This window comes from Microcebus murinus, chromosome 2, assembly GCF_040939455.1.
Source record: "Microcebus murinus isolate Inina chromosome 2, M.murinus_Inina_mat1.0, whole genome shotgun sequence".
Classification (NCBI taxonomy): domain Eukaryota; kingdom Metazoa; phylum Chordata; class Mammalia; order Primates; family Cheirogaleidae; genus Microcebus; species Microcebus murinus.
This window is the reverse complement of record NC_134105.1, coordinates 89,769,458-89,913,636: the sequence shown is the minus strand read 5'-3', so window position 1 is coordinate 89,913,636 and position 144,179 is coordinate 89,769,458. Positions and strand designations below refer to the sequence as shown.

General features: G+C 39.4%; 4 protein-coding genes across 15 annotated transcripts in view; 2 read left to right on the top strand and 2 right to left on the bottom strand.

Annotated features, from left to right (window-relative positions):
- The window catches only part of CHI3L2 (chitinase 3 like 2), a 14,562-nt gene extending 13,619 nt beyond the window's left edge, over positions 1 to 943 (bottom strand). The window contains exon 1 of the mRNA XM_076010392.1: positions 825 to 943. Coding sequence (XP_075866507.1) covers positions 825 to 943 — 119 coding nt within the window. The remainder of the gene's footprint in view (positions 1 to 824) is intronic.
- Positions 944 to 24,667: 23,724 nt separating this feature from the next.
- Positions 24,668 to 42,751, top strand: DENND2D (DENN domain containing 2D). Of its 2 annotated transcripts, none has more exons than XM_012751682.2 (12): positions 24,668 to 24,831; positions 29,480 to 29,655; positions 30,556 to 30,668; positions 31,307 to 31,376; positions 32,122 to 32,199; positions 33,329 to 33,469; positions 35,063 to 35,211; positions 37,452 to 37,629; positions 40,667 to 40,708; positions 41,120 to 41,204; positions 41,547 to 41,786; positions 42,231 to 42,751. In XM_012751682.2, exons 1-12 carry the CDS (start codon positions 24,774 to 24,776, stop codon positions 42,305 to 42,307), a joined length of 1,407 nt encoding a protein of 468 aa, XP_012607136.2. In that variant the 5' UTR covers positions 24,668 to 24,773; the 3' UTR covers positions 42,308 to 42,751. The 2 variants fall into 2 exon arrangements, with proteins under 2 accessions (XP_012607136.2, XP_075856083.1); XM_075999968.1 differs by lacking the exon at positions 24,668 to 24,831 and adding an exon at positions 27,757 to 28,912.
- Positions 42,752 to 44,840: 2,089 nt separating this feature from the next.
- Positions 44,841 to 86,409, bottom strand: CEPT1 (choline/ethanolamine phosphotransferase 1). 3 transcript variants are annotated; one of them, XM_012751626.3, is made up of 9 exons: positions 86,323 to 86,409; positions 79,016 to 79,425; positions 70,630 to 70,777; positions 68,884 to 69,025; positions 56,919 to 57,003; positions 47,386 to 47,517; positions 46,764 to 46,922; positions 46,333 to 46,458; positions 44,841 to 45,725 (listed from the first exon to the last, which is right to left on the bottom strand). In XM_012751626.3, exons 2-9 carry the CDS (start codon positions 79,352 to 79,354, stop codon positions 45,606 to 45,608), a joined length of 1,251 nt encoding a protein of 416 aa, XP_012607080.1. In that variant the 5' UTR covers positions 79,355 to 79,425; positions 86,323 to 86,409; the 3' UTR covers positions 44,841 to 45,605. The 3 variants fall into 3 exon arrangements, with proteins under 3 accessions (XP_012607080.1, XP_075856084.1, XP_012607079.1); XM_075999969.1 differs by lacking the exon at positions 56,919 to 57,003 and adding an exon at positions 63,911 to 63,995 and having other exon boundaries at positions 86,288 to 86,389; XM_012751625.3 differs by having other exon boundaries at positions 86,288 to 86,387.
- Positions 86,410 to 86,421: 12 nt separating this feature from the next.
- DRAM2 (DNA damage regulated autophagy modulator 2) lies at positions 86,422 to 105,084 on the top strand. Of its 9 annotated transcripts, none has more exons than XM_075999972.1 (10): positions 86,422 to 86,548; positions 87,631 to 87,762; positions 88,832 to 88,895; positions 92,405 to 92,549; positions 96,240 to 96,307; positions 97,664 to 97,803; positions 102,381 to 102,456; positions 102,983 to 103,065; positions 104,127 to 104,219; positions 104,725 to 105,084. In XM_075999972.1, the coding sequence occupies exons 4-10, from the start codon at positions 92,419 to 92,421 to the stop codon at positions 104,830 to 104,832; spliced, it is 699 nt and encodes a 232-aa protein (XP_075856087.1). In that variant the 5' UTR covers positions 86,422 to 86,548; positions 87,631 to 87,762; positions 88,832 to 88,895; positions 92,405 to 92,418; the 3' UTR covers positions 104,833 to 105,084. The 9 variants fall into 9 exon arrangements, with proteins under 9 accessions (XP_075856087.1, XP_075856088.1, XP_075856085.1 ...); XM_075999970.1 differs by having other exon boundaries at positions 86,424 to 86,548; positions 92,408 to 92,549; positions 102,279 to 102,456; XM_020283750.2 differs by having other exon boundaries at positions 86,425 to 86,548; positions 87,634 to 87,762; positions 102,279 to 102,456.
- Positions 105,085 to 144,179: the final 39,095 nt, after the last annotated feature.

Genomic DNA, 144,179 nt, shown 5'->3' with positions numbered 1-144,179 from the left:
CAGAGCTCCAGTTCTAACACGGGTAACAGACACCTCTGTGCAAGCCGAGAACGTCCCCACAATGCAAAGGACTCTGCAACTGCTGCTTTATTGCCCGTTCAGGAAAGAACAGATGGTTCCTCTAGGACAGTTGCATCAGCTTGATATTTTTTGACACTGAGGTGAATAGAGAGACTGAAACCTGCTAAGCAGGGTTGGGCCTGGTGTTAGTGCTTGGATGGGAGAGACTGAAGTCCCAGCAAAGGAGCCAGAGCACTCCTTCCACAGGTCTGCATTCCTCCTTCCCTCCTCACCAACTTACATGCTGAATTAGCCCCATACCCACCTGCCCAGAGAGACTTCTGGTCCATGATGGTTGCTCCCGTGTCCCTGGCCAGCTTTCCCCAGGGTGTGCATGCTCTGGGCCTTTTATGCCCTGAGGTTTCGACAGCCTGTCCCACAGGAAGGAAGCAAGAAGAAATCCAGGAGCTACCAGGGACTTCCCCTGGCAATTCTGCCTTGTGAAACTTCTTGGCAATGAAGCCCAGATTTGAGCAATGTCCACTCTTACCTGTCAGAAAACAGCTGCTATGGAGATGGCCAGGGAAGGATCCTTTTCATCTAGGCCCACCTTAAAGGGACCCAGTCCTCAAGAAGGGAAGGTGGTGATGCTTTGGCTCTGCCTCCTGCTATCAGCCTCCAGCCCCAGGTCCCCCATCCAGGACCTGTCTCCTTCTTGCCCTCACCTCTGTCTGTGCTCACACCACCTCTGGCCTGCTTGTTCTTGGCCATTTAACCAGACAGCACTTCCATCTCAGTGGATCCTACCAACAGCTACTCTTTACCGGGTACCTTTAGATGACACCTTCTCCCAGCCCTTTCCACTTCTCCTCCAGCTGGGACTAGCTGACTCCTTTGCTCTGGTGCATTCATTTCTTTTCACACCTTCACGCTGTATCGTCATGCATTGGTGTGTATGTCCGTGTGCCCAGCTGGACTATACAGTTCTCAGTACAAGAACTAAGTGAAAAATGAAAACAAAAACCTCAACAAATGTTTGCTGAGGATGCTCCATGAACTTGGTAGGATGGAATTGCACTCCAGACTCGAAGGCTCAGGCTCTCAAGGCATTGCACGTCTTGAGTGCTTGCCCCTGCCTGCTCCCCAGTCTCCCCTTATGGAACCGGCTCCTCTGTGGCCCTGTCTGTCTCCCGGTTCTCTTACAACACGTTAGCCCCGCCAGCCTTCTCTCAGGCTGTGAGCCTCTGGTGTGCCGATTCCCACATACCAGACGTGAGCCTCGTGGGAAATAAAAATGGCCTGGATCCATCTTGAATCCCACCCGCAGAAGGACAGTACAGTAGGACCCCAACAGAGAAAGTCTGCTGTTTGGAGGGGCTGCCAGAGCAGTGGCTGGAGGAAAGTGCACTGCAGCTGATGGCTTTCAGTGTGCACTGGGGAAAGGGTGATTCTAGGGAACCCACAAATACTCCTACGAGGGAAAGGGTGCAGCTTAAAACATCACCAGGCCCTGGAGGCCTGAAGCCCTCTTGCACGGTATTAGTTAGGTGAAAAATATCCTGCTCTTATTGCCACTCCTCTCTGTCCTCTCCCTTTGACTACAGCTGGTTCAGAAATCATAATAGCAGGATGGAAAATGAGGGGTGGAAGTAAGAGGCAAGGAAAGAGAAAAGAAAGACAGCTGCAAGTGGCACCCACAGCAGGCCTGGCTGGGGAGGGAATCAGATTTGACATTCAGTCAAGCTGGGAGTTTTGATTAATATCTGGGGCTGGCTGCAAACTGAGATTAGGTTTGCAACCTAAAGTGACTGTCAAACTTTTATTACCTATAAGTCAGCAGAAAGCTCCAGGGACAGAACAGAAACAGCCCACCGGGCAGCAGACTTAAAGGGACAGTGGAGCCAAAAATCAAGTTGATGATCACACCCTTAAAGTCCTGTTCTTTCAGTGTGCCAGCCACTTGCTTACACTTTAAGAAATCTAGTGTTGTGGAGAAATAAGAGCATAATATATTCATTGTCTGTTCTTTTTCCCACCTATGTGCTATAGATATCCTTCCAAAGCAGCACCTATCTCCCTCATTCTTTGTATTGGCTTCACTGTATTCCGTTTCATGGCTATACCATTATTTACTTGACCACCTCCTTTTGATAAACATTTAGATTATTTTTAGACTCCTTTCTTTGTTATTTAAAATGCTAAAATGAACACCTTGAAATATCTATTCTTTATATATGTATGAGTTCATCTATAAGAGAAATCCTCAGCCATAGAATTGATGGGTCAAAAGGCAGTTTTAAATTTTGAGAGTTACTGCAAAACTGCCTTGCAAAGAAGTTGGCCATCATTCAACTTTGGATTTTGGCCAAGTTGATAGGTTAAAAATATTACCTCATTGTTTTAACTTCTATTATTTGAAATGAGTGTCATTGTTTATATTTGTGAGTCATTTGTATTTCTTTGTCAGAGTGCTGCCTGTGATGTATCCTTTGTCCTTTGTCCATTTTCTTTTTTGGTTTTTCTTTTTTATTTGGAAGAACTCTTTATATGATGAATAAATTAGCCCTGTCTTTATATAGTAAATACATATTAAATTATCCCTAATATATAATATATGAATTAGACCTTTGTCAAACATGATGCAAATATATGTTTATATTTGATCTTTTATCTTTTGGTTTTATTACTTTTGCCCACAGTGTTTTCAGTTTACATGTAGTTAATAATCTGTCTTTTTCTGTATGAATACTGGATTTTGGTATCTTGTTTAAGCAAACATATCTTCTTAATCCAAGATTATATATTTTAAAATCACTTGTATTTTCTTCTAATACTTTGTGATTTATTTTTTACATTTTAATCTTTGACCTATATAGAATTTTTAAAAAATGCACATGGGTCCACCTTTTTTCCTAAACAGGTAGCTAGATGTTTCGATATCATTTATCAAAAATTCATCTTTTCTTTACTGATTTGAAATGCCACATTCTAGTAGCAAACTTATTTGGGTAAGTTTCTTAATTCTCTATCCTTGTATTCTGTGAATTTTAACATTGTCACACATTTCATATATACTTTTGTTTCTGCTTTCTAGACAGTTTACAATTATATTATACCTTATATATTTCTGAGGACATTTTCTTTTGCATGGGACCATATCTAAAGGGGTCCTCCCAGATGAGTTATATGTGAAATATAAACCCAAAATTATTAAATAAAATAAATGGAGCCATTTTGTATGGTTACTGAATCATAGACTATTAAAGCTAAAGAGAACCTTGGAGTTCATCAGGCCCTGTTACATTTGACAGGATACATCAAAAGCAACAGTTTTCATTTTGAGGTAGTTGACCTTTCACATACTTATTGACCAATAAGGTAAGCTACTGCTTTTTTTTTTTAATTTATTTTTTATTTTTTTTTAGAGACAGGTCTTACTGTGTCGTGTTGTACATAGCATTCTTGTATTTCCTGGAAGGTCAACTTTAATTGTCCTGCACATTCTCTGTAGGGCAGGTCCACCTTTTCCTACAGTATATTAGCCCTGGGTGTGGGTACAGAATCTATTTGTCTGGGTGCTGCCCAAGACCATGCTTCAGCCTGTAAGTTCCCCAATAAATCACCCTCTATAATGAAACTGGATTTGTCTGCCTTGTTTTTTGGTTTCTCAGCTCCTTCTACATTTGGGGTTTCCTTTGCATATATGACCTTTCAGGAAACAGGGCTGTATGTTTATGCTCCCAAAATGCATATGCTGAAGCCCTGATCCCCAGTGTGATGTTATTTGGAGAAGGGGCTTTGGGAGATAATTAGGTCATGAGGGTGGAGCCCTAATAAATGAGATTAGTGTCCTTATAAGAAGAGACAGAAAAGAAATGGTCTCCCTCTTCACCATGTGAGGCTATATAGCAAGGAGTTGCCCATCTGCAAACCGGGAAGAGTGCTGTCACCACATACCTAATATGCCTGCATCTTGATTGTCAACTTCCCAGCTTTCAGAACTGTGAGAAATAAATGTTTGTTGTTTAGCTACCCAATCTATGGTATGTTGTGACAGCTTCCCGGACTGACTACGACACCTACTTACTCTGATTATCAGGGTTTCCAGAAAGCTTGCAGAACCTGGATCAGTATGAAAATAAACTCAGCTTAACTGAGAGGATACCAAGTAAGTGATGTGGGTTTTGTTCCTGTTTCTTTGCTAAGGTGATAACAAAATATAGTGTGGATTAATACTAAGCTTCTCATGCATACACATGTATTCATTCTCCTTGCAAATTTAAATGAGATTTAAGAAAGCACTTTTTGTTTGTTCATTCATTTAGGAGAAAGCTGGTGTGGAGATTCCAGGGTTTATATAGAAAATCAACAGGTTTTGGCCGGGCGCGGTGGCTCACGCCTGTAATCCTAGCTCTTTGGGAGGCCGAGGCGGGCGGATTGCTCAAGGTCAGGAGTTCGAAACCAGCCTGAGCAAGAGTGAGACCCCTGTCTCTACTATAAATAGAAAGAAATTAATTGGCCAACTAATATATATAGAAAAAATTAGCCGGGCGTGGTGGCGCATGCCTGTAGTCCCAGCTACTCGGGAGGCTGAGGCAGGAGGATTGCTTGAGCCCAGGAGATTGAGGTTGCTGTGAGCTAGGCTGACACCACGGCACTCACTCTAGCCTGGGCAACAAAGCAAGACTCTGTCTCAAAAAAAAAAAAAAAAAATCAACAGGTTTGGTTTGGTAGGATAGGTTAATGGTTCCCAAACAATGGTCACTGGACCAGTGCTATCCTAGTTGTCATCAGGGTTAAGAGTCCTGGGATAAGCTAAAGTTTGAATTCACCCTGAGATAATCACATTTGTGATTTAGAACTTGGTAAAGCAAGAGGCTTAGTATAATGTTCAGAATAATATTTCAATAGTTTCAGTAGGAAAAACTCAAACCTTTTTAATTGCTGGTATAATTATACCAGGTGATATATTGTGAAACTTTCCTAATACTTATGAAAGATCTTCTGTCACAGAACAAAAGAAGCATAAAAAATAACTAATCGTGTCATCATTGGATATTGGTGTCTCCATGATTCCCAGGCTAAAGTCCAACAAAATGTCATAATTGGCAACATTTTTAACAACTAATTTTATTAGGGTCCTCGACTTGTAGTCCAACAGAAATGGAAGTGACTTCAAGGATTATCCTGCCAAGGAACTTTTATACTGAACCTCATGGAGTCTGGGGTTCCCTGTACCCCCACCAAGGGCCACCTCATGAGAAGAGATGGCTCCAGGCACCCATACCAGCTCCAGCCAGAGCAGTTTCATCTTTAAGTGTGTACCCATTGGGCTTCTCTAAATTTTCATGTGGGTTCTGAAATGTTAATAACAAAAGGTTTGAAAATCACTCAGCAATTTTAACTGCTTTATTTCTGATAGGAGAAAAACTGTAGCCCAGAAACGTTCAATTACAGGTCCAAGATCCCACATCCAGTCAGAATCAAAAAGTAAAATTAAAGCACCTAGTCTGACTTCAGTTTAGTATTCTTTGTTAGGTTGAACTGAGGTGTTTTCATCTTATGGTAGGTATTTCCTGCCCTGCTGAAGAAGGTAACTGTAGTATTTCACAAACATGCCTTTGAATTGCACACTTGCTTTCCTTTCTATGCATGTGTCTATCTCAGTATTTTAATCAGATGACCAGGCACTGAGAGTGCATTAAAGAAAGTCACTAATGATTTGTCTCCTCTTTCCTGACATTATGCCTTATTATGTTGGTAGATGAAGAAATGTATCTTTTTTTCCCCCTTTTATTTTACTTCTAGAAAATGATAACCTTATCCTCATGACTGTTAGGTTTGTTCTAGGTGGGACCTCAAAAAGTATGTATGGGATGGAATGCGGTTGTACTCACCATCAAATTGGTTTTAACTGATCAACACTTACGTGCAAACGTATAGCAATTACATTCATCAGGTGGGAGGGGAGGAGGGGATGAGTATATACACATGTGATGGGTACAGTGCACACCGTCTGGGGGATGGACACGCTTGAAGCTCTGACTGGGGTGGGGGGCAAGGGCAATATATGTAACCTAAACATTTGTACCCCCATAATATGCTGAAATAAAAAAGAAAAAAAAAAGAAAACTGAGGTTTGTGAAATAATAGTTGCAGGAGTCTGGAGAGTCCCTGGAGGTTGTAAACCTAAGAGACGGCTGCAGCCAGCATCCCTATCCCCCCTGATAGGGATGGAGCTGCCCTCCTCCTGTCTCTGCAGGATGAGACAGGCAGGGGTCCCAGAAACCGATTGTTTAAAAAAAATTGTATTGCAGTGGCTGTTCTGGCCCAGGTACTCACTCCCCGCTAAGAAACCTTCTATAAAACCCAAGGCTTTCCCCACCCTCAGTGTGGATGCTTTTTGGCCTCCACCTATCTCTGCCCAGATGCTCAAAATAAACTGCATTTTGCTACACATGAGGCTTCGTGTGTCTCTGTCTTGGCTCTGGACCTAACGATGACTAAAAGAAGAAACTTAGTCATCAGATTTTGGCTTTCTTTGTTAAGGTCATGACAATCGTTTGCAGACTTTCTTCTTAAACAAATTTCTCTTTCCAAGTTGTGGATTATCTCCCAAGCCAGGTCTTCTTTTGCTCCATTGCCTATTCCTACTCAAAACCTAACTTGGAGACATTCCTTACAAGACGTGTGCTTTCCTAGTCACAAGAGGCATTAGTATGTTCTAGACTCAAATCTCTACTGTAGAAGAGGAAGAGCATATGGGTGGAGGGGTTGGAGCCCAGGGAGGAAATATAGCTGTAAATCATTCAGCTTCCAAGTCCAACAAACATTTATGGAAAATCTACAGCTTGTAATGAACTGCTAGGGGTTTATGGAGGATGCATTTGATCTGTTTCAGAAATTCATACTCTACTTGGGGAGGCAAATATGTAAATACAGTTAAATATACTACTGTAGGGAATGAAGTATATGCTAAGTAGAGCATATATCTTTAAAATGTATAAAAGAAAATCAATTCAAAAACTTTAATGGAGTGTTTACTTTATGTCAATCACTGTATGATTTTTATAGTAAACCAAATTATATAAACCAAATATAATTTGATCTCAGCTTTCCAGTGACTTATGTTTGTATGTTTGTCTCCCCCACTAAAAACATAAGTCACTAGAAAGCTGGAATTAAATTACATTTGATTTATATTTTGTTTGCTGTATAATTATTATGTTTTTAATGGGGGGGAGACAAAAGTATAAAAAAATTGTTCCTTTTTTTCCCAAAACTGGAAATTTTAAAAATTTAATTGTAGCAAATTTACATTGCAGCAAATTCCTACAGAATATTAAAATATATAAAGAAACCACTGTTAACAGTTTGGTGTGTATCATTCCTAAGTCCTTTCTCTTCTCTCTCCTCAAACACACCCATGTGCGTGAGCACACACACACACTCTCAACGATTTATGGCAAAGCATCCTTTAGTATCACCAAAATAGATATATCAATTTGTATGCCCTATTAAATGGTTACATCCTCATTGATGGATATTTCAGTTGTTTCCAAATTTCACAATCACAGATAATGCTGCAATGAGATAAAGAACTTGCATTTACCAGTTTTATGCTACTCTTCAAAATAGGTTTCAGTTTATGCTCCCTCCAACTATGTATGGAGCAAGCCTCTTACCCTCACCCAAATAAATAATGGAAATTATCAGCCTTTTATATCAGAAATTATGCCTACTTATTTTAACCATTAGGTACCAAAGCAAACTGGCAACTTTTAAAGTTTCTATTAAAATTAAAGGTTGAGGCAACTATTTTTGCATTTATGTATTGGCCAATACTATTTTCTCTTCTTTGAGTTGCCTGTCCATTTCTAGTGGATGGCCCGTCTTTTTGGTATTGCTTTTTAGGGGTTATCTGCATTATATAAATTAATCTTTTCTCTATCCTATTTATTATAACTTTTCCCAGATTTTTTTTTACTTCTTATTTTGCTTATATTGTCTTTGTGCAATTAAAAAATATATTTATATGCAGTCCAATCTGTCAACCTTCATTTGTGGCTTCTGCATGTAGCCCGGGAGGAGGACACAGGTATGAGAGATGTAAGGTGCAGGCTGAAGGAGCAGAGGGTTTGGCACACCCCACAGCGGTGTGGATGGGACAGAGGACGGGGCAAATGGAAGGACCACACTGCCCTGGTAGGAACCGGGCTGGCTTCCCCCACAAAGCAAGCTCCAAGATAGGATTAGAAAGAGGGTCAGGAGAAGAGCCAGAAACACACACTGAAGCCAAACCTTAGTGAAGTCCCAGGGTGGGAACCTGTAACCCTATGGCAGACATGGGGAACAAGTGTGACTAATGGGATTTTAGGGGTGTTTGGGGAACTGAGATTGGCCAGGTGGGAGGACGTGTGAGGATGTCCATTTCTTGGCATATAAGGCCAGATTTAAATGCCAGCAGTGGGTAACCTTGATTCACAGGGGCCTGGGAAGGAAAGATCTAGCTTTGTTCCAAACCCATAAAGGACCTTAATCCCTAAAGGTGGGAAAACTATACTTACTAACCCAAAGTTAGGTCAGAAATATGCTCTAGTAGGGATTGGCTTGAGGAGAAATTCAGAGCCCAGTTCTGCCCCAGGGAGGAAGTAACAATGAAGAATGGATTTTATTAGTCAGTGAGGAAAGTCGGGTACTGTCACCGTCCAGAAGCAATCCCTGGTCCAGCGCCCCGAGGCACTTCGGAACCACCTGCAGCTGGACTCCAGAGCGAGCCTCCGCGGCAGCAGGCATGGGGAAGTAGCGCCCTCTGGTGGTGCTTGTCCGGCGCCTCAACACCTGGTTGGCACCGAGCTGGCGTCCTGGGAAGGTACTGTCTCCCCCAGCGCCGGGGTTCCTTCTTGGCAGGGGCTAAGCTCAGAAAGGTTGGGAGGATGTGTAGGGAGAGAGGGATAATATTATGACCTTGCTCACTGTGGAAACAGGTATGGACCAAAAATGAAACAGCAAAGGAGAACATCAGGGAAGACCAAAAAGGAAGATGCCAAAAATAAATAAATAAATAAATAAATAAATAGTAAAAATGCTTTGTTTTAAATTTGGCAAAGTGGATTTTTCTTGTTTGCCCTAACACGCTTGCATTCCTGAAGCTTGGCATCACCCTGCCTTGCTTTCTGGGACTGGGTTCAAGCCTAAACTTGGGGTAACAGAAAGGAGCTTTTGTTAGTGTGCTTGAGGCTGAGGAAGAGCCGGCCCTTTGAGCATACCTCGGCAGGGGCACGTGGATGCTTGCTAAGAGAGGCCCAGCCACAAGGCCGGACACTGGAAGGTGGTTTAAAGAGGCCAGGTATCCATGGGGCAGCGGGAGCAGGTTGAGAGAGAGGCATTTGCTCCCTGGAGAGAGCAGTGGGCCTGTGGGGCACCCAGAGAGCCCAAATAGAAAGTCCCCAGCCCAGGGAGGAATGATGGAAGAAGGAAACACACTGCAGGAGGCACCCCAATATCCACCTGGTCCGAGGACCCTTTGTGCATGGGCAGTTGCCGTCAAACCTGAACTGAATATCCCTGCTACATTCTCCTGAACTTTGGCTGCCTACGTCTGGACTGTTACAAAGTTGTTTAATAAGACTGTAAACTTTACCCTTCTACTAAGCGGAGCGTGAAGACTGTTTCTTGCTCCCCACCGCATCTGTGGGAACTGTGCTTCAAACAAAATAGGGCCTCAGTAAGTCACTGTTACATGAAGACGTGTAAGAATAAATGAATGAATCATTCATCTGTGCACCACCAGCTGCCCCTGAGTACAGCAGATGCTTCTTTGGTAGTCTCTTGTTGATGAATGAATGAGTGACCTCTTGGGAGCCTAGATTTGGTGGTTGCTAGGTTGGTTGTGAGCTGAAAGATGTTGCATAAATTTTGAGTTGAACCACGGGTGGGAACTTTGCTCAAATGCAGGATGTGGGCTGAGAGCCTCTCCTCTTCCTATTTTTTTTTTTTTCTTTTGAGACAGAGTCTCTCTTTGTTGCCCAGGCTAGAGTGACTGCTGTGGCGTCAGCCTAGCTCACAGCAACCTCAATCTCCTGGGCTCAAGCAATCCTCCTGCCTCAGCCTCCCAAGTAGCTGGGACTACAGGCATGCGCCACCGTGCCCGGCTAATTTTTTCTCTATATATTAGTTGGCCAATTAATTTCCTTCTATTTATAGTAGAGACAGATCTCGCTCTTGCTCAGGCTGATTTCGAACTCCTGACCTCAAGCAATCCGCCCGCCTCGGCCTACCAGAGTGCTAGGATTACAGGTGTGAACCACTGCACACGGCCATCCTTTTCCTATTTTTGAGGGTGGAGGTTGGACACTGAAAGTGCCTCTGATTTACTAGTGGGGCCTGAGAAGGGGCTGCCAGATCTGCAGAATCGAGAGTGCAGGAGGAAGGAGGGGAAAGAGGATGTACGCAGCAGCCAGCAATAAACACAAAGCCACCCACGGGAACTCAAGCTGTAGAAGGCGGGCCCGGACCCTGGGGGGATCTGAAATCATCACTCGTCATCTACCCAAGGACCTGCCCCAAACTTCACAAGACAGAGGCCAGGGGCTATATGAAATGGCATTAATAAGCATACCTCCTCTGTAGGGTTGTTTGAGGGGGTTAAGTACAAGTGAAGCACCTACCGTAGTATCTGGCTCAGATGTACCCTCAATAAATATTATCTAATATTATTTCCCAACAATTTCTGGATGTTCATTTCAATTTTCTGTCACACTGATGCAGAGGGGAGGTGGAAAGTTGCGAGGCCTGTGGTGTCAGGGTGACCCTTCTGTGCAGTCATCATTCCCTGCCTGACCTTTCCCTGGCTGCAGGGAAACTGGACTGGCCTGTAGCCGCCAAAGCCCAGCTGTCATTTCCTACGTCAGAGGTCTGGTTCTGCAAAAGCAGATGTGGAATTGGGGTGTGGGCACAAGTTGTTTACCTGGAATTATTGCTTGTGAAAGGAAAGGAGACAACAGAACTTGGGCAAAGGGAGAAGCTGAGTTTTGATGCAGCCCTGGCGGAGCTTCAGCCAACTTGGCTGGAAGCTCTAGAACCACTGATTTCCCTCAGAGTAGTCTCACTTCAGACTAGAATGCCTGGGCCTTTATACCCCCACCTCATTCAGTCACCAGGTTAGGGGCTACCCTGGTAAGGGCATGACCTCAGGCAAGGAGATGCCTGCATCTGAGGCAGACGGGGAGGTTTCCAGCAGCAGGAAGCCATCTGCTAACTACCCCCCTGCAGAGGAGCAGCCAGTCCCTACAACCAGTGCTCCTTGATTTGTGACCCCCAGCCCCTCGTGGCCTGGAACACAGAGGCAGGTGCTTATTACTCGAGTTACTTTTTGAAGAATCCCATTTGCTTAAATGTCGTGGTCACAGCACGCTTACACAGACATGGCCTCATAGTGCGTGTGGCATGTTGGTGAGGGGGCCTTTAGGCAAATCTGAAGCAGATGGCAAAGTGAGGACAACCAGAAAGCTCTTGCCACTGGCTGTGGTGGAACAAGTGGGTCTCAGTCTTTTTTTAAAAAATTAATTAATTTAGAGACAGAATCTCACTCTGTTATCTGACCTAGAGTGCTGTGGCGTCAGCTTATCTCACAGCTACCTCAAACTCCTGGGCTCAAGCAATCCTTCTGCCTCAGCCTCCCAAGAAGCTGGGACTACAGGCATGTACCACCATGCCTGGCTAATTTTTTTCAACATATTTTTAGTTGTCTGGCTAATTTCTTTCTATTTTTAGTAGAGATGGGGGTCTCGCTCTTGCTCAGGCTGGTCTTGAACTCCTGACCTCGAGTGAGCCTCCTGCCTTGGCACCCCAGAGTGCTAGGGTTACAGGCGTGAGCCACCATGCCCAGCCGGGTCTCAGTCTTTCTAAATGTTTTGATACACTTGGGCCTGAAAGCCCCTTTACAGCTGGTCTGAATGATGGTTGTGGGGAGGCCTTGGAGGGGGCTTGGCTGAAGAAGTCAGCCTCCCAAACGCTAGAAGGCAGAAGCTGAGGAGGAGAAGGCAACTGAGAAGGAGGGAGTGCTCAGAGCAGCTAAGCTGGGGAAGGGGGGATGTGGCTCGGGTGGGGAAGGACAGCCCAGGGATGCATGCACCTGGACTCTACTCCTAGTTCTAACAGCAGCTCCGTCTCTGCCCCACCGAGTTTCAGTTCCTCTGTCACACGCTAGTGTGCTCTAACTCGTCTTCATATCTCACTTACTGTCACAGAAGCTGACATGCTTCACATATTTATTGCTTGTGGCCACCTCCAGTCGTGCCTGAGTGACCCTCATGCCATAAACTAGAAAACCATATGAAATATGCAAAACAATTATTGTTTTTGGACCTTAGGCAACGTGCAGTTCCGGACTATGAAGATAAATGAGGTGAGCCCTACTGCCACCACGCAGGTGTCCCCATTCTAAGGACGTTGGCTTGTAATCTGAGTAACATGGCCAGCACTGGAGGGGTTTTATGACAGAAGTGATACTATCTGATTTATATCTTAATGGAAGCATTCTGGCTGCCATGTTGAGAACAGACTGAAGGGGGACAAAGGTAGACATAGGTGGCCCAGTTAAAAGAATACTGCAGTGTTATGAGCGAGAAATGATGGTGGCTTAGGCCAGGTTTATGGCAGCAGGGGCAGTGAGAAATGGTTGCAATCTGGGATATACTTTGATGGTAGAGCTGACAGGATTTGCTCACGGTGGCTCATGCCTGTAATGACCTAGCACTTTGGGAGGCTGAGGCAGGAAGATTGCTTGAGGCCAGGAGTTCAAGACCAGCCTGAGCAAGAACAAGACCTCATCTCTATTAAAGAATAGAAAAATTAGCCAGACACAGTGGTGCACACTTATAGTCCCAGCTACCAGGGAGGCTGAGGCAGGAGGATCGCTTGAGTCTAGGAGTTTGAGCTTGCAGTGAGCTATGATGACACCACTGCACTCTAGCTGGGGTGAGAGAGCAAGACCCTGTATTAATTTTTAAAAAAGAGATGCCAAGATGTATGTACTAAGCCTTTAACCATTGCTTGAGAGCAAGAACTATGTGTTCTTCTCCCTCCTTCCCCTTCCCTTCCTAGAAAAAGAAAGAAAAAAGAAAAGAAAAAAAAATTTTAAAAAAGAACTACGTGTCATTTAGGACTGCATTTATATATAGCAGGAAATCTAACTACAATGACATAAACAACCTATTTCACATAACTGGTTAGACCAAGGCTGGTCAGCTACTCAAGGTTTCCATCAGTATCCCAGGTTCTTACTATCTTTCTGCTAAACCATTCTTTAATAGATTGTTTCTTTGTCCTTTTTCTTGTGCTTCATGGTTCCAAGATTGCTGCTGTGCTTCCTGGCATAATGTCAGTATTCCAGGAAAAGAAAAAATGGCAGAGGGACAAAAGGGGCCCTACAAGTTGAGTTTATTCCTTTTTACCCAGAAAACAAAAGTTTTCCTAAAAGCTACACCCAGTAAACTTCCCCTCATAACCTCATTGGGTCATGTGGCCAAATTTAGGATAATTAAATTATTATTATATATTTGCTTTAGGCAACTTACAATTCATCCCATACAGCTGGGGTAGGGGTCTCTCCTCCTTGAAGTCAACAGATTTCAAGTGGTAACTAGCAAATAGGAGTTCTGTTGGCAGGGAAGAAGGCGCATGTGGTGGGAAGGAAGTTGGGTTGGTGATGGACAATTTCTATTGCTGATTTCTTTTTGTAATTTTGTTATAAAATTCCTCCCCTACATGTTTGGCGGGTGGATATACTAAACATGTTTTGATAAGATGTTGGCACAATGGCACTGCAATTATGGAAGACTTCATAAATAGGCTGACTGAAACACATGGGAGAGGCATGGAGGAGGGCACCATTTCAGATTATTAAAAAGTGGCCTGTGAAGAGAACAGTGCCCTGATGACCCATGAAGTCCACGAATGGCAGGCCAGCTGGGCGGTCTTGTTCGTTGTAGGTTATCTGGAGAAACCAGGGAAGTACAGAGTGAAAAACTAATATAGTGAGGGAAAAAAACGCATGCATTTTTATGCTGAAGACAGGATTTCTCTTGGAGAACTTTTATTTTTTTGGTTAGCAAAACAATTGGAAGGCCACTTAATTCTGAAAAGTTGGGTCCCAGGATCTGGTCTTGAGGGCAAAATATGAAACGAAGAAAACTAAATTGCTCTGCAAAATAAAGTAAGCAGAAATTTAAGTTTTGGCTGGCAGTACAAGAGGAAGAATACAGGGATTCTGGGAACTGGGAAGAATTAAACGGATGGGAGAGAAAATCATGTAACCCTCACAGTCAGTGGGCATTATAGCTTCTCCCAATTTTACAGGAAGGAGTCAAATGGCAGAGCCAGGATTAAAATGCAGGACTTCTTGACTCAAAGCCTGGTGCTCCTTTTGCCCAAAGCCTCCCCCAGTGAGCATGGAGCTCAGATTTGACCTGGGAGGTGGTTGCTTGGTCTTTCACAACCCTCCCACCCCCTATCTCTGTCTATGGAAAGATTTAGGGGTGAGGGCCCCTGCTGCCCTGATCTATCAGGTGCTCTGGCAGGAAGTCCCACAACGACCTTGGGGGACAAGCAGTTTCCTCTGGTTAGCGCTGTGGGTGATGGTTCCACCTCCTCCCCTAGAACAAACTGACAAACAATCTGAGCTCCACCTTCTGCCCGGCTTCCTGAAACCTGGCCTCGCTGCTAGGCCAACTGAGAGTTTCAGTTTCCGGATAAGAAGGAGACTGGTATCTGAGCCTATAGAATAAGCACAAATTTACATTTGGTTTCCTTTGTAGAGTGAGAGAGAGAGAGACAAAGAGAGGGTGAGAGAGAGCAAGAGAAAGGAGCAAAACAAAGCTGTTTTTAATCACACAGCCCCATTCACCCTGGGAACTTGAGTTCATGGTTTCTCACATACCTACCACTCGACTGCTGCTCAGACCCAAGAGTCCCATCAGAAGCTGATTACGACTCTATTCTGCTTCCTCTGGGCACTAGTGAGCTCTGTTATATATGGACCATTGGAGTATATGGCAATAACACTAGTTCAAATATTCCAATTATTTAATGCATTTTTACATCTGAAATCTCCCTTGGTCTTTGCAAGAACCCTGCAAGTTATGTTGGTTGTGAAAACTCCTTGGAGGGCTGGGATGATATTTCCTTGGAGTTGAGTTCAGGTTTGTGTGGTTCAATTCCCAGCACTCAGAGGCGTGGCACCCAGGAAATGACATCTGCATGAAGTCTTCTTAGAGGAAGACGTAAAGGTGAACAGAGAAGTGGAGAAATGAGGGAGTAGGCTGCAGCTCTTTTGGCTCTTAGAAAAGTCTTACAAGGGCATCTCCTCTGCCTGAGGCTAGCCCTGATCCCCTATTTGGTATGCAATTCCAAGAATGCAAGCTCCCCGAGGGCTCAGAGTTTGAGTCGCCCAGCTCAGCAGAGTTCAGTTTTGGAACAGGTGTTAATTTGGTACACATGGTAAGTAGACATGTGGGCACCTACACACACACACACACACACACACACACACACACACACACACACACACACACACACACACACGTATGCCTCCATCTCTTTAACTAAGACATGAGACATAAGATGGAATGATATTCTCCGCAGGAGCCAAAAGGGAAGGAAAAGAGAGTGGTTTCTGAGATTCAAGTGGGTGGCATGGTTATGAAAGTGACAATCCTGTCCCCAGCCTCTCTACCCCATCATTTGTCTCTCTTCCAGGCTTCTCCCACTGTGGCCTTCCTTCTTTCTCCCATGATTGTCTTTTAAAGCCTTTCCTCATTTCCTTGGCTCCGTCTACGTGCCGTGGTCACTTAGTGGATAGTCCTCTGTCTAATGTGGTTGTTCAGCACAGCTCCTTCCTGGGTGGGGCAGGGACAAGGAAAGAGAAAGAGTATTGTGGGGGCATGGGTGTCATTCCTTCTTGGGCTTTGTTATTACAGTGACCTGGGCAGGTGGGGGTCAGGGGTATTAGTCAGTTAAAGTATTTCCTGATTTCTGTGTTCGAGGACTGTGTTAAGAGCTCACTGCTTTCTATTGTCTGTCTCTGTTCATCGAGTGAAAAAAGGGAAAAAAATAGAAGACAGCTATCCATCTGACTCCTTTCTTGGGCTGAAGACGGGGGCTTGGACAAAGGAATCTCCTGGGTTTGGGTCCTGACAGCCACTAACTGATTGTGTGATGATTAGGCATCACACCCCACCCAGGGAGGCCAGGGCCTGGAAGGCTGTAAGTTTCCCCCAGGCAGCGATCTTCCCCTTGTTGAAACCATGCCCAGCGGAGTCTCCAGCACTTGGCAAGAACAGCCTGGGGCACGTGAATGCTTCTGATACCTTCCCTTCTAACTTGGCATTCTACAACTCCACATTCTTTCTGTCAACAAATGGCCAGAGCGTAGAGGTTAAAGAGGCACATAAGGTGCAGGTGAACAAACAGGTGTGAAACCCAAGCAGGCAATAAAGATATTTCATTGCAATTCTGGTAAGAAGAAGAGAATTTTAATTCAAATTAATCAATTAAAATTCATGTAGAAAACCTCTTGGCAAAAGTATTATCGAAGGTCACTGTTCAAACAAAACCAAAAAGGCGATAAAGGGTAAACCTTATTGAAAGAAAAGGTATAGGATTAGGAAATAATTGCCAGAAGAAGTTTTGAGTTTGTTAAGTTATGGCTCTTCTAGAATGAACTTGGGACTGACACGCAAGCCTTGTTTTCCCATCCAGACTCCCAGACATAACCCTGACTCTGAAATGTCAGTTACTGTAGTCATGGGACTGACTTAGTTTTTCGGTTTCCCTTGACTGGATGGGAAAAGTGTGTAGTTCCGGGAAATTGTACAAGTAGGCAGAGAGACAATAGAGAAATAAATATAGCCTCAAGACTTTTGGCAAATTGTGTTCATTAAGGGAAAGTAATTTGTCCTGTGGTGCTGCTTTGGTTATGCGCTCTGCTTCTCACACTTAGCAGATGAGTACGTTTGAGTTACAAAGATTTTGCTTGTTAGATTTACAAATCTTCTCTGTCAGAAGTTTGAAGTGTTGGAGAAAATCAGGCATTTTAAATTTCTCATTGTGGGTAAAAATATCTGAGAATCTTTTATGAATTACAAGGCCCTGTGTGATCTTCTGGCACCTTCTTTACTCCTACATTGGTGAATGGCATGTTTATTTCCCCAGCTTTAAGGTAAAACTATGTATCTGCCTTATATCTAGGGGCCCATGTGCATCTCTCTGAGAACTTCCAGTAGCTGTGGCACCTGTCGTGATGAACCTCTAGCTTATATTGAGATAACAAAAACAAAACGAAACAAAATTTCACCACTTTGGGGAATTCCTCAGTATAGAAAGTAGAAATGGGCAGGGCATTTTGGGAACAGACTGACTTGATTGTAGTTACACAGGATATCTGTTTGAGGTCGTCATGGTAGGCTTTGAGTACCTGGCCACTTGTCAGCTTCATGGAGAACTCCACAGCAAGTACTAGTGGACTGATTCATCAGGGTGCTCCTGGATAAAAGATTTCCACCTGAGTATGAATTAAAGGTTCACTTTACCTGCTGTGTGACCTTGGGCAAGTTTTTAACATCTCTGAACCTGTTTCTTCTATAAAGCAAGGATAGTGATATCTAGCTCACAGGATTACTGATAATGCTGATTTGAAATAATGTTTGTAAAATATTTAGCGTAGTGCCTGAAACACATAAAATGATAAAGCCATGAGAGCTATTGGTTCCTCTTAAGTGAATGGTCAAGGAGAACTAGGAAACTCCTAAATGCAATCAAGATGTTAGGACTATAGTTCAGTTCAACAAATACATATTGCTCATCTGCTAACATTGTAATCATAGAGCTGGTGTTTCCTTCATTCATTTGCTCAGCAAATCTTTATTAAGCAGATACTTGTTAAGAAAATTGGTTATATCTATTGGTTGGTTGCTCGAAGCCCTGAATAGTGCTGACAATACACTTTTAAATTCCTGTTCTTTGTTCTTTTTCTTATGAATGTATTCTGTATTCAGAGAGGTTTTTTAAAAGGTAAATAGATATTTCTAAGTAGAAAAAGCCAATCTGAAAAGGTTGCATACTGTATAACTATAATTATATGACATTCTAGAAAAGGTAAAACTATGGAGGCAGTGAAAAGATCAGGGTTTGGGGGTGAGACGGGGAGGGAGGGATTACTAGGAAGAACACAGAGGAATTTTAGAGCAGTGAAACTGTTGTATGCAATACTAGAATGGTAGGCATATGTCATTATACATTGGTCAACATCATAAAATATACAAGACGAAGAGTGAACCCTAATGTAAACTATGGACTTTAGTTAATACAATGTATCAATATTGGTTCATCTAATATATCAAATGTGCCACACTAATGCAAGATGTTAATGACTGTGTGGGTAGAGTTAGAAGATATATGCGTACTCTCTGTATTTTCTGCTTAATTTTTTTGTAGCCCTAAAACTGCTCTAAAGATTAGTCTACTGATTTAAAAATAGTAATTAGAATTTTCACAATTCATTTTATCTCCCAGTCTTACCTCCTGGAGATTAGATTTGATTTCTCAGACTGGAATGCATGTTTCTCCTTCATGATCCTAGACTACTCTGTGCTTATCTTAATCCCAGTACCCCTGCATTACATCTTTCTTGCAAGAATGTAAACTCTGAGGGAATGAGGACCATACCCTGCTCATCTTTATAAGATAATGTCAGTCGTCTGTTCAGACTTCCCAATGGCTTCCTATTCCAAGTGCTTTAAATATATGAGCTAAATTAATCCTTAAGAGAACCCCATGCGGCAGGTACCATTATTATCCCCATCAAATATGACAATACTGAATCATAGAGAGGTTAAGAAACTTGTCTAACATAACAAAATTAGTAACTGGCAGAGCTGGGATACCAACCCAGGTAGTCTGGCTCCAGAGTCTGCAGAAGTATCAGAAAATCCCAAAATGCTTGTGACTACAGGTCACAACACTTTTTTGGGACGAAATCATTTTAGGGTGCCTCAAACAAGCATATTTTAAATGCACTAGCAGAAGGGAAGAAAAAGGAGAAATATTGGCGTATCTTGCACATAGTAGGAATGCTATTGCTTTGTGAAATTTTGTTTTATTTGTATATTACATGTGTGGGTGTTTGCATTAGAATGCTATGTAAAATGTATTTAGAAAGCTCACTGCCTTAAACCATCCGAGAGTAATTACCTAATGTAGCAAGCAATGCAAAGCAGAGGCAGCTCCCGGCCTGCCCGCCATTCCTGGCTCCTGCTCTACTTCCCTGAGAGATCGTTGACCTGGTTCAGCTGCCCTTGCTGGCTTTATCTCAGCAATTCTTATCATCATATGCAAATCTGCTGATGCCCGGAGGCAGGGAAACTTCTTTTCTGGAGAAACCTATCCCAGAAATCCTCAGCATGCCTCACCTTGTTTCTTTTTTTCTTTTTTTTTTTTTTTTTGAGACAGAGTTTCGCTTTGTTGCCTAGGCTAGAGTGAGTGCCGTGGCATCAGCCTAGCTCACAGCAACCTCAAACTCCTGGGCTCAAGCGATCCTTCTGTCTCAGCCTCCCAAGTAGCTGGGACTACAGGCATGCGCCACCATGCCCGGCTAATTTTTTCTATATATATTAGTTGGCCAATTAGTTTCTTTCTATTTATAGTAGAGACGGGGTCTCGCTCTTGCTCAGGCTGGTTTCGAACTCCCGACCTTGAGCAATCCGCCCGCCTCGGCCTCCCAGAGAGCTAGGATTACAGGCATGAGCCACCGCGCCCGGCCCTCACCTTGTTTCTTACACTAGGATAAACATCTCTTTACCTCTCCCAGGCCAGAGCTGGAGCACATGCCTAGCATAAGTCAGTCTCAAGGAAGGAGACTGGGACTACCATGGTCAGGTTCCACCCATCGGATACACCAATGAGCAAAGCCTCTGTTAGCAGGGGTAAAAGGGAAAATAGGTGTTCAGCAACCAAAGAGTTTGCCCTGAGTAAAACCTATAAGATGAAAAATGTTTCAATTAATTTTCTGTTTCCTTAGAGATAGAAGTTCATGGCAGACTAGCTACCTATTCATTCATCCATTCATTCAAAAAAACTTTACTGATTATCTAATGTGTGTCTGGCAATGAGGATATAGAAGTGAGCAAAAGAGACACTATATGTCTCCTGAAAATAACTCTAGAAAGGGAGAGAGTAGTTGAACAAATAATCTCAGAAATATATATGTAATTGCAAATTGTCATAAATATTCTTAAGGAAACAAAGGAAATGATGTGATTTAAGGTTGTAATGGGAGGATCTGATTTAAATGGAAAAGGGGGTCAAGGAAGTCTTCTCAGAAAAGATCATTTAAGCAAGATATAAAGAAGGAACAAAAGTTAGTGGGGTAAGGAATGGGAGGAAAAACATTCCAAGCAGAGGGATCAGTATGTGCAAAATGCTGGGATCAGAAAGATCTTGGCACTTTGGACGAATGGAAAGAAGGATGTATAAAGAGGGACAAAGTTGCATAAGATGAGGCCAGAGAACAAAAAAAGGAAAGATCTTTCACATAGGCACTTCATTTCAAGGAGGATCACCCCAGTGGATTTTGGGTTATCAAATATAGAGACCGTGTCCAGAAGAGAGAGATTTGAGAACATGAGCTCCAGGAGCTCTTTGTGGTAATGTAAAAGGTCATCTTTGTTTTCAATGTTCAGTTGTTCTTTCCTAATCTGGATATCATTGCTTATTTCTGGAAGATCTGTAGGTTATTGTTCGACTTATTTCTCACAGGAGATAGGAAGCCAAGGCTTCAGATGGCTTGATGGAAACAGGGGCAGTGTTCCCCCTGAACATAATAAGCACTGCCATTGTCAATCATTCTGGAATATGAGAATACTGAGGCAGGGCTGGACTCGAGGGCATTCCCACTAGAGTTGGGTCAGCTGGTCTCTGCAACAGGAGGGCAGCTCTAGGAGTAAACAGAGAAGTGCCCAGAAGAGGGCCCCTGTGCAGACCTCAAGAGCAGTGATACTTTGTCTTCAAGTTCTCCTTTTATGACGTACTTCTCTTATCACAAAGCAAAGTCTTAACAAACCTTCAGCAAAGTCTTAACAAAACTATTCCTGATCTCAGCTATCACTGTATGAAATTGAAGATAGGGTCAATGTCCAAGTTAGGCAAAATGGCACAGGGAAGAACAGTAAGCCTGTCTTGAAACAAATGGGTATTGCTGCAGAAGGAGAAAGTAATAGTTTGGATACCTACAGTAGATTCTGATGACAAGAAAGTACCAGAATTGGTCTTTGGAGTGTGTAAGTGTTTTTTGAGTTTTTTCAGAAATACTTGGAGATAGGAGCCTGTAAAGATAGTACTTTATGGCCGGGCATGGTGGCTCATGCCTGTAATCCAAGCACTCTGGGAGGCTGAGGCAGGAGGATTGCTTGAGCTCAGGAATTCAAGACCAGCCTGAGCAAGAGTGAGACCCCCATCTCTACTAAAAAAAAAAAAAAAGAAGAAGAAGAAGAATTAGCTGGGCGTGGTGGCACACACCTGTAGTCATAGCTACTCAGAAGGCTCACTTGAGCCTGAGAGTTTGAGGTTGCTGTGAGCTAGGCTGATGCCATAGCACTCAGGTTGGGACAGCAGAGTGAGACTCTGTCTCAAAACAAAAGAAAAAAAGACAGTACTTTATGCAATTAAAAGAGATGGAGCTGAGACTACAATGATTTGAGGATTAAAGGTACGTGTAAAGTTTGGAGTTTGGTTGCAAATATATTCTTTCTAATCTTCACAACTGCCCAGGAAGTTGATTTTATTATTTCAGGACAGTGAGGCTTGAGCAATGTCTGATCCAAGGCTGCAGGGAATGTTACGGGCAGGGTGGGCTCAGGTCCACGTCTGCCTGTCTCAGACGCCCAGGCTCGCTCTGCTATGTCATGCTGTCTCCCTGAACACAACTTGTCTGTGTGCTTCCTTTCAAGACCTTCAAAAAAGGAAGACTGGGGTCATTTTCTTCCACTCCACAGCCAGACTGGGGGAATTATCCAAGGGATGGTAAGATGTGGCAGCTACAAGAAGAAAAAGAACTTTTTCACTTAGCAGAAACTAAGGCCCCTTGTGGTCTCCTTTAATTTCCTACTTCCTTATCTGCAAATTTGTCGTTATCTATATACATTCTCTTCTCTTGTTTCCCCCCTCAAATAAAGTTCTTTTCTCATTTAAAGCCAAAATTCTATCTATGCCTCCCATTGCCCTCTCATCGTCTCCTTCCAGACATGTTCCATCTGCACATTTGCTTGTGCTTTGAATCTCTTTCCTTGCTGGCTCCTGTCTCTATACCTGTAAAAGTGCTCCAATCTTTCGCACGTTAACCCACCAAATTAACCTTTTCATACAGTTATCCACACTTCTCAAAAATGTAGATTATTCTTAACTCCACCTCCCCACATCCCAATAATGTTTTATTTCTTTCTCAACTAGCTTCCATTTCCATTTCCCTACCTTCATTAATGTCATCCTAACATCCTAATGGACACTTTTAAAAGCCTTTTTAAAGTCTTATACACATATACAAGAGAGCTAAGTGTTCAGCACAAAGAATGATCACATAGTGGATACACCTGTGAATCTACCACCAAGTTAAGAAATAGAACATTATCAGCTCTGCAGAAGTCGTGTGGTATTTTTCCAATCATTATTTCCTCCTTCCTCCTTAAAGGTAACACCATCCTGACTTCTCATACCATAGATTACTTTTGCCTGTTTTAAACTTTATATAAATGGAAACTTACATCATATACTCTTTCGTGTCTGGCTTCTTTTGCTCAACATTATGTTTGTGCAATGTAGCCATGTTAGTGCATACAGCAGTGGTTTATTTATTGTTATTGCTGTGCAGTACTCCACTGTATGAATATACTGCATTTCATTCATTTTACTGTTAATAGACATTTGAGGTTATTTCCAGTTTGAGACTATTTCAAATAAGTTTCCATGAAGATTCTTGTACTTGTCTTTTTGGTGCATGTGTGCACATTTTTTTTTCATTTGTTTTTAAAGAAGGGAAGCAGTTTGGTTGGGAACACCACAGAACAGGTTGGGGAAATGAAGGCACAATAGTATTTAACCAATTAGGTCAGGCACAGTGTGGCTCACGCCTGTAATCCTAGCACTCTGGGAGGCCAAAGCAGGAGGATTGCTTGAGGTCAGCAGTTTGAAACCAGCCTGATCAAGAGCGAGATCCCGTCTCTACAAAAAATAGAAAAAATTAGCCAGGTGTGGGGCTGCACATGTAGTCCCAGCTGCTGGGGAGGCTGAGGCAGGAGGATCGCTTGTGCCCAGGAGTTTGAGGTTGCCGTCAGCTTGGCTGATGCCAGGGCAACAGAGTGAGACTCTGTTTAAAAAAAAAAAAAATAATCAATTAGGCAAATTTATCATGAGCAACTACTTTCCTTACACAGAGAGGTGTAAGGCATGGGTCCAGCCAAGAGAAGGTACTTGGGGAAGAGATGTATTCTTGTGTGCCGGAATACACGGAGAATGGGAACAGAAACAGACTGTGTAATTAAGTGCAAAACTGCATACGCCCATAGTCTAGTCAACTTTTGGAATCTCTGGGCTAAGACTAGACATTTAATACTAGGGCTGGACTCTCAACTCCTGCTCACCCGTATTCTGAGACTAGAGAGTCACCTGGGGGCAGTGCATGGGGAGAAGAAAGAGGTCTGTGGCTCTGGAGATCGTGTCCACAGATCTGAGGCTTACTTCTGCCAAACTCTCTTCTTCCCTCTGCCTACCACTCCTGACATCAGACTAAAACCTTGGTAAATAGTGAAACTCCAGATGGACCATGCACTTCCTACCCCTACAGATAAATGTGCTGGGAGGGAGAGGGGAGCCAGGGCAGATCCCCCCGGAGCAAGTGGGCTCAGGAGACCCAAATGTCATGTTTGATACCTAAAGTCTGAAGTCTGGGCGTATTTGGAAGTCAAGGAAAGTGAGAAGAGGAAGAAGGAGCTGAAAGGCTGCATTGGGGCTTGGGATTAGAAGGGGTGTGGGGTTAGCTGCAGTGATGATGACAAAATAGTTCCTTAAATTTGTATCACATAACAGTTTATAAAGAGCTTTCCATTTGCAAACTTCACTTCTCTGTGGAGTGGCAGGGCAAGGATTACCCCCGTTTTGCTGATCTGTCCAAGGACAAGACTGGATGGAGGGCAGAGTTAGGACCCTAATCCGCAACTCCAGCCCCTCCTCAGAAGCCCCGAGGGTGAAGGACAAACATGACAAGAGACCTGGAGATGGCCAAGTGGCTAAAACAGTTGCAGGGGGGAGAAGCAGAGGGGTTGGAAAGGTTTGAGGATCTGAAAACTGCTCCGTTCTCGGAGTAGTCGGAAGCCACCTGGAAGGCGGTGACTTGAGTCGCCACAGCGCGTTCGCGGACTCCGGGGTTTGGAAAGTCAGGCTTCCCGGGGCGCCCCACAGAGGGTAGGAGCCAGGTGGCGCCGCCCCTCCCGGACGCGCGTCGGGCGCCCTCGGGCACCCCGCGCCGCCCGCAGAGGGCGAGGGCAGAGCGGCCCGCCCAGGTGCGCCAGGGGTTGGGCCGGAGCCCGGAAGGTACGCTGCCCCGCCCCGAACCTGTCCCCTCGGCCTCCCCCCGCGCGAAAGTGAAAGTGTCGGGACCGCGGAGGTCAAGGATTGGGGGGCGGGGCCGGCGCGGACCCGGGAGCGGGCGCCCGCATCGAGGGGCCATGGATGGGCTCGGCCGCCGCCTCCGAGCCAGCCTGAGACTGAAGCGCGGCCACGGGGGTTAGTCTGGCGGGGTGCGCCGGGGCTGGGGCGCGGGGACGGCGCGGGCACGGGGGAGCGGGCACCAGAGCCGGGGTGGTGCGGGTCCAGGGGAGGGCGGCACGCGGCGGGATCCCGGAGCCTCTGGAGGGGGATTCAAGGGGCTCACGCGGGGATCAGGAGAGCGCGAGCGAGAGCAGGTAGAGGCGAGGAGGGTCAGGCGGGGGCGGGGGCGGGGGCGGGGTCGAGGGACTGCGAAGTGGCCAGGCCTGCGGGGGCGAGGGGGAGGCGCCGGGCAAAGGAAACCGTAGTGGGGCCCCAGGGCCACGTGTCTTTCCATCCAGGAAGCTGTGGTGCAACCGCAGTGTGCCTGAAGCTCCGGGCGCCCTCCGGAGGCGCAGCCTCAGCCCGCGTTGGCCTGCCGCTCCGCCCCACCTGCTGCTCGGAGACTTGGCAGTGGCCTTTGCCCACTTCCTGGGAGGGGGCGCCCCTGCCCCTGCCCCGCAGGTAGCCATGGGCCACAGAAACTGGTCCCCGGAACTCGCACCCAAGGGTGGCCGGGTGCCCTGCAGAGCGTGACCTTGGGCAGAGTTGGGACAGAGCCCGCTCAACTTGACAGTGTGTGACCCAAGCAAGTCACTCTTACCCAGAGCCTCAGCCCCCATCAGTGAAACGGGAAATTCATTCATTCATTCAACAAACTTTTGTTGCCGGTTACCACTAGCTGGTCCTGCGGCTGAGCAGCCGTAACTCTGAGATACTTTGTTTGTCCAGAGGTCCCACCTTCTCAGGAGAAAAGAGAGGATTAGAAAGTGAGCAGGGGTCATTCCCGGGCAGCTTACCCTTTCCAACACTGGCAAGTCAAGAAGCCCAGCTAGCGCCTCTCCTACTCCGAGCCCCAGGGTTGGGGGACTCTAGGGGGTGGTCAGTGCTCCCTTCTCTGAACCGCAGTGACCTTTGAGTGTTATGCTCTTTGTCCCATTCCCAGCCCTTTTACCACCCCCAGCCCTTGCTGTGTCTCTCTAAACACAGGTCTCCAATCTCTGTGCACCATGGGGGAGGTCAGAGACCAGGGGCGGGGGCAGAGGCCTGGGGCTGCTGGGTGCTGGAGCAGAGGTGTTCTCCCTTCTCTGGGGAGCACTGACATGGTCTTTCCTGGTCTTCTCAGACCCTGGGAAGTCTGCGTGGATGATGGGGTCTGTCCCCTAAGGCCCAGAGGAGACGTTCCAGTTGTCCCCACCCACATGGGGGCTGATGATGGTGCCTGTAGGAGCTTCCTAGCACTGGGGAACTAACTGTAAGATGAACAGTCAGGAGTACCTGCCCTGAGCTCTAGCATCTGTCAGTCTCTCTTCATTTTCCACACCATCCTCCACCTTCTTGGGGATTTTCTCCTTGTTCTTTTGCCTTCCTGCCCCCAGGACAGTTGTGCATTAGGGGAGAGAGAGAGACAGAGAGACACAGAGAGAGTGTGTGTGTAATTATCCTGATGGGTAGGAGTGGTGAGGTGATGTTCCTGGGTTGAGAGCAGCTGAGATGGAAAAGGAAGGGCCAGCTTCCTAGGTCAAGTTTCTAGAAGGTCCCCTCATTTATATTCTAGATCAGTAGTCCCCAACCTTTTTGGCACCAGGGACTGGTTTCATAGAACAATGTTTCCACTGACCTGAAGGGGTGGGTATAGGATAGGCGGAGCTCAGGTGGTGATGCCAGTGATGGGGAGTGGCTGTAAATACAGATGACGCTTTGCTTGCTCCACCCCGCCCCTGTCGACCCACCCCCCTCGCCTTCTGCCACCACTGGGCACTCACCTTCTGTGCACCACCAACCCCTTAAGTTTCATGGAAGATGGTTTTTCCGAGGGGGTTGGGGTGGCAGAGCTCTTCCACCTGGTCCCTAACAGGCCACGGACTGGTACTGGTCCTTGGCCCGGAGGTTGGGGACAGGAGTTCTAGATGGTTCTGGGACTCCAGTCAGGTGGCTGTGGGAGCAGCTTCTTGGGGGGAGCAACAAGTATAATCAGACTCCCAACTTCCCTAGAAAAAGTGACTCTCTCCTTAACTAAAACTCAGGATAATAATTCCTTTCTAGGGCACTGGGGATTAAATGAAGATGACTTATAGGAAGCATATGAGGTTTATGGATGTTAATTTCTCTTATGCTTTTCTTTTCTATTGATAGATAACTCCTTTCAAACAGGGGGTGGGCAGAGAAAGTAGTCATTTGCTAAATTTCTTGGACCTCGTCCCAGAAATCTAGTTACTTTTTTTCTCAAGAATATCCAAGTTTTGCCATACTCTTGACTCTCGTGATAAAGCAGGAGAAAATGAGCTGAAAATGCAGCTGAAAGGATTTAGGGAAAAGCATGGTTTCTTGAGGTTCTGGAATGATCAGTGAGAAGATTCTGGTTCTCAGAGCCCTTTGCAAACCTTTGTGAGATGTTTGATGTGGAGTGTAGCCAGAAGACAGGAGCATGGAACAGGGAGCTTTCATAATTCCCATCCCCAACAGGTCTTGTTAATTTTAAATAGCCTCTGAATTACTCTATGACTCAGTTTCCCCATCGGTATCAGGAAGATGTCTGCTGCCCAGACAGGCAGTGAGGATTGTGCAACAAATCTGTGTAGGTTGCAAGTAAGGTGTGGTGATGGCTCTGAGTGTTCTGGTTCACTATGATCACCCCTTCCAGCATCTGGAACTTCCTTATTTACTGTGACTGGGGCTCCTCCAGGAGTCATGGCCTTTTAGTCCCACAAAAGCTAGGTCTAGAGTTCTTAGGAGCACGACAACTGTCTCCCCCAACCCAGCACCGCTTGCTGCTAATTCTTTGCAGGAGTGGCAGACACTGGCCCCAAACCCTTTTGCCACCTGCCTTCTCTCTGAGGCAGCTTCCTGCAAAAGTCTTTCCCTCCTTCCCTTTACATTTACTCATTCATGGGTGTCTGTGAGAAGCCAAGGCAATTTATTGCTATTTTTTCTCTCTTCCCCAGTCTGCAGACACAGCAGTGAGCTAGCAGCTCTGCTTGTAGCTTGTTCAGAAGCATTGACCTGGCCCAACAGGGAGGACAGCTGAGGAGGAGGGGAGGGCGTTAATCACCTGGTTGCTTTCCACTGCCACTGAATGACCTTTAGGCTGCTGGTACAACCAGTCCCCTACACTAGACTAGGGACAGTCTCCTGAGTCAGCGCTTCCTATTTGGGAAGAGGGACTCTCCTAGGACGCAGTGCTGGAGACAGAACTCTCTGCTTTTGCCCAGGTTTGTAATTATTTCTGAAATATCAGGAAGTCTCAGCTCAGAGATGGACTTTGCTCTCTACTTTACCATCAGGCGAAGAGGCTTTGGGTCCATATTATTTCCAGGACTCTCTCTTGCTTGAAGAATTAATCTGTTTGGATAATTATTCATTTTAATTAGAGGAGGGCAGTGGCATCCTAGTTGCAGGGAGAGTTTGGTCCTGTGCTCTCGGTTGGCGTCTTGAAGTCCTGGAAGTTCTGGAATGCAGCAAATGGCCTTGCAAGGGTTTTCAGCTGCTGTTGACCAAGTTGAAAAGTGAAGTTCAGCAGCCAACATTGTAGGGGTACAAGATCCTTGTCCTGAGACTGGTGAGTTTCCAGCACCCACAATCTGATGCGATCAGGCATTCTTCTCTGTCCTGAGATTGTAAGCAAACTCCCTGCACAATCTGCAGCCAGCCCAGAATTCAAAGCCCTTAACCCAGAAGCAGCTGGGCCTTGGAGGTGTTTGCTCATGACCTTTTCTCTCACCACACCCTGGGACTCCTGGGAGGAGCTGAGCTCTGTGCTGCAGTGCCAGGATGCGGCCTCTGTCAGTGCTGGCTTCTGCTGCCTTCCTGGGTCCTGTCACGTCTTTCTTGCTCAACCATGGGGTGCACAGCATGGAAACTGCTCTCCCCTCTTTGGAATACAGCGTGTGGCTTGGCTTCATAGAGTTGTGGCTGGAGACTGAAGCAGCAGGCTTTCTGTAGCCAGTCTGTGTTGCGGGAGAGGGGAGTCCTCCCTGCCCGGAAGGCCCAGAGATGGAAGGACGAGTGGTAGGCCGGGTGCTCAGGATCTTCCGACACCGGCCGCCTTGGCTCCGAGCAGGTCAGGACTGGACTGCCCACTTCCTTGTTTATAGGGTGACCCATTTAGTCAGGGCTGTTTCTTTCTTGAAATGCCCCTTCTTCCTCTTCCTTTATATCTCGACCTCCACATGGTCCCCCATGTGACTGGGCCAGGAGACTTCCCCTGCTGGCTTTTAGAGTTGGTCATGCCCTCTGTAAGGTCACAGTCTCACACCCCTTGGGCCTGTTCTGATTTGTTTAGTAGGAGTTTACTCTCGGGGCACACTGTTCTGGGACTGCCTTGGTCACCCTGCCGGTAGGCAGAGTCTCGTGGTTCCTTGGGGCCTAGGGCCTGCATGTGGCCTCTCCAGTACATTTCCTTGGCTTCCACATCAGTGGTTTCTTTCTTCCTCCTCTTGGGTCCCCATGGTTTCCAGTCTCCCAGCTTAGGTGTGGAAACTGCCCAACTGGCTCTGACCCTATTCCGTGGCCAGGGGTGCTGGCCAGGCTCCAGGTATCTCAGCATGGAAGTCACCTAGATTCTCACAGGCTCCACTCTGGGAATGGATCAATGAGCTTCTGAAGTGCCCTGGTGTCTCCGTTTCAGGACCTCCCCAGGACAATCCGGGGGAAGCTGTAAAGGAACCGGAAAGAGCCCAGGAGTACTCCCTGCTCAACTTTGCTGGAGGCCAGCACTTCTTTGAATACCTTGTTGTGGTTTCTCTAAAAAAAAAGCATTTAGGGGATGATTATGAGCCCACGATCACCTACCAGTTTCCCAAGGTAAGTACTGGGGCAGGGGGAGACAGGACTGGGGTGTTTGAAAGGTGGTGGTGGTGGTGGAGTTCCATCTCCTTCTGCCCACGCGGCCAGGGCTTGCGTCTGGAGCCGCGCTGAGCTGGGGCTCACTGCTCTCCATTTCCTTCTTAGCTCAGCCCTAGTTCTGTTGTTATCACCCACAGAATCTAGGTCTGACTTCTTTGTGAGGGCCTGACCTAAGCTTCCTAGCAGGGAAAATAGGCTAGTTCTTTTGTCCCTTTTGGGACCTCCTAGTTCTCCCAAATTCCATCTTCAGTCGCCCTTCTCTGTAGAGAAGCTTACCTTCTGCCAGACCTCCCAGGAGTCCCCTGCATGGGTTATGTGGGAAGGACAGGGTGGGGCCGGCACATGGCCGGTGGGCAGGCACAGCTCTCTGTCCCAGCCCAAGCATCACACTCTTCCTTGTCTCATCCTGTGTGGGGTGAGGGTGGGAATAGGACATGCTTCTTGTTAACCCTTCTCATTAGCAGGCGTGGCAACTGAGCTGGCCGCTTCTCTTCTCTGATGTGGCATCTCTCTGACTTTGTCTTCCCAGAGGGCTAGGTCATCTCAGGGCCTCTCTGCATTCAGCGTGGCCCTGACCTCCTTTCTGACTATGTAGATCCTCCGGCTACTGAAGTGCAACCCAAGTTCATGTCGACTTGGCCCAGGGTGGGCTGTCTCAGCTTTGGGGTGGTTGCGGTCAGACTCAGAATGCAGACTGTGCAGAGTGACAGCCAGAGACACCTGCTCGCCCTCCTTCTACCAGTGGAAAAACTCAGACTGCTTTCAAGCCTCAAAAGAAGCCCACCAGCCCTCAATCCCTCCCTCCTGCCCTTGTGCCCACCCCCACAGTCTACTTGTCTCTTTGTCTTTTTCTTATAGCGGGAGAACCTGCTTCGGGGCCAGCAGGAGGAGGAGGAGAGGCTGCTTAAAGCCATCCCCTTGTTCTGCTTCCCAGATGGGAATGAGTGGGTGCCACTCACCGAGTACCCCAGGTAAGTACTCAGCCCTGGGACAGGGGTGTCTGACTCGGGGAGAAGGGACAAGTGTGGGCCATGTGGCTCCTGTGGCCTCCTCATCTGCTGCACATGCTGACTTCCTGCCAGGGAGTGCAGTTGATTCATTTATAAACATCCTGCCTGGGGGTTCTCAAGGCCAAGGATATTCGCTATCAGTGTGACCAGTCACCTCTGTTCAAATAAGGGTGGGATTCTCCTACCTGTCCTAGGAGGTAGTCAGTGCTTTTGACTCTGCCATTGGCAGGAGCTGGGCTCCGCAGAAGGCCTGTGGCCCCTTACAGCATGAGCTCTGGAATTTGACTGCCTGAGTTTGAATTTTGGCTCCACCACCATTTGAGTTGCATGACCTTGGAAAAGAAACACCCTTTTATAGGTTCAGTTCCTTCATCTTTAAGGTGGGAATAATAATGGAACTTACCTCAAAGAGTTGTTTTGAGAATTAAATGAGATGATGCATTTAGGGCTTGACACCAAGGGCTTAATAAATGACTGGTGTTACTGTGATTAATCAGCAGCTCCCCTTTGCTCTCCTCTCTAGCCCTCTCATGCCGACTGCCTTCCTGTTTAGAATCCAGTGAGCAAAATGCAAACCAAGCCTGTCTGCTCTTTCTTAGGGAGACCTTCTCCTTCGTTCTGACCAATGTGGATGGGAGCAGAAAGATTGGATACTGCAGGCGCCTCTTGGTCTGTGCAGCTCAGAACTGCCCCTTCCTCTCTGCAGCCTGCTCAGCTCCACAGCTGGGCTTACTCAAGCCTCAGTTGCAAAAGCCCAGGCTCCTTGGCAGCAGTATTTGTAGAGAGCACAGCCCTGCGCCTGCTGCCATGTTAGTGCCCCTTCTGTAACCCTGCGAGAATGAAGACCTGACCAATGCCCCTCCTGGCCCGCCTGGGGGACCTATGCCGGCCATGCTCTGGGCTGTGCTCTCCCCAGCTTTCAATAGCTCTCCTCTGTGTGAGAGGCTCCAACTGCTGCTCCTCATGCCTTCTCTATCCAGGCCTGCTTGCCTTGGCCCCTGGAGCCTCCCAGAGCAGAGGCTGCGATTTGGACAGTTAGGTTCAAATCTTAGGTCTCAGGAGGATTCTCCAAGTTCCCTTTGTAGTGCTTTCCTCCCTGGCCATTTCCTCATCTCTGAGACACACTTGCTTTCCTCTCTGCTGACCCCAGGTTGTGATGGTACTGAAAGCAGCAGTGCTTACCCCTGAGCCCTTTCAGAGCCCTCAAGGACTCTTCTTTTGACCTTGGTGGCCGCTCTGACCTCCCTGCAGCCTGTCCCATGAATGGAGCCTCTGCATAGCCAGGCCTTTCTCCATCTGGCCTGCCATTCACCATTACGCCCCCCATCCCCCAGCCTTGTGCCCCACCAGCCCCCATTGAGGGAAGTCCCTGGGGAGGCTGCAGCGCTGAAGGCACCTCTCTGCCCCTCCCCAGCCCGCCGGCCCTGGCCCTCGCCTTCCCAAAGTGTACTGCATCATCAGCTGCATCGGCTGCTTCGGCTTGTTCTCCAAGGTAGGGGTGGAACGGGATTCCTCAGAGCCTGCTAGGCCTGTTCAGCTTCCGGGTTCTGCCTGGCTGCCTGCCCTGCCTGTGCAACCTGAGCCCTTAGTGGAGCTCTTCCCCTGCAGCCAGGGTCAGCATCAAGGCACACTTGGGGAAGCTGAGGCAAAGAAGAGGTTGGACTTGACTTGATTTTAGGGAAAAGTGGAAACTGAATCTAGGGGACTGGATCCCTTGCAGAGAGAGCCACTGTTCCCACTCTAGCTGAGGGAGAAGGCATCGAAGCAGGACAGGGGGAAGGAGTGCTCTGCCCTGAGTTTCAGTTTCCTCGTCGGCCAAGTGGATATAATGATCCCTACCCTTCCTATCTCACTGGCTGGTGTGAGGCTCAAATGAGCTGATATGTTAGAAGTTTCTATAAAATGCAGAGCACTAAACAAATATGAAGACAGTCATTATACACTAGGGGACCTGAGATTCCCTCTGACTCCTTCGAGGGTAGGGGAGCAGCCGAGGTCCCCAGTACTTCTGCTGGAGCTAATTTGAGTGCCAGGACACCCGAGTCAGGACCTGAGAGCATGGACAGGGCCTGCCGTGGTGGCCAGAAAGGGCTTCATTGTGCTCTGCCTCCAGCAGGACCCTTGGAGGAGGGGAGGAGGAAACTGTCATCCTTTGCTTGGGCAGAGCAGTGTTCGAGGCGTGGGGGCTGGCCCTGGCCCTGGGAGTCTCGAGGACAGAATGGCACCAAGAGGCTTTGCCTTCTAGGCTTCCACTTCAACCAGCACAAATGAACTTGGCACCATTGTGGATGATGAGTTTCCTCTGGTGTGACTTTGTCGGGGACATAGTTTTATGTTGGTGTTAAGAGAAGGGAGGAATATGGATTGGTAGAGAGAGAATGCAGCGAAGAAGGCCAGGAAGAAGCAGGTCTCGTGCGGGAGATAAACAGCAGGCTATTTAGCCTGAGAGCAGTCTCTGCCAGGGAGGGAGAGGAGCAGTTGGTGGAGGGGCCTAGAAGACACATGAGAATTAGCTGAACCAGCGTGAGAACCTTATGATGTTCAGGGGCACATGGGGTCTCTGCTGCTCACCCAGTAGCATTCCTTTGAGCCATGCCTCCTGTGGGTCCTTTTCCCTGCAGATCCTGGATGAAGTGGAGAAGAGGCATCAGATCTCCATGGCTGTCATCTACCCGTTCATGCAGGGCCTCCGAGAGGCGGCCTTCCCTGCTCCTGGGAAGACTGTCACCCTTAAGAGCTTCATCCCGGACTCGGGCACTGAGGTGTGTTAGCAAAAAAGGCAAGATCCTTCCTGGCTGGAGAGGGTGGGCTTCTTTGGCACCTCTCACCACTGTTCTTCCATTGACCAGGTTAAAGTGCAGAGAAACTGAGCCCAGGTGGGCTGGGCTTGGCTAGAATGATTGGCAGAGCTGAAAATCAAGCCCCAATAGTCTTTATATTTTTTAAAATTATTATTATTATTTTTATTTTAGCGTATTATGGGGGTACAAGTGTTAAGGTTACTTATATTGCCCATTCTCCCCTCCCCCCTCGAGTAAGAGCTTCAAGCATGTCCATCCCCCAAATGTTGCACATCTTACTCATTGTGGTTGTATATACCCATCCCTTCCCCCTCCCACCCTCCCGACACACAATAAATGTTACTCCTATATGTCCACTTAGGTGTTGATCCGTTAATACCAATTTGCTGGTGAGTACATGTGGTGCTGGTTTTTCCACTGGCTTTTCACTTAGTAGAATGGATTCCAGCTGTATCCAGGAATATACAAGAGGCGCTATATCACCATTGTTTCTTAAAGCTGAGTAGTATTCCATGGTATACATATACCACATTTTATTAATCCACTCATGAATTGATGAAGCCCCAATCTTCTGATACTTGTAACCTGATACCCCCAAGCACCTAGTTACTGCTCAAGCCACCTTGACTTTTATATATAATAAATAAACTGTAAGTTGAGGCTTTTGGTACTAGAAAGAACTTTGCCCCCAGCACCCAACATGTCACTTGCCTTTATTCTCCAGTGTCTGTCCTCTATCTCTACATCATAGCCTCCATCTATTTCTTATCATCTGTCCCCACCCTTGGGTCCCCACCTAAGCCACAGGGGGCTGCCGTTGTTGTAAGGCACCAAGCTGACTGAGGCAGCAAATGGAACATTGTTCTACAAATTGCAGTTCCTGACCCAGGAACTCTGAATAGTCTGCGTGCTCCTCTGCAGCTTGGCTTCCTCATGGGAAGATGTTTACTTTAAAAATAAGTACCCAATGCTTGCTGTGTGCTAAGCTATACTATTTTCTGGGTATGCAGTTGTGACCAAAGTGAATGATCCCTGACCTCATGGAGCTAAAAGGCCAGTAGGAATGACAGACATTAAATAAGTAAACATACCAGTTCATATATAATTATGAATTATACAACTGTGTTGAAAGAAAAAGCCAGGGTGCTACATGAGAAAAAAGATGGTATTAGGTGGCCAGGGAGGGCCTCTGGGACCTGAGGGAGGGTAAGAAAGAAGGGAGCAGAGCAACGCTGGGGAGTGCTCAGCATGAGCGGTGCTGCGGTTGGGAAAGTGGAACAGAAGTGGGTGTAGGGAAGCATGGGGAGAGGTGGGGGGGACTATGTTCTGGGAGGTGAGGGAGGGAGGGAGCAGGACCTATGGGCCATGCTCAAAATTATACCTGTGCTGTTCTCGGAAAGCCATCGATGGGATTTTAGTGGGGGAGCAAGACAGGATGAGGTTCACTCCTGGGCAGAGAAGCAGTAGAGCCTGGTAGAGCCCAGCACTCCCGGGCCTGCGTGATCTTGCAGTGTAGTGACACCCTCCCTCTGTCTCTCTCTGTTTTCCCCACAGTTCATTTCACTGACACGGCCCCTGGACTCCCACCTAGAACACGTGGATTTTAGTTCTCTGTTGCGCTGTCTCAGTTTTGAACAGATACTTCAGATCTTTGCCTCTGCGGTGCTGGAGAGAAAAATCATCTTCCTGGCACAGGGTCTCAGGTGGGCCCCGCTGCTGAATGGCTCACTTGGACTGGCTGGCATCCCCGAGTTCCAGGGAAGAGACTGAGGCTCTCCAAGGAAATTGGGCTGTAGGGCCCTTGTCCCCACCCTCCTGCTTCCAGCTCCTCCATCTGCAGCTTAAGCCTAGAGAAACAGCCTCCCCTGCCTCCAAACTGCTGCCTGGGCCTGAAGAAGTTTCCTGATCTAGTCTGAGAAGAGCAGGAAAGACAGCCCGGGCAGACCAGTTAGGGTGGATGCAGACATGATTCTGCCCTTGCAAGGCTGAGGGAGGGGAGGAGGGTGGAGAACAGGGCAGGAAGGCAGATAATAGCATGAAGGTTAGGCCCATCTATCCATTTATTTACTCATTCAACAAACATTTATTGTGTGCCAACTGTTTGCCAGGTGCCAAGCATTGGGAAGATACAAACGAAGCAATGGTCCTTGATCTTAAGGTGATGCAAACTGTATTGTAGCAGAATGAGGTTCAAATCTTGTTCTTCCACTTTTAACTATGATGTTTCCCTTGAGTTAGTTTCTTAACTTCTTGAAGTCATGATCTCGTTATCTGTAAAATGGAACTAATGATTGTACTTAGCTCATAAAGTCATGGTGGGAATTGAATGAAATAATGCACATCGGGTGGCTAGCACCCTGCCAGGCATATTAGTAAGTGCTAGTTGCTATCTGTAGGAACTTCACAGTTGAGTATATCCCTGTGTATAGTCGAAGCAGGATACTGTCATGTCTTGGCCTCTACCTCTGAGGGGCTTCAAGTCTGAGAAAGACATGGTGAGATGTGACAGAATGGAGAAGAAAAAAAATCATGAAACAGTTAGGTGTGAAGCTTGTATTCATATCTGCAGAAGGAGAGAACTAATGATATTGGGCAGACAACCCTGGTTCTTTTAGGGAAGAAGAAAAAGATGTTAGGGACTCAAATAACAGAAGTCAGAGGGGCATGCGAATGGCATGGGTTTCAGAGAAAGGAACCCTGGGTAGGGAACAGGGTCTGTGTGTTGAAAATTCTACAAAAATCAGTGATAACCAAAAAGGAACAAGTTGTAGGATAATCCTTACGGGAAGTGGCATAATCTTTTGCTTTGGAAATAGCTCTTCCACTCCCAGTCCTGTATGGAAACCAGAAATTTCCGCGTGGCTGGAGCTAGGTTCTGGCCCTTCCCCCTCAGATGAGAGTTTGGGACGTGAAGGTTGGGAGGATTCACCTCTCAGGCGCTAGCTTTCTCCAGGGAAATCCCAGCACTCCCCACTTCCTTCCCATTGAGTTTGTCAGATCCCTGAAGCTCACGTAGGGTGGGGACTTCCAGGCAGTCTAAGCCTTGGCCAGATTCTCAGAGACTCAATCTTGCTAACTCAGGAAGTGCTAGCTTGATACCAAGAATTGAAACGACGATTCCCGCTTCTGTTTTTGTTGGCCTTGGCTTTGGGGCAATTTGGCTGGAGAAGTGAAGAGCCAGGAAAGCTGGTGGAGGACAGAGTGGGGCTGTGTGTGTGGCAGGGTGGGGAGTGGGGCCGAGCTGTGACCTGGGCAGCAATGAGAGGGGGAATGCCTCACTGGAAAGGCTGGAGGAGCTACCTCCATGGGACTTTCCATGTAGGGATTGCTGGGCAGAGATTCCTGGAACCTCAGAATTTCCCAAGTTAACTCAGGCACCAACCTGGTAATATTTAATAAGCTTGAGTGGCCAGAGAGAGCCATGTGAGGTAAGGGCTGGGGATGAGGACGGCTGGACATGAGAAAAAAAGGCTTTGCCTCTCCACTGAGCCCCCTGTGTTTACACATTGCCTCTTCACTACACTGTGAGTTCTTTAAAAGCAGGGTCAGCGTCTCCCCGTCTCCCGGTATCCACATCCTTAGCGCAGTTGTGAGCACAGAGTAGGGGCTCCATCACTTACCTGCTTGCATGAAGGCCACTCTTCCCTCCCTTCTTTGGGGTCACTTTTATTTTTGGCCAGTGGCGAGTTGAAGAAGACTCACTGGGAAAAGAATGGTCAAATAGAGGTGCCTTTCTTGGTTAGTGGGGTCTCAGCCTCTCCTGGTTTCTGTCCCGCCCCTCCCAGCAATGCGCAGTTGCAAGCTCTGTGGCCGCCTTGGCACCCAGACTTGCCCTTTTGCACGGCACAGGCGGCACCGCAGTAGCTGCTGCGGGTGGTGGGCTGGAGGGGTGGAGGGGCGGAGGTGCAGGGGCCTCTCTGACTCTCGTTCTCCTCTGCGCCAGCACCCTGTCTCAGTGCATCCACGCTGCTGCCGCGCTGCTCTACCCCTTCAGCTGGGCACATACCTACATCCCTGTTGTCCCCGAGAGCCTTCTGGCCACCGTTTGCTGCCCCACTCCCTTCATGGTTGGAGTACAAATGCGCTTTCAGCAGGAGGTCATGGACAGCCCCATGGAAGAGGTATGATGCTGCAAGCAGAGGGAGTGCTTTGGAGTCAGGCAGGTTTGGACTCAGCTCCCAGCTCTGCTGTGAACAGCTGTGTGATTAGGGGCAAGTTACCTAGCCTCGTTAAGCCTGAGCTTCCTCATTTGTAAAATGGGGATAACAATGTTCAGTTCTTAAGGATAGTGGGGGAAATAATGTGCATAAAGCTCCTAACCTGATGCCTGGCACATAGTTGATGCTCAATTAGGGCTGGCTCCTTTTCCTGAAGGCTTTCCCGTTAGACTTAAGGGGCAGCTCCTGGCTTATCTAGGGGTCATCAGATTGTCCTCTGCCAGCTAGCCCTAATGAGCCATCTCTGGGGTGTCCCATCTCACCCAAATGGATGACACAGCCGGTCTATATCACACACACCCCACTGGAATTTGTTTAGATTCCATGTCAGTGAGCTAACATAACCCTCCTGCAACCTAAGAGTCCTGGAAATGCAGATTTTTGCAGCAAAAGCCATCGTTCTGAATAGCTCAGAGCTCAGTTGGCTAATGAGAATGCAGGACCCAATCCCCTTTGATTTTATTAGTTTCTTATTTCTTATTCTTGGCAGTGCCTCAAACACACCAGAGGCCTTGGTTGTGAAAATGGGCATTAACAGCACAAATCTATCCCCAGTGTTGGAAAAACAACTCAAAACTCGTGCTCTGCTTTCAGTTGTCAGTGGGAACTCTCAAAGGACAGCATGTTGCTGTATCGTAAGCCAGAAGAGGTACTTGGGAATATCTGCCCTGGCTAACCATTGACTCACTCCGTGCAGAGAAAGAGCTTACCGAGGGGAGAGGCAGGGTCTGGAAGTTAGCTATGAAGAGGCACAGAGCCAGCCCTACTGGAAGGGTTTCCCCATTTTACATAAGAGATAACTGAGGTCCAGGGAACTCAACTGACTTATCCAGAGCCACACAGGCAACAGGGAAACGTAGCATAGATAAAACCTAAGCCCCTCTTATAGAAAGCATTGCTGGGAAGTAATGAAACAGGCTGCATTTCCCTTCTTTGCTTCCTCAGTCTGCCCACCCTTCCTCAAGACTGCTGAGTACACATGACCTTTCAACCAGCATTAGCCTTGTGACTAACTTGGGACAGAGTATTAGCCCCGTGTTTAGCAATAAATGTCCCAACCTCACAAGTTATGAAACTTCCTGACTCTGCAGCTCCAGCTCCTCAGAAGCTGTGGCTCCACCCCTGGTGGCCAGACTCCGGCTCCCACTATCCAAGAGCCTTGGCCTATTTTATTCCAAAGCAACTGCTCTGTGAAATGGGCAGGGGGTGTGGAAGGGGAGGGCCACGTGGCTGGGGGGGGGGTGGGTTTTGGGGGGATCCCCTGACTTCCCATATAAGGTCTCTTGAAGGGATTACTCTACAGACAATAATATGCCCAAATACTGGAACAACCTTGCAAAATGAAATTCTTCGTACACACTCTTTCCCCCAGTAGCCTTTCCTGCATGAAGCCATCTGAGCCCATGTATACAAGTTGTTTTCAGGCCTGGACTAGTCCAATTTTCCTCCCCTGATGATGCATAATTACAGTGCATGCTGTTTTTTGGCATACTTTCCAGTCTCTCTCTTTTCTTGTGTTTGGGAGAAGGGAACATGGAGGGTTCATTCACCCTATTGTCAAGACAAAGGGTCACAAACTAAAAATAAGACCAGCAGGCATTTAAATGACCAACACTGACTGGATTTGGGAGATTATAGTAAACTGGTGAGCACATACCCTGTCTAAAGGGAGCAGCTGCTACTCAGTTCTATCCGAAAGTTGCCCTTTAGAAATGGGGACCAGGACCAGTGTTAGAACTCTGACTTTTCAGGAGAAGCCAGAAATCCAATTTTTTTTTTTTTTTTTTTTTTGAGACAGAGTCTTGCTCTGTTGCCCTGGCTAGAGTGCTGTGGTATCATCATAGCTCACTGCAACCTCAAACTCCTGGGCTCAAGTGATCCTCCTGCTTCAGCCTCCTGAGTAGCTGCTGGGACTATAGGTGTGCGCCACCACGCCTGAGTAATTTTTCTATTTTTTGTAGAGACAGGGTCTCAGGCTGGCGAAAATCCAAATTTTGTGTGAAATATTCCAATTTAAACATTGGAAACAAATCCAATTATTTAAAAAAACACTCTGAAGATGAAAGAAATAGATCTGCTCATGGAAATCAGTCAGCAGAATGCCTCTTTGTAATCTCTGGTCTAGACTGAAGGCCACTCAGGCAGCGATGGAGCTAGTACTGGAACTCAGGTCCTCCAAGTTCCAACCCTGTGCTTATCTCACCCACCTAGACACATGGTTTCCTCACTTTCTTTCCTTCCCTCTTCCTGTTGATCCTGGGCTCATTTTCTTCCCTTGCCGAGTTTCCTGGTGGAAGCCCAAAGCTCTGAGTTTTTTCTGTAGAATTCCAGGCAAATGTACATAAAATTGTTACAAGCATTAAAAAAAATCAAACGGCACTAGTCTTTGTCCCATATGGCAGGGGTTGTAGAGAGAGGAATGTAGTCCCAATCTAGGTTTGGAAACAAACTGGTCTTGTTAGCAGTGTGACTTAACTCAGGCAACTTAACTTCTTTGGATGTTTCCTCACCTACAAAATGGAGGCGGTATCTGTGTGCTTCACAGGACTGTTGTGAGGATTAAATGAGATGAAATGGGTAAAACACTCATGTGTGCCATGTACTAAATGCTCCACATATACAAGCAATTTCTGCAGTCAATGTTTTACTAAGGGAGCGACTGGCTGTGGCTTCCCATATTGTATTCCTCTTCCACGTTAGCTCTTTCTCCTACCTTCCTACACACACACCCACACCCTTTCCCCAGGAAGGGAACTGAGATTTCCAGAAGGGAATGGTGAGGAAGGAGAATGCCAGACAGGAAATGAGAGTTGATGTTGATTTTGTTACTGTGTGGGCTGAAAAAGGTACAGCCACAGGCAGAAATGGAGATGGCAAGTCCTCCTGAGGTCTATGAGAAAAGGGAAAGAGAAAAAGCCATTCTATAATATCTTTATTTCAGGTCCTGCTGGTGAATCTTTGTGAAGGAACTTTCTTATTGTCGGTAAGTGTCTGGGTTCCCCTGCAGGCCCACCACTAACTCAAGCACTGTAGTCTCATCATGCTCCATTTATTTCAACATTAAGTACTTTTATTGAGTGAGAACCCGTGCTAACAAAATTTTTCTTTCAAGGAGCACATAGATACAGGGGACTTCACTGCAAGGCAGTCAGTGTTAGTGCATTTCGAGCAGGGGGTATAAACCAAGTACCACAGGATTCGAGGGGCGCTCACTAATGTTTACAGTCAAACTGAAGACCAAGAAACAGCTTCTGTTGTTTCTCTACTATGTGGTGGATAATTTGGGGGTAGAGTGGGGTATAGAATTCATGTCCTTCTCATGCTCTTTTACCAACCTCCTGCACTCCATACCTCCTTCCTGCTTTATCACTGAGCTAACCCTGTCCTCTCCTAGGTCGGTGATGAAAAAGACATCCTACCACCAAAGCTTCAGGAGGACATCTTGGGCTCTCTTGGTCGGGGGATTGATGAGTTAAAGAGTAAGTCCTAGGCCCCTCTTATTTGGGGTTTCTCCAGGTAGATCGAGGATATGATTCTCAACTATTTCCTTCCAGAACTAAAATGAACTCGCTCAGCAGTCCAGGCCAGTCCCAGAGGCCTACATTTCAGGGGAAGTTTGAGTATGGGATTTTATTCTTCCTCAGCAATGGCAGAGAACACATAACCAGGCTTCCATTTCAATCAGTCAGTGATCACGAACCCTACCCCATAGATTTCCCCAGGAGCTTTCAGCTTGCAATGAAAGCCATACTTGGAGGTTGAGTTTAGGTAGTTTCATCCTTCTGCTATCCTCTCAGATGGACTTTATATGTCCCCTGCAGCTTCAGAAGAAATCAACGAGCATGTTTCAGGCCCCTTTGTGCAGTTCTTTGTCAAAACCGTGGGCCACTATGCTTCCTATATCAAGCGGGAGGCAAATGGGCAAGGCCACTTCCAAGAACGGTCCTTCTGTAAGGCTCTGACCTCCAAGACCAACCGCCGATTTGTGAAGAAATTTGTGAAGACACAGCTCTTCTCCCTCTTCATCCAGGAAGCCGAGAAGAGCAAGAATCCCCCTGAAGGTACAGCGACAGCCCCCACTGTTCTAGGTCCAGAGATGGTTACCTCTAGGATGCAGAGGAGAGGAGGAAAGAGTATTTCTCATAGAGGCTCACAAAATAGCTATAATTTTATTAATGGGTTGCAATGAAGTAACATGAAACCTAAGAAAATATCTCATGGGCTGATATTATGTAGAAGTTGTTCCATTTATCAGGCAGCAGGACCAGGCCCTTTTATCTTTGTTTGAATCTAGAGCTAATTTCTGCTAATTACCCTCTTGTTTGTGGGACCCTTTTTGAGCCAAACAAATACTGGGCAATCGAGGCAGGGAAGGTCATGTGTGTGGGGGTGGGGTTGGGGGTAAAGGAGCGTGGGGAGCAGAAATTTCTGGTCAATTCTCCTGAGCTCATCATAGTCTGCCTGACCAGATTAGATGCCTCTAACACCTGTATCTGAACCCACAGGCTATTTCCAACAGAAAATACTTGAATATGAGGAACAGAAGAAACAGAAGAAACCCAGGGAAAAGACTGTGAAATAAGAGCTGTGTGAACAAGAGAGACTAGACCTACTGGTCAGTGCTGGACTTCAGCCCCTGCCAGAGTGGTAGGATCAGGGAAGCTCTCAGCCCCCAGAATCCACAGCCTCCTTCCAAGTCCACCATCCAGGTCTTGCTTCAAACTAGTGACTGAGTTTGGTATTCCTGGTATCGCCTTTTTCAGGACTTTGGAGGGCTCTGACTCCATGCTCACAGAACTGGGCCCAGAGCTGCATTTTTTTGCGGAGGTATCACAGAGCCGGAAACAGTAGTACAGGTGTTGTAGACACTTGGTTAAAAGTTGTTGCCACTGCCCTGTCTTGGGGACCGCCATTACAAAAATCTTCAACAGAGAACAGAGTTGTGACCCAAAGGCTTAGGCCCTCCACAAAAAAAAGGTCTGTGGACATGTGAGGATGAGAGTAAAGAGGAAAATCTTATTGCTTATGTGTGTGTCTTTGGCTTCCACTATGGGGGGAGAACCAGGAAAATGGGGCAATAAACATGAGAATAGAGTGGACGGATGAGAAGTGGAGGCCCTGGTCATGGTGGCCCTGAACCTGAGGCTGTGTTTGGAGTGGTAGAATCATTGAGGTTAGCAGTTCCACTTCTTCTAACAGGAAGGGTAAGAGATATTGGTAAAGGCAGCAACAGCACTGGACAATGGGCAGCAGAGTCCTTGGATCTAGTCAGGTTTGCTTTCCAGAATCCTGGGAGGAGAGGCTGCAATTCAGAGGGAAGCAGCTGCAGTCTAGGGCAGCTCAAGGGTAGGAATTTCAGTCAACAAAAGCCAGTGAAGAACGCTATTTGGTTTCCATAAGTAGGTCTGTTCGTCCATCACTTCATTTGGACTGGTCCTTCAGTCTTAGACTTTCTACCTCCAACTGGTCTTTGAGAAGCACAGTTCAGTTCTTTAGCTAAAGGTGGAGGGATGCTTGCATAGATATTTTTCCTCTTTTACATTTTTCCCCTTTGAGAAAACAGTCTAAAGGAGTTTAGTGGTCACTAGTCTCTCCTCCCTCTGTACCTCTAATATCTTCTGTTCAAATAGTGGGAAACTTTTTTAGAAGTGTCTTACCTTTCCAAATTCCACTTTTTTTTTTTTTTTTTAAATGTATGTGAGTATGGCCTTCTGAAGTCCCTGAATTCTATACAAAGAACACAAAAGTGTTTGGAGGATGGAAGAGGGGCAGGGGCTATCAAACTGAAATTAAAGCCAATGTAATTTGGTTTTGAGAGTGCAGAGACATAGTGCAGGCAGCAGATATCCCACTGTCCATATGCCACCCCTAACTATACTGTGACTCTTCACAGCTTCTAAGAATTACATCTTTTCTGGTAGTTTATGGCAGTGGTTCCTAAACCTAATCATACCTCAAAAGGCTTCAGAACAGGAACCAGAATCCTAGAAATCTTATGAAAATACTCTCTGAGGCGCCAGCCCAAACCTGCCAAATCATTTGTAGGTATGAGACCTAAGAATCTGTATTTTCAAAAAGCTTCTTCAGGTGATTTTGATGCCCAACCAGGTATATGAATATAAGAAGAATTAGGGCCAGCAGAGGTTTACTACAAATATACCCTTGACCTGATGCTGAAGGTATATCTAGGGCTGAAGGAAGCACACACCAACTATCTGAGTGCTTTCCAGATTCCCTTTTAAGTTGAAAAAGATTTTGGGAGAATATACACATTTCAATTATCCCTCAACATCTAGGTTTATGCCTGGTATGGTGTAGGAGAGAACACTGCACTAGGATTCAGAAGATCAGGATTCCAGTCTCCGTTCTGAAAAACAGCAAGTGACAATGGTATGCCATTTAGCCTCTCCTGGCCTCAGTTTCCACTGTAAATAATTAACACCTGCTGTGTCAATAAGACAATAGACGTAACTGTGCCAAAAAAGTAGAATTATCATTCCTTTTTTGTTCTAGCTTTCAAAACTTGATCTGTCCTAGCATTTTCCTATATATTAATATATTTCTCTGTCCCAGATGTTGGAGAAATTGCTAGCAAGTGAGGTAATGAGATTTCCCTTTCCTACTAGTCTAGCAAAAAAAAAAAAAAAAAAAAAAAAGAAAAAAAATTAAAGGTTTAGCTCTCATTGCTAATCCAGATGTACGTACATGAGATTAAAAGTGCAAGAAAGTAGGCCTCTGGCTGCCAGGCAAGGCAGAGCAGCTACTGTTTATTTCTGATTATGGAACAGGGTATAGATAAAAATCAATAATAATATACCTCATTTTAGCCAATCTGTATACAATCTGGTTTATAGTGGACACCTGGTTCTTATTTCAAACTGTAGTATAGGTACCAAAAAGCAGAGTGCCAGAAAAGGAGAGTGCAAAGTGATTCCTTTCAGAAGCTCAGGCACTTACTGAAAACTTAAGGGAAGGATTTGAGATTCTAAAATGACTAATAATTGCATAGGTGGCAATTACAACCTAAAGAACCCATTAACAGGAAAAATGAACATAGTTCTCCTTTTTTAAAGTTTCTTCAAAATAGAAAGGTCATAGGACACATCACAACAATGCAGCATACCGAATTTCCTTATTTATTAAAGAACAGAAATAAATTTTGCTTAAATTTTAAAGAATGACATTAAGACTTAGTTTATCTTTCCACTGAATAAAATTGAGAAAAAAGCTGGCTTTCAGATCATATATTTATTTAAAAAAATAAAATGGATCAACAAAGTTACCACATTATTCTGCATGCTAACAGGATTTCCCAAGCCCATGAGAGATACCATTTCTTGAACAATAAAAAAATGACTTCTTCAACAATGTAAAGATAGGAAACCTTTCAATCCAACTTCAAGGTCTTTATCACTAGTTCCACCTCACAAGCTAGTGGGATGTATCTGTGTCACAGCTGAACCCCTTAGTAAAGAAAGCTTGAGAAGACACTAAACAAGGATGTTACTAAAGATGATGATTGGTTAAAATTATAAAGCAACCATCTTTTGGCCTGCAAACAGTCTACATTAGAAATCTCCACCACTGAGGATCTGCTCCCCATGACAATATTATTCTGAATCCAGGAGAATTACAAACACATGGCATCTTTTTCCTGCATGCTTTCTTGGCCCAAACCCTGTATGACAACATGTACAATTTACAGGATGGGTCCCATTCTCACACAGGATAGGTAGGGAGTGTTATCAATAATAAAGAACAAAAGTTATACAACATTGATTATTATAAATTATATTTGTTCATATCCACCCCCATTCTCAATATGTTCGGATTCCTTCCTGCAGAAAACATGAGTTTCCTATATAACACCAATTACATCATTAATGATGATTAGAATGAGCTGTAGAGACCTTGATTCTGAAGACATGTATGTGCAGGTGAGATGCAATCTGATTGCAAACACTGACACAATAGCGGATCAAATCAAAGAAAGAGAAGACCTGGAAAGAAAAGAGATGATTAGATTCTTAGCACCTGCTTAGGCCCTCCCTAAGATTCCTGAAAGTGAAGAGTGGCCTCTGACTTTCTTCTCTCTCCAGATTCACCTTCAATTCTATACAATTTAATAACTCAATTACTTCATGATCTTTCCTTTACACTATGGATCAACAAACTCTTTCTTAGAGACAGTAAATATTTTAAGCTTTGTGGCCCATACTGTCTTTGTCACAGCTGCTCAACTCTACCATTGTATTAATAGCATGAAAGCAGCCACAGACAATACATAAATGAATGGCCACAGCATGTTCCAATAAAACCTTATTTATCAAAACCCTGTGAGCCCACAGGGTGTAGTTTGCTGACCCATACTTTACACAGTTAGAAATTTTGAATTTATGAGTCCTGCCCGATGTAGGCAAGACTAAAAAGAACAAAGCAAAAATGGCTCAAAAGTGAAGCTACAAAGAACTCTCTGAAAGGCCCATATGCAGATTTCTGACAGTCTAAAATATTACAATTACATGATCTATCTCTCAGGACTGGGCCACCGAAACAAGAAAACAGGTAGCCTCCAAATCATGAAATAAGACACAGTACAATACCTACCAGGGCAATCCAAAGCACAATATATTCATCAATAAAGCTGTTAAAATACTGGTCCAGAAACAAAAGTGCTGGACCTATGAATGCTGTGTCGTGCAAATGCATTTCACTTTTCGTCATGTGTGCAACCTATGAATAAAACAGAATAAAGCTGAATGTTCAACTTAAGGTTGAGAATGAAAAGTGCAGATAAACTGAACAACAAAATTAAACAGTAGATAAGAGGGTGAAAAGTTAGAGGGTTAAAGAACTGGTAACCTCAAATTGTAGCTTCACAAAATAGTAAAAACAGCTCCTCTGTTGATGTCAAGACATTGTGACTGGAGGAGAGCAATTCTAGGACTGCTTAGGAAGCTACAGAGTGAAAACTATGGCCATAAAACTACAATAAGATGAAGGTGAAAAACAGAACAAATAAAAACTTAGGTGCTTACCACAAGCTTATTAGTGATTTTAGCAGATACAAAACCAAATGTCAGTATATAAAGACATGGATGCTTTTCAAAAAGCTGAACTGCTGATTTCTTGTAGATCATTGCAGCTAATGTAATCACTGATCCAATATGGAGAAAAGGAGAAAGGACACTTGTTCCCTGCACAGAGTGAAGAGAAAAGTTAAGAGTATTCAATACTCATCAGATATTACATAGAACTGCTATAAAATAGTTCAACTCAAACTTTCAAGAACCTCATAATGCCTGAGAACCAGCAATTTCTATAAACCGAACACTAGAATAGCTAATGAAAAGCAGCAGCATGAATTAGATAGGCATAAACTGAGGCAAAAACTTATATAGGCAGGCTTATTTTTATAAAGGAGATCATACTTAAAAAAAATATATATGCAAAAGTATGTGTATGGACAAAAATATGCATATATAAGCATATAAATGCATGTAAGGATTTATTAAACTGAGGAAAAAATTATATTTTTTAAAGACTAAGCAGAAAGTCTAAATTAACAAATGATTTTTATAGATTTCAAATGAAAAACAAAGTGACCACAAAACCAAGTCCTAGTGTAAACAATCATTAAAAATCTTAAGATATACTCACTGCTATTGTTGATCCATTTTTGCCAACACCACCTGTGAAGATTACACGGAAGTAATTTGTACAGGAAAATATGGTCCCTGCTACAGTACAAAGTGCAGGAAAAATTTTCATTTGAATATTCAGCACTGGAATCTTTAATGAGTAGAGAGAAAGAACAATTAAAATATATACAACCAAGAAAACAGTCTACTATATGATTCTTATTCCCAAATACTTTTCATTCCCTCCATTCTAGTAAATACTTAAAGTAATGGAAGTTTCCTGCTCCTCTACATATAAGCAATAAAACAAGTCTCAAGAGAAGAGACTGTATAGAAATTAATCTTGCTTCTGACCTACATCTTTAAAAAACACTGATTCATTTCCTTCACTTTGACCTGTGAGCAAGAAGAAATAAAAAAGTAAAAAAAAACTAATTCAACATTAACTGTGTCACATGCTAAGTAAGGTTTACCTAATGCATCCCAGAGGTCTGGCAACAGTGAACCAGGCTGTCTTCTGGCCTTTTTATAAAAGGAGTACACCTTGCCTTTTTCTTTGTGCATTTTTTGAATTCTACCTCTAAATCTGTAGAATATTCCTAATTATGAGAAAGGAAGTATGGAGTATAAAAGAATAGAAATATTTGCAACTAGATTTAAAAATCTGCAAAGTAGAGAACGGAAGAGAAAAGTTCTATTCAGAAGAGTTCCCAAGTCCAAATTGTTAGAATACAGGCAGCTAGTAAAAGCAGAGGGCATCTGAGAAGGCATTCTTATAAAGGAGAAAAAAACAGGTTGAGCGCATCCAAACAGGTAAAGCTCTACAATTGTGTATTCAAAATTTTGACACATAAGTTTACTTTTCAGAAAAGTAAATAATATATTCTTATAGTATACTGAAAACATGAATTGATTTGCCTAAAGTAAGGGGGACAGAGGGGACTGATATCATACATTTAATCTTACAAACACAATATCCATCTTTTAAAATGAAATATACAAATTTTTAAAATCATTTAAGATTTTCTTTTTTGTACCCCTCCTTAAGCTTTTGTTTTGGCCTCAAATTTTGTCCAATATGGACTGAAAAAACAGCAACAGTAAATTAAAAGATATATTCTAGTAAAAGAACAAAAATGATTATAAGAACAAGATTCCAAAAGCTCATAATAGTTTGATAAGCAATGAGTTCTTACATTGAAAATATTTAATTAGGGCTGTTTACACTTTGTAGGGCTGTCATTTGTCTACATTTTAAAAATCAAATAGGAAATGTGATTTTTTGTACGAATAAAACTCCAGCAAAATTGGCAGACATAAATCTTAACGTTTGCATATTCCATCTCTTCAAAACTCTCAAGTACTCACGTTGTTTACACAACTCAATGACCTCTTGCAAAACTGAGGCTCTAAAAAAAAAAATCCCTGAAGTCAACTGTTCAAGTTTCAAGTTGTACTATAGCAAAGTTTAATTTTCTAAAATGAAATAGGGCAACCTAAAATCAAGTCCAGAACTTATGCTGTATACTAAATGGTCTTCCTTCCCTAAATCTCCAAACCCTTATAGTGCAAGTTAAAAACTAGCTTTTTAAAATTTTTTTTTAAATTTCAAAATATTAAGGGGGTACAAATGTTTCAGGTTACATGGATCCTGGTTACAATGAGTCCCAGCTAAAGGTGTGCTCATCATCTAAATAGTGTTCACAGTACTTGTTAGGTACCCCCCCCCCTCAGTTTCCCTCTCCCCTGGTTGAGTTCCACTGAGTTTTACTTCCCTCTGTGTACATGTGTGCTTATCAGTTTATTCCAAGTTAATAATGAGTACATGTGGTGTTTGTTTTTCCATTCTTGATACATTTCACTTAGGAGAATGGTCTCCAGTTCCATCCAGATTGTTGCAAACGGTATTAATCTTTTTTATGGCTGAGTAGTATGGTGCTCATATACCACATTTTATTCATCCACTCATGAATTGATGGGCACTTGGATTCCACATCCTTGCAACTGTGAATTGTGCTGCAATAAACATATGAGGGCAGGTATCTTTTTGATGAAAGGTCTTTTATTCCGTTGGGTAAATTCCCAATAGTGGGACTGCCAGATCAAATGGTAGGTTTACTTTAGTTCCTTGAGGAATTTCCACACTGTTTTCCATAGAGGTTGTACTAATTTGTAATTCCACCAACAGCATATACGTATTCCTTTCTCTCTGCATTCATGCCAACATTTATTTTTGGACTTTTGATAAATGCCATTCTAACTAGGGTAAGGGGATATCTCACTGTGGTTTTAATTTGTATTTCCCTGATTATTAGTGACATTGAGCATTTTTTCATGTTTATTGGCCATTTGTCTTTCTTCTTTTGAGAAGTTTCTGTTCATGTCTTTTGCCCACTTTTTAATAGGGTTGTTTTTTTCTTGCTGATTTGCTTGACTTCTTTGTAGATTCTGGTTATAATATTAGCTCTTTAAGGATGTGTAGTTTGCGAATATTTTCTCTCATTCTGCAGGTTGTCTGTTTGCTGTTGATTGTTTCCTTAGCTGTGCAGAAGCTTTCTAGTTTAATCAAATCCCATTTATTAATTTTTTTCTACGCCTTCCCATTTATTAATTTTCCTTGTTGCCATGATTGCCATTGGGGTCTTTTTTATAAATCCTTTGCCTATACTGGTATCTACAAGAGTTTTATCTAGATTTTCCTCTAGAATTCTTACGGTTTCATTACTTAGAGCTAAATCTTATCCATTTTGAATTAATTTTTTGTGAGAGGTAGAGGTTGTATTTCATTTTTCTGCATGTGGCTATCCAATTTTCCCAGCACCATTTATTGAATAGAGCTTCTTTTCCTCAGTGTACATTGTTGTCTGCTTTGTCAAATCAGTTGACTGTAGGCAGATGGTTTTATATCTGGGTTCTCTATTCTGTTCCATTGGTCTATGTCTATGTCTCTATTTTTGCACCAATATCAAGCTGTTTGGTTACTCAGTAAAGGAGAAAGTGAACGCCATGATTGCTTTGAACTCCAAGAGATTTTTCTGCTCTAGTTCAGAAAACTACAGACATTGCATTTTAAATCTGATGCACCTGGCTGATGATATTCAATACTGTGGCTAGTTTCCTAGTTCCCAGCCTCTCCTGCTACCCCTCCCACTTTTCCCTCTAAAAAGAGAAAGGACTATTCTGGCAAAGGGGAAAATATTACACTCCTCCAGATTTCAAAAGAAGCAAAGCATTATTCTATTACAGGGGCATCCCTATTTTAGGACCAGGGTACTGAATGGGTGCCAACTTTGTATAACAGTAATTTGTATCACGAATGAAGTGAATGAGCAGCATAACTGTATTTATAATTTGGTGAAACTGCTTTAGAATCATAAAAATTGTTGCCTTTTAAAAGGAAGAGGAATAAACACAAATGTTAAAAGTGCCAGGCCAATTAGTACATGGCTTGGCCCACAAAATAAGAAAATAAGCTACAGACCTAGGAGCAAAGTATCAAACATTCTTAGGGTTCTCATAAACTTCTGTTAAATATATGAGTGGTACACACTAAAACATAAACTTCCAAGTGTAGGATTTTGTTTGAATTGATTTTTGCATTCTCTCTAGAACCCTGGTTATTATCGGTGCTCAATATACATTTGTTGAATGACGATTACGATCTCCTTTTCTCTATGTAGAATGCCTGTTTTTGGTTTTTGGAGACTGTGAAGAAACATCTTGCCCTCATGTTAAGGATGAAAATGAAAATTAGCCACAAGAAAATATGAAGAAAGCGAGAAAGCTAGAGTTAGAGGAATTCCAAGCAAGGCTCACCAGGTGATCCCTTAAAAATTTGGCACCAACTGAAACACTTATGAAAAGTATGACGAGTGTTGCCATTTTCACCCCACATTCAAGATCAAAGAGGGTGGGCACATTCTGTCTTTCCCAACCTTCCTCTTTCTGTCATCATCTTCTTGGAACTCATCAAAGGTGGTCAAAGTGCATCCACTCTACAGAAATAATCAAAGAGCTATACTGAAAATACCTTTATCTCAGGCCTGCCTGAAGTTTCAATAATCTTCAAGACTTGGGAAGATTAAGAACTCCTGTGGGCCATGGTATCTGTCCTATAGCCAGGTGAAAACTCTCTAGATTCAGACCATGAAAGTATGCACTCAAAAAATATCAATCTAATGTGATTCATTTTTTTAAAAGTTAGTGATGGAAAAAAATATTTCCTCAGCACCTTTACCAGATTATGATGGACGTATTTTGGTCGAATAGTTTGGATTAATGCAGATTAATATCAGTTATTAAACTGTTAGACTAGTTTTCTTATAAGCATAATAAAATGTTCTTATAGGTTTTGTAAATTTGATCAGAAACAGAAAGTACCATTTTGAGATTAGATACTTTCTTCCAAAGAATGCAGGAATGCCTATTTGTAATCATATTAATATAAGTGAATTCCACCAAAATACATCAAATGTTAGTATAATCACTGTGTCTACTAAGTGTTTAAGGAAAATCACTATGTCTGAATTATTTAAGTGTTAAGGGCACTTTTAGTTCAAGAGTGAGATATAATTAATTTACACTACTTGGTGATTCTTTAGTCCTACCAAATGAATTCTACAACTTCATCTATAGTAGCGGTGCTCACCCAGATACCTTAACTGGATTCCAGAAGGTGTCTCATAACTTAATACATATTTGATCAACTACTACATCTAAAAGAATCAAATGTCAGTGAAAGTAGCCATGAATGGATTATATGTGAGTCTCTTCCAAAGTGAGAATATTTTCTCCCTCTCTTTCTTTTTTAAAGAGTTGATATGATAGAAGATATTCCAAGACACTCCAAAAGGTGATATTCTTTTGGAAACCAACACACACAAAAATATGTTTTTTGTTTCATGCAGTGTGTAAACCATGCACTGACTTTCATGCATGAAAATAATTTTTCCTTAAAAAAAAAAAAGAAAAACAATAAAAACAACAAACTAACTACAACCTTCAGTAAAAACTCATCTCTTTGCGGTAAAATAGGCAATGAATGTGTAATCTATACGCAACTGATATAAATCACTTACCTTTGCAAAATAGCTGATCTTCTAAAATCAGCCTTATGAAGACATTTGTACCTTTTTTTTTTTTTCTACCCTGAATACCACGAAAATCAGTAAAAGCCTTTTAATTTAATGAGGGCTTGGAAAGCAATTTTAGTTTTATGGCCTCAATCGCAAAAGAGATGAAAATTTCACATCTGAGTCCTAAATAAATATCTTTTCTCCATTTTGGTGCACAAATAAATGACAGCACTACATGTAGTAATTGTTCCTATGATGAAATGCAATTAAAAACAGCATATTCAGTAATGAACCCACAAGACCAAATGAAAAGAAAAAAGTAATAGCCTGAGGTCAACTATGGTAATCTGTGCTGAGACCTGTACAAAAAACCCCAGAATATTTCATTGTTTCCAAATATCACCAGAGAAGTCAGGTCTTTCCCTTTTAGTTTAATGATGCTAACAGGAGGACCAATGCGCTAAGAGTGTGTGTGAGTGAGTAAGTGAGTGAGTGAGTGAGTGAGTGAGTGAGTGAGTGTGTGTGTGTGTGTGTGTGTGTCTGTTTTCCTGCTGCAACTTAACCTCACTAATCCTGGAATTAGATTGCTGGGTCTGGGAACTCCATTTCAGTCTTAAATCTGAATGTTCCTCAGGTAACTTTTAAAAATATATAATTTTAAAAGATGGCAATCATCTTAATTACAAGTAAAGCTAGGACAAAATATTTCAACTTTTTAAAAGAAACAAAATTGTATCTGTTATGCACATGTACAGATTATATGTATAATCCTATTGGAAAAAAGGTAAAAAGTATACCTGAAAGCAATTTACTGCCAGGCACTACCTAAGAAATAAGGATATGTATATAACATGTGTATAGATAACTTCATTTACAACAATGTTTTATGCATTTCTGTATTTAGGAAAATAATTAGGTACACAGGTTGAGCATCCCTAATCCAAAATCTGACATGCTCCAAAATCCTAAACTTTTTGATTCTGAATATGACACCACAAGCATAAAATTCCATACTTGATGTCATGTGACAGGCTGCAGTCAAAACATGGGTGCATGACACAGTTTATTCAGCATCCCTAAGGGCCCCTCCAGCCTCTTCAGCTGCAATACATTTCTCCCTCACCTGCCCATATCCCCCGTGCAAACGTGCCCACAGGGTAATAAAACGGCACATGTGCCAGCCAGACACGCCAACGGCAGGTTTCCCACAATGCCCCAAAGGGGCCAAGACCTATGTGCATCTCTCACTGTGTTGTTTTGCTCAGTCTCTGCTCTGTGGTGGAAAGATATTGTTGAAAGTGTCAAAAAGGCCTGCAGGCCTACCTCTATGGGTAATAGTGATAAAATACAGGTATTCTGGTGATACTACTATGCTGCTTAGTTAGTCTGAAAACATTATTTTTTCATTGTATTAATGGTATATCATACTTTTTACTGAATATCTGTGAATAAGTGAAGAAAATTATTGCATATTGGTAATATATAACTTCAGAGTCAGGAATGATGGTGACGTCAAATAATCACAGATCGTCCCCATGGGTGACTAAAATATGGACATCTTGCTTTCTGATGGTTAATATACACAGACTTTCTTTCACCCACAAAATTATTTAAAATATTGGCCGGGCGTGGTAGCTCATGCCTGTAATCCTAGCACTCTGGGAGGCCCCGGTGGGAGGACTGCTTGAGCTCAAGAGTTTGAGACCAGCCTAAGCAAGAGTGAGACCCCATCTCTACTAAAAAATAGAAAGAAATTTGGCTGAGCAACTTAAAAAAAAGAAAAAATTAGCCAGGCATAGTGGCACATGCCTATAGTCCCAGCTACTTGGGAGGCTGAGGCAGGAGGATCACTTGAGCCCAAGAGTTTGAGGTTGCTGTTAGCTAAGCTGATGCCATGGACCTCTACCGGGCAAGAGAGCAAGATTCTGTCTCAAAAAAAAAAGAAAAAAAAAAAAAAACCCAACAAAATTACATAAAATTACCTTCAGGCTATGTATATAAGGTGTACATGAAACATAAATAAATTTCATGTTTAGACTTGGGTTCCATCCCCCAGATATCTCATTATGTATATGCAAATATTCCAAAATCTAAAAAAATCTGAAACCCAAAACACTTCTGGTCCCAAGAAGTTTGAATAAGGAATACTCAACCTGTATTAATCAAATGCTGACTTATTTTCCAATGATCAAGCCAGAAATCCCATTTTTTTTGTATTGATTTGCTGAAACTTTATAGGCTGTATGTATGTGTGTGTATGTGTGTGTGTGTGTGTATGTAACCAGACTGTGTGTGGTTACACACACACACACAAAGATGTTCAAAATAATTTGGGGAGAAATTTTGGTATACAAGGCCTATAAAAATAATAATATAGTAATACAGTCAAGGGATCTAAAAAGCTTAAATGGGGTTCAGGGTAGGCTTCAGGCTTTATGATTTGATTTCAGGAAAACAGAATCTATCCTTTCCTTTGTATAAGGCAAACTTGTTAAGTAATAAAATCCATATCTTTCCTATACATAGTCTCAAAAGCCAATAGGGTTTCTACAGTAAAATCTAAGATATCTACATGAATTACATTGTGAACACAACTGAAAAGTTTCAGAATTTTCCTAATTGTGGATTATTTTTACAGATGACACTGTATAGACAATTGAATAGTTTCAGAATTTTCCTAATTAACTGTGGATTATTTTTATTCCTTTATCTCCTCTGCCCTCACAATCTCATCCTTCCAACAAAAGATACTCAACAACTTTTTGTAATAAATACTTATGGTAGTATGTAAATTATACTTCCTCAAATACCTAATTTACCATCATAAAGTGAGTTAAGTAAGGGAAAAATCTTCCTCAGTAAATTTCTCTTATACTTTAAAATTCATTTGATTTTTAACAATTATATTCATTTAGGCTTAGTAAATCTTTTTTGGTAAGATCACACCAAATGAATTATAAAGGGGTGATGGTGGTGATCAGAAGTTAAATGATGACCAGGGAGTACAGACTATGTCAATCAAAGTCTGGAAGAATATATTCAAACTGGAAGAACAGGAACAATTTTTATTGCCTATTATTTGATGTCAAGTATACTTCCTCTGTTACATAACAGATTAAGCTCACACAACAGGCAGTGGAGCCTAGATCAAATGCAGGCAGTCTGGTTTTGGAGCCTGTGTTCTTGGCCCTCATGCTCAGAGGTTTGTGGGAAAGAATCTGTGTTTGCAGTGGTTACTATATTTCAGGTCAGGCTGAAAATCAAGGTCCTAGCATGTTAAAACAATCCCATCGCACTGATTTAATTCAATAAGCATTTATCCTGTTTTTTGGGGCCAGAGATAAATTACAAATCCAAATTTGTTATTCAGCTTTAAGCATATGACAGAAAAACTGGCAGACTCATGCAGTTCAGAAAGAGAATGGGCCAGGTGTGGTGGCTCATGCCTGTAATCCTAGCACTCTGGGAGGCCGAGGCGGGCGGATTGCTCGAGGTCAGGAGTTTGAAACCAGCCTGAGCAAGAGCGAGACCCCGTCTCTACTATAAATAGAAAGAAATTAATTGGCCAACTAATATATATATAGAAAAAATGAGCTGGGCATGGTGGCACATGCCTGTAGTCCCAGCTACTCAGGAGGCTGAGGCAGCAGGATAGCTTAAGCCCAGGAGTTTGAGGTTGCTGTGAGCTAGGCATGATGCCATAGCACTCTAGCCCAGCCCAGGCAACAGAGTGAGACTCTGTCTCAAAAAAAAAAAAAAAAAAAGAAAAAAAAGAAAGAGAATAAAAGGTCTAATTTAATCTTGTCACTGGTTAACTTGCTACTGTTTCTTCATCTGTAAAATGGGATGACAATAGTAATTCAGATTCTCAACGGCCTTCAAAAATTACAGCCCGGCCGGACGAGATGGTTCACACCTGTAATCCTAGTACTCTGGGAGGCCAAGGCGGGCAGACTGCTTGAGCTCAGGAGTTCGAGACAAGCCTGAGCAAGAGCAAGACCCCGTCTCTACTAAAAAGAAAAAGAAATTAGCTGGACAACTAAAGATATATATAGAAAAAATTAGCTGGGCATGGTGGCGCATGCCTGTAGTCCCAGCTACTCAGGAGGCTGAGGCAGGAGGATCGCTTGAGCCTAGGAGTTTAAAGTTGCTGTGAGCTAGGCTGATGCCATGGCACTCTAGTCCAGGGAACAGAGTGAGACTCTGTCTCAAAAAAAAAAAAAAAAAAAAAAAAAGAAAAGTAAAGAAAATTACAGCCCTGAAATCGACCTAATGTTCCATATAACCCTGAGTAGTACAAATCACCATGCTCTAAAGAGGAGTTTGTGTACTACTGTTTGCTGTGACTTTTCATTTTCAGAAAAAAAAATAAATAAAGAATTTTACATATTACCCTTTAACTGGATTATCCTATATTAGAAAACATAAGCAAAAGACAACATGCATTACATGGGATACACAATGTGAACAAAGTTACCATAGATTGCCAAAAAGGTGGTCCTCCAATCACTGCCAGCAAATGCATGATTATTATGAAGATTTGCACTTCAGTCACATCAATTCTGATTAGGTACAAAAAGCCAAGAAAGCAGAATTACTCAAAACAATTTCAAGTTAATTACTTGCAAAGCTTAGCAGCATTCCTCTATCATGCACAATAAAAAAAATCTCAAATATTGAGGAAAGGGGAAAAGGAGGTGTCAAAAATTTGTTATGAGCAAAATTATATAAAATCCAGAGCCTTTTAACTTAATTTGATGAATTTCACAGAGCAATAAAAACCCCTCCTTTCCAAAGGAAATTTCTGACTCACTGAAGTTGAGCCAAAACTAAAGCTTAACCTTTCCCACCAAAAAAAGAGGTATGTGTGTGTTAAACTTTATCAAGCAGAGGATTACACTGTACTGCTATATATATAATATGAAATCTTGAAATAAGTGCTATGTAGTATCAGATGACAGAAATGGTAAGCTTTAAAGTAACATAAACCATTGAGATCTTGCAAAGCTTACTGTCCCTTTAGATACATTCAATTAATGCCTGCTTTGGTATGGATGAAAAAAAAAATTTAATCAAAGTCTCTCAAAGTCTTATTCTTACTAGGTTAACTACCCTAAGATTTCTGCAAAGATAATACTGAAAGCAGCTAAGAGTTAGGTTGGAGGTTGCTGAAAATGATCAGTCAAGAAGAGACAAACCTTGTGCAAAAACAGGGCAGTAGAAATTAGAAGCCTGAAAGTCTGAAAAAAAGAATATGGGCAAAAGGATTGGAGAATAAAACACATGCTGATGTTCCTTTCCTTCTGCAGATTAGGACTTCATACAATCTTGAAATTATCATTTTTAGATTACTGGATCCAAATGCTTTCTGAGAATTTATCCTATAGAGATGCTTGTACAAAATAATGTTTATGCAAGGTTATTCACTACAGATTTACAAAGCCAAATTTGGAAATTCCCTCAGTGAGGGAGTGGTTATATAAATTATGGTACTTCCATACAATGGAATATTTTGCAGCTTTTAAAACGAGTGTGGCAGCCCCCTATATATTGATATAAAAAATATCAAAGATATAGTAAGTGAAAACAGTGTTGCACAATGTATATAGGCTATTTTTGTGCTTAAAAAAAAAGAAAAATAATATTCTACTTTTATTTTTGCCAGTAATTGCATAACAAATTTCTGGAAGGATACATTACAAACTAAGAATAATGGTTACCTATTGGGGAGGACAGAGTAGGAACTGGGCAGCTGAGAGAAAAAGATGGGGAGACTTTTTACTGCACATCTTTTTATAACACTGGTTTTTCAACAAAGTGAATACTTTATTTATGAAAAGTAATCAGTCTAAGAAAAGCAGGTATCAATAACAGCAAGGGAGTTCAATTCCCAGAGCAGAATAGAGCCCCCATTTCTAAAATTGATACTTAAAGCAGGCAGTCTATAATGTGAGCTTAAGACACATAAGCTCTTATGTCCATGATAAATAACTGGGTTGAAACTAGTCTCTTGCACTAAAAAAATTTGATCTTTCTTTGTTCAAGAATATTTTTTAAACAGAAGCTCATTTAGCTGCAAACATACATGATGCAGTTATCTTGATATACACATTTATAGAAAAAAATGGACTGAATTAGGCTAAAAAGAATCTGTAGAGCTGACCTGGTGAGTGCTGTTGCCAATAAGGGGAATTACACTCAGTAGCAGACTCAGGAGACTAAGCAGGTAGGTGTCAAAGATGATCGATTCTGTCTTGGGTGGAGGAGGGTAGACATCTTACAACATTTTGCTGGATATATGAAGTAGCCTTTTGGAAGGGGAAGGGCCAGAAGTATAGAATTACAAAATAAAAATGGAGGGAACCTCATGCAATTAATCTTCGTACTGTGGAATATAAAAGAAAACATGAATGATCTTTACAAAGTCTCAAACTGGGATTCTTAGGGTAAGTGTTATGGAATAGCCTGCTTAAAATTTTGGAAGACAGAATTTTCTAAACCATTCTGATATTGTTGTTCCATTTAGATCAACAATGCCTTAATATTAGGAAGAGAGCCACGGAAAACTTTACTTACCAGTTGGTAAATAGTTAAGAATATTTTTTTCTTATCTGTTCACCTTATTTAAAATAATACTCTGAACTCCATCCAGGATGAGTCCCTTCTCCTCTGAACAATGAGAACTGCCTATCATCACTCCTGGAAGTGTGGCTCTAATCTTGACTGTCAATGAAAAAGGGCGCAGTGCAAAGCCATCCCCAGGGATGGGAACTAAAGCAATCTAAGAGGGACAGGTGGCAGAAATGATTAACAATCAAAAGAATGATTCTGTTTAGACAAGAACTATTTATATGAATCTATTCTTTTACTTTTCCACTAAGAAGTCTCTCAGTATGGGCTGACTTTATGATTTTAACCTTTTTGGCCATGCAGGAATTACATAGTTATCTAGAGGGGAGACTATTATATAAAAGCAGGAATTTAGCATTTCTGTCATCATTTCTTTTTATTATTATTGCTATTGTAAAAATTGGAGAATCATGGGTAATAATATTCTGTCACTACTACACCAATCCTCTCCCCTTAAAAAAAAAAAAAAAAGCCTTGAAACACAAGGGATTTGGGTAGAAAAGCACCCAAAACACCAGAGTGATTTTTTTTTAAAAAATGGGAAAAACAAATCTCTTATCTGCAGCATCTTGACTGCTTTTGTTTTAAAATAATTTCCTATTTCTACTTTATTTTAATATAGCTTGTCAAAGGACAAAAGCAATTCCCTCAGTTGCTGTGGATAACACATAATGAATACTCTTGTCAGGATATACTTAAATTACTATGACAAGCCAGAAGCAAACATTGTTCTAATGGCTGGCACAGAAGAAATATGGAAAGAAGCAGATCAGTTGTGGAGCTTAAGCTTTCCCATTCTTCTGATGGGGAGGCTATAAGTGTGGCAGTCCAAGGTCAAAATTACCTTCAACACCCCTAATAAACCCTTTGAATCGATCATTTCTTTACAACATCCTAATGGTCTATTAATTAAGAGGCAAAGAGAACAAAGTGTCCTAAATGAATACGAGTAATTTTAATTTTTAAATAAGGGAACAGAAGATCTCTTTAGTTGGAGTAAGGATTTTAAAGGGACTTTATCACCACAAAAAGGAAGCTTAAAAAACTCCCTAATCAGGGCAGTTATCACATCGGAAATATAAAATAGCTTTTAAAAGTGAAAAGGGGGTGTAACAACTCCAAACTATTTAAGTTAGCTAACTATAAGAAAAATTTCTGACTATTCTGAAGGTTTAATTTTTAATTCTCAGTGTTCAAAGAGATACTCAACAAACGCATTTGAATTCCAAGTACAAAGTTTGAATTCCAAGACTCAGTATTAATTGAGGGATGTGAAGGGATTTAAATGACAGATTCTGTGAGAGCTGATAAACATGTTAATCATCTTTCCCCAGAATTTTTAATGTATCATTCCCTTCTAAAATCATAAATAAGGCAATCTACTTTTTCTTTTATATGTGAAATATGCATTTCAAATATATACTTGTAGTTAATTTGTAAACATAAATATTTTTGTTAAACTATAAATAGTAAATAAATATAACTTGTAATTTGGGTTGGCTATTAGTTTGGTTAACAGAATATGTACTAGGGATATATTCACAACGTCAAAGAATCCCTGATTTGTATTTGATTTGTGAACTATTGTTAAAGAGAAGCATTTTGTTTAAAGTCATCTATTTGAAGATGTCTAGAATCCTATTCAAGGATTAGATTGCCATTAACTACAGATTTGCAATTATTTGTAAATATGTCTGAAGTTCTAGGTAACTTATGCATAACCAGAGCATGGCATTCATTATAGACCTTACCAGAAATACCATGAGTGGGGTGAAGTGTTAGTGGATTGAAATAAAGAATATCCTAGGAACTCAACATAACTTGCCTTCTAATATCTTACTTTCTACCCTTGATAAGGGGCAAAATGGGCAAGGCGAGGTTAATGTTAAATAACATTAACCATACAGCTGGGTGATAACTTTGAGTATTTTTAATTCAATTGGTATATACAAGGGAAACAGACACATCTAAATGTCTATTTGTGAAATAAGCTTAATTATTAAAAACAGTATTATGTAACACATGGATGACTATACAGATCTTCAGATTTTCTGAGATCAAATAACTTTTGAGTGAGAAGAGAAAAATACAGCCAAAGGCTAGAATAGAACACGTCCCCTAATGTAAAAGGAACTAGAGTGTAGGTCTCAAATTTAAGGGGCAACTAATCTTTATCACCCTTGAAAACAGAAGAACTGTACGAGTCCTCTCACAACCTTAAGACTTAAATAAAGGGATCATGGACTTATTCCTCTTCTCAACTAGCACAATCAATTCCAGAAAAAATCTGCAAACAATCTGGAGTTACTAATACAAGTCTTAAAATTAATGTAATAATAATAATAATGATGATGATGATGATGAAGACTTACTACATAAGCTAAGCGCTGTAGTTAATACATTACATTTTTAATCCTTTTGATCTTCACAACTATTATAGGAGGTAGGAAATATTATTATCATTATTTTATAGATAAGGAAATTAAGAGGTAGAACCTTGAAAAAAAATTGGGAGTGTTGTTCCTATGCAGTGCTAAAACTCTTTTAATTTTCAGTTTACCAATCAATTGGGTAGACATTTATCCTAAGTTTTCAACTTGCTATTGCTAAGATGTTTATACATTTCAGGATGTGCTTCTGTATTCTGACACAATTTTACCAAAGATGCTAACATATGACAGGCAATAGCTTACAGGAAGATTAGATTTAAATTAAATTCACTTAGAAACAAATTAGTAAGAACAACTCTTTCTGAAGCTTTTTTCCTCAAATTCTGGGGAAAAAAAGAGTATATCTGACAATCTCATTTCAATGATTAAATCAGTTAAAGCCAACAAGTATTAAAAGCAAAAGAAAATCTCTGCAAGTTAGCAGTAAAGACAGTATATCTGGAGAAAACAGAACACATTTCAAAAACATTTTTTATGATGTTAAAATGCATTAGTTTCCAGAAACATTTTAATAGAAAAGGCTCTATAAAATACAGGACCCTTGTCATCATAGATAAACAAGGTAAAAGTAAATATAGTCAATATTCCAACCTTTAAATTCATTAAGAACTCCAGTGGAGAAGACTTTTGGTGAGTATAACCAACAATAATAAAAAATGAGCTATCAAAAACTATAAATTTCGACAACTGCAATGAGCATAAAGCTACAGGTCTTAGAAGAAGACAGGGTAAAGGTAAAGGAAGGTTAAAGACACATACTGAACTATGCACATTATTCTACCCTAGGAATGAATCTCACAAATAACTGTGCAAATACATTGTATATTTAATTGAAAATGGCTTTAGTTTTGCTCCTAGAACATGCCTATAGTACTTTTCAGTGAGGTCGGCCCTCTGTATCTGTGGGTTCCCTATCTGTGGATTTGACCAATCATGGATCGAAAATATATATTAAAAATCTGCATCTGCATTGAACATTTACAGATGTTTTTTCTTGTCATTGTTCTCTAAACAATATAGTATAACAACTATTTATAGAGCATTTATATTGTATTAAGTATTGTAAGTAACCTAGAATGATTTAAAGTATATGAGAGGATGTGCATATGTTATAAGCAAATACTACACCATTTTATCTCAGGAGTTTGAGCATCCATGGATTCTGGATTCTGCTATCCTCAGGACATCTTGGAATTCCTCACATTGGAATTCCTTAATTCCTCAGGGACACCAAGAGAAGACTGCATTCTCCACATCCAAAGTTATTTTAAAAAGGTGAAGAATATCCCTATTAATTTGTCCCCAAAGCCATCATTACCACCAATGAATAACTGGATTCATAATGCTGCAATAAATCTTTCAGAAAGAACTCTGCTATCAAGGGATTCACTATTTCAATATTATTGAAGCAATATTAAAATGTTCACAATTTTTTTTTTTTGCTACATAGAGGGACCTAATGTGGGGAACCCAATGCAGTCTTGTGTTGACATAATGATCTGTCAGGTTTTCATATGAACAATTCCCCAACATTTCCTGAACTGCAAATAAACTGAATCTATGCTCTATTTTTTCTAATACTAAAGTGTGAGGGATTCTGGATTATGTTGCTGGGAAAACATTTCCTAGTAAGTATCTGTTAACTTTTAAAAGTCATAAAGTCAAAATTATAATTCTAATATGAGAGGGAAAAGATAATATTACACTCAGTACTACATTAGGGAAATAAGTATTTACTAAAACTGAAAAAAGGAAGATATTCAAAGGATGGCTCAAGTGATGTGAAAAGCTAAGGATATTTAGTTTTAAAGGCACAATTGAGAGAAAAACAGTGAACAAAACAAATAGAAATGAGAATAGCTTCTAGCATAAATATTTTACAACACCAACATCACTGTAAACCCAAGCAGAAGAACTAGTACTAGAATGCTTAGTAAAGGATATGCTAAAGAAGCTAAGAGATTAAGCAGAATCTTTCCTACATTAATATAAAGAGTACTCTCAACTTCCTTATCTAAGAAAAACTCTGCTTGTTTTATTGTTTTCAAAATAGAAATTAAAAAAAATTCTATTTAATGGTGGAAAGGTATTTGTTTTAAAAAATATCAAATAGAGTAAAAATATTAGGTATAAGGAGTAAATGGAAGAAAGACTTGGCTTTAGCATCAAATCACCAGAAATACTATTTTTCAAAAAATTCTGTTTAATAGGGTGGATTTTTATTGCCCTATTATGTATTAAAATTGTTTTCTAATAACCTGTTTGTGAAATATCAACAGGAAGACATTCGATTTTTTCATTTTTCAATTACTCTGTGCATGACAAAGGTGCTGTCTTTATTGAGTTCACACCATTGTTCATCAGACAGCATGAATTTTCTAGCAGTTACCGTGAAGTTCCAGAACCAAGGCCCCAGGGTTCCTGTGAGAAGCTGGCATATTATAATTATGATCTGGGACTCTGTAACATCGAATCTATGTATAAGGAAACAAACATTTCAAAATAACTTTACTCAGAGCTTTTTCTGAAGAACCCTACTTAAATAGGTAGCAAAAATATATTTAAAAGGTAGCATTCTCCTTATAAAGACACCTAAAGATTCAAGGATACAATCTATGCAATACTATACTGTCCTTATATATACATATATGTATTTCTTATTCAAATAAAAATAGAAGAGTTTAAAAAATTAAAACTTTAACACATTGAAAATATGACTTTTAAGTAGGCAACTGGAAACACTAAACACTAGACTGAAAACAGAGTCAATTCTCAATTACCTAAGAGTGGTGAATACTACTTGCCAAATAATCACACCACAGCACAGGTCCCGTTAGTGCCAGAACTTATCCAGACTTGTAGATAGGAATTCTTCAGGGAAGCCCCCATGTACATTTTGGAAAACCACTAATCAGCCCGTATTTCCTCACTGTCCCAAACTTCATCACACTTCTTGCTACCTCTTCTAGCTCAAAAAATTAGCACATATATGGAGGGTAAGTGGGAAAGAATCTAGTCAAGAATAACTTCTCTTCGGACATGGTTAGAGCAAAAATCAAACTGGGCATTTCCTTGTCCTATTTCCTGATACTCTCCAATTCAGATTCTTTCCCTTTTTCTTTTTTCTTCCTTAATTCCACACCAGCATTTAATGTTCTACTACATTGGATTAGTTTATTAGTGGTAAAAAGTAAAACATCCAGTTCAATCACTAAAGAAGTTTGAGAACACAAATAATAACAGAAAAAGAGTTAGCAGTAGAAAACAGGCTTCAAATAAAAACTATATCAATCAAAATTAAGAATTAGGAATACAAATGAGATAGAAAGATGTTCACGATTTTACCTGATGATCTGAGAGCCCAAATTGCAATCTAGGTATTACATTAATACAAATGGTTGCCTTAGTATATTATCTATAATGATTGGTAAAATTAAATGAATAGAGCAGAGGTCCAAATAAATAAATCACTGCTTGAAAAAAAACTAGACAGGGAAACGAGAAACTAAAAGGAAAATCTCTGGTATTTAATAATTCTTGTGATAAGTCTTAAACAGTTAAAGATATGCAGATTCTATATATGTATTTGGTAGAAAGTATTCTAATTCTGAATCCACAGAAAGTGGATTATACATCAGTAAACAAAAGTTTTTTGGTTACCATGAGATCTTCAAATAACTATTTTTTAGAAATTAAATTTAGAATAAGAAGATGAACTGGCTGGGCATGGTGGCTCACACCTGTAATCCTAGCACTCTGGGAGGCCGAGGCAGGCGGACTGCTCAAGGTCAGCAGTTTGAAACCAGCCTGAGCAAGAGCGAGACCCCATCTCTACTATAAATAGAAAGAAATTAATTGGTCAACTAATTATATAGAAAAAATTAGCCGGGCATGGTGGAGCATGCCTGTAGTCCCAGGTGCTTGGGAGGCTGAGGCAGTAGGATCACTTGAGCCCAGGAGTTTGAGGCTGCTGTGAGCTAGGCTGACGCCATGGCACTCACTCTAGCCTGGGCAACAAAGTGAGACTCTGTCTCAAAAAAAAAAAGGAAGCCTGAGGTGAGGATATCTTGAGCCCAGGAGTCTGAGGCTGCAGTGCAGTAAGCTATGATCATGCCACTGCACTGGGTGACAGAGTGAGACCCTGTCTCTAAAAAAATATAAAAATAGAAAAAAATATTTCAAAAGATGTTTTTGCTTTTCTCTAAGAAAAGAGTAAGAAAAAGCAAGTGATTTTTAAAAATTTCTTTTTTAAGAGTTTACTTTGTTCTTTCCTTATCAAGCAAAATAAAATTGTGGCTTTTTTCTCCATGCATACAAACTTTACATCAATATTTAATCTATTATATATGTCTATTCTTCATGCTCTTGAATAGTGAAATCTAAAATGGCATTTTAACACTTCTTTAGAGATATCTAAATGTGTTATATATGCCTCCGCTGTGTTTGTATTTTGATACATATCTCCTTAAAATGTAAAGCATTCATAGCACATTTCTATTAAGATTACAGTCTGCTTTAATTAAAAAAATAAATTCAGTGTTACTTTAATGAAAATGTAGGATTTCTGAAAATTGGATACAACTTCTCAAATCCAAACCAATCTCTTATAATACTAATATTTAAGTTTAGATGTTAAATTCAAATTAGTCTCAATATTTGTAGATTTTTTTTTTACAGCATTATAAGGAAGCACTCCAGTGGATTTTTTCTGTGCGCTTGAAATTTTCTCATTAAAAATACAAAGCCCTCCTTCCTTTGAGTATATATTCTCTCTTCTAACCAATGCCTCTCTCCTTCCCACGATAGCCACATTTTATAAGTAACCTTATATAATGTATAATAAATAGCAGTGTACTTATTTGTTCCATCACTTCTTACCCTCTACAGTCTGGCTTCTATTCCACCATTATACAGATACTACGAGGAATAGCTTATACTGCTAAATTCAATGTACACTATAATGTGCTTGTTTTGAGTCTTAGCAGTATTTAGCGCTGTTCTTTTTTGAAATTCATCCCTCTTCTGGTTTTTGATTCCAGTATGCCTCCTCTTACCATGGCTGTTCAATAATTTTCATGAGCTTCTATTTAAGCTTATTCTCTAAATTTTCTGCGATTCTCATTCTATTTGGATGTCTAGAATCCCTCATATACATTTTCTGGGTAGAACTCTCTCTTTAATAAATAGGTTCCTCCTCCTGTAGAGCCTTTCTCCACCTTTCATCCAGCCACCCACAGGAGGGCCTGGGAGTCATTCCCAGTCTCTGCCCTTTCATTCATTCCCTACATCATAATGGAGACTATGTCCTATAGTTTCTCCCTTTAAAGTCTCTCTCCAACCTATTACTTTCTCTGCAATAACACTGCCACTGTGTTAATTCAGGCTTCATTCCTCATCTTAATTATGCTTCCTAATGGGTCTCCTTGCTTCTGTCATAGCCTATTCCAATTTCTTTGCCATGTTGCCAGACTGATCTTTCTAAAAGGTACTTTTGTCATTTCCCTGCCTCAGGTCCTGCAAAAGTTCCCTGCAGATTCAGGACAAAAGCCAACATTTCTTGGCAGAGTGTAGAAGGGCCTTGATTTTCTGGATCTTCTCCAGCCTTACCTCCTGCTACTCCCCTACAGGCATCTTATGATCCAACCATATGGACTTGCTTACAGTTCTCCAAAATACATACTTCACTGCAGGAAAACACTATGAGGGAAATTCAAAGACTGGCAGAAAGAAAGCTGTAATATCAAATCACTCCTAAAAACACTGTCTATTTACTCTTTTCCTACTTCCACAATTAATTCTCTTTCCTTACTTCAGTTCCCATATCATATGGTTGGTGCTACATTACTTGAAAGGAAAAGAGAATACATTAGGGCTGATTGGTAAATAAGCTTTCTAAGGTCTTGAAACTTAACTGTGAAATTATAACCAACAAAACGTAAACTATGTGAAATCCAGATATTATAAATCCGGCCATTTTTGAAAGTAGTAATGACACTAAAGATTAAGAATGATTTAGGGCAAACCAAGCGATCTTAGAAGTCTATTACATTTTGTGTTTTTATCTAATGTAGAGAACGATCATGAGAATATTATGAAATAAAAATTGAAAATATTGAGAAAATGATCTGTACACCTGTCAATTATTTTCTTTTATGTCAGAACTCTTAAATATTTTCTGAGCATTGATCATTTTATAAACTGCTGACAAATACACAGGCATACAGTTTTCACATGAACATTCATGTCTGCTACTATGTCTAATAATAAAGATAATACCTTAAGATGGGCCTTAAAAATATTCTCTAAACTCTTTTAAATAGTTACTATCCAAAGTATTGGCAATTATTCAGTTATTGCCATAATAACGTCTTAAATTCTATTTAGATAAAGTTAGCAAAAATCATCTGAACTGAACTTATAGTGACCAGCTGAATTTCTACATATTTTGGCTTTTTCACTGCCTAGAAGACTAAGTTTACCAGGGATTTAAAACTTAAAAAAAAAAAAAAAAATCTACTAACAATTTATCTTAGACACTACGCTGAGATAATCTCCTGTCATTTGCCAGAAATTTTTCTTTTGACACTTCATTAAGTATACAGTCTTTATCAAGTTTTTTCTCTTTGAATTTGACACCATGAAAAAAGAAAGAATAATTCAGGTGGTGTAAACGGGATCTGTGATACTTAAATATCAGCTGGTGAATGCCACCCTTTACCTTGTTCCAAGACTGGTTTACTCATTAATATTTATGGAAAAGTACTGATCACCAGGTAGGAACTATTCATTTTGAGGTTTGAAAGAAGTTTGTATTTCATTTTTAAATTCTCATACATTCTGTTGGCAGTAATAGTCTATATGGTGTGCTTATGTCAACTGAATTATCAAGAACTTAGATTTGTACAGATTCATAGATAAAACAATGTTTAAAGAATAAAACCTAATTAAGCCATGATATTTAGAGATAATAGCTGTTCTTTGCTATAAGAAACTATCTTATTTTTCCTGAAAATGCATTTTTATATATAGAAATAAAACATGGAATTTAAGTAAATAATAGTAGGGAAAAAAAGTAAATTTGTTTGTGAGAAAGACAAATGTAGGTAAGTGAGGAGGGGCTACTACTTTTCATATTGCTTTAAAAATACTGGTTGGGAAGTTGTGATATTTCCTTTAAACAAGTATGATAGAGGGATGTATGACAGAGACTATTAGAAAATAGTTACAATGATGAAGCTTTAGACTTTCTTTCATTTATTAAACTAATTTAGTGATTTAATAAATTCTTAATATGCAAATACCTATAAGCAACATTCTCCATATTTGAAAGAGAAAAGAAAATCACCATTAAGTGTTACTTACATTCCAAATCGCAATGTTCCAGAAACATATGTTTGCCAATGTGCACAATAGAACATGAATGTCCCAGCAAAACAACAAAAAAACATCCAGTCAGGATTTGTCCCCAGTTGCACTGCAATACAAGTTCCAAGAACCACAAAAACTGCAGAAGAAAGATCACAATGGAAAGTGAACAATGGAATAACAAACATTAACTGGGCTGGAAATGACTTTAGATGAGACAAAAATAAGGTAAGCTGTAAATGCACAATCTACTTTCAATTATCTATGATAAGAGTAAAGTATGATATAATCTTTTACATTATCTTTTACCCCATAATTTCAATCTCTTTATTCATTAAACCATCTAGTGGAACCAAAGTTCTTGAAAGCAACTAAAATACTGTAGCATATTTTGGAGTATTCTCCTTAGTGACAGTGGTACTAATGAGCAGTAAAAAGTTACAAGGCACAGAGACAAAAAGAAAGAAGAACAACGGGCCTATTATATCCACAAAGGGACCTACTTGTTTCAGATTTATAACTGTCTTTTCTTACTTAGCAGAGATCACTATGGGTGACATATAGAAAAAAATTCCTATAATGCAATAATGACTGCCAATTAAAATAATAAATAGGATACCTATCATATAGCAGTTATCCGGTTAAACTAGCATTTCAAGATACTAAACTACCTTTTATTTCAATGGAAGTTTTGAGTTTTTCTTGACTTGACACTTAAAAGTTGTTAAGAGCTTAGTTGCTCCTCTTCTTCTAAGTAAGCTGCTTTTAGGACACATTGAAGGAATGATTTTGATATGAACCTACATCTGCAAATCTGTGTATGCTTAACAATCTGTATGCCTATTATTTTAAATGTCTTTTAATATTTTAAATGTCATGTAAAATGGCAAGAAAACAACTAAATAAGGGAAGGAAATTCCTGTCAGGAAGACTATTTAGAAACTGTCATTTAGTTTCTAAACCTTTTTCCTCTCCAAAAACATACGAAAACATTATTTTAAAAATATGCGAAATAGTGCAAATAAGGACATATCACCTATAACCTAACTATAGTAACCCAACTATTGCTAGCATTTTAATGTATCTTTTTCTAGTCTTTTTTTTACAAATTGCATATAAGGTATATAATATGCTGCTTTGATAGGCATATATATATATATATATATATATAGTGAAATGATTACTACAGTTAAGCAAATTAACCTATACATCATCTTGCATAGCAACCTTTGTTTCCCTTGTGGTAAGAGTGCCTAAAATCTACTCTTAGCAAATTTTCGATATAAAATATTAATAACAATAGTTCATTTGTCCTAGTCTTTTTATTTGAGCCCATTACCAGAGTTATAATCTAAATCCATAACATAATTTTAAATGTCCACATAACATTCATTTAAATATAAAGACCATGAATTACCTAACTAATCTCTTACTATTATACTCTCACTCACAGTTTATAAGACTTTTGATAATGACAATTATGTCCTAACATTTTAAAAATAAAAGATGCCAAAACAATATTTAGGGTTAGAAATAACAAGTAGAAATTAACTTAATTTCTAAATTTCCCAATATTGTCAATAACAATAAATATCAACCAGATTCACAGCCTTTGAAAAATAAAATTTAATACAAAATCACTTATTCTGATAACTAAACAAACTTCTTATTTTACTCTAACATTGCTTATCACATTGCTTTTATCACTGTTAATAATCATCAACATTTAAAAATCAACAATACCTGTTGACAGTGAATCACAACCATGATCAAAAAGTTCTCCCAAAGGAGAACTACTATTGGTTCTTCTTGCCTGTTTCCCATCTATAGCATCCAAAGACTGGTAAATGAAAAGGCCACATGCACAAGCAATATATGCCCACAGAGGTGCCTGTGAAATAAAAGAAAGGCAAGGGTATTTAGATATATTAGTTACCATGTTTGGTTAATATATTTTTACCTGAAGATACTTTACCTTCATTCTCTAAAGAAGTACTGCTGGTTAGAAGTTATGAAAGAGAAGATCCGAGTGCTATATAATGAAGAACTAATTGAAACAATTAGGATCGTAAGAGAATTAAATTCCTTGCTTTTAAAGGTCTCCAGCAGATGCTAGGCAAGTACTTAGTGTAATATTACAGAAATCCCATGAGACTTGGCTAGGTATCTTCTATGAGATTTCTTCCCAACATTCAGATTCTGAGTCGATCAATGAATGATCTAGTATAGTTTTTCCCAAATGGTGTCTTTCAAGATGTTTACAGGTATTACATGAAAAGAAAAATCCCATGCTAACCTAATGTAGGAAATATTAGGTTAAACACCAAACGATTTCTCTACTGCCAGACTTCTTCTCAGCCCTTAATATTGCTAACACACACTGTGAATAATCAAGAGGGAGACATAATATGCTGCTATTTTCCAAATTTATTTGAGTATGTAACTTATTTTGAAACACACCTTTTAAATGGTACATAGGACAAAACTAGGAGATGATCTAGTACACACAGTGCTCAGAACAATATTTTTCAAATATTTAGTCACATTTTCAAGAATAGTTTCTCTTTTCCCAGACAGAAATAGAATCACTGGTATTGAATCTAAATATCATATATTAGAAAAGGGGAGCTTCTATTTGGGTTATACTTAAGAATGGAGAAGAGTGTTTTATATCACTTTTCATTATTTTTCCATGTCAGGACATGAAAAAGTTTTTATAATTACAAGGTATTTTCTCAGATACTAGTTATCAAGTTACACTGTATTAAACAGAGCTACAAATAATATTCAGTATATTCTGTACTGCAAAGGGGTTTCTCTCTTATAGAGGTCTATTTAGCACTCAGTTATTAAAAGGCAAGGATCTTCTTTTAAAGACTTTCTTGGGTCAGGTGTGGTAGCTCATCATATCTATAATTACAACTACTTGGGAGGCTGAGGCAGGAGGATTGCTTGAGGCCAGGAGTCCAAGACCAGTCTGAGCAATATAGGGAGACCTTATCTCTTAAAAAACTAAACTAAAAAAAAAAAAAAATTAGTCAGGTGTGGTGGCACATGCCTGTAGTCCCAGCTACTTGGCAGGCTGAGGTGGGAGGATTGCTTGACCCAGGAGTTTAAGGCTGCAATAAGCTATGATCATGTCACTACACTCCAGCTTGGGTGACAGAGTGAGACTCTGTCTCTTAAAAAATTTTTTTTCCTGGAGCTCCATATTTTTGGTCACTGAGGTTATTAATAGCATTGTAGTACATAGCGCCCAATAAGCCAGTTACAAACCCTGAAAGCAATAACGGTGGTTATGTAACAACGCTTTACATGTAAGCACAATGAAGGGAGTAATTAATCCTGTATAACTAAGAACACTTTCTTTTGAACTTTGGGTCTACTGCTTCTTGCTCTTAAAGGAATTCAATAATGCTCTAGAACTATGCTATCCTGTATAGTAGCCATTAGTCATGTGTGATTGTTTTAAATTAATTAAAATTAAACAAAATTAAAAATTCACTCCCTCAATTACCCTAGGGACATTTCAAATGCTCAATAGCTACATGTGACTGGATCTATTATGTTGGATTACAAAGATCCAGAACACTTCCATTAACACAGAAAGTTCTACTGGATAGCTCTGCTAATAGGAGACTAGAAGCCTAGGGACTTCTCAGGGTCTAAACTTAGGATTTTAACAAGGCAAAGTATTACTCTGAAACAGAGACAACTTTAACTATTAGTATACACACAATATTAGAAAACAGCAAAATAATAATTACATACATAAAAAAGATAGTAAAGTTTTCTTGCTTTGGATTTTCCTTTCTTCCTGTGAAACTGCAGAACACTAAACTAATATTTATCTACTTTTCCCTTATTCCCACTGTTTCATAACTTTCAGAGGTATTTTAACAAGAAAGCCTTCTAATTCAAGAAGAAGTATGTATGGTCTCAGCTGGGATAAGAGCCTAGGAGAGACACTGAATTAGTGAAGGAACTCATGTATCAGTCAGAAAATCTTTACACATTCTGATAGATGGGCAGGAAAACACTGGCATAAGCAAATAATCTTACCACAATCTGGCAATTAACCAACTTGTAAAACATTGCAGAGATGTACTTATGTGAGTCAACTGAGGTGAAAAATTGGAAGAAACATGGTTTTACTGAAGTTTTGAAACAGAACTGAAGAATTTACATATATACAAATATATGTGTGTGTGTGTGTGTGTGTGTGTGTATGTATATATATATAAAAAGTGGGGCAATTTTCTTTTCTGGGAGGATATATCAAATAATTGTTAAATGTTACTTCATTTTCAGCATTGGTCAGATCATCTTGACAGAAAATCAACAAAGAGTCATTGGACTTAAAACTGTACTATAGAACAAAAGGACCTAACAGACATTTGCAGAACATTTCATCCAACAATTATAGAATACACACCCTTATAATCAGCACATGAAACATTCCCCAGGATAGACCATAGTTAGGTCTCAAAACAAGTCTCAACAAATTTTTTAAAACTGAAATCATATCAAGTATCTTTTCAGACCACAATGGATTAAACCAGAAATTAATAACAACAGAAATTTTGCAAACTGTACAAATACATGGAAATTAAACAATATGTTCCTGAACAACAAATGGATCTAGGAAGAAATTAAGAAGGAAATGAAAAAATTTCTTGAAACAAAGGAATACAGAAACACAATATATCAAAACCTATGGGTTATAGCAAAAGCAGTTCTAAGAGAGTGGTTATAGCTGCGGTACCCAACCCCCAGGCCGCACCAGTACCAGTCCCTGGCTGCTAGGAATCAGGCAGTACAGCAGGAGGTGAGCAGTGGCAAAACTTCATCTGTATTTACAGCCACATAAGCTCCGCCACCTGTCAGATAAGTGGCGGCATCAGATTTTCACAAGAACTCGAACCTTAGTGTAAACTGCACATGCAAGGGATCTAGGTTGCGTGTTCCTTATGAGAATCTAATGCCTGATCATCGGAGGTGGAGCTGAGGTGGTGATGCTAGTGCTGGGTTGTGGCTGCAAATACAAATTATCATTAGCAGAGAGGTTTGACTGCATAATAAATGTAATGTGCTTGAATCATCCTGAAACCAGTCCCCTTTACCCAGTCTCCTTGGTCTGGAGAAAAATTGTCTTCCATGTAACTGGCCCTTGGTGACAAAAAGGTTGGGGGCTGCTGGTTTATAGCAATAAATGTCTACATCAAAAAAGTAGGAAGATTTCAAATAAACAACCTAACAATGCACTTCACAAAGAACTATAGAAGAGCAAACCAAATCTAAAATTAGAAGAAAAGAAATAACTAAGATCAGAATTAAACAAAATGGAGACCACAAAAAAATGCAAAAGATCAACAAAACAAAAAGTTGGTTTTTAAAAAAGATAAACGAATTCAACAAACCATTAGCTAGACTGAAAAAAAAGAGAGAAGACTCAAAATCAGAAACAAAAGCGGAGACATTGCAACTGTTACTATAGAAATACAAAGGGTCATTAGAGACTAATGTAACCATATACCAACAAATTGGAAAACCTAGAGAAAATGGATAAATTCCTGGACACACATATCCTACCAAGATGAACTAGGAAGAAATAGAAAACCTGAACAGACCAACAATGAGTAACAAGACTGATTCAGTAATAAAAAGTCTCCTATTAAAGAAAATCCCAAGACCAGATGGTTTTACTGAGATATTCTACCAAATGTCTAAAGAAGAGCTAGCACTAATTCTTCTCAAACTATTCCAAAATAGTGAAGAGGAGGGAATTCTTCCCAATTCATTCAAAGAGGCCAGCATTACCCCAATATCAAAACCAGACAAGGACATAATAAAAAAAAGAAAACTGTAGGCCAATATCACTGATGAACATGTTAATAGATGCAAAAATCCTAGCAAACCAAATCCAATAATACATTAAAAAGACCACTCACCGTGATAAAATGAGTTATCCCAGAGACACAAAGATGGTTCAACATATGCAAATCAATAAATCACATCAACAGAATGAAAGAGAAAGACACCATGATAACCTCAATAGACTCAGAAAAAGCACTTGATAAAATTCAATATACTGTCCTGATAAAAACTCTTGACAAACTAGGTATAGCAGAAACATATCCTAATACAATAAGTGCCATATATGGTATACCACATCTAACATCATACTGAATGGAGAAAAGCCAAAAACTTTTCTTCTAAGAACAAGAACTAGGAAGATTTCTGTGTGTTCACAGAAATGACAATACAAAGAAATGATAAATGTTTGAGATGATACATATGCCAATTATCCTTATTTGATCATTATACATTGTACACATGTACTGAATTATCACTCCACATGCCAAAAATATGTGCAATTATTAATATTATGTGTCAAGTAAAAATAAAAGGCAAAAAGAAACACTCCTTGGCGTTTCTAGGCCGGGCGCGGTGGCTCACGCCTGTAATCCTAGCACTCTGGGAGGCCGAGGCAGGCGGATTGCTCAAGGTCAGGAGTTCAAAACCAGCCTGAGTGAGACCCCGTCTCTACCATAAAAAATAGAAAGAAATTAATTGGCCAACTAATATATATAATATAAAAATCAGCCGGGCATGTGGCTCGTGCCTGTAGTCCCAGCTACTCAGGAGGCTGAGGCAGGAGGATCGCTTGAGCCCAGGAGTTTGAGGTTGCTGTGAGCTAGGCTGACACCATGGCACTCATTCTAGCCTAGGCAAGAAAGCGAGACTCTGTCTCAAAAAAAAAAAAAATTGGCGTTTCTTCATATACATATGTATAGGCAGATATACATGAGTTTTATTATTGAGTATTTCAAACATACAAAAAGCTTTTAAAAAATAATGAGTACCTAAACAAACCTCCTAGCTTAAAAAATGATTGAAGCCCCATGAATAACCCTTTCCAACCTGCCATGTACTATTCCCCTAAAGGTACTCACTACCCTGAATTTTGTCTTAATTATTTCTGTTTGCCTTGACCAAACATTCTATTTTTTACGTATGCCTTCTATTTTGAACAATTTATAAATGGTGGACTATGTACATTCTTCTGCAAGTTGCTTTTCCATTCAATAAAATTAAGGGTGTGATTTGTCAAAAAAACTCACAAAACCTGTTAAACATTATTACATCTGAGGAAAGGGAATGGGGTAATGGATTGGGAAAGGGAAGGCAGGTAAAAAAGAAACAATAAATACTTTTTGTTTCATACCTTTCTTCGTTTGAATTTTTCTAGGTAATTTTTCCCCTTCCTTTTTAAATGTCAATAGGAGTTAATTAGGCAGTGAGATTAGGTAAGGTGCATTTTAATTTTCTTTCCATTTTTCTATGCTAACAATATCTAAAAAGTTATTTTTTAGTAAGTTAAATAAAAAGCATTAAACCAAGCAATATAAAAACAAAAACAAATAATGATTTAAACAAAAACTCGTATGATCATATTTCAAAAAGACATTTAAATTTGATAGAACTCTGGCAAGGGTAACTCAAGCATATTAACATATATGAAGCTGCAAGACAAATTTCAAATTAACTTACAATACTAAAACCAAAGCTACTAGTTAATGGAGTAATGAGCCTGTTTGTTACTCAGCATTTAGTAAGGGGAAATTTTGGTACTGCATATAAAAAGAAGTCTACATTTCTACCTTGAGAATTTGAAAAATAAGAATTTTCCTTTTTTATCTACTAAGAAACAAACTCAGCTGAAACTATTATAATAATGACCTTCTTTTCTACCAGAAAGACTGATATCTGAAACTCTGATCCATTCAAAAAAAATTGTAACGTAAAAAATATATGAAAAGTTCATAATACTGTACATAGAGACACGCAACTTAGTAATCACCCACTGGTATAAGGCCCAAAAGAAATAGTGATATAATGAATGAGAATTTCCCTGGGTGAAAAATTTATGGAACTCTTTGACTCTAAAATGCTGACACAAAAAAAAATGTAAGAAATTCAATAAGAACTTAGATAAATTTGTGACTTCATGTATTATGTATTATTAGAGGCTATCAGGAATGGGAGATGGGTTGTGAGAAAGAATAGGTTATATACTTAATCTTTTTGACCAATGAAACAATAACCAGCTACCATTTTGAGCATTACATGTTAGGCTCCCTGAATGCGTGATCTTACTTAATCCCCATTATACCACAAAATAAGATTTAAAAAGATAAAGTGTGACTTAATGAATTTACATATGTTACTGAAGATCACAGAGATAAAAGCCTATCATGGAAGACAGCCATGACCTATTTTAATACATCCTGATCTGGGCCTAACAAGGATTTCTACCATGCAGCTATAAATGCTTTCAGGTGTATCCTTTGTAGAACACTACCTTCCCTTAAAAAGCAACAAATATGAGCAGCAGCTCATATTCCACCTTGATTCTTCCCAGCAGCAATTCTGAAAAGTTCCCTGTGATTAGAGTAGTTCCCATTCTAGAAGTCTCTCCAAAGGTTTAACTAATTCTAGGGTTACTCTAGTAATTCCAAATCACTTAAGAACAGAGGCCAAGGAAAAGTATTTTAGGGGAACTTGGCACCTGGTATACTGAGGCATTCAATAAATGACTATTAGTGGCTGAGCTACCTTTGAATCTGCTCTCACTCCCTCATCCCTATCCCAGAACTAGCTTAGGACTACTGTACTTCTTCTACTGGAATCAAGCCACCTCCTTGTTGTTCTATTATATCCCTAAGGATATATGCTATCTGGACCGAACTCCTCTGGAAATAGCAGTTGTCAAGTAAGCCCCATGTGAAACAGCTCAACAGATATGTCATAAAGGATCCCAAGACATATTTAAACAATCATACTGGATTTTGTTTTTTAAGTATCCTGATTGAGATACAGCAAGATAGTTAAAATAAGGAAAAACCAGAAATGCATCTATAAAATCTGTATGAACTGTATTCATACACTAAGAAAAATTAAAGGTATTCAAGGGTGGAGGAAAATGAGCACCTGTAAAAGGAATCACATGTTTATGGGTAACTGTGACCCTCAACAGCTATTCACTTTAAGAAATACATATGGAAACAAATGAATTGATGAAAACAGAAAGGAATAACGAATTGGGTGGTGGTAATTTTATCTCAAAGGACAAATCACTCGAAAAGGCTACTTTCTAAAAAAATATATTTATTATTTCAAGCTTCAATCAAGGTAAGGATTGTGGCCATTATGATTTCATATAGTTCAGAGTCATTTTGACATCTTTAGTTGAGGATCACCTTCTATCTTCTTGGGTTACCTCAGACTGATGAGTCTGAATAATCCAGGCAGAATAAAGGTTTCTGATTCTCTTTCATCTGCCTAACTACCTTACTTCAATTTTGATAAGGAAATTTTAAAACAAAAGAAATAAACATCAATTTACCCAGTGTGATGAAGAGTTCTAGTTATGATTTCAAGTAACGGGTACAGATGGTAATTGAGGATAACAGCAGAAGAGAGGACTGGATCTGAGAAGGCCTGGGGGGAGAGGCTGTATACGCAATACCATGCTTCCTTTCTTAACGACAGCCAGAGTAGGGTATGGAACAGGAAATACATTATATCGACTTTTTCTTATACTTCCTTTGCCACAGCTGTTAGAATTATAACAACATACCTGAAGTCTATCAGCCACACATGTTTACAGAAAGACAAAAGGGAAATTTAACAATTCACACTGGAATAAAAAGGAAAACACTTTTGATAAAACTGGTTTACAAGTCATGTCATCCTAAATACCAGACTTTTCTCTCTGATCATTTTAAATTTTTCTTAGACTTTATTCAGCCATTTTAATAAATTGGATAAAACTCTTGTGTAAAGAATTGAGATTCAGTGACTTTAAAAGAAACATTTTACATGTTAATCCCTGCTAGCATTAATTACCTACTAGGATCAGAATCTACCCTTGCTTCTGGTTTCTAATAAGCAACAGTGTATAAAGTAGGTTGTACTTATGAGCTTTATCACACTGTGTGTGATAGGATATTTTAAAATAGTTGATAGCTGTCAGACTGTTTTATCTTTAGTTAAAATGACCACCAAAATTACAGTGTTTCTGGTATATAACAAACATTGAGATTTGTTAAGGAATTCCTCTTACCTGCTCTGTAGCTGTAGGGCAGTAGAAGACTAATAAAATAGTTGTACAGATGTTTATTGACAGTCCAATGATGGTGATGAGATTTGGGGCAATCCAGGAGGGAACTCTTCCAACTAGCCATTCCCAGTATCCTTGCATTAAGGGCTCAAGTAGGGACCGTCCAGCACTCTGGTATCTGTGTTCTTCTAATCGCTTTAGTTGGTGTCTTGACAATGGTGGTGTGGGTAATTGAAACAATTTATTTAATACACACCCTGTAGTACTCATATGCCCGAAGCCCACAGGGGACTCCAGGTGAGAATCTCCACATCGTTTCCTTGTTGACCGATGCCCACTCATGGATCTTAGTTTTCTTCTATTTGGAGACAGTAATTTACCTTGTTTTGTAGCTTTCTGTGGTTGGTGCTTACCTGAAAAAAAAAGATACATATGTCAGCCACTACTTATATCTTATACAAGTATCAGTAAGCAAATAAAAAAATTAAACTGCTAATAAAATAATAAATAGCAAATAAGATCATAACCAGGAACCAGATTTTGGTTCTAGTTCTTATTCAAGCTATATAACCTCACCTTTAAATGAGAACTATTAAGGGACTTTAAGAGAAATATGCTTCCTGTCTGTATGACTTTGAAGCTCACAATCATTTCACATAGGTGGAAATTGAGGTCCTAAGGCTGGCAAATTAGTATTAATATCAAAAGAATGACCTGAATAAAATGAATCTTAAACTAGATTTTTATTTAATGATGATAATATTTATTGAGCACTTTTTATATTTTATATCAAAAACTTAAAGCACTTTTTACATGTTAACTTATTTAATCCTCATAATAACCCTAGAAAGTAGGGACTATTAAGTATCCCCATTTTTTTTTAACAGAAAAAAGAAACTAAAGCAGAGTGAGGCTAATTAACTTCTCCAAATCACAAATCTACACAGTTTGAATACTAAGTGGTATTCAAACAACACAGGGGTTTCATTTGTATTAAATCAAAAGATAAAACTTCTTATTGGTGGAAAGGTATATAGATGGTATTCCAGGTGGGGATAAATAGCAATGGAAAAAAATAACTTTAAGAAGACAGCGTATATGTATTAGCAAAATGATCTGCTGAACTGAGGAAGCAGTAATGAAAAAAAGTATAAATGGCTTAAGTAATGACTGTTGATAAAGGACTTTGAGTTTAATTCATGAAGTGTTTGTACTTGATTTAGAAAAGATTAGTGATAACATAATAAACAATTAAGCAGCATAAGAAAATAATTACAAAAGTATTTTCGAGATCAATAGGGTAGCTATATACATTTATCAGAATGGAGAAAGTAATGAGAACAATTAAAAATGAGTATGGTGATCTCCATGGTTGGAAGTGGTGAAGGCCTAAAGTAGAGTAGTAAAAATGGAAGGATGAAAGACAACAATTTCTTTTTATAAGTAATTTTTATTTAGAAGGCAGAATCAGCAGATAGTACTTAGGGATTAGAGATGAAAGGTGAAAAGGCAGAAGAAAAAAGGAGTCAACAGCTAGAGACTAGTGGTACTACTGTCAAAGGGGCAAGATGGGAAGAAAATCAGTTTGTTATGTTTTGGCTTTTGAGTTGGGAAGTGAGAAGGGAACTGGGGATGAGGTAGGAAGAGAGATATATATGCAACTTTTAAGTAGAGATGTTTTAGACAAAAATCAAAGGACTCGAGTTTGGGTAAGAGATGAAAACTCCAAGTCATCCACTTAAAAGCTAAAGTCTAGTTAAAAACTAGAAAGTAGAAAAGTTATCAAAGGAATTAAGTATGGAGCAAAAAGGAAAAGAATAAAGAACCTTGTGAGAAACCCATATTTAGTGAGCAGGAAGAGAAAGAGAGGGAGGGAGGGAGGAAAGAAGGGTCTTAAAAGAACTATTTTATTAATATAAAAGGGCAGTGGTATAGATATGTTTTGATCTTCTGGTTGAAAACTATCCAGAAAACAAGATGAAATTTCCAGAAATGGTGCATTTTTGGAAATACAGAATGTGATACAGGGTCTCAGACATCTCAACAATGACCTAGTAAAACAGAATATTTCCAGTTGTACTTTTTAAAATTTTTGCTGTGACAGGGTCAGTTTATTCTGCCTTGGCAAGGTGGTCCTGAGAGTGGAAGGTTCTACCCTGTCCCAGTTACAGAGAGGGCTTGAGGGCCAGTGGTGGGAGGAGCAGGGTAGCATGTAGCCCCTGGAACGCAGTGAAGCCAGACCAAAGCCTGGACACAGCTGTGATAGGCCCAGGGAGGGTGCCACTGTTGCCCAGGGTAGAAAGAATCAGATTGGCTACAGGGCTCTCAGCCCAGACCACATGGGCACTCCGGGAAGCAGAGCACAGGGTCTTATCACATGGAACATAAAATATAAGTATATGGCTCATGAGTAAGTACACAGACAAGGAGACACAGGCTAAAGGGACACCCAGCCAATGCCAGGCTAGGAGTGTAAACACAATGTTGGTGTCACATACAGACCCAGGACTTCTTCCCTATATCCCCCATAAATATCAAATTCTAAAATTTGAATGTCACTAATGACCTAAGGTGGCCTGCAAAGCCTCTGTCAATTATGTATCTCAATATTTGGTTCAGAAAATAGTCATAATAATCAAGTTAATGTCCTTAAATAAATTTTCAAAAATCTCAAAGAATCATCAGTGTCACAATTTAACTAAGGTGCCCTGAAATAAAAATATTCAATATTTCAAACCAAGAAGGCAAATCAAAGCTAATTTTTTCCTATTTCTAAGAATTTTTCCACACTACTGTATCACAAAGCTATTTATTAAAACTGTTTTTAAGCAATGCTTATATAACGTTAAATAACTGGTGACAAGATCACCTGAGATCAAATGACAGACCAATAACCACCAAAACACTTAGTGTTAGAGCAGCCAAATTTTCTATAATCAAACTGCATGATGCATTTTTATATTTGGTAAGCTATAATCAACTCTAATGGAATTCCACTCGAAATAAGAATTAAAAGTTTAGTCAACTCCATTTGTATTTTATTATTACAGTGTTCCACTTCTCACTATAATAAAAAATTCCAACAATATATTGAAGATGCTAGCCTGCTTTTGGCACTAGACAGCTATAGGCAACTGATCCTAATGGTTTTAAGTTTGAACATTTGGCAGGACTACTTGATAAACTGATACTTTCCTTCTGAGTTTTTTTCCCTTGTGACCTAGATTTACTTTAAACCTTCTATTTCTCTTCTAGAAAAATCTACATTTTGACAAACCTTTTTAGATGTAGCCATTGTATAATCATACATGAAAAGAGGCAATGAGTTTCCTTTGCCAACACTGCCAACATTTCAGTTTGGGAACACTGTCTCTATAAAACTATTAGCAACAATATGGCAAATATAAATTCAGATACATGTAGCCCTTGACATACAGATGGCTACTTTATTATCAACACATACAAACAGCCACTGAGGTTGATGTCACTGCTACAGGTCTGGTTCCATTCTTCCTTTAACCCATCATATCTGAGATTGGAGGTAGTGCCATTAAAACCATTTCAGAAAAAACAGGAGTGTCTGAATTTTAACAAATGAAAAGCAAGCATATCTCAAGGGAGCAGGATAAGGTAGGTGGTTACAATAGGAAGATCAGGGCTAGATAGAGAAAAAGAAAAAAAAAAGATGTAGGATGGAAATAAGGAAAGGAGGTACAAATATTACAAAAGTTATTTTAGCCATTTGAGATTTTTATATGGAGTCAGGTCTATGCTCAAAAGGGTGAGCAGAAAATGTCCTTCTCTTACCATAGTACAGGGAACAAAAAGAGAAAAAATTAAATAAATAAAATTATTGCTAGCTAGCCTAGAAACCTAGACGCCATTCATAACAGTTTTTTATGAGAAAACAGACTACAAGTTCCAATATGTGAATGAACAAGAGAGAAAAAGTCCCCGCTGCCCTGTGGGTGAATAACTGAAAACTTATAAATAAGCAAATAGCCCTACATATTGTGATAAGTACTAAGAAGAAAAAAAAAAGTTCTAAGCCAGAAATATTTGGGGAATGCCTTTTAAAGAGGGTGGTTCAAGTCTCTGAAGAAGTAGTTTTTACACCAAACTTAGAGGAAAAGGAGGAGCCAGACATTTTAAGAGCAGTAGGAAGAATAGTCCAGAAAAAGTAGAACAGGCCCTAATGTAGAAAAGAGTTCACTTACCTTGTTCGGGTACCTGAGAGATTCCTGTGCATGCACAGGAGTAAACCAGATGGAAAGAATGATAAAATGAAGTTTGAAGAGTCAGATAATGCAAAGGTTTATAGACCATAGCAAGAGTTGAGATTTTATTCTGATGTAATGAAAAGCAACCAAGGCGCTTATAAGAAACCTATAATGTTGGAGCACAGCCAAAATTATGTTAACTGAAGTGTTTTCATAAATCATAACACCAAAAGTGAATATTTTAAACTGTATAAAATTCCCAACACCTGTAATTCAGTTTATGATAATACTGACCACAGTCCTACAGCTATTGTAACCTTTCCACTTGTAATCAGTAAATTCCCCTCCTCTGTTATAACCTGGCTCTTGTGTTCTTGTCCTTTCATATCATTTATCACATTTTTTAACTTTTTTGTTTGACTTTTTTTTGTCTTTCCCCCACACTGCCAGTATGCTCCATGAAGTGTAGGGGCCATGCCAGTCCTGCTAACATTCTTTTCCCACAATCTCCTATCATACTAAGTAGGTAATCAGTAGTTATGGAACAATGAACAAATGACTCATCTAGTATTTAATACACATTTATTTAGTTTGTTGTAGATATTGAGGAAACAGAAGGATTGAAATATACCATTCCATACCCCAAGAAGTTCAATAATGGGAGAGTCTTGCAAACAGCTAAGTTATAACATGCTGTCAACAAACTGTTTTGTAAGTCAAAGGATGAGAACATATATGGTCTGACAGAATTTTCTCTGTGCAGGCATGGATATTTATGTGAAAAGCCCAATAAAGGCACAAAAATATAATTAGGGATATTTAATACTTTTACTAAAATTATACACAATTTGTAGGTCTTAAAAAGTCTATCATGTAGCCGGGCGTGGTGGCTCACGCCTGTAATCCTAGCACTCTGGGAGGCCGAGGCGGCCGGATTGCTCAAGGTCAGGAGTTCAAAACTAGCCTGAGCAAGAGTGAGACCCCGTCTCTACTATAAATAGAAAAAAATTAATTGGCAAACTAATATATATAGAAAAAATGAGCCGGGCATGGTGGCGCATGCCTGTAGTCCCAGCTACTCGGGAGGCTGAGGCAGGAGGATCACTTGAGCCCAGGAGTTTGAGGTTGCTGTGAGCTAAGCTGACACCATGGCACTCACTCTAACCTGGGCAACAGAGTGAGACTCTGTCTCAAAAAAAAAAAAAAAAAAGTCTATCATGTAGAACATCTGTACTTATGGCAGCTAAGGATAATGGCATACTGCCTACTTTATTCCTGTGTGGACTTTAGCATGGGGAACATCTGACAAGTATCATATGAAAAAAAAAAAAATCTCCAACTGCTGAGCAGAGCATAAGGTAAGCTTACACAATATCTGACCTGTTGTGTGAAATTCCAGAATATCCATCCCCCCATGTCTAAGGGTGCCAAGTTTTGACCTGCACTGATCCAGCAGTACATTTATGGTCCTACCACAGGGAATTCTCTTCCCCACCTTTATGGCACTATTACAGGAAAATAGTCATGGCTGACACTATTACGGAGGCAGGGCAAATTATACAGAATAAGGAAAAATAGAAAAAAAGGAAAAAAGGAGAAAAATAAAATTAATAGGCTCACAGGATTAAGTCCAACACTATTTAACAAGTAATACATACAGCAAGTTTACAAAAACAAAAGCCCTTTCAGCAGATTTGGAAGCAAAAACAGTACTGTCTAATACAACTTAGGTATAGTGTTTTGCTGAAGTGAAATCTTGCATTCCTTAAAAAAGGAAACAACTTTCTGCCCCCTAAAAAAAAAAAAAAAAAGGCTTGGCATTTTATAGATTTTCCCAGTCCCTTTAAAAAAATAGCACAGCACGACCCTCAGAAAGAACACCACCAGCACCCTTCATCAACTTAAAGAACAAATCTGCAGCCTAAAATACAAAGAGATTGTGCAATAAAGTGTAATTGGCTTTAATGTAAAAGGCAGATTTACTTAATTTGTTTCTTAAATAGAAGGGTTGTAAAGACAAGTTGTACAAGAAGCTTTAACTAGTTTTTCTCAGCACAGAATATACAGCAGAATGCTCTTTGAACACATCAATCTCAAATTTCATGTGAACGCCAATCGTTCTAAATTAGTAATGCTTTAAATGCCCTTATCACAGTCTAACTTGTGTTGCAAGTCAGTCAGTACAATACACACGATTTGAACACATTCCTGGTGCTACAGCAGGAACTCAATCTTTACTCTTTGTCCACGTACAAGATAAGACACTAATATTTGTTGAAAGACAACTAAGAATTTGCACACAATTGTAATATGGACTCGCTGATGAACTAAAAGATTTCAAACAAAATTATATATTCAATGCCAACGACGCAAAATGACAAAACGACACCAAAATGCCAAGCACTGAATTGGAGAAAACAAGTTAAACACGGCTAAATGTAAAGATCCCATTCATCCAGTGTTCCTGGGAGTACCGGCAAACACTATATAGCAACACAACTGTCCCTTCTCCTTCCAAGAATACTGTGGAAAAAACTCTAGCTGGCAACCTCAGAGCTTGTCAATATAAGCTGAAATTTCTAGAAAAGTTGCTGACCGAGAAGCAAGGCCCAGCCACGAAACACCAGCCCTGCATTCCTCAGGGAAGGCAAACCTGGCACAGGATGCCACACGGTGTGTGCACTTAGCAGCATCCGGGCAGGAGGGTGTGGACCTGACAGGCAAGGTCGGTTCCGAGCTGGCAGCGCCCCCGCCCTCGGCCCGCCCAGCGCTAGCCGCAGCAACGCTCCCCATCCCGACCCCGGCTCCCACACGACAGTCCCCCGGCTCCCGCGCCCGCACTCCGTCACCCCGCGCCTCCACACCACGCCAGACCGGCAGCCGCCCCGCGCCCTCCCCACAACCCCGCGCGCGAGGCCACCCTGCGCCAGGAAGAAGGACGGCGTCCGCCTCGCGCGGGTCCACACACAGCCAGAGCCTGGTGCCCGGTCCACAGCACCCAGAAGTGCCCCCCACCACATCCTGCACACCCCGTAACCGAGCCCCGCAGCCTTACCCCGACCCCTACAAGCACACCCCTAGAAATAACACCTCCGCCTCCAGCAGACTGGGTGACTCTGATCGACAGTAGCACCTTCGCGACACTTCCGCGATTGCCGTAAAGGGAGACAGGAGCGGAACGAGCGGCTGCGCGGGCGCGCTCACGCCCCGGGGCAGGCCTGGCTGCTCGGGAGCGCGCCCGGGACTCCACCCTGCCTCAGTCCTCGGGGCAGCCTTGCGGCGTAGTGGCGGGCACCGGCAGGGCCGACCTGGTCAGGTAGGCAGAAAGCAGGGAGACGAAGGATTGGCGCCGAGAGCTCAGCCGCCCAGAAGGGTGCGTTAGAGTGTGGGATCTGGCGGGTCGGGGAAGTGGGCGCAGCCTGGAGCCCCCAGCCCGCGTGGCAGGCGCGCGAGACTAGAGGGGGCTCACCCTGCTGCCAGGGCTACGCTGTGCAAGGCGCACGAGAGGGCCAGCTGGTGGCGGAGGCGCGGGCGCGCTTCGTGGGACCCGGGGAGTGGGATGTGTTGGGGGTAAGTGCAGGTTCCAGGCTCCACTTTTCTGACCCCTTCCTGGGTCTCTGTCCCCGCCGCCCCACCTCCCTGCATGCCCCAAGCTAGCCTAATGCCAAGCTCTGTCTTGCATTTTTCCTTGGCCCCGGGCAAAACGGAGCCGAGATCTTTAAAAGCCTTAGTGTTTCACGCCTCTGGATAAAAGCAGTTGTCCAATTAATTCCTCTGGTTTTGTTTGAGCACTTACTGAGAACCTTTGCCCCAGTCCCACAAAAACTACCGTTGAGTACGCGTTCCTGTTGTCACTCTGGGCTCAGATACCTTGGTGGTTGGAGAGGTCGGTGCTATGTTTGAACGTGAGATCCGTGGTGACCTTGTGCGTACGTGGAGCTCAGTGAGCTACTCAAAATTCTATCGCAGGGGTGGGGCCCCCTACAGAAAGAAAATTGCCAGTCCTGGATATCCTCACAACCATGCTTTACAGTACAATACATTTGAAAACTACTGGAAATACACCATAATCTTTACAGTTTTCCGAATTTTTAATTTATGAATCAGTACCCAAATGCAACTTTGTATTTTGTGTTGCGTCATGAGATTCTCCTCAATTCTCTCCATGTGATATTTGATCCAATTTATAAAAACATTCCTTAATCTTCTAGACTTTTTAGGATTTTACTGTTAGGAGAATATTACATTTGTCAGGTGGTTAAGTTAAAGTGTAGAAAAATAATTTTTTTATTATACTTTGCTTTGGGCTTGATGGTTCTGTGTAACCCTAAAAGCAGCTTAGGGCTTTCTGTCTATTCACGTGGAACATCCAGAATTGACTTTCTTATTATTTTTTAGCAGTTACCACTATAGGAGATAGCACAAGAAATTCATCTCATTACCAGTGGCATTTAAATATTTGTGGGAAAAAACAAAAACCAAAACCTGCAGTTTTGATTCATGGAACCTCAAAGAAAGCAGAGAAGATAGGTAAGAGATGCAAGAACATTCTTTTAAACACTTGCACTGCTATGTGAAGTTTATCCCTGCATATTTTCAATTATAAAAGGTTGCTTGAATTAGTAACTATTAAAATTCTAATTTTACTTGGTTGGCAATTACCCAGATGCTTTCAGCTCCAAGCTGAAAATACATGGGCAGTTAGTAGTATTCTTCATCTGGTCCATGTGCTTAAATTTCTTAGTTGTCATTAGCAACCTAGTAAACCATTTCAAGCCCTACTTGTCCTCTAAATTGTCATTTTTAAACAACTAGAACTCTCAAAGCCTAAAGAGATATGAATCCAAGATGATTTTTACATAGAAATAATTCATACCATACATAGCAGTTGCTCCCTATACCTGTGGCTAGTATAACTATAATTAATAAATAAGCTATCATTATTGTGTGCTTACTCTGTTCCATTCCAAGGATTCCCTTTGAGAGTTTGGCTGCTTTACAAATTAGAATACTGTGACTCAGAAACTAAGTACTTGCTTGAAATCATACAGCTGGAAAGTGGTAAAGGTAGTATTTGCACTTATTTAAATGTGATCTCACAGCTGTCTTTCCATTGTATCATATGGACTAGTAAGTGCTTTATTTTGCTTGATAGTAAGCTACCATTCTTTCCTTATTTTGTCTGTCTTTTTATAGGAGGAAACCCAGTGTTTTTCCTTTTATTTTATCTTTTCTGAGGCCAGTGAAAGGTGTCTGATGTGAGAAAGGATAAGAAAATGGGTATCCTAGAATTAAAACATTATTTAATTCCAGATGGGACATCATTATAAAAAGTCCAGTGTCAACTTTTTATTTTTTTCATTTTTTTTAATTTATTTTTTTCTTTTTTAAGGGCTGCCATTAAGAGCTGTGAATGGTTCACCAAATCCTTGTAGTGCCCAAGTATCAACTTTTTAAAGAAAAATAACCTATTTATAATGCTATGTAGCCTAGTATTCTTCCCATGAACAATATCGATGTGTTGATTTGAAATTGCACATGTTTAAAATTATGTGGATTGAAAGAGCAGCCTCTTATTTTCTTTGTATGTTGATCTTAGGATTTACAAAAGGTGCAGATTTGGGCAGATCTGAAGACTGACAGTTTGTGAATTTGTAAAACAGGTAATTTTTCTTTCACATTCTAAAATAAGAACAAATATTTATTGTATACCTATGATAGTGCATTATGTATCTTAGTCCTTGAATAAACCTCTATGAAGCAGGTTTTATTTTAGACTCCTTAACATATAATACTAAAAGCTACCATTTATTATGCTAAAAGGTCAAGAGAGCTGAAACCATAGTAGTAAAGTAGCAGTGCCTCCTTTCAGGACATTTGGCTAATAGCAGAAATAAAGCACAACTAGGGACTGCTGATAGACTCCCCCTGCTTCCTACCCAAGGTAGAAGGATTGAATTCATACCCTTGTGACATCCTAGGTACACAACTTCAACAGGCACTGTTCCATAGTAGATGGTGTCAGTGGTGCCTATGTTTCAGGGGGTGACATTTACATAGAATATAATGTAAATATTTCCACTTGAAAGTATACAACTCATAGCCTTAGAGAGCCATCTCCCCCCAAATTTAGCTAGAACCTACAAAAGTCCACACACTCAGGGAATAGTGGGCCAGAAAAATATCTGCTCCCTAGCAAAGGGAGATCACAAAGAAATTTGTTCATTTTTACCACAGCTTCAGGTGGGGGAATAAAGATACCACCCGAAAACTTAAAAACTATAGAGTCTACCATCACTCAGATACAAGGTTCAAATTTATATGTCTATCTGGTCTAAAAAGCTAGAAACCAAGAAAATAACAGAAAGTTGGCCCAGGTTGGTAATGTGCCAGAGTACCTTGCAAAAACAAATACCTTTTCCTAATGATTCACCCTTAATTTAAGCCTTTTAGAATACTCCCAGATTTTAAGATCACCCACATACAAGCTCACAGTGAGAAACCATAAAGCATATGTGCAAGAGTTAGCTGAACAACCTAGACTCCTAAGAGCTTTAGCTATGAATTATCAGAAACAAAATAAGATTTAAAGAGATGAAAGATGAAAAATTAAACATTTTAAAAGTGATTCAAAATGGATACAAATTGAAAATTATTATCCCAGAAGCCTATGCTGGGAAAAGCACCTATAGGATTTTGGCAGGGAATTGTCATAATTAACTTAATAAATGAAGGAAAACAATGTTGATGGAATGTTAAGGACTGACAAGGAAAAAAGAACAGAAAAGAGGAGAGTATGATAATTCAGACAGGAAATTAAATCAACCCTATAATGGTGACTTTAAGGATAAAGTGAAAACCTATGTAGCAATATGTAAATATACATATTTAGCAACAAGTCAGATGACCAGAGTAAATGACAAATACAAGTCAAAAATGGCTGAGATTTCATTCTTTGGAAGTTCAGTCTGAGATGAGGAAGCAGTAATAATTTACAAATTTCATGGGAAATTCTAAATTTTTTTTAGGTTATCACATTGTAAGATGCTCCTTCAAACATGATTTGGTGTTAGAATGAAATTGCTTTAATGTGAATCTTCTCTACCAGGGTCCAGCTCTGTCTCCTTAGGCAATTCTCTTAACCTCCAATTCTGTTGAGAGTAAATGAGATCATGTATTTAAGGTGTTTAGTAAATGTTGCTAAGGCATAGTAAACATTGTTTGCTTTTGCTTTGATGGTGGCTAGAGTAAGGAATTGGCAGCAAAGAGTGGCCAGGAGTCAATATAGAAAGTTAAGTAGAGATATGATGCAAAAACCTTATGTTATGGAGGAAAGACAATTTTTAAGGGCACAGGGGAAACCATTAAAGGATTCTTTATAGGAGTATTAGGTAAATTGAGGATTTTAAAATTAGAAGGATCACTTTGGTTTTAGAGTGGAATCTATAATAGATTGATTGTAGTCAAGTCTGGAGGTGGACTGGGTAATATATGAAAAACCAAAGTGTTTTTCCTATTCTCTCAATAATCAGTGCAGAATACTTCTCTAATCAACAAGTGTGTGGGGATTTCTTCCTACCTAGGATTAAATTCCCTTCTAAGGGGTCTTGGGAAGTCATGCTTACAAATAATAAAATCTCACTAAACAGGTCTTGTTAGCCCAGTGTAATATGGTTTATTCCCAACCTGATTGTGGTATAGCATCACATGAAAAATAGAAGACTTTTATCTTGACTCCTTTCCACTGATTCCTGGTCTTTTTGATAAAGCCTAACACTTTTGGCCAATTGTCAACTAAAGAATCCCTAAACCCACCTGTAACTTGTAAGCCCCCACTTTGAGATGTCCCACCTTTTTGGGCCAAACTAATGTATGCCTTACATGTGTTGATTTATGGCTTTTCCTGTAATTCCTGTGTCCCTGAAATGTATAAAATCAAACTGTAACCCAACCACAGCTTGTCTGCTTGCTCAAGGCTTCTTGGGCATGGCTCTAGGCCATGGTCCTCAAATTTGGCTCAGAATAAACCTCTTTAAATTATTTCAAAGAGTTTGGCTTCTTTTCTGTTGACACCACCAGCAACCAATCAACTCAGTTCTGCAACAGACACCAGATGGATGTTCTTAAATTCAATTTAATTCTGACAATATCCTTTTGGAGATAGTGTCAGATGTCACAGGTTGAGGGCTCAGCTCAGTCCCACAAGACTGTCCCTCACCTCAGATGCCATTTCCTGAAACCCAGGGGTTTTACTTGTGCTGACCGGCTATAAAATAGGGTTCTCATTACCCCCCTCCTTGGGTTCAATTAATTCGCTAGAGTGGCTCGCAGAACTCAGGGAAACACATTTACCAGTTTATTGCAAAGAATACAGGCAAAGAGATGCATAGGGCAAGGCATGTGGGAAGGCGTACACCCTCTCCAGATGTGCCACCTTTCAGGAGCCTCCATATGTTTAGCTGTCTGGAAGCTCTCTAAACTCAGTCCTTTTAGGTTTTTATGGAAGCCTTATTAGGTAGGCATGGTCAATAAAATCATTGGCTATTGGAGATCAACTTAACCTTCATCTGCTTGCCCCTCCCCAGAGTTTGGGGACTGGGGTGGGGCTGAAAGTCCCAACCCTCTAATCATGCCTTGGTCTTTCCTGTGACCAGCTCCCATCCTGAAGCTACCTAGGGGTTACCAGCCACCAGGCATCTCATTAGCATATTAAAAGACACTCTTACCACTCTCCAAATTCCAAGGGTTTTGAGAACTTTTTGCCTGGAAGTAGGATGAAGAAAGAACAAATAAATATATATTTCACAGTATCACAAGGACCCCTTAGGAAGTTATGATAATCTAGCCAAGAGGTGATGGCGGTTTAGGTAGAGTAGTGGCAGTGAAGATGGAGAAAAGGGGTAGATTTGATAGAAATTTAGGAGGTTAGAATAAACTACTTGATTATGTATGGGAATATGGGACAGAAAAAGTTTCTGGCTACGTCTGAATCTTGGTTACATTCACTGACAAAGGGACGAAGAGCAAGTGTTGGGGGATGTTGTAGGTGCTGATTTGAAAAGTGGAACAGGGCAGTGTGGTTAAGTACAAGGTCGTGGGCGTGGATAGCTAAAGTAGGGTGGAGGAAACCCTGTGAATGATCTTTTCTAATTTATTTTTTTTTTTACTTCAGAAGACCTGTTGGAAATGTGGTGGTTTCAGCAAGGCCTCAGTTTCCTTCCTTCAGCTCTTGTAATTTGGACATCTGCTGCTTTCATATTTTCATACATTACTGCAGTAACACTCCACCATGTAGACCCTGCTTTGCCTTACATCAGGTCAGTGGAATATATTCCTTGTATAGAAGAATCTTTACGTCTCATTCTTGTTTTAACATTTAATGTTAACCTTTTTATGTGAAACCAACATTTAATGTCAACCTTTTAGAAATCAGATTTTACATTGGCATTACAATGATAAAGGGAACATAAAAAGGAACTTGAATTTGGCTTTTTCTATGTGATAGGCTAATGTAGAGACAGCAGGGTAAGATTCATTTAGTGAACTGGTTAGTGAATTGTGATTCCTTAGTTTCTTGTGTCCCAAATAAGGACTTGAAGTTATCTCAGAAGATAGAATTGGAATTATTCTGCCTTTAAAATTCAAAAATGCTGAAAACAGCAACAGTAATATGAAAAGATAATAGTAATGACAAACATTTATTGACCTACTTATAATGTACAAGGTAATGTTCTAAGCATTCTCTATGTGTTAATCGAATCCTTACACCAACTATAGGAAGTAGGAATTGTTATCCTCAGAGAGAGGAAGAAATGAGGTCTGGGGAGATTAAGTTATTTGCTCAAGGGCACATAGCTCAGGAAGTGTTGGAACCAAGATTTAAACCTGGGCAATTTGACACTAGGGGCTGTGGCCTTACTCTTTATGACATGCTGCCTAGATATTTGACATATTAACCATCAAAATTTATCAAGAATATTTTTGAAATCTTACAACTAGTAATAATGTAAGGAGGGGTACTCAATTGCATATGCTATGTCCATAACCCTTTTTTTAAATTGCAAAAGCAGTAAGTAATTATTACAGCAGAATTTTAAACAAGACCAGAAAGATTATAAAAATAAAAAGTGAAAGTCCCTTCCTGACCTCCACCAGTTGAGAAGTGACTCATAGTTTGGTAGATTTCCTTCCAGAGTTTGGTTTGTTTATCTATGTTTATACAAAACTGTTTCTCTCTCCTTCTTCTTTCCTCCTTCCTTTCTTTTAGCATTTTTTGGGTTTTTCATTTTGTTTCATTTATAAAAAATGGTAGCATGTTGATATATAAATTGCTTATTTCTTCCCCCCACCCCCCACCCCCCCACCTTTTTTTGGCTGTTACAAACAATGGTATAGTGAAGATCTCGTAATATATAACTTTACATTCTGCTAAAGGAACATGTAGCTTAGTAACTCTAAGAGAAAATACATATTTAAGATTGATGAGGGTCCTTCATAGTATTTTTTTCTTCTTAGAACTTGTCTGCTTTCCTTTTAAAGAGATTTTATTACAGTCAGGCCTCCGTAGGTTCCACATCCATACATTCAAGTGATCACAGATTGAAAATATCCTGGAAAAGAAAATTCCATAAAGTTCCAAAGTGCAAAACTTGAGTTTGCCATCTGGCACATACTGCATTGAATCCACACCAATGAAGTGATGTGTAGGTATCCTATTAGGTAATCCAGAGATGATTTGAAGTATATGACAGGATGTTCATAGTTTACGTGCAAATACTGTACCGTTTTATGTATGGGACTTGAGCATCCCTGGATTTTGGTCCAGGAGCCAGTCCCCTACCCATACCAAGGGACGACTGTAATTTAAGAGGCCATTGAGTTCTTTTTCAGAGTTTCAGTTCCCTGCTGGTACTGCATGTGATTTTCTTAATAGTACACTAGTCACTTCCTTTTCCATCCCTTTCCTTCTGCTTTTCTATTTTTTCGCGAATGAACTTAGTATTACCCTGGGGTCGGTCTTTCTCCAACATTCTAATATATGTGAAACTCTAGTACTTATTTTTATTTCTCTTAGGCTCATTTCCTTCATCTGCAGAATGATTAAGTTAAACTAGATACTCTGCAAATTTCCTTTCAATTCATAGATGCTATCCAAAGGTTTAGTGATTATAGCTCCAAAGTATGTAACCAAATGTAAATTTCATTTCAAAAGAAATTTCACTGTAAGTGAGCCTCAGGTGTTCTCTTAGTTGGTTTGAGTAGTGGATGCCCAAGTGGGGTGCCACCCACTGGGGTATGGGAAGAAAATATTATAACAACAATGTATGTTTTTTAATATAAAAATATTTAAACTTTACTGTATTTTAATGTGGAACAATAATATAATAAGTACATATATTTTGAAGTTACATGGTCAGACTGTTTTGTGATGGTGTGGCATCAAAATGGTTGGAGACCACTGGAGTGTAGTGCTGTGCTAGTGAAATGACGGCATGGCTGTTTTCATTTTAGGCTATTTAATGTCATTTTGTTCCTCTGCCAAAAGAAGGAACACCTTTAGCCAACCATCTTGGAAATGCATGCACTTGTTTACTTATGGGGTAAATATAACCATTTAAATTATGATTTTTGTTTTCTAAGAACAATACACATCATATACATTGTAGAAAATTTGAAAGGTGGAATTAACAAACAAACAAAAACCTCTCTATTCCCCAATTCCTGAAGATGATCAAAGAGTAACAAAATCTTTTGTATGTAAAAATACATTTTATTATTTTATAATTGTTTCTTTACAAATACATTATTTTTTGTTTCTCCATTTTCATTACAGATTTTTATTTTTTAAGAGAAAAACTCATGAAATTGTAAAGTTGGAAGGACCAATCCTGACAATTTGTGTTTGATACTTTCCTTTTCCTAACTCCCCTAATCCAAATGTTCACCAAATCTTATTGATTCCTTTTCAGACGTGACTTTCTATTTCTTTTTTATTCCCATTGCATTGGCACTGTTGAAATCCTGATTCCCTCTTTCCTACAGGGCTTCAATTCAAGGCCAAAAACTTTTGTCTTTTTAATCTTTATGGTAGTTTGAGGGAAGAGAAAATAACTGATATTTCATGGCTGTCTCCTATGAGCCTGCTACTATGCTAAATACTTAACATGCATTACCACATTTTATTTCATCCTTGTATTGATCTGATGAAGCTGGGAGGGAATGAATAGCCCCATTTTACAGATGAAGGAACAGTCTTAGGGAGACAAAAGACTGTACCTAAGGTCTTGCAAAAAAAAAAAAAAAAATGGTGGTTTTTTAAAATCTGAGTCTATATATTCCATATTACCACGGAAGAAAGAAGTGTAAATAGATACATTGCAATGCAGTGTAGTAAGTGATTTTAATAAAAGCCTGGACAGTGTGCTCTGTGAGTCACTATCAGCTAGAGGAGTTGTCCAAGGCTATAGAGAGGAGAGGGCTCAAAGCTGGTCTCGAGTGGAAGCTACGTGAGGGCAGGGGCTTTGTCTGTTTTACTTACCACTATATTCCTATCCCTGAAATGGTGTCTGACACATGGTAAGTGCTTGGTAAATATTTTTTTAAATTGATCAATAGATGAAAAGGTATTAATTTAATTATAGTCAGAGTCAGCAACAGGTACAGAAAGACAGTTATGAAAGGGCCTTTGGTGTTTAGAGGATATTCTGGTGGGACAGAAAAACTCATCTGCCTGAAAACATACCAGGGATAGCTTTTTAAATTAATTTATATTGATTTCTATTGTGTGGAAAAGAATAATCTTAAATAGTGTCAGTAGAAAGTGAAGAAGGCAAATATTTGTGAGCTCAAATTTTCATGTTCTCCTTATAAAGTGATATAAGAGTTGAGCTCATGGACTTACAAAAGATAAAGGGTTTTAAGTAACTCCTGTTACTTCTTATCCCTTGGAAGAAATATATGTGTGTATCTAATGTGAGAAATCCATATACCTCCTTTTTTTCTTCCAGTGACACTGGTACAGTAGCTCCAGAAAAATGCTTGTTTGGTGTAATGCTAAATATCGCCGCAGTTTTATGTAAGTAATGAGAGTGGTTTTAACAATGAAAGTTAATAGCTAAATTGCTACTGTATTTTGTTCTTTAAACACTATTGTTTTACTTTCTAGTTATACTTGAGGAAATGTTATCAGTAAATTATTGATCAACATTATGTTCCTTTAAGAAGAAAAACACTTTTCTAGAAATGCTAAATTATGGAAATCTTTAAAAATAGAGAGAGATCTGTTTGCCGATTCAAATGGAAGTTAAGTATAACCAAATATTCCTTGAGGCCTTAAGCAGACTTCTTAAGCAACCAGTAGGGGACAAAGGGTTGTAGACACAATTGACCACAACTAATCCCACCTAAATTCCTTTAGAATAAACAGTTTAGATGTTGGAGAATAGAAATGGAACCATGTTTTGATATTTGAGTGATACAGAAATGCCAGTGGATGAAGTTGCTACTATGGTATTTTACATTCCTGTTTATTTTGAACCAAATTTTTATTAATGGTTTACTAAAATATTTTTTCTGTCAAGTGTGATTGTTTTAAATATTTGCATTCTTCCATGTGATATTATTTGCTTGGGTCAAAAATAGAAAGAAAGTGGATTCAATTTACAGAAATTCATCTTTGCAACTAAACTCTTAAGAAACATGTCTACAAAAGCACATCTCCATTATGTTTTCTACACTGCTGAGTTCTTTGGCAATATTTCTGCAATAGAAAATTCAATTTGGCCTATTCTTTACTAATAGATATGGCAAAGTGGGCTTTTTTTTTTCTTTGTGATTGGCTACTATATCTGATTGAGCTCAGTTATAATTTGAAATAATGATAAAAATGATATGTAAGTGAGGCAAATAAACTTTTGGTTTGTTTTTGTTTTTCCCATGCCCATCCATATTCTAGAACTACTTACTTTTAATTTGGTGCTTATTGTAAAAATGCTGTATGTTTTGTGTAGCTCTTGTCATTAGAAATTTTCAGAAGACATTAAACTTAAGATCTAAGTTTTATCCTAAATATTTGTAAATATGAGACCCATGGAAAGCAAATGATTTGCACAGTCATGTGGAGAGATTAGCAATGTCATAATGCAATCTTAAGATTTTTTTTTAAAAAATCTACAGTAAGTCCCAGCTACTCAAGAGTCTGAAGCAGGAAGATCAGTTGAGCCCAGGAGTTTGAATCTAGCCTGGGCAACATAGCAAGATCCCATCTCTATATAAAAAAAAAAAAAAACAAGAAAACCTACAGCTGTTTTTTTCTTCTCTAAGATTAATTTTAAAAGGAAAATCCCAACAGTGACTTTTATGAACTCTTCGTCATCGTCTTTATTTCTTGGTTATTTATTACTTTGTTGTTTTTCGGATTATCTCTTCCCAGGCATTGCTACCATTTATGTTCGTTATAAGCAAGTTCATGCTCTGAATCCTGAAGAGAACCTTATCATCAAATTAAACAAGGCTGGCCTTGTACTTGGAATACTGAGTTGTTTAGGACTTTCTATTGTGGCAAACTTCCAGGTTTGTGTTTTAGCCCAGCATAGGTATTTTCCTGAAGTACATAAATATACATATTAAAAAAGAAACCTCAAACATTCAGATATATGCTGTTATTGTTTCTTTACCTTAACAAAATAGAGTTTGTGGCCTTTAAATTATTTGATGCTTTCAGAAATAGCTACATTCACAATTAGAAAAATTCATATTTAATAATTTAAACAATCTTTTTTTAAGATCCATAGGACAGTTATTAGACTTATATTATTACTTAGTTGGAGATTACTTCAAGACCAAACAGAATTGGTATAAATTATAAGTGACACAATTACAGAATTAACGATTTCTTTGTTTTTACTGTGACAAACAAGGTACAATTATTTACCTATTTTATCTACTTGTTTAGATGTTTGATTGATTGCCTGCATTCCTAGGTGCCTATCCTTGTATATGAGGAGATAAAGGGAAGATCTGTAGCTCTTCTAGCTTTTTCTCAAGGAGAAATAATGTTAAATACTTAAAGTAGCAGTCAACCTTCACCAAATATTTGTAAACTCTGCACAGAGAGCAGTAGGGAAGATAGATTGGGCTAAGTGGGAATTTATAGCTAAGGGGCAGGGCAGGGGTCAGTGTATGGTAAATTACTAGTCTGGAAACATCAAGGGTAATGGTGATGAGGGATTCTGGCTAAAGTGACTGTCTTAGTTCATTTGTGTTGCTATAAAGGAATACCTGAGGCCGGGTAATTTATAAAGAAAAGAATTTTATTTGGCTCATGGTTCTGCAGGTTGTACAAGAAGCATGGCAGCAGCATCTTTTTCTGGTGAGGGCTTCAGACTGCTTGCACTCATGGCAGGAGGTGAAGGGGAGCTGGTGTGTACAGAGATCCCATGGCGAAAGAGGAAGCAAGTGGGGGAAGTGCCAGGCTCTTTTGAACAACCAGCTCTCACAAGAACTAATAGAGCAAGAACTCATACCCTCCCACTCCCCCATCTAATCTAATCATTAATCTAATCATGAGAGAGCCACCTTTGTGTCCCAAATACCTCTCATTAGACCCCCACATCCAAAATTGGGGATCAGATTTCAACATGATATTTGAGGAGGGGCAAACACTCAAACTATACCACTGACCTAACAGGGTTCTTGCTAAACGGGAGGCCAGGATGATAAGACATCACCTAGGGGATGGTGGAGGTTGAGGAACCCAGATATTGAAGGTGATGAGATATTGAGGACAGGAATTTTGGCTAAACTGACTTAATAGGATTCTTGCTAAAATTGAACAATGTAGAGACGAACACAGAAACCCAGAAGTCACGGCCTAGGAAGAAAAGAGTTCAGAGGAACCTGAGTAGAGTTGGTCAAGGAGAGACTTTTTGTCACCCCAGAGTGGTTCACATCATTCCACTGACATTCATTTGCTAGAGCATGGGCATGGCAGCGGGTGGAGGGAGAGTGCAGGCAAGCTGGAGCCCTGGAAAAAATGTAGTTTTTACTGGGCATTAGTTCCCAGGAGCAATTCTATACTGTGGAAGGAAAACAAAAATTTTGGTGGACAGCTAGCTAGCTGTTGATGCCACAAATAGGATCCTGCCTTTCCTGATAAGTTTCTGTGGCTCAGTGTTAGAAATGTTTTGGGGAATTTTCAGTTTGTGGATAGTGGATTCTTTGCTCCAGTTTTCTCTGGAGCTGATCAATTTAACAGTATCATCAACCATATGGTAAAATTGAATCTCAGATATTTGTTTGCATAAGCCAGTAAATTCCAATAGCAGCTCCTCATAGCACCCACACAAGCTGCCTTTCCACCTTATCTGATTCACTTAAGACAGCTTATATACTTTCTTTGTTGTTTTGTTTTCAGCTTTCTATTCTAATTTATTTTTTACCACAGGAGTCCCTTTGGCCTTGTAATTTTGAATGAAATTACTTTTTCTCTCTTGAGTATGTTTCTTCGTGCAACTTTGGATGTCCTCTTCATCTTTCAGTGATGGCTTCATCGCTGGGCCCTGTTTATAAGCAGACCTTTATGACTCTTCTTCTTTTCTAATGTAAACTTTCACTACTTATTTAAAGTGGTGAGTGTATTGATAGCTCCTCTTCTTCCCTCTTTTCTTTTACAGAGACAAATTCCAGTTGATTTATATAGGAAAAGTTGTACACAAAAGAGATTATAAATGGTTTACCATTAAAGATCTTGGCTTGGAAGAGGTTAACACTGTGTTTTAAATGGAATAGGAACTTAACGGTTTTACCTCTTGAATTTCTCTTGAATGCATCTACTTCTCTCCTTTTCCATATTTACTTCCCTGCCTACTCTTGTTGTCTCTACCAATGTAGATTTCATCATTTCTCATCTAATCTGCTATAGCCTCCTCAATGTTTCCTTTGCATTCACTCTTATAATCCTTTAATCATTTCTTAAGACTGGAGCCAAAGTGGTCTTTTGGAAATGTATATACATCTCACTTTGTTTGCCTGTGCCCTTGCTTAAAGTTCAACAGGTTCCAAAATTGCATGAAAGGAGATACAATCAAGGGAGGAAAGAAATAATTTGATAAACTGCTAAACTACCTAATCAACTCAAAGATCATGTATGATTGGGCTCATGTCTACCTCTCCAGTCTCATTCTACATCATTCCCCTTCTTAATGTCTCCATTGTATGTAGCACTGGCTTTTTGTTTGTTCCTTAAATAAGAGGCTTATTTAACTCCTTTTTATATGCTGTTTCCTCTGTTTGGTTTGCCATGACCCCTAAGCCTGTTTAAACTTAGGCATCTTTAAGATCTCAGCACAGAGCATACTTCCTCAGGGAAGTCTTTTCTGTCAGCTCTTGCTGCAGTATATTTCATTTTCTTATTTGTGTTCTCCAAGCCTTCAAAAACCGATTCTTCACAGCTCTTATTACAGTCTAATTTTATATCCAGGGTTGTTTAAATTTATATTTTGATTTTTTTTTTTGTTGATGTATTTCTCCATTAATTATAAGCACCATAGTTTTGTTCACCAATGTTTCTCCAGCACCTAGCATAGCACTTAGCACAAACATGTGCTTGTTAATTATTTAGGAACTTAGAGAGGTTAAAGGGACTAAGCAGGATTGGAAAAAATTCTGTCTTTGCATTTAAAGAAATGCCTAATAATCATTATAATATGGTATTTGAAAAATCTAACTTAAAATATATAAACAGAATTTCTTTAAAAACAAGTGTGTATATAGTGTTCAACAGAACAAATACATGGTAAATATCTTCAGTGTCCACTTAGAGGAATTCTTTTCCTCCCTAGAAAATTTATCCTTAAGGAGACTTGGAAGGGATTTGTAGCCAGAAATCTGTATTGGTTTCCTAGGGATGCTGTAGCAAAATACCACAGACTAGATAGCTTAACACAGCAGAAATTTATTCTCCAAAAGTTCAGGGGGCCAAAAGTCTGAAATCACAGTGTTGGTGGGGTTGGTTCTCTCTTGGGGAGGAAGAATCTGTTTCTAGCTTCTGGCAGTTGCCACTAATCCTTGGTGTTCCTTGGTTTGTGGTAGCATAAGTCTATAATTTATGCCTGTGTTGTCATGTGGCATTCTTCCTTCCTAGTAAATTTATCCTCAAGGAGACTTGAAAGGGTTAAGAATAAGTAAGGAGATTAGTTCCTAAGTTTCACTCACTGTTTTTAAGTAAAGATTACAGATCAATCAATATGTAATATGTAAATTCTATATCAAAGATTTGCTTCTGACCACCCATAACCTATGTAATTTCTCTTGTTTGGCTTTGTTTTATTAAGAGATGTATTTTTACTTTTTTTAAAAAAAAATGTTATCTTTTGATATGTAATAGATGCATATATTTGGGGGGTAATTTGTAAAGATCAAATCAATGTAATGGGATATCTATCACCTTAAATATTTATTTTTATGCTAGAGATATTCAAATTATACTCTTCTAGCTATTTTTAATTATTAATTTTATTTAAATTTAGATTGGGTTTAAATTGAAACTCCCTATTCCCAGTATTTCAGGCCATCCTAATCTTCTTTACCTTGCCACTCCACTTTTTCTATAACCCTTATCACCATCTAATATACTGTGGAATTTCCTTATTTCTAAAGTTTATTATTTATTGTTTGTGTACCTTCACTAAATTCTATGAGGGTTGGATTTCTGTCTGTTTTTTTTACTAATGTATCTGAAGACTTAGAGCAGTGCCTGGCACCTAATAGGCACCGAATAAACATAGTATTAAATGAGTAAAAATAAATGAGTAATTACTGTCATATTTTCAATGGCGGCATATGAAACAGTTTGGTATTACTATAATCCTCAGGTTTATGCTGAATAATGTGAGAGAAAATTATTTCAGGAAGTAATTTGTAGAATCTACGGAGCTTCTCTACTCAGTGAATGTCCTATTGAAATCTTTGGTTTGTGCTTTTAAATATTATATTGCCAATGTGTTCTGAGTTTCTTTTATTGACTTATTTCTTCTTCTGCCTCTTAGAAAACAACACTTTTTCTTGCACATGTAAGTGGAGCTGTGCTCACTTTTGGTATGGGCTCATTATATATGTTTGTTCAGACCATCCTTTCCTACCAAATGCAGCCCAAGATTCATGGCAAACAAGTCTTCTGGATCAGACTACTGTTGGTTATCTGGTGTGGAGTAAGTGCATTTAGCAGTATCCTTCACTGTAAAATGTGGCTATGCTTGGGAAGGAATTGAAAAACAGAATTTAAGTGAACACTATTGGCACATTTTATGTAGTTTTATTTGTAGGAGAGATTCTTAGGTTCATAACCCTATATTAAAGGATTTGAAACATGAAATTCAGATTGTATATAGGACCTCAGTGATTGAGCCAGGAGCAGATAATGTTTAGTCTGATCATTCTCACTTCAAAGAAGTAGAAGAGTAAATGCCCTCCCTAAGAAGAATTATCTAGCAGAAGTTTATGATTGAACTGCTGATTTTCTGAACATAGGAAGGGATTGACTATGAGAACCATTTTGTAGTGATCTTCTAGGCACATTTTTAGTTTTATAGTACCATTACTATATAACATTAAGTCTTCAAGAAAATGGGTTTGAACCTTGGGAATTAAATGTACTAGTAATCCGTTTGGGCCATTACAGTGATTTTTGTTTTGAATCAATTTAAACTTACAGATCTTCTCTGAGATTCTTCCTTGACTTATTTTTTTATAGTGCTGACTTGCTCATCAATTTTGTACAGTGGCAATTTTGGGACTGATTTAGTACAGAAACTCCATTGGAACCCTGAGGACAAAGTAAGAATTCAGAGTCTATAAAACTTAGTTTTATATTAAGAATGGCTATTTTCATTGATTTTGATGTATTTTCATTTTATCACTCACAAACTGTTTTAGTAGCGTAATCAGTTACATATTAGGATTATTTTCTAGATATGGTAGAGTTTATGTAGAACCATCCATATTCTCCAGTCACCTGTGATCTGTGGATATTTTTAAGACATGAAGAGAATTGTGATGGCAAAAAGGTTTTCTCAGAAATTGACTCCCTTAAATGTGGGTATAGTATTTTTATTACAAAGTACCTAACTGAGGGCTTTTGTTTTTAGAATACTTGTTTTCTGAATTGAAAAGATGTCTTCTTCTACTTTTATCTAGGAATATATTATGGACTCTGCATTTGGGTTCCAATATAGTGGATATTTGCATGGAGATAGCATCTTTGATCCTGAGAATAAGAGGAGGGACATGTATTGAACGTTAACAGATAATAAAATGAGTTCATCTGTTTTCACAAAACCTCTCAGTGGCATTTTATTTTAAGTTAGTTTTTAAGAATTAGCCCTGAATAGGACATGTGAAAATGAATGAATGAATGAAATAATTTACTAAATTCTAATTTAGTAAATAATTACTAGTAATTATTACTAGTATTAGTCATAATTTACTAAATCCTAATTATAAGCCATATATTATTTAAAACTCTAAAAATAGCACTTACTAAGTTTATCCTGAGCATTGTTAAACTTTTCTTAGTGGCATTTTATGAATATTATGGTGCTGGGAAAGACAGTCATAACTCCCTGATTATAGACTAGAAACACTCTTGTTTTGTCTTAGTTAAATGGAAATTTTATTTGCTCTAGGTGGAACAAAGATAGGTAATATCATTTAGGAGGACTTCCTAATGTCTGCTCTTTAATTCTCCAGATATGGTCAATAAATCAAGGGTTGATTTTCAGAAGGCAGATTGGTTTATAAGAATTATGCTTGTTTTTTTTTTAATTTGAGAAGTAGTATAGATCATTTGAATGAACTTTCACAAAATTATTCTCCTCCCCCCCCCCCCATCATTCAAGGGTTATGTGCTTCACATGATCACCACTGCGGCAGAATGGTCTATGTCATTTACCTTCTTTGGTTTTTTCCTGACTTACATTCGTGATTTTCAGGTAAGAAAACTCAGTATTAGATTTATGTAGTTGTGGAATAAGAGAACTTTCCATAGGCAAGTCTCCAACCTTTTCAAAAATTAAGTGCTTAATAATTTGACATAATAAACAGTGATGTAACTTTTCAGGTAAATTGTTTCTGTGTTTGGAGAAGTACTATTTTGCTAGCAAGATTCAGCCTTGAAAATGGGGTTGTAAAACCAATTTCAAGAAATTCTTTCATAGAATTTTCATCAAGTCTGTGTATATTTGCATAGGCCATTCTTAACATGTAGTTTTACTGATTCTTAGTAGAAACCAAAGAAAAGGAACTTTCTAAATAGAGAAACTTGATTTTCCTGAGTTAATTGGTAATAAAGGTGATACCTTTGGCAGTACAACAGCTATCTCACTACCCATTGGAATTGATTTACATTCCTAAGCACAAAATATAGTCTACAAAACATGTTGAGGTGATCTTTCTTTAAGAAGAAAACTCTCTATATAATTTTCTTTTCTGTTCCAGAAAATTTCTTTACGGGTGGAAGCCAATTTACATGGATTAACACTCTATGACACTGCTCCTTGCCCTATTAACAATGAACGAACACGACTACTTTCCAGAGATTTTTGATGAAATGATAAAATATTTCTATAATGATTATGATTCTCAGGGATTGGGGAAAGGTTCACAGAAGTTGCTTATTCTGCTCTGAAATTTTCAACCAGTTAATCAAGGCTGACAGTGACATTGGTGAATACTGATAATCAGGAAACATGAAATAAGCCATTTGATGAGTTGTTTTAAAGGATATCATCAAGATGACTTTAAAATCATTTATGCCTATACTTTTTTATCCCAGAAAATAAAACCAAAGGACTATAACATTGTAGTTTTTTAATACTTTATTTAAGAGAAACAGCTTTATGTACACCAAGCAGTCTGCACAACCCAGCCTTTCACATTTTGTAAGTCATCGTAAAGCATGTTTTGTTGGGAGCAGTTTTATGAGAGACATTTTCCACAACTCCAAATAATCAGTCTTTGTCATTAAATCCTTTGGAATTAGGTTTTGAAGTAGGAGTTTTACCATATTAATACATTTCTTATAGTCTTTAAAATATTTTGGTTTTGGAAACTACCCATAAAGGATAACAAACCTGAATTCATGTGAGCTCTTTCAAGGCTTAAGCTTTGCCAAAGAGGTTCTGGAGGTATTGATTTTTCTTCTGGCTACAAGGCCAGATACTATGCTATCTGGTCTATCACACATGCTTGCAGTACTTTCATGAAGCTCAGTCTCTGATAGGTGATTTCAGTCGCCAATGAACAAGAGTAGTTCTTATAGGTAAATTTACTCCAGTTATGTTTTATATAAAACAAGGGTTAGTATTAATACATAAGGCTGAGAAGTTTGTTAATAACAGCAGATATGTTTAATATCAAACAAAAGTCAACTGCAGTCAAGAGCTTGTTCGATTTTCATTTATGGCAAAGTATAATTACTTATAAAAGCAGTCCTTGAACAGGTAAGTACTGAGCATTTTTAATGGGCTGTAATCTTTGTAGAGCCCATATTCTAAAGAATAAAATCAGCAATCCTATAAAAACTATACACAAAATAATTGTAATACATGCATCTACCAAACAATTTTCTCTTTTTCTAGCCATGCAAGTATTTGAGTAGTTTCTCCTTGGATCTGTATCTGTGCAGATAAAGAGTGGTTTTCAGATCTCTGATGAAATTAAAAAGAAGAAAATGCTCATTTAGAAAGTGTTCAGTGGAAAACTGGTTTGCAAAAGAATATCTGAATAAGGTTAACAAGGTTTATCTTTTTAGAAGAGATGGTTCCATGGCCAGAAGAAAATGTGGTGGAAAAAATTTTAAAATGTAAGAAGGAGCAATTTAAGGGAAAATGCTTATATGGTGGAGACCTCAATTATAAATAAGTTGTTAGATATAGGAATCAGTAAATAATATTTCTGAAGACTTCTGGACTATAAGACCGAAAATGGAGTAAAATACTACACCTATATCAAGCGACAGTGAACATGGAAGACATTTAATAAACATTGATTGATTAAATGCTGGCATCACTAAGTTGGATACAAACCATAAAAGTATCATGTCTTTGAAAATTATGGTGTAACCACACCCGGGAAATATCATCCAGTCCTGATTGTTGTATCAAAGAAACTATGATTTAAGTTATGAAGTATAGTGAAAAAGAGATTGACAGAATTAAAGTTCATCAAACTATAACTTTTATCCTTAGAAACAGCATAGACTAAATAGATTAATACAGTAGTCCTCCCTTTTCCACGGTTTTGCTTTCTGCAGTTTCAGTTATACTCAGCTGTGATCTGAAAATATTTAATGTAAAATTCCAGAAATAAACAATTCATATGTTTTAAATTGCATGCTGTTCTCAGTAGCATGATGAAAGATCATGCCCTCCCACCTGGGTCATGAATCATCCCTTGTCCAGCATATCCATGCTGTATATGCTACCTGATTGTTAGTTACTTAGTAGCCATCTCAGTTATCAGAGCAGCTGGTGAAGTATTGCAGAACTTGTGTTCAAGTAACCTTATTTTACTTAATAATGCCCCAAAGCACAAGGGTAGTGATCCTGGCATATTATTATAATTGTTCTATTTTATTATTTATTGATATCACTCTTTCAGTGTACCTAATTTATGAATTAAATTATCATAGGTATATATGTATGTATAGGAAAAAACAGCATATATGGGGTTTGGTACTATCTGTGGTTTTAGATATCTACTGGGGGTCCTGGAACATGTCCCCATGGATGGGGGGTGGGTACTGTTGATATAAGAGGGAATTATAAGTAAAGAGAAATTTAGAATGTAAGTTAATTCCTAACCTTGCAGCCGAAGTAGTGGAAGGGTGGCAACCATGCTCTCCTTCAAAACATGCCTTACCTTTACTGTCAGATACAGTAACTTAGATGAATAGACAAGGCATTTTTCTCTTTAATTCAGTGAACATTTTTGTGTTGAATGTTTAGCTTACAGAGTAAGGGGATTTAAACTCACAGAATTGACAGATGCTGTGAACTGACAGTGAAAATCTGTATCTTTTCTGTCCTAGTTATACAGCAAGACTAGTTTTTAGCTTACCTTGTAAGACATAGGCATAAGACTGAATTTTAGAAATTAGAGTGGATGTGTTTGCTATTTTCATATTAAGGTTTTGAGTAAAAGGAATACTCCAATTTTTTCTTTTTGTACCAATTGGATATTGATGACAAGATTGTAGGAGATGGCAGAATCACAAGGTAGAGGGAACCTGAACTAGTCTACCTTTAATCAGATTTTAGAAAATCAGAACTGAGATCTAATATAATTTAGGAACTTAGTTTTTATTCATTCAAGCTACTAAGATTATGTTGTATATTTCTGAAAAGGTGTCGTATATTCTAAATGCTCAATGAACTTATCAAAGAGAAACATAACTTATCTCTTCTGCTGTGTCCAGTACAGACTCACAGCAAGATAAAAACTCAGTAAATATTGGCTTATTAGTACCCTTCTAAGTCTCATTATGTATGTCTTTCCTATTTTCAAACAACCACAATGCTGGTTTTAGAAAAGATGTACTCATTTTTAGGAAAGTAAGAAGACAGAACAAACCTAAAACAAAGGAAAAGTCTTTCTGAGGCATTATGGCTCTTAACAGCGTAAACAACTTTATCCTCCAAGGGATTTGATAATGTGACCAAGAGTTCACCCAAAGCACAGAAAGCCAAGTACGTGAGTAGGTTACAAAGAGAATGCCCCAGAAATTCTAAAATATGCAATTGTGATTAGTGCAGAGAAAAAAGTCCTATTGTTTAGGAAACTAACAGGCCAGCTGAAAAAGCACAGAGATTTCACTAGAATCTCACCAATGCTCAAGTCTTAATCCCCGCTGAAAGGAAATCCTATCCATCCACTCAAAATATTGGAAAGGAGTGATAAAGTGAATCAAATTATAGCTCAACTGTAGATCAGATTGATTCAGCCTCATACTGTGTGAGCCTGACAAAAGAAGAGCCAGCCTCTTTTCTGGAGGTAACTATTATTTCTTAAATACCTACTACCCTTTTATATAAAATATCCAGCACATAGTAAAAAATTGTAAGACATGCAAAGGAGCAGAAAAATTTGATCCAGAGAGGAAACAGTCATTGGAAGGAAACTTGAAGATTTCTCAGATGTTTGAGTTATCAGGGGTGGATAATGGTGATAAAAATTCCTAAAGATGTAGTAAAACAAAGTGGAAAACATGATAAGAGAGATACAGAATTTCAGTGAAGACATGGAAATGTAAGAAAACCACAAATCTAGAAATGAATATGATCTAAGGCTGTACATGGAGGAAAGGCGTAATAAACTTGAACACAGGGAACTGAAAATACAAACTGAAAATCAAAGAGAAAGAGTAAAAGTAATAGGGTGTCTAAGACTTTGAAGGCAAAATGAAATGGCCTACCATCTTTACAATTAAGTCTCAGAGATTGAGAGAATGGTACAGAAGAAATGTTTGAAGAGATATTAACTAAGAACCTTTTCAAAGTTGATGGAAATTAGAAAATCAACAGAGTTGGTTTTTTTTTTTGAAGTAATTAAAATTGAGAAACACCTAGCAAGACTGATACACTGAGTTGAATAATATCTACCCAAAATTTATGTCCACCTGAAACTTCAAAATGTGACTTTATTGGAAATAAGGTATTTGCAGATGTAAATAGTTATGATAAGATCATACTATTAATAGATTAGAGTGGGCCTTAAATCCAATGACTGTTGTCCTTATAAGAAGGCCTTGCATACAGAGAAGGCCATGGGAGAGGCAGAGTTTGGAGTGATGCAGCTGCAAGCCAAGGAATGTCAAAGACAGCCTGCAACCAGAAGTTACGGAGAGGTGAAGAATCTTCCTCCAGAGCCTTCAGAGGGAGCCTTGATCTCAGACTTCTAGCCTGCACAACTGTGACACAGTATAGCTCTGTTGTTTCAAGCCACCTAGTTTATATTAATTTGTTATAGCAGCCTAGGAAACTAAGAAAACTGATCAAATTAAAAAAAAGAAAACAAGTATTGAAAATGAAAAGGGAGTATCACTACATAGCCTATTTTTTTTTTTTTTTTTTTTTTTGAGACAGAGTCTCACTTTGTTGTCCAGGCTAGAGTGAGTGCCGTGGCGTCAGCCTAGCTCACAGCAACCTCAAACTCCTGGGCTTGAGTGATCCTTCTGCCTCAGCCTCCCGAGTAGCTGGGACTACAGGCATGTGCCACCATGCCCGGCTAATTTTTTATATATATATCAGTTGGCCAATTAATTTCTTTCTATTTATAGTAGAGACGGGGTCTCGCTCTTGCTCAGGCTGGTTTTGAACTCCTGACCTTGAGCAATCCGCCCGCCTCGGCCTCCCAAGAGCTAGGATTACAGGCGTGAGCCACAGCGCCCGGCCACTACATAGCCTATTGACAGTAAAGACAATAAAGGTATGTTATAAACAACTTTGTGCCAATAAATTGAATAGTGTAGATCAAATTGACAGAGTTCATCTTTTAAAACAACTTTTGAAACAACTTGTCAAAAATTATGGAACAAGAAATACAAAATCTAAAAATAGCTCCATATTTATTGAAGTATTATATGATAATTACAAAACTTGCCAAAAAGAAAACTCCAATCCCTGGTTACTTCACTGAAGAATTCTATCAAGTATTTAGTTTAGAAGAAATACAAAACTATACAAACTCTTTTAAAAAATAGAGGAGAAAATTTTCAACTTCTTTTATGAGGCCAGTATAACCCCAATAACAAAAACTGACAAAAATATTAAAAGGAAATTAAAAATCAATATCCCATGTGAATATGGATGTGAAAATACTTAAGATAAAAGAAAATAGAATTTAGCAATGTGAAAAGGATGTTATATTATTACTAAGTGGGGATTAGCCCAGCAGTATGACTTACCACATTATCAAAGTGAGAAAAACTGTGTCATTAATATCAACAGATGTAAAAATAATTGGCAGAATTGATAAGCTGCATTCCAGTATTAACAATGAATAATGCAACAAAATACTATTTACAATAGCATAAAATAGTCATTAGAACAATGCAAATGACATATACGCAAGACCTTTACACTGAAAGGTGCAAAATATTGCTGAGAAGAAATTTGAAATAAGTGGAAAGATGTCTCATATATGTGTTACAAAACTGAGTATTGTTAATTTGCTCAAATGTCTGCTTGGTGATTTATGGATACAGTATAACCCCAGCAAAATTCCAGCAGTATATTTTAAAGAAACTGACAAGCTGATTCTAAAATCTGGAAATTCAAAGTATGTAGAATAGTCAGAGCAATCTTGAAAATGTTGGAGGACTTACAGTATCTGGTTTCAAGATGTGTTATGGTGTTACAGTAATTAAGATAATATAGTATCGCCATAAGATAGACCATGGGTGGGGAGCCTGTGGCCTTTTAGATCCTTAAGGGAGGCTTTTTGACTGAATACAAATTTTACAGAACAAATCCTTTTTATTAATACATTTTTGTTCATCTTTTATAATTTTATTTTTTAAATGAATATATTTTAAAAACCAAAGAATAAAACAAGTTTCAACAAAATAATCGTCCCTGATTGATTGGCACAATTAGAATATTAGTAAGACATAAAGGCTAAATTGACAGCAAGTGCAGCAGAGCATCCTCAGATTCATAACATGCTAATGTCAAACGATGAGGTATTTGGTGTGGATTTGCTGTATCATTCTAAAGTGTGTTGGCTATCTCAGGGATAGGTCGTTAGCCAAAATTTTATTTCTGTAAGAGCAGATAGTTAAATTTTATGAAGAATAGAATTAGTAATGTGAATTATTGAAAGAGGATTTCTATAGGAATGCAGCATTTCTGTGTGATAGCTTGTCAAATAAAAATGACTTGAATATTTCTTTGCAAGGTAAAACCAAGTCTATATATGATGTGTGGCAAAAAATCCAAGCATTTCAAAGAAAGCTATCTTTTTTCAAAACATTTCTTCTTCAAAAGGAAATTTTGGATAACAACTTCTCCAGTTAGCAAAAGCCATTGATGAGCAGGATTATATATGCTAACCATTTGAATAATACGCAGCTGTTATAGGCCTATTAATTGGACAATGCAATGAAGGTTCACTGACTTTGAGAATCCTGATATCACACTCAAATTAGCATTTCAACCTCACCTAGTTGGTATCACCAAGGCACCTAAAGAACTACAGATGGAATTGATGGAGCCCTCAGTAGATGACATTTTAGTCATTATTTGATGCTAAGAAAGATCCAATTGAAATATGGAAAAAATGCAGTAGAATACTCACGCCTTTGGTGACATGCCCGAAAAATGCATTCTTGCTTTTCAACCACATATTGCTGGGAATCTACATCCTCCTACCTAACCCAAATCAAGATGCCCTTAAAATCACAAATGACTGATACTCATCTAGATTCAGTGGTAACTGTGGACCACGATGCCGTAAACTAAATATTAAAATGCTATCCAATGAAAAGCAGATACAACAAATTCATTAAAAAGTTAACTTTAAAATTAATAGTTTTCGTTTTTGAAATTATTAAGTACATAGTAGTTAGATTTTTTACAAAATAATGTACATTTTTAAGTATATCTAATGGAAGTTTCTTGAATGCAGCCTTATTTGATTACAGCTAAATTAATGCAGCCTTCCAATGTGAAAAGGTTCCCCACCCTGAGATAGAAAAATAGACCAAATGGAATGATAAGAGTCCTGAAGTAGACAAGCACATACATTGTCAATTGATATTCTTTTTTTAAGAAACATGACTTGGATTGTTATACATTTCTGGTTAGTGTAAAATCATATCACCACTTTGAAAAATTGTTTGGCAGGTTTTGTAGTACTGTGATTTTACAGTTACTAAATGAACCAGCAATCCCTCAATGCAGGTCTTTACCCAGGAGAAATGAAAACAGTTGTCCACACAAAAATTTGTACTTGAAATCTCATAACAGCTTTATTAATAGCCCCAAACTGGAAATAAGTGCTTATGAACAGGTTATTGGATAAACACAATGGCTGTATCCATAGAACCAAATGCTACTCAATAAAAGAAAACATTATGTCTAAAAGAAACTAATATGTCCAAAAACATGGGTGGAAGGTGGAGTAAGATGGCCAAATAGAATCCTCCATCAATCGTCTACCCTAAAGGAAGATCAAATTGAACAACTTTGCATGCAAGAAAGTACCTTCATAAGAACCAAAAATTCAGGGGAAGGATCACAGTACCTGGTTCTATCATAACAATTGAAGAGGGTAGGAAGGCTAGTCTCACATTACCTATACCATCCCTCCCCCAACCCCATACAGGACAGCCAGGAGAGAGAATCTATGATTGGAGGGGGGAGAATGAAGTGAGTGTAGGACTTTGTATTGGAATTCAGTGTCACCCTGTCACAGTGGAACACAGCATCAGGAAGAATTCTGCTGGTACCCATGGAGAGTGTTAAGCCCTGGGCTAGAGGGGAATCTACCACACTGGTAGGAGGAACCCAACTCTTAAGTCTGCTTCACTACCAACTGGTGAAAGTGGCCTGGTGCCCCAGATGAATTTCACTGACAAGCCATAGTGACTACAGTTCTTGAGGAAGTCCCATCATGGCACCGGTCTCAGTCAGTGGGCTTGGCATGTATCCCAGCAAGACACCAGGCACAGCAACCATGGGAGTGCTTGCATCACCCCCCCTCCAACTTCATGTAGTGCAGTACAGATAGAGACTCTTTCCCCTGGAGGGAAGGAAAGGGAAGAGTACAGGGGACTTTGTCTTACAATTAGGTACCAGACTAGCCGCAGTAAAATAAAGCACTGGATAGTGCTTCTAGACCCACCCTGGGTCAGAAGGGAATCTGCTGCCATGGTGGGAAGGGCCTAAGTTCCAGCTGGCTTCACACATGCTGAGTTAAGTGTCCTCAGTCCATGAATAAACATCACCTGTAGTCAGGCAGTAGTGGCTGCTGGCCTTGAGTGAACCCTTATCTTTTGCTGCTCTGGGATGTCATGGGCTTTCGGTGAGACTCACTGCAGTGCCAGCTGTGGTGGCCACAGGAGTACTCACACCACACCTCCCCCAGCACCAGGAAGGCAAGCCCAGAAAGGGACTCCTTTTGCTTAGGGGAAAGAGACTGAAGACAGCAAGAGATTTTGTCTAGTAATCTGGGAAATTCTCCCATACTGAAATCCATCAGGGCTATATGAGTCTGCAAGAGTCATAGCATACATGGGCTTAGAGCACCCTCTAGTGCTGAAGGGGCTGTGGTGACCATTTAGGTAATTTAACACTGAGTCCTCTTTGAATTATTGGAAATGTCTCTGAAAAAGAATGGGAACAAATAAGGCCAGATAGCAGTAAATACCTAACTTCTCAATGCCCAGGCACCCAAGAATGTCCACAACCACCAAGAACATCCAGAATAATATTACCTCACTAGAAGTACTAAATAAGGCATTTGTGATCAATCCTACAGTGACAGAGATATGTGACATCTCAGGGAATTCAATATATCTATTCTGAGGAAGTTCAGTAAGCTTCAATAAATCACAGAGAAGTAATTCAGAATTCTGTCAGTGAAATGTAACAAAGAGATTAAAATAATCATGCAGCTAAAAAATTCAATTGCCAAATTGAAAAATGCATCAACAGCCGAATTGTTTGGTAAAAGAAAGAAGTAATGGCTTGAAGACTGGCTGTTTGAAAATACACATGCAGAGAAGAAAAAGGTAAAAAGAACAAAAAATAAGTACACTTAAAAGATGTAGAAAATAGTCTCAAAAGGGAAAATCTAAGAGTTATTGGTCTCAAAGAGGATGTAGAAAAAAAGATTGGGGTACAAAGTTCATTGAAAGACATAGTATGAGAGAACTTTCTAAACCTAAAGAAAGATATGCATATCTAGTACAAGAAGGTCAAAGAACACTAAGTAGGTTGAACTTAAATAAGAATACCACAAAGCATATAATCAAACACTCAAAGCTCAAGGATGAAAAAGAAAAGATCCAAAAGAAGGAAATAACATGTAAAGGAGTCCAGTATAACTGGCAGTAGATATCTCAATGGACACCTCACAGGCCAAGAGGAAGTGAAGTGGTATTTTTTTAAAAATTTCAAAATATTAAAGGGGTCCACATGTGTTTGGTTACATGGATCACTGTAGTAATGCTTGAGTCAGGGCTATAAGTGTGTCCACCACCGTGATAGTGTTCGTGGTACCCGTTAGGTAGGTTTTCGCCCATCCTCTGTTCCCCTCTTCTGCTTGAATAACACTGAGTTTTGCTTCCATCTGGGTATGTGTGTGTTCATCAGTTAATTCCAATTTAATAGCAAGTATATATGGTGTTTGTTTTTCCATTCTTTAGATACTGTGCTTAGGATAATGGTCTTTAGTTCCATCAAAATTGTTGCAAAAGGCATTAACACATCATTTTTATGGTTGAATAGTATTCTATGGTATACGTTTGTCACATTTTATTCATGTACTCATGAATTGATGGGCACTTGGGTTGATTCCACATCTTTGCAATGGTGACTTGGGCTGCAACAAACATTCAAGTGCAGGTGTCTTTTTAATAAATGACTTCTTTTCCTTTGGATAAATACCTAGTAATGGGATTGCTGGATTGAATGGTAGACCTACTTTTAGTTCTTTGAAGAAACTCCATACTGTTTCCCATAGGAGTTGTACTAATTTGCAGTCTCACCAATAGAGTGTAAGTTTTCTTTTTCTCTGCATTCACACCAGCACCTATTGTTATTGGACTTTCTAATAAAAGACATTTTAACTGGGATAAGGTGATATCTCATTGTGGTTTTATTTGTATTTCTCTGATGATTAGTAGTGTTGAGCATTTTTTCATATGTTTATTGACCATTTGTCTATCTTCTCAGAAAAGCTTCTGTTCATGTCTTTTGCCCATTTTAAACGTGTTTTTTTTCCTTGCTGATTGAAGTCTTTGTAGATTCTGGTTATTAGTCTTTTATTGGATATATAGTTTGTTTCATATCTGGGTTTTCTGTTCTGTTCTGTTGGTCTCTGTCTCTATTTTTGTGCCAATCCCATGCTGTTTTGGTTATTATAGCCTTGTAGCATAATTTGGTGTGTAGTAATGTGATGCCTCCAGATTTATTCTTTTTGCTTAAGATTGCTTTGGCTGCTCAGGCTCTTTTCTGGTTCCAGATGAAGTATATAATTAATTTTTCTAGATCTATGAAGTATACATTCGTATCTTGATGAGGATTGCATTGACTCTGTAAATCACTTTGCGTAGTATGGACATTTCAACAATGTTGATTCTACTGATCCATGAGCATGATATGTTTTTCCATCTGTTTATATCCTCTGCAGTTTCTTTCCTCAGTATTTCATAGTTCTCCCTATAGAGGTGTTTCACCTCCTTCGATTAAACGTATTCCTAGGTATTTTATTTTCTTGCTATTGTGAAAGGTAATTGAGTATTTGATTTGATTCTCAGTTGACTGTTATTATTATATGAAAGCTACTGATTTGTGCATGTTGATTTTGTAGCATGAGATTTTGCTGAATTTATTTATCAATTCAGTAGAGCCTCTTGATTGAATCTTTGGGATTTCCAGGTATAAGATCATGTCATCTGCAAAGTGCTATAGTTTGACCTCTTTTTTCCCATTTGGATACCCATGATTTTCTTCTGTTATTTGATTGTTGTGGCTAGTACTTCTAGCACTATGTAGAATAGAAGTAGTGATAGTGGTCAACCTTGTCTGGTTCCAGTTATAAGTGGGAATGCTTTCAATTTATCCCTCTTCAGTATAATGTTGGCTGTGGGTTTGTCATATATAGGTTTAATAACTTTGAGGTATGTCCCTTTTATGCCTATTTTGTTGAGAGTTCCTATCATAAGTTGGTGCTGAATATTGTTGAATGCTTTTTCTGTATCTATTGAGAGGATCATATGGTATTTGTTTTTGCTTCTACTTATGTGGTTAATTACATTTATAGACTTGTGTATGTTGAACCATCTTGCATCTCTGGGATGAAGCCTGCCATGTTTTGGTGACTTTTTTTTTTTTTTCTATTTGTAAGTGAATTTGGATTGCTAAGATTTTGTTGAGAATTATTGCTTCTATATTCATAAGGGATATTGGTCTGTAGTTTTCTTTTTGTTGTGTCCTTCCCTGGCTTTGGTATCAGGGTGATATTGGCTTTGTAGAATGAGTTGGGAGAATTCTTTCCTTCTGAATATTATGGAATAATTTCTGCAGGATAGGTACCAATTCTTCTTTGTAGGTTTGGTAAAATTCAGGAGTCAAACTGTCTGCTCAGGGACTTGTTGGAAGAATTTTTATTGCTGCTTCACTCTTGGGCTTGATATTGGTCTATTTAGGAGTTCTATTTCTTCCTCATTGAGTGTAAGGAGTTTGTATGTTTCCAAGAATTTGTCCATTTCCTTCATGTTTTCAAGTTTATGACTTCAGGGATTTTTATAATATACAAAGATGATGTTTTGTATTTCAGTGATATCAGTTGTGATTTCTCCTTTTTCATTTCTGATTGAGCTCATTAAAGTTCTTTCCTTTCTGCTTCTGGTTAACTTAGCAAGAGTCCTATACCAGGGTCCTCAAACTTTTAAAATGGGGCCAGTTTACTGTCCCTCAGGCCATTGGAAAGTGTGCACTGTGGGCCCACGACGAGTTGGCTGCTAAGCAGGACAGGCAACGGCAGCAAAAACACTCAGTGGGCTAGATAAATGTCCTAGGTGGGTGGCATGTGGCCTGTGGGCTGTAGTTTGAGGACGCCTGGCTTATACATTTTGTTTTTCTTTTCAGATAACCAAATTTTTGTTTCATTAATCTTCTGTATAGTTCTTTTGTTCTTGATTTCATTAAGTTCTGCTGTGATCTTGGTTATTTCTTTTCTTCTGCTGGGTTTAGGCTTGGTTTGCTCTTCCTATCTAGTTCCTTGATATGATTGATTAGATTGTTGATCTGATCTTTCTGTCTTTTGGATGTGGTCATTTGAGGCTATGAATTTTCCCCTCAGGACTGCTTTTGCTTTATCCCACAGATTTTGATAACTTGTGTCCCCTTTATATTTAGATCAAAGAGTCTTTTGATTTATATCTTTATCTCCTCTGTGGCCCAACTGTCATTCAGCCATAGTTTGTTTAGGTTCCATGAGCTTGTGTAAAGATGTGTTTGGAATTGATTTCTAATTTCATTCCACCATGGTCTGAGATGATGTATAATTTGTATTATTTACAATTTTTTTCAGATTTACTTTGTGGCCTATGATGTGACCAATTTTAGAGAAAGTTTCACGAGCTGATGAGAAGAATGTATATTTAGTATTTTGGGGGTAGAGTGTTAAAATTAGGCTCGTTTGTTCTAGAGTGATGTTTAAGTCCATTGTTTCTTTGCTTATTTTCTGTTTGGAGGATCTGTCCCGTTCTGTCAGTGGGATGTTGAAGTCCCCAGCTATTATGGCATTGCTGTTTATCATTTTGTTTAGATCAAGTAGGATTTACTTTATGTATAAGGGTGTATCTGTGTTGTGTACATATTTAGGATTATAGTGACTGTCTTAATCTGTCTTTCCTTTTGTTGTTTTGAAGTCTGTGTTATCTGATATGAAAATAGCTATACCAGCTTTCTTTTGGTTTCAAATTGCATGGAATATTGTTTTCCATCCCTTCACCTTGAATCTGAATGAGTCCTTTTTGGTTTGATGATTTTCCTGGAGACAACAGATACTTGGCTTATAGTTTTTATTCATTTATCCAGTCTATGTCTCTTGAGTGGGAAATTCAAGCCATTTACATTTATTGAAAAAATTGATCCATAGAGGTGGATTTATTTTCATCTTGCTGGATAGACCCTTATTGTTTTGTTTTATCTCCTGAGCCATTGTGGTATCTGTGTTCTGAACTTTAGCTTTTGGATGCTTTTATACTCATGGCTTTCTGTTGTGCTGATCAGTATATAATGCCCATCTCACTCAGGCCGTTTTTTCATTGGAAGATTTTTAATTGATGCTTCAATTTTCTGTGCTTGATGTTCTTCTGTTGAGGAATTCTATTTTTTCCTGACTGAGCCTAGGAAAGTTGTGTGTTTCTAAGTATTTGTTCATTTCCTCCCCATTTTGTAGTTTTGGGGCATATAGATTTTATAGTATTCAAAGATAATGTTTCGTATTTCCATGATGTCTGTCGTGACCTCTCATTTTTCCTTTCTAATTGAGTTTATCAGAGTCCTTTCTAGTTTTTTTTTTTCAATCTAGCAATAGGGCTGTCAACTTTATCTTTTCAAAAAACCAACTTTTTGTTTTATTAATCTTCTGTATAATTCTTCTGTTCTCAATTTGATTTAGTTCTGCTCTGATCTTAGTTATTTCTTTCCTTCTGCTAGGTTTAGCATTAATTTGCACTTCCTTTTCCAGTTCCTTGAGATGGTTTATTAGTTTGTTGTGAGCCTTCTGTCTTTTTGATGTGACCATTTGATGCAATTACCTTTCTTCTCAGGAATGCTTTTGCTGTATTCCACAGATTTTGATAACTTGTGTCCCTGTTATCATTTAGTTCAAAGAATCCTTTGATTTCCATCTGGATCTCCTCCTTGCCCCAGTAGTCATTAAGCAATAGATTGTTTAATATCCATGACTTTGTGAAATGGTGTTTCTGTTGGAATTTATCTCTAATTTTATTCCACTGTGGTCTGAATAGATGGTATAATTTCTATTTTTATAATTTGTTGAGATATGATTCGTTGCCTAGTACGTGATCGATTTTAGAGAATGTTCCATGAGCTGATGAGAAGAATGTATATTCAGCTTTATTTGGGTGGAATACTCTGTTGATATCTGTCAGGCACATGTGCTCTAGAGCTCTGTTTAAATCAATTGTTTTCTTGCTTATTTTCTGCTTGGAGGATCTGTCCAGTTCAGTCAGTGGGGTGTTGAAATCCCCACCTACTATGGCATTACTGTTTGTTATGTTATTTAGATCAAACAGGGTTTGCTTTATGTATCTGGGTGCACCTGTGTTGGGTACATAAATATTAAGAATTGTTAAATCTTTTTGGATTTTTCCTTTCACTGTTACATAGTGACCGTCTTTCTCTTTCTTTTCTTTTGCTGTTTTAAAGTTTTATGTTATCTGACATAAAAAATAGCTATTCCCACTTTCTGTTGGCTTCTATTTGCCTGGATGTTTGTTTTCAACCCTTGACCTTGAGTATGAAAGCGTCTTTGTGGGTTAGATGTGTTTCCTGGAGACAGCAGATACTTGGCTTATGATATTTTATCCACCCAGCCAGTCTATTTCTCTTCAGGGGACAATTTAAGCCATTCACACTTATTGAGAAAATAGATATTTGAGATATATTGCTGTCCATATTGTTGGATAAATTCTTATTGTTTTGTTTTACCTCTCGAAACATTGTGGATTCCAGGTTCTGGAGTTTACCTTTTGAGTGATTTACTTTGGTGGGTGTCTATTGCACTGTTCAGTATATGATGCAGATCTGAGTACTTCCTGCAGGGCAGGTCTGGTCTTCGCAGTTTCCTTCAATGTTTTTCTTGTTGGGAAAGTCTTTATTTCTCCCTCATAGATTAAGCTTAGTTTTTCTGGGTAAATAATTCTAGGTTGGCCATTCTGTTTTAGAAGATTGAGGATGTGTCCCCAGTTTCTTCTGGCTTTTAAGGTTTCAGTTGAGAAGTCTGCAGTTAGTCTGATAGGTTTTCCTTTGTTAAGTTATCTACTGTTTTTGTCTTACTGCTCAGAGGTTTGCCTCTTTCATGTTTACTTTGGCCAGTCTAATAACTATGTGACATAGTGATTGTCTTTTCACATTGAGTGTCCCAGGAGTTCTGTGTGCTTCTCATACCTGGATATCTAGATTGCTGGCCAGGTCAGGCATGTTTTCCTCCAGTGTTCTAAGAAATATATTTTCCAGTTCTTATGTATTCTTCTCTTTCTGGGGTGCCTATAATTCTTATATTTGGTTTCTTTACATAATCCCACAGTTCTTATGTTTTGTTTCTTGTCTCTTGATTCTGTGTTCTTTTTTTCTTCTGATTTGTTTAGTATATAGGTGTTATCTTCAAGCTCTGGGATCTTTTCCTCTTTGTGATCCATCCTATTCTTAAGGCTTTCCAATGTGTTTTGTAGTTCCTTGAATGCCTCTTTAATTTCCAGTATTTCTGTTTAGTTCTTTCATAATATTTCAATTTATTTAGAAAATTTTTCATTCATTTCCTCTATTCTTATGGCTTCTTTGTGTTGGCTTTCTATTTTTTCTTCAACTCCATTGAGTTTCTTACAATCCATATTCAGGATTCTTCCTTTGTTATTTTAATCATTTCATTTAAGTTGATAGCCATTGTTGAGGATGTAATGATTTCTTTTGTGGGTGAATTTTTCTCCCTGATTTTCATGTTTCCTCCATTCTTTCACTGATTCTTCTTATAAGGCTACTAGGTCAAGAACTGGGGGTACTAGGACTGGTCTGTAGCCCTACCTCTAAGTTCCCAAGGGATATTACTTGAGAGTGCTGTGTAGAGGCATGCTGGTTCTGTATTGCCTTAGAGGTAATACAATTTAGAGGTAATTTTAGCAAGTTGGATCACCTCTGACCTGATGTCTTCACCTATTGCCAATGGAGATTAGTGAGTTTGGTCCCCCAGCTTAAGCTCCCAGGGGATTGATCACACTTGTGTATTTGACTCCACTGCCCTCTAATAGCTTGAAGTGTAAGACACTGAGTTAAGCTATGGGGTTACCCTTTCTGTTGTTGATTGTAGTTCGCTTGGTAGAGCCAGTTACTGGGGTAATCTGATGACTCTGTTTGAGATTCTGGTCCCCTGGATGGGTTATACAGATGCCCTGATCTTTAGGAAGATTCTTGCCACTCCTGAAGGTACTTGGACCCTGTTATCCTTTAAGGTGGGGGTAAGGGCAAGATAGATTGCAGCTGGTGCCTGCAAGCCTGTGTGTGTGTGCCTCTATAATTGCTTGATCTGCTGCTAGGACCAGCTGCTAATATGTTATTCAGGGCTATTTCACCACATTTGGGTGCCTCCTCATCATGGGAGGGGTCAATTGGTGCAGTTGCTGAGGTCTCTGGCCAGGATTTTCTTTCCCTGTCCACAAACCCGAATGCTGGCAGTCGCCTGAATATGGAGTGCAGTCCCTAGAGTTATGATATTATTAGGTGACCGAAGGCATTCTGAGAGCTGAAAAGGTTGCCAGATAGTGTTTAGCATCAAGGCCCTGCAGATTCACCTATAATTATCATCTTTGTCTTTCTTTACCATTGTTGATATGAAGTCAATTTTATGTGATATTAGAATGGCTACAGCTGCTTTCTTTTGTTTGCCATTTCCATGGAATATTGTTTTCCATCCCTTTACCTTGAGTCTGAGTGAGTCCTTGTGGGTTAGATGTGTTTTCTGAAGACAGCAGATATTTGGGTTGTAGTTTTCCATCTATTCAGTTTGCTTATGTTTCTTTAGTGGGGCATTCAGACTGTTCATATTGATTGATGGAATTGATATGTGATTTGCTGTCCTGTTCATCCTGTTTTGTAGTAACTTATTGGTTTGTTTTACCTCTTGTTCTATTTTTTTTTTATATATTAGCTCTGAGCTTTAGATTTTGAGTGGTTTTACACTAGTGAGTGTCTATTGTATTGACACATGTATAATGCAGTTCTAAGTGTTTCCTTTAGGGTATGTCTGGTCTTACTGTTTGCTTGTCTAGCAAAGTGTTTATCTCTCCTTCATAAATGAAACTTAATTCTGCAGGATACAAAATACTAGGCTAATAGTTGTTCTGTTTAAGGAGACTAAATTTGGGCCCCAATCACTTCTGGCTTATAAGAAATCTGTAGTTAGCCAGATGGGTTTTTATTTGTAAGTTACTTCATGTTTTCACCACATAGCTCACAGAAGTTCCTCCCTCATGTTGATTTTGGCCAGTCTGATGACTATGTGTCTTGGTGATTGCCTCTAAGCAATGAATCTCCCAGGTGTTCACTGAGATTCTTACACCTGGTTGTGTAAATCTCTAGTAAGACCAGAGAAGTATTCTGTAATTATTCCTTCAAATATGTTTTCCAGCCCTTGTATGTTTTCTTCTTCACCCCCATGGATGCCTATGATTCTTGTATTAGGCTGTTTTACATAATCCCATATTTCTGGTAGACTTTGTTCATTTCTCTTAATTCTTTGTTCTTTATTTTTGAGTGACTAAGTTAATTTGAAAGAATTTTTTTCAAGCTCTGAGATTATTTTGCCTCATGTAGTCTGTTCTTAAAATTTCCCACTGTGTTTTGTATTTCCTTAAATGAATTTTTCATTTCCAGAAATTCTGTTTTTAAAGGTCATTCTCTTTAGTGAATTTCTGATTCATTTATCTAATTGTTTTTCTGGTTTCTTTGAGTTGGTTTTCTGTTTTCTCTTGGATTTCATTGAGTTTCCTTATAATCTATATTTGGAACCTTTATTTGTCATTTCAGTACTTTCATTTTTGTTGGTACTTATCACTAGAGAGCTTGTGTTCCCCTTTTGGGGGGTATGCTTTCACTCTGATTTTTCATACTTTCAGAGTTCTTGTTCTGATTCCTTCTCTGGAGAGCTGTTGCTTCTTATTTTTGGATTTTTTGTTTTTGTTTTTGTTTTTGTTTAGATGGGGCTTTCTTTTCCTTTTTCCCTTGTAAGGGTTTGTCTATAGCATATGTTGGGTAAGAACATTTGGCTTTGCTTGTGGGTGCTTTAATAGCAGTATAGGTTCTGGGTGGATGCCTTGGTTGTAGATATCTTTAGTGTGGTGGTTTTCTCAGTTGCTACTTGTTTGTAGGCTGTGGGAGTGGTGAGATATTGGCAGATTCCCTGTCTTTTTGATGAGGGAAGATGGAAGTCTTTGGAGTCTTTTCTCTTTCCCCAGACCTGTGTTATTTTTGATAGTGTGAATTAATTGCCATGCCCTGTTTAATCTCTGAGACAGTAAGTAGGTGGTGCTTGTGTGTAAACATTAATCATACCTTTTATGACTGAGTCAGTGAATGTCATAAATGGCTGTGCAAATTGACCTCCCTTTTAGTACATGGTGTTTGCTGGATGGAACAAGCTGCATTTTTGTTTTGGGGACCTGTGACTGGCTCTAGCCCCCCAGAAGAAGCACCTGCATACCCCAGGTAGTAAGTAGGGCCATGGAACTTCCAGGTGAATCCTTATTGTCTGCCATAGCAGAGGTTGGTGGGGGCATGAGGCTGGGCCAGGCTGGGTTCAGTGAGCCTGCCCTCAGGCTCCACAAAAGCTGTTAATGTAGCTGTCTCAGCAGGGATCAAAGGTCTGCTCTCAGGCTTCTGAGATAAGCCACCAGGGAAGGGCTGATGTAGCCACACCCAGCTAGAAAGTATTTTTGTGGGGGAGGGACCATCTGCGAGTCACAGTCTGGCTGTAGGAATGGGTTTTGCTTTTTTCTCTTCTCCCCTCCTCTGGTCTCCCTCTGGCATTCATCAGCAGGCTGGAGCTCAAACTAGCTTAGCTTCCCCACAATGACTCTGTGGGGTGGGAGCTTCCCTTTCCAGCTTCCCACCCTAGGCTGAGAGCATGACCTTCCTGTTGGGGGAGCAGTGCTCTAAAAAAGTGCTATAGTTGGGACCCACACTGCAGTCCCTTTTCAGCTTTGCTCATGAAGTCTCCATATCCTTTTGAGATTAGTTCACAAATCATTCTGTTATACTGAGCAGCATGATTGAGTCTTATGGGTATAGGATCTGGCCTATGAGCCTTTCCCCAAGTCCCCAAAGATGAATCTCTGACTGAGCCAGGCAGAAGTATGCTGGTTCCAAGTTGCCTACGGGGTACTCAAGCAGGTTGATGTCCCTCTGCTTTGGGATGTGCCCTGCTCTGATTGAGCAGTCAGGCAAGGAGCATTGGGAGGGGCCAGTGAGCAGGGAGTTCACAATTTGAGCAGCCTTAGTCTGCTGTGGTTCTTTAAAAGGACAGGTTTGCACCCTACTCTCTGTGGAAGCATTGGTGTGGTGGATATAGCAATAGAAGGGAAGCAACTGGTCACGAGAGCCTTGGCTCATTTGTCTCTCTCAGCAGCCATGTGTAGCAGAAGACAGGGGATAGACAAAAGTCTGAAAGGAGGAAAGCTATTACTCTGGTCATCTCTGTCCTTATCTCTGGGAGGCAGCCCACCTGGAATATCCAGGCTCTGGGGACATACACACTCCCTGTGACCCACTGGCCTCTGTGGCTCCTGCAGTCTGGGCCAGAGTTGGGAAATGTTTGTGTAGGAATGTGCAAGATGAAAACTGAGAGGCTGAAGCCTCTTGGGGAACATAAAGGTGCACAGTGGTTGGAGAAGAAATGTGGCACCTGTCATCTCGGCTCAGGTCTGTGGTGATGGGAAGTGACCCCAAGGCATCTGGCAGACTAGTGCTTTGTCCTTAAGAAACTCCCAGTTCACTGGTGGCAGCATCTTTTGGGTATGTTGGGGTATAAAGACTCTCCAGCAGCTCAGGAGCCTGCTGGCTACCAGAGATGTGGGCAAGGGAGAAACAAACCACCCCATCTACCCTTTTCACTGGAATCCAAGACTCAGGGTTTGATCTCTGCTGATATCTTGTTCCTTCTTGTTCTGTTCTGTGACTTATTCTCATGGAATCTCTGGTAGGTTCTGGCACTTTTCCCTTAGAATTGTACCTAATCTATGTTTTTTTTTTTTTAATCTAAAACTTTTTCTTTGTTCTAAGAATGATCTAGCAACTGATATCTTTGGTAAGCCATCCTAGAATGACATTTTTAAAGTACTGAACAATAATAAAAAACTTCCATATGAAAATATTGTATCTAGGAAAGCTATTCTTCAAACATGAAGGAGAAATAAAGATTTTCCCAGACAAATAAAAGCTTAGAGAATTTATCACCACTAGACTTGTCCAAGAAAAGCTAAAGGGAATTCTTCCATATGAAAGAAAAGTACTCTAACATGCAAAAAAGTCTTCTGAGGGTATAAAACTCAGTGGTGAAAATAAGTACACAAATTCAGAATATTCTAATGCTATAATTGTGGTATGTCAAATGCTTGTATGTTTAGGATGAAGACTAAAACACAAACCTATCAAAATAATAACTATAATTCTTAAGACATAGGCAATATAGACACATTTAAATAGAGACAACAAGAAGTCAAAAAGTTGGGAGCATGGAGTAGAGTGTTTTATTTTTTTCTTTGCTTGTTTCTTTGGGATCAAAGTTAAGTTGCAATCAATTTGATATGATTTGTTATACCTATAACTTTTTCAAAGCCTTATATAAGCACAAAGCAAAAACTCAGATATGCTAAATATAAAAATGAAGAAAAACATATTACCTAAGAAAATAACATATCCACAAAGTCAGTAAGAAAGGAAGAGAAGAATTTTTTTTTTTTTTTGAGACAGAGTCTCGCTTTGTATGCCCAGGCTAGAGTGAGTGCTGTGGTGTCAGCCTAACTCACAGCAACCTCAAACTCCTGGGCTCAAGCAATCCTGCTGCCTCAGCCTCCCGAGTAGCTGGGACTATAGCCATGTGCCACCATGCCTGGCTAATTTTTTCTATATATATTAGTTGGCCAATTAATTTCTTTCTATTTATAGTAGAGATGGGATCTTGCTCTTGCTCAGGCTGGTTTTTGAACTCCTGACCTCGAGCAATCCACCCACCTTGGCCTCCCAGAGTGCTAGGATTACAGGTGTGAGCCACCACGCCCCGCTGAGATGAATTTTTTAAAAATGGGAAAACAAAATTGCGAGAATAAATTTTTAACTATCAATAATAATATTGAATGTAAATGGACTAAATTCTCCAATTAAGAGATATAGAGTGGCTGACTTGATTAACAAAAAAAAAAAAAAAAGAGAGACCCAACTATGTGGTGCTTAGTGAAAACTTCATCTATAAAGGCAGACATAAACTGAAACTGAAGGGATGGGAAAAAATATTCATTCATATGTAAATCAAAAAGTAGGAGGAGCTACACTTATATTAAATAGGTTTCAAGTGAAAACTATAACAAGAGGAAAGGGTTATTACATAATGATAAAGGTATCAATTTAGCAAGAAGATACAAGATTTGTAAATATATATACAACCAACATTGGTGTACCCAAGCATGTAAAGCAAATACTAATAGATTGAAAGGGAGAGATATACTATAATATAATCATAGTAGGGGACTGCAATGCCTCATATTCAGGAATGGAAAGATCATTCAGGCAGAAAATTGGCACAGAAACATTGGAAATAACCTACTCTCTAGATTGAATGGACTTTACAAACATGTATAGAACATTTTACCCAACAATTGTGGAATACACATTTGTCCCATCAGCACATGAAATGATCACCAGGATAAATATGTTAGGCCACAAAAGAAGTCTGAACAAATATTTAAAAGTTGAATTCATATCAAGTATCTTTTCTGAACACAATGAAATAAAACTGGAAATCAATAATAAGAGTATCTTTGGAAACTACAAATATATGGAAATTAAACATGTTCCTGGATGATCAGTAGGTCACTGAATAAATAAAGGAGGACATTTTAAAATTCCTAGAACAAATTAAAATAGAAATACAACGTACCAAAATCTATGGAATACAGCAAAAGCAGTATTAAGGGGGAAATTTATAGTAATAAATGCTTACCTCACAAAAGGGGAAAGATTTAAACAACTTAGTGATATACCTTAAAGAACTAGAAAAGCAAGAGAAAACCAAACCCAAAATTAGTAAGAGGAAAAAATTCAAGGCAGAAATAAGTGAAATTGAGACTAAAATGCAATTAATCAATAAAACAAAATGCTAGTTTTTTGCAAAGATAAAATCAACAAACCTTTAAGTACACTAAGAAAAAAGGAATAACTAAATAAAATCAGAGACAAAAATGGGGATGTTACAACTAATACCAAAAAAATTGAAAGTATCATTAGAGACTATAATAAGGCAACTATATACCAATAAATGGGAAAACTTACAAGAAATGGATAAACTTCTAGATACATACAACCTAACAAAATTTAACTATGAAGAAACAGAAAACCTGAATACATCAACAATGAGTTACCAGGTAGAAGCACTAATAAAAATTCTCCCATCAAAGAAAAGCCCAGGATTGGATGGCATAATTGTTGAATTCTATCAAACCTTTTCTCTTTCTTTCTTTCTTTCTTTCTTTCTTTCTTTCTTTCTTTCTTTCTTTCTTTCTTTCTTTCTTTCTTTCTTTCTTTCTTTCTTTCCTTTCTTTCTTCCTTCCTTCCTTCCTTCCTTCCTTCCTTCCTTCCTTCCTTCCTTCCTTCCTTCCTTCCTTCCTTCCTTCCTTCCTTCCTTCCTTCCTTCCTTCCTTCCTTCCTTCCTTCCTTCCTTCCTTCCTTCCTTCCTTTCTTTCTTTCTTTCTTTCTTTCTTTCTGTCAGAGTCTTGTTCTGTTGCCTGGGCTAGAGTGCCATGGCATCAGGCTAGCTCACAGCAAATTCAGACTCCTGGACTCAAGCAATCCTTCTGCCTCAGCCTCCTGAGTAGCTGGAACTACAGGCATGCACCACCATGACTGGCTAATTTTTTCTATATATTTTTAGTTGTCCACCTAATTTTTTTCTATTTTTAGTAGAGACGGGGTCTTACTCTTGCACAGGCTGGTCTTGAACTCCTGAGCTTGAGCAATCCTCCCGCTTCGGCCTCCCAGAGTGCTAGGATTACAGGCATGAGCCACCACACCTGGCCTTTACCAAATCTTTAATGAAGAACTCACACCAATTCTACTCAAACTGTCTCATAAAAAAATACAGAGTAGGGAATCCTTCCAAACTTCTTGTATAAGGCCAGCATTACCCTTATACCAAAACCACAGAGACCACTAAAAAACAACACTATAGGCCAATATCCTGATGATGAATACAAATGCAAAAATCCTTAGCAAAATACTACCAAATTGAACTCTTCACAAAGATCATTCACCATGATGAAGGGTACTCATCCTAGGAATGCAAAGATGGTTCAACATATGCAAACCAATAAACTTGATACATCACTTCAATAGTATCAAGGACTAAAACCATATGATTATTTCAATAAATGCTAAAAAAGTTTGATAAAATTCAATATTCCTTTATGATAAAAACTGAAAAATAACTGAGTATAGAAGAAATATACCTCAAAACAGTAAAATTCATATACGATAAACCCACAGCTAGCATCCTACTGAAAAAGAGAAAATTGAAATATTTTTTTCCTCAGATCTACAAAAAGACAAGGATGCCAACTTTCACCACTTTAATTCAATGTAGTACTGGAAATTCTAAGCAGAGCACTTAGGAACAAGAAAGAAATAATGGGCATCAAAATTTCAAAAAAGTAAGTCAAATTGCCCTTGTTTATAGATGATGATATGATATTATATTCAGAAAAACCTAAAGACTCTGCCAGAAAACACTGAGAACTGATAAACAAATTCAGTAAAACTACAGGATACAAAATCAACATACAAAAATTAGTGCATTTCTATATGCCAACAGTGAACTAGCTGAAAAATAAGAAAGTAACTCCATTCACAATAGCTTCTCAGGCAAAATCAAATACTTAGGAATGAACTTAACCAAATAAGTGAAATATCTCCTCAATTAAAACTATATAACACTCGAAAAAGAGAAAAATGGTGGAATAGGGCTGACCTCTTGGCTCACAGTTCTCGGGGTGAGAGGTGAAGAGGGCAGACAACCACACGCAAGCCATCTGCACCTACTCTGAAGTAGCTTCGCAGGACTTCAAAGAGACACAGGGATATGGAAATCGTGGACAACAATCAAAGGTGAACTGAAATTCTTCCACAAAATCCGGGGAGTTGGAAGTATAGTGGGGAGGGAGCACCCGCTCCCCTGCCCCACTGCCGTGCTTCCGCGGTTTGGAGATGCTGCGCTGAGCTGCGCTGGATGCGGATGCGTTCTCTGGGCTTCCCACTGCCCCAAGCCAGCTGAACTGTTTCTGCTTCTGAAGAGGGCAGCTTATCGAGCTAACAGCACCGCTGAAGTGGTAGTGGGTGGGGAGAAAGTCCGAGCTCTGCACCCACGCCCCAGCCCTGCCGCCTTGCCCCCGCGGCTTGGAGACGCCATGCAGAGCTGTGCGGGAGGCATTCTCCAGGCTTCCCCACTGCCCCAAACAAGCTGAACTGTTCCTGCTCCAGGAGAGGGCAGCTTATGGAGCTCACAGTGCTGCTGAAAGTCCGAGCTCTGAACCTGGTCCTTAGCCTTGCCGCCCTGCCCCCACAGCTTGGAGACGCCATGCAACAGGTGTTCTCCAGGCTTCCCCACTGCCCCAAACCAGCTGAACTGTTCCTGCTTCAGGAGAGGGCAGCTAATCAAGCTCACAGCACTACTGAAACTGTAGTGGGTGGGGTGAAAGTCCGAGCCCTGAAGCTGCTTCCCAGCACCGACCCCCCACCCTGAGGCTTGGAGAAGCTGTGGAGGGCTGCACTAGAGGAATTTTCCTGGCATCCCCACTACCCTAAATCAGACAAATTCTTTGAGCTGCTGGAGAAGGCACCTTTTTGAACCGCCAGAGCCCCATTGAACCAGTAGAGGGAGGGGAAAGGGTCCAAACCCTGCAGCCACTTCCTAGCACCGCCACACTTCCCTGAAGGTTGGAGACGCTGTCGGGGGCCGTGCTGGAAGTGTTTCTCTGCCACCTCCTGTACCCTAAACTGGCTGAACTGTTTGGGCCTCTGGAGAAGGCAACTTGTTGAGCTCCCAGCCCTCTGCTGAAGCAGTAGCGAGTGGGAGAGGGTCTGAACCCACAAACTACTTCCCAGCTCTGCTGAGCTGCTCCTTAGTGCTAAAACACTGTGGAGGGCTGCCCTGGTAGTGAACTCAGTCTTCCCCTCTGCCCTAACCTGGCAGGTGGCCTTGGAAGCTGAATTTATAAGGGTGGAAAGTTGAGAGTGGTGCTTTGTTCGGCACTATCTCACAAATTTGAACATGAGTGGGTTCTTGCTACACTCAGTGGTTGGGGTTCTGTGCCCAGAGAGCAGAGCCTGTCTTAGCAAGGCAGAGAAGTGAAGGAGGCTGCTATTCCTGAGGACTTGAGGAACCCTTGGGAGAGACGATACAGGACTAGAACACATCCTCCCCAGCTCTTTCAAGGATCATTCCTTTGGAACCCAAGAACACAATTTATACTTGACTTCCAGCACCTCTGGTCCTCAACCAAGTATCCAGATAAGGAAGAACCAGCGAAAAACATCAGGAACCATGAAAGATCAGAGAGAAAAGTCACTTCCAAAAGAAAATACTTTCTCCACCAACTGACACCAACTTACATGATGTGATTAAACTAACAGAGGAAAAATTCTGAATATGGATTGTTGGAAAGCTCAACGAAATCGAAGAGAAAATAGAATCCCAACATAGAGAAACCACAAGAACAATCCAGGAAATGAATGAAAAATTCTCCAAAGATATAGAAGTAATTCAGAGAAACCAAGCAGAAATTCTAGCAATGAAGGAAACATTCAAGGAACTCCATATTACAGTGGAAAGCCTCAAAAACAGGATAGATCATGCTGAGGAAAGAATCTCAGAGCTTGAAGATTATACCTACATGCTAAACAAATCAGAGGAAGAAAGAGTACACAGAAATAAGAGACAAGATCAAAGCTTACAGGAAGTATGGGATTATGTAAAAAAGTTGAATCTCAGAATGATTGGGATTCCAGAAGGGAGAAGAGGAACATTCACAAGGGTTGGAAAACTTATTTTACAGCATACTGGAGGAAAATATGCCGGGCCTAGCTAGAAATCTGGATATCCAAATTCAAGAAGCACACAGAACTCCTAGGAGACACAATGCGAATAGGCAAGCGCCTCGTTATGTGGTTATTAAGCTGACCAAAGTAAATGTGAAAGAAGCAATCCTCCATACAGCGAGGCGTAAACAACAAATAACCTATAAAGGAAAGTCTATCAGACTAACCGCAGACTTCTCATCTGAAACCTTACAAGCCAGGAGGGTGTGGGTGCCTATCCTTAATCTTCTAAAACAGAACAAAGCCCAACCTAGAATTCTTTCTCTGGCAAAATTAAGTTTCATCTATGAGGGTGAAATAAAATTCTTCTCAGACAAACAATCGCTGAAGGAATATGCAAAGACCAGACCAGCACTACAGGAAATTCTCAGACCTGCCTTCCACAGTGAACAGGGCAATAGACACTCCTCAAAATGAAATCCTCAAAGAATTAAAGTCTAGATCTCAAACTTCATGATGGCTCAACCTCTAAGTCAAAGCAACAGGACTTCACCCATCAATATGAAAGGAAATCTTCCTCCAATTTCAATCCTCTCAATAAACGTAAATGGTTTAAATTGTCCTCTGAAGAGACCTAGGCTGGCAGAGTGGATAAAATTCCACAAGCCTAGTATTTGCTGTCTACAGGAAACACACCTAAACCATAAAGATGCCTCCCAGCTGAAGATCAAGGGATGGAAAACTATCATTCAGGCAAACGGAAGTCACAAGAAAGCAGGGGTTGCTATATTATTCGCAGACAACATTAGATTCAAATTAACAAAAGTAAAAAAGGATAAAGAAGGCCACTTCATAATGGTGAAAGGGAAGATCTAACAAGAAGATCTAACAATTCTTAATATTTATGCTCCCAATGCAGGAGCACCCAATTACATAAAGCAAACCTTGTCTGAGCTAAATACCACCTTAAACAATATGCCATAGTAGCCGGGGACTTCAATACACCACTAAATGAACTGGATAGATCCTCTAAACAGAAATAAATAAAGAAATAAGGGACCTAAACAAAGCTATTGATCAAAAAGCTCTGACAGATCTATACAGAACATTTCACCCAAATAAAGTTGAATTTACATTCTTCTCAGCAGCCCATGGATCCTTCTCAAAAATTGATCACACACTAGGCTGCAAAGCAGATCTCAAAAAATTCAAGAAAATAAAAAATAATACCTTGTGTCTTCTCTGACCACAGTGGTATAAAATTAGAGTTCAACACTAACAGAAATACACACCACACCATTAAGTCATGGAAACTAAACAACCTACTGTTGAATAACTATTGGGTCAAGGTAGAAATTCAGAGGGAAATCAAGAATTTTTTCGAACAAAACAACAAGGGAGCCACATCTTACCAAAACCTTTGGGATACAGCAAAAGCATATCTGAGAGGAAAACTAATAGCAATAAATGCTCACATAAAAAAAACAGAAAGATTAGACACCGACAACCTAATGAATAGACTCAAAGAATTGGAACAAGAAGAGCAATTCCAATTCCAATCCTAGCAGAAGAAAAGAAATATATAAGATCAAAGCTCAACTAAATGAAAAGGAGAATAAGAGAATTATGTGGAAGATCAACAAAACCAGAAGCTGGTTTTTCAAAAAGATCAACAAAATTGACAGCCCTCTGGCTAGGCTGACAAGAACTCAAAGGGAAAGGACTCTAATAACCTCAATAAGAAATGAAAAAGGAGAGATCACAACAGACTCCACAGAACTACAAAACATTATATTTGACTACTATAGAAATCTATATGCCCCAAAACTACAGAATGAAGATGAAATGGACAGATTCCTGGAATCACACAACCTCCCTAAGTTCACCCAAGAAGAAATTGAGTTCTTGAACAGACCAATCAGAAGCTCAGAAATTGGAGCAGTAATTGAAAACCTCCCCAAATGGAAAAGTCCCAGGCCAGATGGCTACACCCCAGAGTTCTACCAAACATTTAAAGATGAACTCATACCTATACTACAGAAACTATTCCACACCATTGAGAAGGATGGTATTCTTCCTAACTCATTCTACGTAGCCAATATTGCCTTGATACCAAAGCCAAGAAAGGATACAACAAAAAAAGAAAATTACAGACCAATATTCCTCATGAATATAGATGCAAAAATCCTAACCAAAATTTTAGCAAATAGAATTCAGCAGCACGTCGAAAAAATAATTCACCATGACTAAGTGGGATTTATTCCTGGCATGCAAGGCTGGTTCAACATATGCAAGTCTATAAATGCAATCCGCGTTATAAATAAAGTCAAGAACAAAGACCATATGATTCTGTTAATAGATGCAGAAAAAGCATTTGATAAAGTCCAACATAACTTTATGATAAAAACTCTTAACAAAATAGGCATAGACGGCCCATATCTTAAATTTATCAAATCCATTTATGACAAACCAATGGATAACATCATTCTAAATGGGGAAAAATTGAAATCATTCCCCCTTTGAACCGGAGCTAGGCAAGGATGCCCACTATCTCCATTTATATTCAACATAGTGCTTGAAGTCTTAGCTATAGCAATCAGGCATGAAAGGGGTATTAAGCGCATCCAAGTTGGGTTAGATGAGATCAAATCCTCACTCTTCACCAAGGATATGATATTATATTTAGAAAACCCCATGGACTCATCCAAGAGACTCCTAGATCTAATAAATGAATTTAGTAAAGTTTCAGGGTATAAAATCAATGTACACAAATCCGAAGCTTTCATATATGCCAAGAACCAGCAAGCAGAAATGCAAATCAAAAATGCAATACCCTTTACTATAGCCCCAAAGAAAATTAAATACCCAGGAGTATATTTAACGAGAAATATGAAAGATTTGTACAAGGAGAACTACGAAACACTAAAAAAAGAAATTGCAAATGATTTAAATAGATGGAAAAATCTACCATGCTCATGGCTTGGTAGAATCAATATTGTTAAAATGTCAATATTACCTAAGGTGATCTACAGAATCAATGCAGTCTCCATCAAAATACCACCATCATTCTTTACAGATCTAGAAAAAATAATTCTTCACTTTGTATGGAACCAGAGAAAACCACGTATAGCCAAAGCAATCTTAAATAAAAAGAACAAACTGGGAGGGATCATTCTTTCTGACTTCAAGCTGTACTGTATGGCAATAATAGTAAAATCTGCCTGGTATTGGTACAAGAACAGAAACATCGATATCTGGAATAGATCTGAGATTCCAGAGATCAAGCCATCTGTATACGGTAACCTAATCTTTGATAAAGCAGACAAAAATATACTATGGGGAAAAGATTCTCTCTTCAATAAATGGTGCTGGGAAAACTGGTTAGCAATATGCAGAAGAGCGAATTAGGATCCCAACCTCTCACCCCTCACAAAAATTCACTCAAGATGGATAACAGACCTAAACTTAAGGCATGAAGCTTTAAGAATCCTAGAAGAAGATGTTGAGAAAACCCTATCAGATATTGGTCTAGGCAAAGAATTTATGAGGAAGACCCTCAAGGCAATCACCACCACAGCAAAAATAAACAAATGGGATTTGATCAAATTAAAAAGTTTTGCACGGCCAAGGAAACGATCATTAGTGCAAAAAGACAACCCACAGAATGGGAGAAAATATTCGCTCTCTATACTTCCGATAAAGGTCTAATAACAAGAATCTATCTAGAACTTAAAAGAATAAACAAGAAAAAAATCAAACAACCCCATCAAGAAATGGGCAATGGAAATGAACAGAAACTGCTCCAAAGAAGACAGAATAATGGCCTGCAAACATATAAAAAAATGTTCAACATCTCTAATCATTAGAGAAATGCAAATCAAAACCACAATGAGATACCACCTAAACCCAGTGAGAATGGCCTGTATCAAGAAATCCCAAAACAACAAATGCTGGTGAGGATGCGGAGAGACAGGAACACTCTTACACTGCTGGTGGGACTGCAAATTAGTGCAACCTTTGTGGAAAAGAATTTGGAGATTCCTCAAACAACTAGAAATAGAAATACCATTTGACCCAGCAATAGCATTGTTGGGCATCTACCCAAAAGAACACAAGTCACTCTATTATAAAGACATCTGCACCCGAATGTTTATGGCAGCACAATTCACTATTGCACGGTCCTGGAAAGTACCCAAGTGTCCGTCAATTCATGAGTGGATAAGTAAAATGTGGTATATGCTTACAATGGAATATTACTCAATCCTAGGAAATGACAGTGAGCTAGCACCATTTATGCTATCCTGGATTAAGCTTAAACTCATAATACAAAGCAAGACAACACAAGACCTGGAAAATGGGTACACATCTAATTGCCATCAAATTGGTACATACTAAAACTGTGGTGCTAAAAAAATGGTAGTGTTCAACAGGGATTGTGGGGGGGAGACTCACATCTTAAGGATGTAGTGAGCATTGTGGGGGGGGAAGGGATTATCTCTATCCCTCTTTAGGGAGAGGCAAAGATACACACTGTAATCAAAATGTCTAAAAAGAAATCTGTTATTGGGAGTTGGACAGGTGGAAGGGGGGAGAAGGGGAAGGAATAAAAAAAAAAGAAAGAAAGAAAGAAAAAGAAAATCTCTAAGAGTAGATTTCAAGTGTTCTCATCAAAAGTAATACATATGCTAATTAGTTCATTTGGCATAATACATTGTATACATATTTGAAAACATCATGTTGTACACCATAAATAAATACAATTTAATAAAAAACTAACAGTAAGAGCACATTTTTATATGTAGAAGATATATGTTGATGAACAATTTCTTTATTATTTAACAGAAACACTTTTTAAAAAAGATCCAGTTCCAAACTCACCTGAACCAAAATCTTTTCTCAATTGTCCTCAAATAAAACCACCTTGCTTTGTGACTCTATAGTGCTTTGAATATGTCTACCTACAGCATTTATTTATTTGTTCTTCTGATTCCTCACGCTATAGTATGAATTTCTGAAGGCAAGAATGGTAACTTTTTATCACCTCAATGTCTGACACATAATAAATGCTCTGTAAAAACATTTGTTGAATGCATATAGGCATGGCTTATAATACATGGAAATTGATATAAAATTTCCTGAAGTGTTGCAGGGGATGTAAATTAGTATAGTCACCATATAAAACATTATGGAGGTTTCTTAAAAACTAAAACTAAAAATAGAACTACCATATAATCCAGCAGTCCCCATTGCTGAATACATATCCAAAAGAAAGGAAATCAGTATATCAAAGAAATATCTGCACCTCCATGTTTATTGTAGCACTGTTCACAATAGCTAAGATACAGAGTCAACCAAAGTGTACATCAATGGATCAATGAATAAAGAAAAGTTGGTATATATACCAAATAGAATATTATAAAACTATACAAAGAATGAATTCTTGTCATTTGCAATTACATGGATAGAACTGGATGATATTAAGTGAAATAAGTCAGTCACAGAAAGACAAATATCAAATATTTTCATATGTGGGAGCCAAAAAGATTGATCTCATGGAATTTAGTGAAAAAATAGGGGTTAGAAGAGGCTGGGGAAGGGTATTGGTGAGCAGTAGATGAAGATGAGTTGGTTAATGAGTACAAATGTATGGTTATATAGAAGGAATAATTTCTAGTTTTTGATAGCACAATAGGGTGACAATAGTTAATGATTTATTATATTTTTCAAAATAACTAGAAGAGAAGTTTTGAAATGTTCACAGGAAAAAGAAATGTCAAATGTGTAAGGTGATTCATTTCCTATTTACCCAGATTTGATCATTACACATTATATGCTTGTACCAAAATATTACATGTACCTCATAAATATGTACAACTAAGATGTGTCTATAATAAATAAAAATTTAAAAATAAAATGTTATTTTGATTAAATTTAAAAGCAGAGTGAATGGAGCTAGACATAAAAGATATAATTTCAATTGCATAATATTTTGGAAAAGGCAAAGCTATCTGTATGAGACAAATCAGTCTTTGGTCGTGTGAGAGGGGATTGACTGCAAACGGAATTTTTGAAGTTATGGAATGCTTTTACTTCTTTTTTTTTGTGAGACAAGAGTCTCACTTTGTTGCCCGGGCTAGAGTGCTGTGGCATCAGCCTAGCTCACAGCAACCTCAGACTCCTGGGCTCAAGCAATCCTACTGCCTCAGCCTCCTAAGTAGCTGGGACCTCAGGCATGTGCCACCATGCTCGGCTAATTTTCTCTATATATTTTTAGCTGGCCAATTAATTTCCTTCTACTTTTAGTAGAGACAGTGTCTCACTCTTGCTCAGGCTGGTCTCAAACTCTGGAGCTCAAATGATCCACCTGCCTTGGCCTCTCAGAATACTAGTGCTTTTACTTCTTGATTGTGATAGTGTTTACATTTCTTCATATATTTGTAAATCGAATCTAATTCTTCAGTTATGATATATGCCTTTATTGTACTTGAGTTTTATTTCAGTAAGATTTATATAAAGGTCATGCAGGTGAAGTGGCGTACATCTATAACCCCAGCATTTGGGGAAGCTGAGGCAGGGGGGTTGCTTGAGGCTAGGAGTTTGAGACCTGCCTGAGTAACATAGTGAGAATTCATCTCTGCCAAAAAAAAAAAAAAAAAATAGCTGGGTGTGGTGGCATGAAGCTGTTGTCCTAGCTACTCAGGAGGCTCTGGCAGGAGGATCACTTGAGCCCACCCTTGGACTGAGTTTGGGCTGATATGGCTGTAGCCCCTGCCTGTTCCAGAAAAACCATCTGGATACTGCACAACATCTTCCAGCTGTCTACTATGGGAAAGAGTCTTGAGCAAACTGTACTCCCCTCAGCTTCCTACCATAGCCTCAGCCTCTTTGGTCAAAGGCCAATGTACCATTTTGGGAATTTAAATCCAGGCAGCACCCCACCCTTGGGCTGAGTTTGGCCTGATACAGCTGCAGCCCCACCCAGCTAAGGAGGGACAGGGGAGCTTTCCTATATACACTTAGGACAATTACCACCACTCTCCTATGTCCTACTGTGAACCTGAGTCACAAAAGGGGAGAACTCTCCTTAGCATCTTGCCTACATCATTTTTCTGAAAAGGGCCTCACCCTCTCTTATCACAGGCCTATGGTGCCAGTTTGGGAATTTTAAGTTGAGCAGTGCTTTGCCCTTGGGATGAGTTCAGGCTGACACAGCTGCCACTGCCATCTAACTGGGGAGAGACAGGGGAGCCCAAGCTTTCCTACACACACCTGGAACAATTCCCACTGCCTTGCTTCAGACTGCTGTGAGACTGAGACCTAAGTAGACAGCACTTGCCCCAGCATCTTGCCCATGTTTTCTGCCTTGAAGGGACCCACCCTCTCTGGTCACTAGCCCAAAGCACCAGTTTTGGAGATTAATGCTGTGTAGCGTCTCACCCTCAGGCTTAGTTTGGGGCGAAGCAGCTCTAGCCCTGACTAGCTGAAAGGGGACAGGGAAATTACAGCTGTGTCACAAACCACCTCCCTGATACAGGCTCCTATGAGACTGAGACACAAGCAGGCCACACTCCACATAGTTTCTTGCCCTTGCTGCTTGCCTGAAAGGGGCCCTGACCTCTTTGATTGCAAACCCACACCCAGCACCATTTTGAGAATTTAACACCCAGGCCATGTTCAGGGTGACATGGCTGCAGCCACCAACCAGCCAGGAAATGGCAGGAGAGACCAAACCCTTCTAAGCACACTCAGGATAATATCCAATGCTCTGTTACAGGGAGATGGGGGACTGGGAGTAGCCTGCCCAATATATTGCAGCTACTGTTAACACCAACATGGACCACTTGGGCTCTACTGGATGGCTCCAGCACCTCTACGTCCACCTCCCACATCACACCGGCTGCTCACAGGCCTGAAAACTGGCCAACACACCTGGCCTTTTCCTTCAGCTAGTAGCCTCTGAGAATGCCAACTGAAGGCTCAAGAATTGCCACCCCTCAGGACACACTGCTGTCAGCATAACTGCTCTGGGACCAAAAATAATGCATATTCAGCTCACTGCTTCCACCACTGGGGTCCAAAGACTGGCTTAGATGGGGTGCAAGTCCCCAGCAAAAGTTTACCACAGCCTCAACTAATAACTGTTCCCTAAGCCACCAAGGAAATCAGATGCCACTGACCCTGTGTACTGCCTAAGAAATTGTACAAAGATCACACTACAGTTGGCACCCAAAACGAAAGCAAAAGTGTCCTACTCAACCAACAACATATACATACATCTTAAGAAAAAATTCTCCCCTTCAAAAGCAATTTAAAAAAAATCAGAATAAGCAACTGCTTCATCAAATGCACAGATATTAATAGAAGGACATAGGAAACATGAAAAAGTACGGAAATATGATACCACCAAAGGACCACAACAGTAGTCCAGCAATAAATCCCATTCAAAAAGAATTCCCTGTAATGTCAGATAAGAACTCCAAAAGTTGATTCTAATGAAGTTCAAAGAAACACAAGAGAAATGTGAAAACTAATACAAAAAAAATAAGAAAAATCAATTCAGGTTATGAGTGAGAAGTTAGCCAAAGTGATGGTTATCTTAAAAAAACAAACAAATTTTGTAGCTGAAAAAGTCATTGAAGGAAATATAAAACATGTTCAAATGCTTTAAAAGCAGACTAGATCAAGCAGGAAAAGGAATCTCAGAACTTGAAGGTAGGTATTGTGAAATAATCCAGTCAAACAAAAATAAGGAAAAAACAATGAGCAAAGTCTTCAAGACATCTGAGACTGCATAAGGCAGCAGTCCCCAACATTTTTGGCATGAGGGACTGTTTTCATGGAAGACAAGTTTTCTATGGATGGGAGAAGGGGAGGCAGAGCTCAGGTGGTGATATGAGCAATGGGGAGCAGCTGTAAATACAGATGAAACTTTTCTCCTGGCTTGCTGCTTATGTCCTACTCCGTGCCCCTCTATGTTTCATGGAAGACAATTTTTCCATGGATGGTGTAGCGGGTGGTGGGGGACTGCAGGCATAAAGTCACTAAACTTAGGAATTATTGGTAATCCCAAGAGTGAAGAGAGATCAAAAAGTTTAGAAAATATATTAAGGAAACAATCTATGAAAATTTCCCAGGACTAGTAAGAGTATTAGACCTTTAGATGCAGGAGGCTCAGTGATCCCCAGTCAAATATATTGCAAAAAACATCTCATCATGGCATATTATAATCAGAATTGCTAAAGTCACAGTGGCAGAATTTTGCAATAATCAAAAGAAAAATATCTAGTCACTTGTAAAGGAAACCCCATCAGACTGACAGCAGACCTCTCAGCAGAAACCTTGCAGGCCAGAAGAGAAACAAATGGCATTTTCAAAGGGACAAAAGAAAAAAATCAGCCAAGAATTTTACATCCTACCAGAATCAGCCTCATAAATGAAGGAGAAATAAAGTATTTCCCAGGTAAGCATATGCTGAGAAAATCCCTCACCACCAGGCCAGCCCTATAGGAAATGTTCAAAGTAATCTTAACATGGACGTGAAAGGTCAATATTCACCATCACAAAAACACATGAAGATATAAAACTCACAGTTCTTATAAAACAATCACACAAAAGAGAAAAGAATTAAATGGCAGCATGACTGAAGTTCATCAAGCCAAACATACAGAGAAAAAGAATTCATAACACAACTAGAAATTAACTAACATGACAAGAACAAAGCCTCACATATGAATATTAATCTTGAATGTAAATGGATTAAATTCTCCCTTTTAAAGGTATTGATTGGCAGAATGTATTAAAAAATAACATGATCCAACTCTATGTTAATTTCAAAACACTCATACATATAGAAAGAGGTGGAAAAATGTATTCCATTCAAAAAGAAATCAAAAGTAAGCAGTATATATACTTATATCAGAAAGATAGACTTTCAATCAAAAACAGTATAAAAAAGATAAGGTTATTATATAATGATAAAGGGATCAATTAGGAAAGAGAATATAATGATCCTAAATATACAGGTACCCAACGTTGAAACACCCAAATTCACAAAACAATTATTACTAGACCTAATGAAAGGGATAGACAACAACAGTATAATATAGAGGAATTTCAACACCCCACTCAGAGTACTAGACTGATCTTCAAGACCAAAAATGAACAAAGAAACATTGGACTTAAGTTGGACTTTAGACCAAATGAACTTAACAGACATTTACAGAACATTCCACCCAACAGCTGTATAACAGCTGTTGTATGTATGTATAACAGAGAATATACATTCTTTTCATCAGCCCATGGAACATTTTTCAAGGTAGACAACATTTTAGGCCACAAAACAAATCTTAACAAATTTTAAAATATCAAAATCATATCAAGTATATTCTCAGACCACAGTGGAATAAAGCTAGAAAACACTGGAAAGAGGACCTTCAGAAATTATACCAATATATGTAATTAAACAATGTGCTCCTTCACTGGTTCAATGAAGAAATAAAGACAGAAATTTAATAAATGTACATATTGAGTGTGATGCACATCACTGGGAGGTGGACAGGCTTGAAGCTCTGACTGAAGGGGGGAGGGAGGGCAAGGGCAATATGTAACATTAACATTTGTACTTCCATAATATGTTGAAAAAATTTTATAAAAACAGATATTTAAAAATTTGAGGAAAGGAATGAAAGTGAAAACAAAACATATCAAAAGCTGTGGAATACAGTAAAATGCAGAGCTAAAAGGGAAATTTATACCAGTAAATGCCTACATCCAAGAAGTAAAAAGTTCACAAGTTAATAACCTGACTTCACATATCCAGGAACTATTACTAGAAAAAATATATAAAAGAATAAACGAAACATAAAGTTAGCAGAAGAAAAGAAATCATAAAGATCAGAGCAGAACTAAATGAAACAGATACCCCCCAAAGATACAAATAATCAATAAAATGCAAACTTGGTTCTTTGAAAAGATAAACAAAATTGATAAACCACTGGGTAGACTAAATATGAGGAGAGTACATCCAAACAAACACGCTCAGATATGAAAGAGGAAACATTACAACTGATACCACTGAAATGCAAAGAGACTAATATGAATAACTATACACTCAAAAAAATAGAAGACCTAGAGGAAATAGAAGAAATCTTAAAACATACCCCAAATCAATAAAAGCTATATGTGACAAACTCACAGCCAACATCATACTGAATGAGGAAAAGTTGAAAGCATTCCCTCTAAAAACTAGAACAAGGAGACCACTTTCACTTCTCTTCAACATAGGGCTGGAAGTCCTAGCCTGGGCAGTCAAGCAAATGAAATAAAGGGCATAGAAATTGGAAAAGAGGAAGTCAAATTGTCTGTTTGTTGATGACAGATCTTATACCCAGAAACCACTGATTTTCTTATACCCAGAAAAAGACTGCCTCAAAAGACTCACAAATTCGGTAATTGAATTCAGCAAAGTCTCAGGTTATAAAATTAATGTACAAAAATCAATAGCATTTTTATCCACCATTGACCAACCTGAGAACCAAATCAAGAACTCAATATTTACAATAGCTTCAAAGAAATTAAAATACCTAGGAATAAATATAACCAAGGATGTGAAAGATTCATATAAGGAAAACTACAAATCACTGATAAAAGAAATTATAGATAATGCAAACAAATGGAAAAATATCCCATGCTTATAGATCTGACTTAAAAAATTGTGAAAAAGACTATATTGTGCAAAGCAATCTACAGATCTAATGCAATTCCTATCAAAATACCAACATTATTTTTCACAGAATTAGAAAAAAAATCCCAAAATTCATATGGGACCACCAAAAAAAGTTACCTTGAATAGCCAAAGCAATTCTATTCAAAAAGAACAAAACTGGTGGCATCACACTATTGACTTCAAATTATACTACAAGCCTGTAGAAACCCAAACAGCATGGTACTGACATAAAAGTAGACACACAGATCTATGGAAAAGAGTAGAGAACCCAGAAATAAAACCATATATCTACAACCAACTGATCTGTGACAAAACAGACAGAAGCATATACGGGGGAAAGGACACACTATTAAACACATGGTGCTGGGAAAATTGAATAGACATATGCATAAGAATGAAACTGGATCCCTATTTTTTACCAAATACAAAACCTAACTCAAGATGGATTAAAGACTTAAATGTAAGACCTAAAACAATAAAAATTATAGAAGAAAATTAGGAAAAACTCTTTTGACAGTGGCTTAGGCAAGAAATATATGACTAAGACCCAAAAAGCAAATGGGATTTAATTAAATTAAAGGGCTTCTGCACAACAAAAGAAATAATCAAAAGAGTAAATAGACAACCTAGAGAAGTTAGAAAATATTTATAAACCATGTGTCTGACAAAGAATTAATATCCAGAATCTACAAGGAACTCAAACAACTCAATAAGAAAAAAAAAACATTAAAAAATAAGAAAATGACATGAACAGGCATTTTCAAAAGAAGATATATAAATGGTTAACAAACATCAAAAAATACTCAACATCACTAATCAACAAATAAATGCAAATTAAAATCACAATGAGATATCATCTGATTCCAATTATAATGACGATTATTTAAAAGTCCAAAACAATAGATGTTGTCATGAATGAGGTGAAAAGGGAACACTTAATACACTTCCATTGGGGATGTAAATTAGTACAACCTCTGTGGAGGTTGTTATTGAGATTTCTCAGATAACTAAAAGTAGATCTACCATTCCATCCTGCGGTCCCACTAATGGATTTCTAACCAGATGAAAAGAAATAATATCAAAAAGATATCTGCATTCATATGTTTGTCACAGTACAATTCACAGTTGTGGTCCCACTAATGGATTTCTAACCAGATGAAAAGAAATAATATCAAAAAGACATCTGCATTCATATGTTTATCACAGTACAATTCACAGTTGCAAAGATATGGAATTAACCTAAGTGCCTACCAACTAATGAGTGGATAATGAAAATATACTATGTGTGTGTGTATATGTATATATTTATTATATTTACCATGTACTACTCAAAAAAAAGAAAGAATAAAATAATATCTTTTGAAGCAACTTGGAAGATCTGGAGGTCATTATCCTAA

What these genes read in the sequence shown, in the direction of transcription:
- CEPT1 (XM_012751626.3), bottom strand. Translation starts at nt 79,354, where the DNA reads ATGAGTGGGCATCGGTCAACAAGGAAACGATGTGGAGATTCTCACCTG. An exon ending in AAAATGGATCAACAATAGCA is followed by an intron (nt 46,923 to 47,385) that starts GTGAGTATATCT and finishes CACTCTGTGCAG; the next exon opens with GGAACAAGTGTCCTTTCTCC. An exon ending in AAATCACTAATAAGCTTGTG is followed by an intron (nt 46,459 to 46,763) that starts GTAAGCACCTAA and finishes TTTTATTCATAG; the next exon opens with GTTGCACACATGACGAAAAG.
- DRAM2 (XM_075999970.1), top strand. Translation starts at nt 92,419, where the DNA reads ATGTGGTGGTTTCAGCAAGGCCTCAGTTTCCTTCCTTCAGCTCTTGTA. An exon ending in AAATATCGCCGCAGTTTTAT is followed by an intron (nt 96,308 to 97,663) that starts GTAAGTAATGAG and finishes ATCTCTTCCCAG; the next exon opens with GCATTGCTACCATTTATGTT. An exon ending in CTTACATTCGTGATTTTCAG is followed by an intron (nt 104,220 to 104,724) that starts GTAAGAAAACTC and finishes TTTCTGTTCCAG; the next exon opens with AAAATTTCTTTACGGGTGGA.
- DENND2D (XM_075999968.1), top strand. Translation starts at nt 28,846, where the DNA reads ATGGAAGGACGAGTGGTAGGCCGGGTGCTCAGGATCTTCCGACACCGG. An exon ending in GATACTGCAGGCGCCTCTTG is followed by an intron (nt 31,377 to 32,121) that starts GTCTGTGCAGCT and finishes GCCCCTCCCCAG; the next exon opens with CCCGCCGGCCCTGGCCCTCG. An exon ending in TGGACAGCCCCATGGAAGAG is followed by an intron (nt 37,630 to 40,666) that starts GTATGATGCTGC and finishes TCTTTATTTCAG; the next exon opens with GTCCTGCTGGTGAATCTTTG.